At 39.4% G+C, this 144,179-nt stretch overlaps 4 protein-coding genes across 4 annotated transcripts; 2 read left to right on the top strand and 2 right to left on the bottom strand.

The window, feature by feature from the left end:
- Window positions 1–57,590: 57,590 nt before the first annotated feature.
- On the bottom strand, window positions 57,591–67,658 carry RRM2 (ribonucleotide reductase regulatory subunit M2). The gene is made up of 10 exons (XM_039331925.1): window positions 67,491–67,658; window positions 66,740–66,817; window positions 65,713–65,871; window positions 65,256–65,372; window positions 61,817–61,950; window positions 59,995–60,089; window positions 59,767–59,900; window positions 59,395–59,499; window positions 59,146–59,259; window positions 57,591–58,297 (listed from the first exon to the last, which is right to left on the bottom strand). The coding sequence occupies exons 1-10, from the start codon at window positions 67,584–67,586 to the stop codon at window positions 58,145–58,147; spliced, it is 1,185 nt and encodes a 394-aa protein (XP_039187859.1). The 5' UTR covers window positions 67,587–67,658; the 3' UTR covers window positions 57,591–58,144.
- Window positions 67,659–75,703: 8,045 nt separating this feature from the next.
- MTO1 (mitochondrial tRNA translation optimization 1) lies at window positions 75,704–95,045 on the top strand. The gene is made up of 12 exons (XM_039331908.1): window positions 75,704–76,046; window positions 76,657–76,856; window positions 80,491–80,608; window positions 82,312–82,601; window positions 83,844–83,956; window positions 86,688–86,878; window positions 87,158–87,288; window positions 88,641–88,845; window positions 88,950–89,121; window positions 91,756–91,874; window positions 92,671–92,828; window positions 93,356–95,045. Exons 1-12 carry the CDS (start codon window positions 75,824–75,826, stop codon window positions 93,542–93,544), a joined length of 2,109 nt encoding a protein of 702 aa, XP_039187842.1. The 5' UTR covers window positions 75,704–75,823; the 3' UTR covers window positions 93,545–95,045.
- Window positions 95,046–99,155: 4,110 nt separating this feature from the next.
- Window positions 99,156–111,019, top strand: CYS1 (cystin 1). Its single transcript, XM_039331926.1, has 3 exons — window positions 99,156–100,208; window positions 106,132–106,178; window positions 107,883–111,019. Exons 1-3 carry the CDS (start codon window positions 99,489–99,491, stop codon window positions 107,977–107,979), a joined length of 864 nt encoding a protein of 287 aa, XP_039187860.1. The 5' UTR covers window positions 99,156–99,488; the 3' UTR covers window positions 107,980–111,019.
- A 1,578-nt stretch (window positions 111,020–112,597) lies between these two features.
- On the bottom strand, window positions 112,598–124,953 carry KLF11 (Kruppel like factor 11). Its single transcript, XM_039331895.1, has 4 exons — window positions 124,837–124,953; window positions 121,347–121,607; window positions 118,920–119,913; window positions 112,598–116,462 (listed from the first exon to the last, which is right to left on the bottom strand). Exons 1-4 carry the CDS (start codon window positions 124,879–124,881, stop codon window positions 116,170–116,172), a joined length of 1,593 nt encoding a protein of 530 aa, XP_039187829.1. The 5' UTR covers window positions 124,882–124,953; the 3' UTR covers window positions 112,598–116,169.
- Window positions 124,954–144,179: the final 19,226 nt, after the last annotated feature.

Below are 144,179 nucleotides of genomic sequence, written 5' to 3'. Positions count from 1 at the left end.
AATTAACAACAGGATATGGATTGTTTATGAAGATTGAATGTAAAAAATAATTAAGATACATATAAGCTAAAAATTTAATAATGATGTAATATTGATGTTTTTACTGAATTGATATAATAAAAACTGTATTAGCTTAAATATGAGACAGTAAATGTTAGGGGGAAAAGAGAGGAAATATTTGATGTTGTAACCTGAGATTTGTACTAAAGATTTTGTTATCGAACTATTGATTAATCCAGCCATCACGTTGCTTTTTAAATAATGAAATGGAAAATTGGAAAGTTAATAAAATATTATAAAAAAATAATTTGTAATATTTGTTCAGTGGTATTCATCTAAATATGTTTAGCTCATTGATTATTGTAAACTCAGGGATCAAAAAATTTTCTAAAGACAAATTTAATTTAATTGTTTCAGCTCAGACAGAAGTTTTCAATATTCAGAAATATTGCTATTAGGATAACACTTTCAGCAATACAAACATTACATCCACTTATGCAAGACTAATCAGTCAACTCTGAAAGCCATTAATTTGTGGGAAATTAATTATAAAAGACAACCATATGTCTCTCTAATTATAACCAAGTTGATGGGAAAGCTGCAGCAAGTCATAATAAGAAATATATTTTTCTGATCCCTGATTGCAAAAAAAAAAAATAAAAAAAAATTCATCTTTAAGTCTGATGTGTAAATGCATTGGTGGGACATATTGTAATAAATTTAGGTCCAGCATCTCCTCTCCCTAGCAGTATTTATAGTCTGAGTCTGGAATTTGGAGGAAAGGAAAAAAATTGACCGCATCAGTGGTTGGTGTATAATCCTATTGCAGATGAAATAGGTGGAATGGACATATGCTGAGCTTAAAAGAACTGGTATGGTTCACTGCACGAGGGAATGTGTCAGCCATGCTTCAAAGAGTACTGGGAGATGCCAGGACAAAAGCCTAATTTAGATTCCATTTCAGTACATTTTAAATAGAGCTGAAATTCAACAGTGTTAATATGATACTATCTGGTTACTTATTTAATGACCTCATCCTTCAATTAGCCAACAACTTTTGAAAGTGTTTTTTAATGGCAGGGGAGGGAAGGGAACATATACATATACAAGTGGTCCTCAGCTTACAACTACAATTGAGCCCAAAATTTGCTAAGTGAGACATTTGTTAAGTGAATTTTGTCCCATTTTATGACATTTCTTGCCATAGTTGTTAAGTGAATCACTGCAGTTGTTAAATTAGTAACATGGTTGTTAAGTGAACCTGCCTTCCCCATTGACTTTGCTTGTTGGAAGGTTGAAAAAGGTGACCACATGACTCTGAGACATTGCAACGGTCATAAGCATGAAACAGTTGCCAAGCATCTGAATTTTGATCCCGTGACCAGTGCAATGGTTGTAAGTGTGAAAAACGGTCATAAGTCACTTTTTTCAGTGCCATTGTAACTTTGAACAGTCATTAAATGAACTGTTGTAAGTCAAGGGCTATCTGTATTCCAAATTCCTACATGGTAACCCTGAATCTGAGAAAGGAAAAGAAATGTGTAAAATCATTGCCACCTTTCTAGCAAATACTGTAATGTCCAATTATTTTATTTATTCCCAATAATAATTTGCTTTAAGTGATCTCATGGCTCTTAATATTAAAGGTCTTTTTACAATTACTTCTTTCATAGTTACAAAGACAGGAATGCCAACATTACTAGAAAAGGATTTAGTGAGGAGTTTTAACAGAGTGGAAAATGCTCAATCGTGCTCTACAATTCTGAGGGGAAAAAAAGATATGGGATATCACAATTCAAAATTTTCAGGGGGAGCTGAGAGAAGCAGTGGGAGGGCAAAGATTCTGTGGTAGACGGAACAAGGATGTAATTAACTGGATACATCTCAATTGGTCCACTTACTTGTAATGCGCAATAAACTTACTTGCATTAAAACAATAGAACAAAATATGTATATGTTATGCAGAATTTCCACAAATAACATAGCAAAATCTGGCCAAAGTAAATCTCAGCAGTATGATCGTGCAAGTTTTCTTTAGTTTAGAAAACGATGTCTGAATTGCATGTTCTTTCAAGGAGCTCTGCTCATCAGTTAAAAATCTCCTTTCTTGTGACCATTTTAGGATATTAAATTATGCATGTTAGGGATGGAGATTTTGCTCTAATATGTTGGGTAAACCCCCACAATAATCAGATCTCTGGAGAGAAAGGACAGGATAGCTGAAATGTAGGTTTGTCAGCCTTAAATTTTTGGAATTTAGTAATGGAAACATCAAGTTTGTGGATATTGAAGATCTCAGCAGTTAGTTACCTGGCTGAACTGACTGACTCCAAACAATGGTAAAATATACTGCCATCTGGAGAGACCACTTGAGAAAAATTAGCCTTACCATGTTCATCGCCTCACAAATATCTGGGTATAAGATTCCAGCTTTTGACACACAATGTATTTGACTAGACAACAACTTTTAAACTCTGTGCTTTAGTTGTTATATACTGTATACTGCCAACTACGTTTCAGCAATAAATCTGGCTATCAGATATTTATTCAATCAAAATTATTGGAAAAGCACACTTCTTTTAAACCTACAAAGTTTTTCTTTTTTTTCTTTTCTAATGGAATGCTATTACCATTTTTAGTTGCTCCTATCCGCCTACCAGCCCCAGTCCCCAATAGCTTCATGTAGTCAAACTAAATATATGTTTCTCTATTGTGATAAGAGACAAGAAACATTGGAAGGGGTTGATTAAATTTTCTCCTTGAAAAATAAATGCTCTTGATGTCATTACTTATGGATTGCTTTTAAGATTACTTACCCCAAGAGACTTGCAAAATCCCCTTTAATCATTATTTGCTGGAAATCAATGGGACACCTAATACTATTAACTTTTTAAAAATTAACATTCTTGAATAATTTTGCCTGTAAATCCTGCTCAAGACAGTGTGATTGTGTATCTTGGCATTTCCTAATCCTCTAGCATTGAACTCAGTGGAATGGTGAAACTGTCCAAATCCATCAGTAAATTCAGTAATCAGAAAAGCTGTTCCAAAAAATTAATATTATATGGAATTAAAGACTTTTTAATAATAATTTTTAATTATAAAGGTTTTTCATAATTCCATGGCCTCAAGCAAACAAGAGCAAAAAAATAAGTCATTTAGAAATCTGTTGTTGGCACTAGCATTCAACATTTATTTAATGCTGGCACTAGATCAATTTCAGTCTAACTTCAGGACTGATCATGGGAGACAGACAATATTGATCTCTTTGATGCTGAATGAACTTTGCTGAGTCTTAAGCATGAAAAATGTCTCCCCATTGGTTCTGCTTAGACATCTCAGTGATTTTCGATATTACAGTATCAATATAGTATCTGTCTGAAGGTTTGTCAGAGATGGGACTTGAAGGCACCATTCTAAGGTGGCTCCTGTCCTATTGTGGTGGCTCTGCATAAGGTTCATATATACAGTAGTTGAAACTGCTGAAGGAGACTGTCTGAACTTCAATGCCATCACTACTGCATGGCAGTGACAGGCACATGACTCTTTTCCCCCTGTAAATACAACATAATGAACCAATTGATTGGTATTCCTGATAAACTGAAAGTCAGATGAAGAAATAAGACTTGAAGACTAAGGTTTATAAAATAGGTGAGTGTATTTCTTGATTCAGCCTGAATCCAGCTGCACAGCTTTTAGCAGTGGCCAATAATGTCTTTGTATAGCTAAAGGATAATGTGCAGCAATCTATCCTATGGAATTTGAAAACTTACCTCCACAGATAGATCCCAAAATAACAGTTCCTGATCTGTATCATTTCAATCTAAGAGGGGAGTTGATTGACTGAATATGAATAATACCACTGGTTCCCTCCAGAGTATAACTTGGAGAATTATGGTGACTGGCACAATGAGTGCACAAATAACTATTGGTTTAGACTAGAAATCTAGTATATTAGAACTGCCTAAGTGCAAAAATGATTAGATATGCTCAAGAAACCAGGGCTTCTTTGTGTCATTCTTTTTACATTCTTACGCAGGATATTTGGCAGGCACATCTTCTCTGTTCTACTGCTAATAAAGAAAATAGTATTTGCCCAAAGACATCTCCTATGACAGTATTATTATTTATTTATTTATTTATTTATGAGACTTATATACCGCTTTAAGTGCAAGCACTCTCTAAGCGGTGTACACCAGTAAGCAATATATATATATATATATATATATATTTACATTGCCCCCAACAATCTGGGTCCTCATTTTACCTACCCCGGAAGGATGGAAGGCTGAGTCAACCTTGAGCCGGTGAGATTTGAACCGCTGACCTGCTGAACACAGTCAGCTAAAGTGGCCTGCAGTACTGCACTCTAACTGCTGCGCCACCTCGGCTCTTATTACATGACAAGACACAAGAGTAATCTACATCTAGAAGGAAACTGCATGGAAAAAAAGTGAAAAGAATGGGGGAGGTTCAAGAGATCACAGAAAAAGCTATCATTCTGCGTCCCTTTCATCACATCCTCTCACCATCCCTTTTACACAAAATGGACTGTAATAATGCCAAGGTCATCTAGCATGAGACCCGATATGGATGTAGCCTTCTCCAAGGTCTTTTCTGGCTACAGGAAATCTGGTTTTGCCTCAGAAAGCTGATCCATTTCCGCCATTCAAGCAGAAAGTTTGAACAATGCCATGATGAATGAAAAATATCTCAAGTATGTCCCCTTTCTTCGGTGCTAGTCCTTCTGTGATGCTCTCTCAGCATCTCAGTCCACCTCTTATTTTCTTCTCCTCTCCACTCCTGTGCCATCAGAGCACTTGTGATCCGATGGATAACTTCCACAGGGAAGCTGGTTGGGCTGCTTGTGTGACGATGAGGAGTGAATTATGTCTTGTTTTGAGTTTTGGTCCATAGAGAAGACCCCATCATGGTCAGATGAAGGGAGAAGGTGGCCTGCAGTTCGGAGAGCACAAAGGGCAACCACTGCTCAGCCTCATCAGTAATTGTGAAGAAGATTGTAATGTTTCCTGAGGGAAAAGTTGAAAACCTCACAAATAAGCCTTTGTCAGAGCTCTGGGAAACATCCAGTTTGTGAATTTTGGAGTTGAATATTTCCATGACTAAATCTCTCAGCTTCCTGTGGCGATGTATCTAAAGACCTGACAAAATAACAGAAGATAGCCATGATGATACTGCAGAGATAATTCATTTTGCTTCATTTTCACCAGTCAAGCGGAGAGGTGAGTTCGGTCTGTGTACACGAGTAAATAAATCTTGTATCACAGTAATGCAATAAGTCAAGATGTATTGCCAGGGAAAATGAGTTTTTCCTCATAAAATTCTCACTGTTCAGATTCAGGGTAAATCTCAGCAACAATTCTTTACACATTAAGAAAGTGTCACATAAAATAATTACTCCTGAATTTCCCAAGTGTTGTTTGTTTTAATTTCCTTCTTTAAACAACTTCAGGTAGTGCTCAACATATGGCCACAAATGAGCCCCAAATTTCCATTGCTAAGCAAGACAGTTGTTAAGTGAAATTTGCTCCATTTTACCACCTTGCTTGCCACCATTGTTAAGTGAATCAGTGTAGTTGTTAAATTAGTAACACATTTGTAAAAATGAATCTGGCTTCCCCATTGACTTTGCTTGTCAGATGATCGCAAAAAGTGGTCACATGACCCCAGGAAACTGAAATCATCGTAAATATGAAGCCATTGCCAAGCATCTGAATTTTGATCATGTGACCATGGGGAGGCTGCAACAGCCATAAATGTGAAAAACGGTCATAAGTCACTTTTTTCAGTGCCATTGTAGCTTTGAACGGTCACTAAAAGAATGGTTGTAAGTTGAGGACTATCTGTAAATTACTTGCAGCCCAGAATTGTATGTGTATGAACAACTGTTTTAAGATATTGGCAACAACAAATGTCAACGCTGCTAACATTGGATGTTCTTGCTTTGACAACATATGAAGATGCAGCCTTTTTCTTTCTTATGCTTTACTCTTAGAATTAGATGATGCTGGGGGAGGAGGTGGAATGTGGTGAGAGTTAGTTAGACATAACAATATTGTACTAGTGTGTGAATTCAGAGCTTGAAATAAGAGATGATAAGAATTGGCGGGTTGGAGAACAGGAGGGAAAGCCTGCATTTCAAACTAATTGGAGAATGTGGTTTATGACTGGTAATTGGAGGAGGGAATTGTACTTTGATACTATGTGCTCAGGGGAAGGGAATCCAGTTTTTGGCTTCAACTATGTTAGTGCCAAAGCTATGCTACTACAATAAAGATTCTTTAAGGCAAACAATGCCTCAAGTTCTTTGAAGAGTTTCATCTGTCGGAACCATGACAGATGTTCTCTTTGCCCTCCTTCCTTCCCCACCTGTAACTTTTTTTATTCACTTGCTGTTAGATAGCAATCAGTGATCTGTGCCTTTCAGTGTTGAGTGTACCAAGTTCAAGTAAAAAAAAACCTCTTTGTAGAACAGGGGTGTCAAACTCGCAACGTCACAATGTGTCGCTCTGTATCACAACTTTTTTTCCATTGCCAGCAATGGGATGGGCACAGTTTCAGCATGATGTATCCGGCCCATGGGCTGGCAGTTTGACACCTCTGTTGTAGAAGGTCATTGAACCAGGATTTCAAATTGTCCAGAGAGGATTATAGATATTGCTTTCTCTTGCTAAGTAATACATTCTATTCAAATTGCCCTGGTTGAAGGCTGCTTTTGTCTGTCTGATGATGGGAAAAAAGAAAAAAGCGAATAAAGATAAAGTGATACTAGACTCAGTAGGTTGTTTTAATCTCTTTATGCTTTATGTGCGCTGAAGGATTATCAGCACAGCCGTCAATACTTAAATGCATCTGGTATTCATCTCCACTTACGCTGCTGAATACAGCTCTGACTGGAATGAGGGAAAGAGTTATACAACAGGGAAAAATGATTGTGATTTACGGTCAGAAGAAGTTTGAATTCTGGAAAAATAGACATTACCATGAGTGCGTTACAGCTATTTTGCTTTGATGTCTATCTTCAACACCTCCAGGATATGTAATTTAACCAAGCAAGTGCTACAACCTATGTAATATTGTATTAGGATGTTGTTCTTCATTCTCTGTTTCTCTCAAAAGTGAGGTGAAGAGGTCCAGTTTTATCATCAGGGGCTTAAATCAAAACAACTTTCTTTTAAACAATTGTTCTCCTGTTTTCCTCACAATAACTCTGTGGGGTGGGCAGGGCTGAAAGAGAGTGGCTAACCCAAAGTCACCCACAGTCGGCTTCACTATTTACAACTATAGTTGGAACTGGGATTTTCCCAATCTAATGTATGAACTCCTGAGACTTCAATATTTTTGAAATTATTTGTTAATTGAAATGGGAATCATATAAAGCCCTTTGGGGATACAGTTAAGGTCCTGATGCATGTAGATACTAGATTATTCAATATAATACTTCATGTATAAAGGCTGTCTTCCATGAAAATGTATGCCATAACACAATTGTCAGTCTAAGTCAGGGGTCTTCAAACTTGGCCCTTTTATGACTTGTGGACTTCAACTCCCAGAATTCCTCAGCCAGGCATGCTGTTGAAGTCCACAAGTCATAAAAGGGCCCAGTTTAAAGACCCCTGGTCTAAGTCCTGCATCATCCTTTTAATGATGATTTATAATACAGTAAAAATCCAGATTAATGGACCATTTGGGAAGTGAGTGTCTATTCAAGCTGAATATGTTAAATCCAAATTTATACTATTTCCATAATTACATATATATCATGTAATTTCATTTTCAGCAAAACCACAGTTCAACAGAGATATCCTTGATTTAAGAGTCATTCATCTGCTAAATAAGGGTGAAACTGAAATAAACATTTGTTCACTGCATCTAAAGACTGCTAATCCAAGGTTTTACTGTCCTAGACATAGTGCAAATATTTATATAAATCACAGACTTAAGTCACTGTAACAGATACACTATTCCAGATAGGGTTTCACATGAGAAGTCTTGCCCTTTCAAGATTTCTTCGGTAAACTGACAGTTCTTTGTTCCTTCACACTCTGCTTCCTCAACAGCTGGAGGCTATTTGCTTTCTGCAAGCTTTGATGAGAATCTCAATCAAGCAGAGAGAAATTCTGTGGTTAATCGCCTAATTAACCACTTGTTTCCATCAACCTATTTTTGTTCTTCTATCTAGCTTATGATGCAAGAGCAGACAAACGACTGTAACTTTATACTCTACCCTGGAATCTATAAAGAGAAAATCAGTTGTCCCTACTTGACAGTGGCAATGACAATTTATTGGAAATGGAAGATAATAATTATCAATTTTCATTGCTGCGATGATCCCATGATAATCTTAACTGACATATTTGAAATTCACTAATTCCTTTGCATGGAAAGGAGGAGTCATGCAAATAGAAGGACTCCTGGTATCACAAGAAACTTGTAATTCAATGATGGAAAAATAAAGATGGCCACAGTCATTTATGATGTTCTCTCCTCTTTCTGCTCCCCTTCTTAGTTAGGTTCTTGATATGCTGTTCTTCTTGTTCTAGGAGTGACTGGACATTTCAGCAGTTCCAAAGAAGAACAAACTTTTAATTCTTACTTTTAATTCTCTGCACAACACTCCATAAAATGTCCCCATAGGTTGGATTATTTCAAAGCCTCCATCAAATCTTTTTTAGAGATATAGAAGTAGCTTTTTCCCCCTGCTTTTTATTGTCTAATCACAGACCCAGCAATTTGTCAAAAGTGTATTACTAAGGCTATGATTGCTCTGAGGGTACCAATTTCAGCAGTGCCCAACTCAGCTTTGGAATAAGATTCGGAAAGCTAGAATTCATCTATGTTTAGCAATCAGTCTGCAGATTCTGTTCCATTCTCTGCTCAGCTATGAAGCCACTTTAATACCACCCAAAACTCATCCAAAATAAAATGCTTTCTTATTGCTGTGCCTTAACATAATCTTTAATAAAATGGCCAGACCCTGACTCTCAGCCCCGCGCTGAGACATAATTGTTATTAATGGAATCCATTATGTTGGAAAACTAAGGCCATGTTACAATTGTAAATTCAAATATTCTAACAAATAAGAGCAACAGCAAGAAGTCATTGGTCATCAGGTGCATCTCATCAATTTTTTCACTCAGGTGCAGCTGAGATAAAGACATACCAGATATATCAAAAGTTCAGAACATCTTTACTAGATCAATGAAAATATTTGGTATACAAAGAAAAGATTGGAACAATAATAGGAAGAGTGACTGTAAACATTAAAACAGCAAGACAGGAATGATAGCACTAAAGGACTATCAAGGGAGAGGCAAAAAAAAATATCTAAAGAGGGTATGGAATAGGCCACATGATATCTGAATAGATATTGTTAAATTAAATACTCAGACTTTGGAATTTATTGAGAAATGAAGAATTCTGGCTTCCAGTTCCGAGTCACGGTGGTGCGGTCGAGCGAAGGGAGTCGTCCCTTTGCTGATCGAGTTTCCCCTGCTGGTAGACCCCTTAGACGCTCTGGAGGAGTGTCTACTGTTGAGGAGGCTTCTCGGGTAGTTGCAGAGGAGCGGCAGCGTCCTCTGTGCACCGAGTATCTCCTTTGGGCTAACAGGGTAAAGATTGGCCAGTAAAATGACCGATCATTTAGCTGTGCCAACCGTAAGCTTATAAGATCATCTAAGCAAGCAGACCCACCGTGGAAGATTTGGTGAGATTTTTTTTTACCTCTATTTTCTTTTTTTCCTGTGAAAAGTTTCTCTTTTTTTAATTATTTCCCTTTTTGTTGAAGCAGCGTTTTAAATGGGGGAAGAGAAGCTTAGGAAAAGAATGAAATCCATTTTTGTTTTAATGGCTGATTTTGTTTTTGGGATACTTGGGAGCCAAGAAAATTCTTTAGAGAGATTTAAGATCTTATGTATTTGGAGAGTATTGTTTTTCTTTTATTTTTTACGGCATCCGAAAAAACTGATTATTTTATTAACTTTGATTATTCGTTGGGGGACATCTTCTGTTGAAACTAGGTATTGTTCTTGTTATTTTCTTTCTTTTGGAATTTGTACAAGGAAAAAGGACTAAGAAACCTGGGAGGAGATGGATATTGATTGATTGCCATTAAAAATAGTCTCCCCCCAAAAGATAATGTCTTCAAATATGATAAAAATGGAGGAAACCCGCTTAGATTCTATCTATAAATATATTTTGGACAAAATTTTAGAAAACATGGAGACGATAATTGTCTGCAAAAAGGAGATTTCTTTACATCAACAAAGTCAAGCACAAGGTTTAAGTGAAACTGAAGTTTATATTCAAGAGACTTGCTCCCAGTCCACTGAGATAGAAGAAGCAAATGTACAGTTGGATTATCAATGGATACTGGGAAAAAGCCTTGATATAAATGAACAGATGACCTGTAATAAGGAAATGGAGGAGTTTACTTCAGAAGGACAAGCTGATTTGCAGACACCATTTGACTCTCTGATAGAGGAAAAACTATTGGAAGAACAGCAAAATTTGATTAAAGAGGACTATACTAAAAAAATGATTTCAACTAAAGTTTATGCAACCTTAAAAAAGATGGGAAATGACATTTTGGTAGGAGCTTTTTAGAATGATTATAACTCTTATATCACCCTAATAAAATGGAGAACGAGAGACCTATTGTTGCTGTATACAGTGTGGCAGGAGACAATGGGAGAGCTATTTGTGGAACTAGAGACTCGACTATTTGGAACAGAAAGAAACCCAAAATAAGATATAAATATTAAATTTGAGATGATACTTATGGATGGAAAAGGTTTTATGGTGATTCGGACTGTCTTGGATTTGGTTTTTGTTAAAAGGAAGGTTATTATGAAATGATTTAGAACTTAATATTGAAGTATAGTAAGAATATGTGGTGTTTTTTTGTGTATGTTTGTTTTCTCTCTTTTGTGTTTTCTTTTTGGAATGAGATGGAATTAATAATTGGAGAATTATTGAAAAAGAATAGAAATATAGCTGAGAAATGTAAAAACTTAGTTTTGGAGCTAATATGTTTAAATAAGAGAAATTTGGGGTCCCTGGATAGTAAAATAAATAGGTTAGTTTAAATTCAAATATTTGAAAAATTAATAAAGTTTAAAACAGGATCTTTGGGATAGATAAGGAGCTTTTGTAAACATTTATTGTTTAATGAAATTCATATCCAGCGATATATTTAATGAAAACTTGGGTTAGAAATGTAATAATGAGATCACAATAAATTTAAACAGATAGAGAGCATTAGTTTTGATTTAAGCATTTAATTTATATATAGCGGTATATTAATGAATGAATTGGTTATAGGATTGTACTAATTTGATTATTACATTAATATTGAGCAGTTGAAAGTTTTTATTGATTAAGGAAACTTATATTTAGATATATTAATGAATGAATTTATTTGAATCTATTTGATTATAATAGTCTACATAGATAGAGAGGAAATTTAAGAAATATTGTGTGAATTATATATTTATAATGTTATTGTTTTTTTGTAATTAACCACCATATTTCCATGCTGGCTCTTAAGCTTCTGTTGGTGTAAAATGGAAAACTAATAAAAATTGTTTATAAAAAAAAAGAAATGAAGAATTCTGGGTATATTGCAGGTGGTCTGAAGATAAAGGAGTTTTATTCCAAAGAAAATAATCTACATCTGAGACTTCCGGTTCCGGTTCATGGCAACTCAGGTCATGTGAAGAGACTTGTATCTCCACTGGCTGTTTTTTCTTCGCTGGTAGACCCCGTAGTGGATTGAAAGTCACCCTGGAGGGAAATCCAGAAAAACCATCCACGATGAAGGGATAGAATTAGAATGGTGGGCATACCTGCAACTGCAGGCAAGATATTGGAAAGACAAAAAAGAGTTAGGCATTAAATTAGAACCAATAGAATTGGATAAAATAATTTTGGGGTCGGAGGATAAAATGATTAAAAAATTATACTACTATTTGCTAGATCAGGCAACGTACGAGGAACAAGTAAAAGTGACTATGTTGAATTGGAGTAAGGATTTTAGTCTTAATTTTGATCTGCATATATGGCAAGAACTATGGGCAAGAAACAAGAAGCTTACTTTGGCCACCTCTTACAAAGAGAACCTTTACAAAATATTTTATAGATGGCATCTCCCACCCACAAGATTGTCTAAAATGTATACCAATGTCTCCCCTAAATGTTGGAAATGTAATTTGAAAAGTGGAACTTACTATCATATGTGGTGGGAATGCACGCGAGCTTGTGATTTTTGGAACAGGATTAAAATATGGTTGGAAGAAATATTAGAGCAAGCGGTAGAACCAAAACCAGAACTCTTTCTATTAGGTTTAACTACGCAAAAACATGACAAAGGCGTATTTTATTTAATGCTACACATTTTAACGGCCTCCAGGCTGGTTTTTGCTCAAAATTGGAGGAACAAGGGAACCCCAACGGAAGAAGAGATCCTGCATAAAATTCTAATATGTGCTGAGATGGACAGGCTTACAATGATTATGAAAGACAAAACGGAACACGAATACTTCGAAATCTGGGGCAAATTTTACCGCTGGTATGAATTAAGAACTGCTCGGACTTCAAACTAATGGTAGAATTAAAAGATATACATAACTGTACATATAATTGTATATATAATTGTATTGTATAAAAGATGAGGTTTTATATAGAGGTTAAGAACAATGTATAAAATTTTTGTACTATGATAGGAACTGATAGGAAAATTCACTCTGGAATGTCATGTTTGTCCATTGTTGTTTTAATTGTATTATGAATAAAAATTTAAAAAAAAAAAAAGAAAGTCACCCTGGAGGGGCGACCACCGATGAGGAGGCTTGTTGGTGACTGTGGGGGGGGGGGGGTGGCAGCTTCTTCTGTGGCTCCAGCTAACTCTTTAGGGCCGACGGAACAAAGATCGTCCTACAAGATAGCCAATCATCTAGCTGCACCAGCCGAAAGTCACAGGAACATCTAAGCTTGAAAGACCCACCGCAGATGATTCGGGTGAGACCCTCCCTTCTCCTCTCCTCACCCTATTTTTCTCTCTGCCTGTAAAAGCCTTTTTGGAATCATTTCCCTGTCTCAAGAGAGTGGCGTTTGTTTGCGTGGGAAGAAATGCGCTGAACAAAAGGACAGAATAATTAATTTTAATGACTATACCTTACTTTTATTTACTTTGGGGTACAGAAAAAACTTTTTTATAGAGCTTCATCTTCATTTTACACTTGAAGAATATTTCTTTTTACACATTTTCTTTTTTTTTAAGAAAAGAGAGAGAAAAAGAAAAAAATGGTGTTTGGGAAAGATTTTGTAACCTACTGAGGACATCTTGTGGTGACAATTTAATATTGCAACTGCCTGTTTTTGTCTGGAGATGAGGTTGGCTTGACCTTCAAACTATTACAAAAGGGAAAAGATAAAGAAGCTGATGCAGCAGTTAGAAATCATGGGGGTGGACATTGCTTAATTTCTAGTAAATATAGCCCCCACCAAAAGATAAAAAAGACTGTCTTCAATTATTATTGAAATGGAGAAATCTTACTTACAATTAAATTGTAAACTTATATTGGAAAAAATTTACGAAGCCACTGAACAAGTATGCACTAAAATAAAAGAGATTACTACAGAAATAAGAGCCTTACTCCAAACCTTAAACTGATTCCCAGACTTTAACTGACTGTTCTATAAACCAAAATATACTGGAAGAGGAACCAATCGAGATTAAAGAGGAATTTATATTGCCTTATAAGCATCCTACTCACATCCTTGAGGATCAAAAGAACCAAAGATTGAAACTTGAACTTTTAAAGCAATGAGGATCTAACGACAAAGGAGCCAGGCCCCTAACACAGAGGATGAGATGTGTTCTACTGACCCAAATAACATTACAAGCAATAAAGGGAGATTTATCTGCTGAAATAGAGGCTTTGTTATGGAAACCGGCCTGGCACAAAAAGAAAACCAGAATAAGACTAAAAAGAGACACTTAAAATTATATCTAACGGATTAAAAAGGCCTTGTAGAAATATGGATTGATTTAAGGTTTAAGATTTAGCGTTAGAAGCGAGATTTAGAGTTAGAGCTAGAACAGTGAGGGGAATGTGCAGTGGGTATCTGTTCCTTTAGTATAGTCTTCTTCAATCTTGTGTTTTCCAGTTGTTAGATTATGTTTTCCATAGTCCCCATAGATCTGGATGCAGATGGTTGAAGATAGTTTTGGTGCTTAAGAACATTTAGAAATATTAATGGGTATTTAATTCCATGTCAGATTATACGCACACAGCAAACTGAGAAGACAAAAAATATGTCCTTGATTAGAAAATTCAGATTTCCAAGAAGACACAATATTCTAGCTAATCAAAATAAAAACACTTTTACACTTTTATATCCAATAATGCCTATTACAAATCTTCAATTGCCACGTAAAACAGACACATACAATATTTCATACAAGCCATCTCACACACACACACACACACACTAAGATATACATATCAAGATTACTTAATACCTTTAATCAATGAGCATATAGTCTGCTTCCACTAAAGTCCAGGTATTTTTTATTATTATTTTTTAAATTTATTTTTCGTTTTTCCAATTTACAAAACGATAAACATTTTTCTTTTTTTAACAGTATTGTGTCATGTATCTCTTACAGTTATTTACATTTATTGCTATACATTTTTATTTCTCTGTTCTAACCAATTATACCACTTATCCCATACCTCATAAAATTCTGTTTCTTCCTTGCCTTTCACTTCTAGTGTAAGCTTATACATCTCGGCACATTCTAATATCTTATGGATAATTATATCATTAGCTGGTATATTTTTAAGTTTCCAGCATTGTGCATAGACAATACATGCTGCTGTTACTATGTGTACAATAATATATTGGAGTTGCTTTTTTATCTTTTGATTAATTATTCCTAATAAAAATAATTCAGCTTTAAATTCAATTTGTTCTCCTGTTATCTCCTGTAGCCATCTCCTTATCTGTTCCTGGTATTTCCTTGTTTTAGGACATTGCCACCACATGTGATAAAATGTTCCATTCTTATATTTACACTTCCAACAGTCCGGTTTCATATTTGTATACATCTTGGCCAATCTCAACAGTGTCAGATGCCACCTATACAGCATTTTGTACTGATTTTCTTTATATGCTGTTGATAATGTTAATTTGCAGTTTTTGTTCCATACTTTTTCCCATTCTTCTAAATTTATATTTTGGCCTACATTCTGTGCCCATGCTATCATCGAACCTTTCACTATTTCTTCTTCCATTTCTACCTCTAATAAATATTTATACACTTTTGTTAAAAAAATTTCTTCCTTGCTTATCAACATTCTATCCAATTGTTGTGGTACCCCTTGAATTCCATATTCTTCCATTTCTTTTCTATATCTCAATTGTGTCTGTAAATATGGCCACCAGTCTATAATTATTCCCTGTTCGTTTAGTTCTTCCTTTGATTTAAGATACCCCTGACTATCTAATAATTCTTTGTATCTTATCATCTTTTTTTATCCAATGTATTTGGGTAAATCGTTGCCTCTATTGGCGAGACCCAATTTGATAATTTCATATAATGTTTCCTTTTGACCTTTTCCCATGTCCATATCAACGCTTCTCTTATTTGATGTCGGTAAAAGTATGCATATCTTGTTACGTTTATCCCATAGAAAGACATGCCAACTGGCCTGTAGATCATGTCCTTCAATCGTTAATACCCTTTTGTTGTCTAAATTTATCCAGTCTCTAATCCATAATAGCCCCGCTGCTTGATAATAAATTTCCCATTTTGGAAGTCCAAAGCCACCTCTGCTTCTACTATCTTGTAGCGTTTTAATATTTATCCATGCTTTTTTACCCAGCCAGATAATTTTTTTAATTATTTTATTTAGTTCTTCAAAAAAATCTCTTCTCTAATTTTATAGGGACTGTCTGGAATAAATATAATAATTTTGGCAATATGTTCATTTTAATCACTGAAATCCTTCCTAATAATGATAACTGTAACTTTCTCAAAATCTCTAAATCTTTTTTCATTTGTTGTATCAATTTTTTGTAATTATCATCTTTTATTGAGGAACACCTTACAGTAAGCCAAATTCCTAAATATTTAATCTTTTTTTCAATTTGCAATCCCAAATCTTTTTCTAATTCTTTCTTTTGTTTTTCAGTTAATTTTTTTACTAACATTTTAGTCTTTTCTCTATTAATTTTCAGTCCTGCCACTGTTCCATATTTTTCTATTTCATTCATTAAGGTGTTTCCTGTCTCTAGCGGCTCCTCTATGAAGAACACCAGATCATCTGCAAATGCCTGCGTCTTGTATTCTTCTTTCTTTACCTTTAGTCCTTTTATCTCTCCATTAAGTCTAATTTGGGTCAGCAGCACTTCTAACATCAAGATAAAAAGAAGAGGTGACTTTGGACATCCCTGTCTTACTCCTTTATTTATTTCAAATTTCTCTGTATTATCCCCATTGATTATCACTCTAACCTTTTGTGTCGTATATATTGCCTTTATCGTTTTCTCAAACTTCCCTCCAAATCTCATATCTTTGATCTGTTGGAACAAAAACTGCCAATTAAGATTATCAAATACTTTCTGGGCGTCCAAAAATACTAATGCCACCTGTTTTTCAGGATGTGCTTCATAGTACTCTAAAACATTTAACACCATTCTCATATTGTTCCTGATTTGCCTTGTAGGTAGGAAACCATTTTGGTCCGAATGTATTATTTCATTTAATATTAATTTCAATCTTTCCGCAATTATAGTAGTAAAAATTTTGTAATCTGTATTCAGCAATGAGATTGGCCTGTAATTTTTTATCTGTTTGGGGTCTGTACCTTCTTTTGGAATAAGGGATATATAAGCTTCTGTCCAGGAGTCTGGTAATTTAGCTTTCTCCAATACATCATTATACACTTCTAGTAATATCATTTCAAAATCCTCATACAAGCTCTTATATACCTCCCCTGAAAGTCCATCCGGCCCTGGAGTTTTGTTACTTTTTTGGTTTTGCACTGCTCTTCTTTATTCCGTGGCTGTTATTTCCTTATTTAATATTTCCCTCTGCTCTTCTTTTAATTCTGGCAAACCATTAACCCTTAAATATTGTTTTATATTCTCCTCATCTATTTCTTCTTTTTTATATAATACCTCAAAGTAGTTCTGGATTATTTTTTTCTTTTTATCCATTTTATACTGTAACTCTCCATTCTCAACTTGTAATTCCTGAATCAATCTTTTTTCCCTATCTTTTTTTAATTTATAGGCAAGCCACCTCCTGGGCTTATTTGCATGTTCAAAAAAATTTTGTTTTGCCGCTTTCAGTTCCCTTGCCATTTCCTCTTGCTCCATCATATTGAGTTTATGTTTAGCCAAAACCATTTCCCCTTTAATTTTTTTCATTCTGGGGCTCCCTTTGTAATTTAGATTCTAATTTTTTAATCTCCTCCTGAAGTGTATTTACCGTTTGCCTTTTCTCCTTATTCTTTTTTGCTATATAAACTATCGCTATACCTCTTAGGTATGCTTTAGCCATATCCCATATAATTTGTAATGATGTTTGTTGCTTTGTATTTTCTTTAAAAAAATAGTTCCATTTCTTTTCTAATCCTTGAAATAAATTCTTTTTCCTTTAAAATTTGAGAATTCAGTGTCTACCTTCTCCTACCTTTTTCTGTCCTTTCCAAGTTATTTTCAAGGGATTATGGTCAGCCCACATATTTGGCATTATTTCTATTGCTTCTATATCTTTTCCTACCTCTCCATTCATCCATGCCATATCTAACTGGGACCAAGATTTGTGAGGGTTCGAGAAAAAGGTATATTCCTTTTTCTTTGGATTCAATTTTCTCCACTGATCAAATAAGTTCAGTTCATGTACCATCTCAAAAAATGTCCTTGGTAGTATTTTTCGTTTCTTTTTATTTTTCATACTGCTAACATAATCCTTTTTTTCATTCACCACCGCATTATAGTCTCCCACTATACAAATATTTCCCTGTCCTATTTCTATAAGTTTTTCATGTAATTTGTTGTAAAATTCTTTTTTATTCTCATTTGGGGCGTAAATTATCACCAACAACCATAACTTCTGCTCAATTTGTAGTTCTATCATTAACACTCTTCCATCTATATCTTGATATTTTAATAATAATAATAATAATAATAATAATAATAATAATAATAATAATAATAATAATAATAATAATAATAATAAATTTGGAAGGGATCTTGGAGGTCATCTAGTCCAACCCCCTGCTCAGGCAGGAAACCCTATACCATTTTGGACAAATGGCTGTCCAGTTTCTTCTTAAAAACTTCCAGCGTTGGCGCATTCACTGCTTCTGGAGGCAGGTTGTTCCACTGGTTAATTGTTCTAACTGTCAGGAAGTTTCTCCTTAGTTCTAGGTTGCTTCTCTCTTTGGTTAGTTTCCACCCGTTGCTTCTTGTCCTGCCTTCAGGTGCCTTGGAAAATAGCTTGACTCCCTCTTCTTTGTGGCAGCCCCTGAGATATTGGAACCCTGCTATCATGTCCCCCCTCGTCCTTCTCTTCATTAAACTAGACATACCCAATTCCAGCAACCGTTCCTTATATGTTTTAGCCTCCAGTCCCCTAATCATCTTTGTTGCTCTTCTCTGTACTCTTTCTAGAATCTCAACATCTTTTTTACATTGTGGTGACCAAAACTGGATGCAGTATTCCAAGTGTGGCCTTACCATGGCATTGTAAAGTGGTATTAATACTTCACGTGATGTGGGGGAATTTGCACGCACAGCAAACTGCCATGCTTTCCCCCCCACAAACCTCATAACCTTTTGATGTCCTTTGTCCCAAGGAAGCAGTCAAAAGATCATCCCCTCCTGATTTAATATCTTACCTACCTAAACAGATAATATGCTTAGTTCCTTCCCTTATCTCTTCCCATCTTTATCTCTTCCTGTCTTTCATCTACCTGTATTTGTCTTTACCTGATCTCTGACCATGTAATATGTTACTAGAAAATAATTGCTTATATGAAGGAATTTTTCAATTACTTTATGTCAACAGCTAAAGGTTAAACTTCTAAATGTAAAATGTCAGCAGTTAATGGCAAAGCCTATGTATGTAAAAAGTATATAAGAAGGAATAAACTCAGAGTTTGTCAAGCTGTGTCCTGCAGCTTCAAACCTCTGCTCAAGACATGCCTGTGTCTTTTTCTTAGCATCCTACAACGTGATCTTGATTCTAATAATTCTAATAATTTAGCCTTTATTCCCTTCCTAATATATACCGCTATTCTCCTCTGTTTTTGTTCCGCTAATGCTGTGTATAGTGTTCCTAATTTCAGGAATTCCAAACATCTGCTATGTTGCTCTTTTATACAGTATGTACCTCTTGTAGGCACGCTATATCTATACCTTGTTTTACTAATTTTGTTAATATTTGTTTTCTTTTGGCAGGGGCATTTAATCCGTTAACATTGATCAATACTAACCTAATTTCTTCTTCCATTGTTCTACTTGTATATTTGTCGAGATCTCAAACCCATTCCTTCATCTCTCCTTTGTTCTTTTTCTTCCTTACTTTCTATCTCTCGTTCTATTTCTTTTGACTCCTGTTGTTGGTCTTCCTGACTTTTAGATTCTAATTCCTCTTTACTACTACTCTCTTCTTCCACCCCTTCCAACTGATCATAGAGTTCTCGTGCCTTATCTAAATTATCTATCTTGATCTTTCTCTCCTGCCATGATACCAACATCCCTTCTGGGATTAACCATCTAAATAGTATTTTTCTTTTAATTAACTGTGCTGTGAGAAACCTATAATCTCTTCTCTGCTCTCTTACTTTCTTTGGAACTTGTTTTAGTGTTTGTATTTCTTTATCCTTATAAATCATTGGGTCATCTCTTGTGATCTTATAAATTATATCTCTGACTTTCTTTCTCGCAAATCTTATATGGACTTCTTGTGGCAGTCTATTACGTCTAGTGTAGCTCGTGTGAATTCGATAGACCTCATCGATCTCCAGTAATATTTCTTGCCTATCCCTTTGTAGGGCTCCCGCTATCAGCTCTGCCATAATAGTACCCAGATCTTCTTCCTTTTCTTCCATTACATTCTGGAATCTTAAATAATACGCAGCTCAGTCCATTTCCAAGTGAATAATTGATTCTTCTATTTTTTTGTTAATTACCATCAATTTTTGTCTACTATATCTACTTTTTTTCATTTTTTTCTGACCTCACCTCCACTGTCTTTATTCTTTCTTCATTTTTCTCAATTGTTTGTTGTATCTTCTCTATCCTATTGTCTAATTTATTCATACCCCCTTTCAGTTCTGTATGGTTCTTTGACATTGTTTCCTGCATTTTCAACATCGTTTCCTGAATAGCCAATAATGTTGTCTGCATAGTTTGCACGTTTGATATACACTCTGTTTTTCCATCCCCAACATTCCTTCTATTGTTCTCTGGCCTGATGGGGATGAGGGTGTCAATGATGGACTTGATGTTGTTTTCTTTCCTGTTCTCAATGTTGTCATTGCAGTATTTGTCATATTCCTCAAATATACAATATTCTTAATATTCCCTTATTTAGCTAGCAGCCTATTAATTTCACATTTTTTCTCTGAACCTTCGTTTCTTCGTTTTTCTTTCTCTTCTCTTCTACATTTACATCCACTGCCACCCCCAAACCTCTTTTCTCCTTCTCCAACACCATTCACTTTCTTTTTTCCTTCTTGCTTGACACACAGTCCCTCTAAGGCTCCAGTTTCCTTCTCCAATCTTATATCATCAACCGCCTATCCACTCCTGTCACTCTCACCACCACGTCCCATCCTCTCGCTGTCTCCTTTACTTTCTCCGATCTTCTGTGCCTTCCGCTCCTTCCTCATCTCCATGTCCCAATCTATCTCCACCTTTCTCCACTGTCTCTACTTTCTCCAATCATCTGCTACGTGTTGCTATGTGCTGCTCCTTCTACTTTTTTTCTCCAACTTCCACTTTCTATCGCTGGTCGTCCTTCATTTTTTCCTGCTTCTCCCGCTACTCTCCTAGCCCACCAGTTTCGCTTCACTCTTGTCTTACTCACTCCACTGTCTCTTGTCTTCATTATACTACCTCCCTTATCTCTTTCCTCGATCTTCTGCCAGCTACTTCCTTCACCATGCATTAATCCTCTCCTTTTAAAACATTTGCCACAAAGTTCTTTGTCTCCCTCCTGTTAATCCTTTAGTTATTTTAATTTGCTGACTCACAGCTCTTCCCGCTGGGTCGGCGCTTGCTTTGAGCATTCCCTCGCAAATTGAGCTTCCTTCTCACATCAAAACTCATGGACATGTAAATCTTTTTAGGCTCTTCTCTTCTATTACTATTTTGGGATATTTTTACTCACTTAAAATAACACAGTGTGTTAAATAAATCCTTGCTTCCGCATCCTCTGTGACTTGTCATGGCCTCAAATCTGCCATCTCACAATAGCAGACACTTTCACGCCAGGTTTAAGTGGTTTCCTTTTGTTGTAGTGGGTGATTGCCTTTCACTTCGCTACACCCCAAGGCTTCGCCCTTTATCTTGCATGGCCCTCCAGCCTCTCCATGCCCCGAAGGGTCCCCGATCATGGAAGAATCAGTTGGAGGATGGAAACTGTCCTCTTTCCTCTACAAAGCCTCAACGTCACCACCGAAATCAAGTCCAGGTAATTTCAAGAGATAATTTAAGGAGATAATAATCACTCATCCAAATAAATCAATAAGAATGTGTTAGTGCCAATTGTTTAGCAGATTTTTAAGAGGGGGAAAAATAAATTTTCAGCAGCAATGCATTCACAGTCACAGCAAGTTGCTTGATACTCATAAAATCAATCCAAACTAGCTCATAAACTAGAAATTTGATCCTCAAATACAAGAATCTAATGTTTAAGAGCTAATAGGATGCTGACTTATTCAAAGAGGTCAACAAGTTATACTTTCAAGTATGCCTGGTGCAGTGTCTGTGTTGGCAATACTCCACAATTTAAAACTATTAAAAGGAGCATTTTACACCCTTTTTGCTTTCTCTAACATTATACAATTCAATAATCCATGAAAAAAAATCTTACGTTATAGAAGCTGAAATAGTAGTCAACCTAAAAACTCAGCTCTGTGAACTCAGGGGAAAACATCAATGAGGGAGCATCTCAGTTCAAGGAATAAAGTGTCAGTACAACAAGGAGGTCAAGGCAATCAACTTTTCTCTTTCTTTGGAAAATAAACAATGTAGTTTGTCAAATAAGAACATAAGGAGAAGAGACTGGTAGGAAATTTAGGAAAAAATAAAGGAAGATAAACTAATCCTGATATGGTAATTTCCATGTCTATTAAAACTCACTTGGGCTTGGGAGGGAAAATTAGGGGAAACAGTTTCAAAGATGGTTTATAATTTTATTTATATGGGGAATTACCTCCCAAAATTATTATTACAAAAAGAAAATCAGTGATCTGATTCTGAAGATCAGAGCCGCAATCTTGAAGGATTCTGAAAAGTGAGCTAAAGACTGCCATCACCATCACTCACATAGGTCTTATGTTCTAGATTGGTTCTGTGCAAAGAGAACTTGCGTAATAACATTTGTCAAGTTATACACTGAGTAGCCTATATGCTAAAAGAAAGAAAAGACCATGTGAAATCGAGAGCTTTTCTGAGACTTTGAATTCACACTCGTTTATGGAAAAAAGGTTTTCAACTACGAGAAAGCTCAAACTAAATAAAAACAACTATGTTGTAAGATGTACTTCCATGAGAGGCTGACAATATCTTTAGTATTCTTTTTCTTTCTAGTATCACTGAATTGGATAGCTTAAAACTAATTTGTGTGAAACTGCATTTAGTAATCCTGGGGATATGAACTTGCTTTATCACTTTATGCATCTGTAACCCTTTCTATTATAAATGAACACCTGCATGCATCTATTTAGCAATCTATTCTCCTCCCTCTTCCTCACTCTCTACTCCTTTATTGCCCACTCCACCACCTTCTTCTGCCTTCCCTAGACGTTCTCTACATTTCCGCTCAGTCTTCCAATTAACCTTGCAAGCATGTCATAAAAATAATGTTCTCTCCTGGTTCATTGTCATGCTCATTAAGCAGTAAAAGTGATATAATAAAATTGAGATCAGAGTATAGGAGATGCCTCTTTGATACAGGCACAAAAAAGCTAACATCAGCACCATGTTTGGTAGCCTTTCAGTGAGGATTGCAATGGTAGAAAAACTGCCAACGTAAATCTGGCTGCCTCTACATAAATCCTTGGCATACCCCTGGAACAAAACCAGGCTGCCTTATAATCCATGCAGCTTTAACACCTGCAACATTTTATAAGCCACAATTGGGGTTTCCCTCATCTGAAATTCCAGCCTAACATCATCTACTATATGGAAAGTCTTCTGCAAGCGACACGCACAATGCTCTGGTAATTCTATTCGCGGTATTTTTTTCTTCTTCTTCTTTTTCTTTATTTAGAAAATTCAGCAATAATCTCTGCTGCTGTTAACAACTCATTGAAAAATATTTTCTCACACATTTAAATACAATTGAGCCAAACAAAGATGTACTTTGGTTTTTCAGCATTTGTTATATTTAAACAGGCAAAATTAATTTCTTATATGTCTTGGGGAAAATTGATTCTAAAGCTACGCTGGCATCAGTTATTAAAAAAAAACTGTTGTTTAATCTTTCCAATTTCCCAGAACAAACAACAAAATGGGCATTACCACCAGAGATGCTAATATATACCAATGTGATTATAATTCTTCTAACATAATCTAGATATACTTTAATTAATACAATGTAATTTTATAAGAGCATAGTAGTGTCAGTGAGTTATCTTTAGAGTCAGTTTTTGTCAACTTGCCAAAACCAATATTAAAAGAATGTTTTCCCATCATTAGAAAATATTCTGGAATTGAGAGTTATGTGAAAACTCTGCCAAGAGACTAATGGGAAGATTTAAGTGCAGAGAAAAATCTGAAGTTAGAAGCTTTTATTTAGATAATTATTTTAATTTAATTTTTTTTTAAAAAAAAGTTCATATCATTGCCCATTTTAAAACAACTTTGAACAGTTCATAACAATAATAAAACATAATCATAAAACAGTAAAAACAAAACAATAGTAAAACAAAAACTCTGTGTCATAATTGTCCCATTGGGATGCCCCATAGCAGGATCAGTTGCCCTCCTTCCATATTATCTACCCCTTACAGCCCTGTCCTAGCTGGGATTTAACAATCTTCCAAAAAATAGAAGGCTGGGGGCTTTTTAAATCATCAGTGGGAGGATATTCCACAAGGTAGGAACAGCCACAGAAAAGGAACACTTCCAAAGTCCCATTAGATGGCAAGGGAAGGGATCTGGAGTATGCCCAACCTATCTGATCTGGTGGGATGGGCAGATATCCTTAGGGAGAAGTGCCAATAACTCTCCTGCCAATAACTGGGCCAATAATTGGTCCTGGGCCAATAATTGCTCCGGTGCCATGTAGGAATTTAAAAATAATAACCAGCATTGCATTCAGAAGGAAACTGAGAGCTAGTGCAGCTTGTGCAATAAAGGTATAATACAGGTGAACCTATGGGCACCCAACATTGGTGTGCCGCTGTATTCTAGACTTCTGATTGATTTTCAAGAGCAGCCCCAGGTAAAGCACAACAATCCAACCAGGAGTACAAATGTCCATGTCTGAAAGACCTTAGCAAAATATCAGGTCACTGCATCAAACCCAATTACATTATGAGCAAATGGAATCATATATTCCCGAGTTTAGTATTGTTTAGTATTCTGTAGTCTTAGAGAATGTAAGAAAACATTCTCTAAGACTACAGAATACTGAACAATATTTTTAATGAAGAATAAGTATAGTTTCCTTTTTTTAATGGTAAAGGGAGAACACTGATATAAAACATGTTTTAATAATTATATATTCCCTTATCTGTTTTACCTTTTTCATAAAACTAATAGGATGTGTAAGCTTACATATGATGGCATTCGTGGCTTCTTATTTTTAAAAGATTTATTTAAAAAAAATGTTAGTGTAAAATTTAGTCTCTAAGTTTCTGTTACAATAAGTCTATTGTATGATCTAATTGGAAAATGTGGTTCAGGTTCATCCTCAACCATGCACGCTCAGTGGATGCTCTGAGGCCACCCATAGTAAACAATGAGAGGGAGTCTGTGTCTACCACTTTTAATTCCTAAAGAAAAACTGGTACATAAATCTGATAGATAAAAACAATAAGTGACAAGTGAGACTACTAGCCTGATCAGTGTGAGAAAGTCTTCTGTTTCACAAAGCAGCCAGACAGATCTGAAAGAAAGTCACAAGCAGGACCTGAACACACCATCACTCAACCATTTATAGTCCCCAATGACTGGTATTCATGTCTCACCTATGTTCTTGAAGATAACATTCTCTAGTAGCTGTGAGATGTAAAACCCCAATTTTGATACTCACAATACGAAGACAAATCTGGTTAACAAAACAAAGTTTTATTGGAGAATAATATAAAAAGAATAAAAAAGAAAAGAATAAAAGAGAAGAAAGGCGTTTGCAAACGCGGCCTCCTGGATTCTTCTCCATGGATTGGGTTTCAGGAGCACAAAAACAGTTTCCAAGCTTTGCATTTTATACTTTTTACAATGCACGTCACATCTAAGAAGTTCTTTTCAACTCCATAGCCATTCTTTGACGTTGTTTTTACACTTAATAGTTTTTCCTGACAATTTCCTTCCAATTTCCGTCCATCCGGGTCATAATTCATTATCTTTGCTGATTACCATTTGTGGTTACCATTTGTGGTCACTCTACATAGGCAGGAAGCAGTAAACATTCCTTCTCATACATTGGCATTGCATTGTTACATTTACAGTACATTAATACATTTGTGCTAAACATACAGTCTCATACATTGTTACATTGGGGCTTTATTTTTACATTTAATAAAAGAATAATTTTTATTTCCTTCACAGCCAATACAGAGGGGATTTTTTTTTAACAAAGTGTAACCTCTGAGGTATGCGTAAAATGTTAGTAACCTACTGATGCTATCAATGCTAGTTCATGGAAGGAACATGATAGTAAAAAATAGATGCATTAAAGCCCATCTGATGCTTAAGAGGCCTACGTTGCTTCTTATTTCAGTGAAACCTTCCCCTCCAAAATATTACCACTCAGTTGCCAAGGGGAGATAAGTGGATAGATTAGGAGCAGAGAGAACCCAGTTACAATAGTCTTCCATCAGCCATGGAAACTCCCTGGCTGACTTTGCCCTAGTCTTTTCTCTAGCCCAACTTAATTCACAGATTGTCATAGAGAAAATTGCCATGTATCCTCTTCAGTACCTAAACAAAAGATGAAATATAAATCTAACAAACACATACATTGATATTGCAACTCGATTGTGAATGTTCCAAGAGCCACTAAAAAGGGATCTGGGATTATCTGTGATTTAGGAATTCATCACTGCTATCCCAATATATCTAGTAATCAAATGTTAGCAGTTTGCCCACATCCCCACCTCTTTGTTTTGCTACTCTTCATCCATTTGTGCCTCCAAACTCTGCTTTCTCTATTTCTCCCAGCCTCAATTTCTCACACTTCAGACAAGCAATTCATTACCTTGTTTAATTGCATTTATTAAATGATGCCAATCAATCCTCCCTGCCTTCCCAGAATTTAATATCTGACTTATCACATTGTACAGTAAAGCTGTCTCTGCAATTTTACAAATGAGTGACACCATTAGCATTTTTCAAAATATTAGCACGAGCAGAAACAATTCACCGACATGACTGGAGCGCTAAGCCTAACCTAACTGAATGCCTCTTTCCAAATGTATTTAATTTATTTATTAATCAAATGTATACACCACCTATCTCACTAAGTGACTCTGAAAGGTTTACAAGTGAAAAATATATAAAAATCCATACAAAACTAAACAAAAGTTAAAAAGATGACAGGGCACCCTCAACCCACCCACCATCCCCAGAGTTCCCTACTACTATTGGATCCCCTAGTTCAGACATGTCAAACACAAGGCCTGGGGGCCAGATGCAGCCCACGAAGTGGTTTCATGTGGCCCGCAAAGCCATCCTGGAAACAGTGAGGGAACGGTCCCCGCTGCCTTGGGAGCCAATGTACAATTTTGTGGGGGCCATCTTGGCACTTGCTCCAGTGGACCATGCGTTGGCACTTGCCCCGGTCCCACCCCCTTCTGCCAGAGACCCTCAGATCTGTTCCACTCCTGCACAGGCCCCCACAGGCACCCTTGACACGAATGATGTAGAGCTGGCCATGCTCACCCAGTAGGCCACACCCACTCCATCGACGCCCACCCAGTAGGCTGCACCCACTCTGGCCACACCAACCTGGCCCCCCAAGGGCAACCATAATGCTGATGCGGCCCTCAGTGAAATTGAGTTTGACACCCCTGCGCCTAATTGACAGAGCCAGGTCTTAACGCTCTTCCCAAAGGCCACAAGAGTGGAGGCTTGCCTCACCTCAGGGGGCAAGATGTTCCATAGAGCTGGGCAATGGCAGAGAAGACGTCAAGTTCTTCATTCAGCTTCTTCATCAATACAATTTCTTCAAATTAACCATCCATCTGGAGAACAGAGGGGCAGACCAAAAAAAAAAAAAAAAGCTACAGATGGATATAGCTTTGGCCTTGCGGGGCTTTGAAATGTTGGGCTAGCATGATTTTATTTTCACTCGTTGTTAACAGTACTGACTTATAACTAATTGATTTTTATTGTAACAGCCATTTGTTTTATCTTGTTATGCTGTACTAGCTTTTTATTAATTGCATATATATTTAATTAACTTTATTATTTCTATATATATGATTTTAATTGTGCTTGATGTTTGTTACTGCACATTGCTTAGGAAAGCATCTCCCAGCTAATTGCATTGGGACTACAGTGTTTCAGGAATAACATGCCAAATTTATGGGGGGGGGAGCAACAGGTGGGGAAGCCCAGCTTAGAAAATGCTGCAAATACCACAAGCAAATACACAAAAACATTTGGGAAGCCTGCACCACCATGAAATGCAACCTGAGTGTTTGTTTGTTTGTTTATTGGAGGGGAGCAATAGGATCCATGTCCTGAAACCTCAGAATGCTGTATAAATCACCCTGTTGAAACATTTGTTAGCCCAAGCCTCAGCCTAAGTCATGCTAGAATGAGGAAGGCAACTTTCAGCTGTTTATTTCTGGAGAAATAGAGTGCCTCCTGTTTGGGATGAAGATTCAAATCAAGCACCCTCAGTAAAAGCTCAGACCTTTAAACAAAATGTTTTTCTGTTATTTACAACATATTAATTGTTCTGTTTGCGAGTCAAAGGCATTTAGACGAAGCGAGTAATACAAAAGCAAGTCTTCTTTATTTCAAGTCAGCAACAGAACAAAACAGTAAATAAAATGGCGCACAGACTTTTATAGTCTCCTTGCAAAGACAGTGTCAACCAATCAAGGCAAGGCTGGTTTTGCGCCTTGCGCAGGCACGCAAGGCTGACAACAGCCTGTCTGGTCTCGGGCAACCACGTGGTCTGCCCAGGACTCTCTGCAGCCTTCCTGAGCCTGCTGAGCAATTCAGCAGGCCCAGGACATAACACTCCTCCCCCCGGATAAAACAATACGTAACCCTTACTGTTATAGCAGCAACATATACATGTGTTCAATTGGCATTTGTTATTGTTAAACACATTATGCCTGCACACAGGTAGACCCAATCTTGCATTTTATATGTACAAGAATACAGCAAAATGTTTAATACACTGAAATATAACACCCCTTCATTTGAGTGTTTGTTTTGCATTTAAAAAAACTAGCAAGATTCCCTCAGACTTGACAGAAACCTTACATAGTCCTTAAGATGTTTGGGTGGACTCTTGGCCTGCTATGACCTTCTTATGGCCGATGTGTGTGCCTGGCCTGCCAGCTCACCTGCCAGGCTAGGAAGACCAGGACTTTGTTGCCCCAAAGACCCAGGTGACCCACCCAGCTGCTGACTGGCTGGATCCGCTAAATCCAAGCCAGAGTTCTTTGGTGGGGTGGAATTCCCCAAGTCTGGTGGTGGGGTGGAATTCCCCAAGTCCACAATGGACCCCTCTTGGGAGCACTGTCCCTCGAGCCCAAGACCAGCAGCTGGAATGGCCTGAGTAGCCGATTTACACCAGTGTCTGTGCCGCAGGTGCCAGAGTCAGGAGCCGCCTCCATGGCAAACCCCCCTTCTGGAGGAATAGTTGAAGCCTGTGAATGTCCACTTGGCCAGGTAAACCCCCCTTCTGGAACAATAGCTGAAGCGCTTGGCTGGAGAGACTGTGGTCCACGATTGAAATTGTGGTCCTCCTCCCCCCCCAAGAGCAGAGCCAGGAGCGGAAGTGTTGCTGGGAAGCCTCCAGCGCAGTTGGTCAATGTGACATCGGATCACACGACCATCATCCAAGGCCACTTCGTATGACAGCGGCCCAGAGACCTTGCATACCACTGCTGTGACCCAGAGATGTCCAGGTCCGTAGTTCCTTGTCCAGACCGGATCGCCCACCTGTAGTCTCCTAGGTGCCTGCAGCTGTGACACCTGTGAAGCCACCCGGTCTGGGTGCAACCTGTCCAGTTTAGTGATGAGGCGGCGACCCCAGTGGAGTTCTGCTGGGCTTTTTCCCATGGCTGTGCAAGGTGTGGTGCATTGTGAAAGAAGGAAATCAGATAACCTGTGATGCCAGCTGCCATAAATGATTCTTTTAAGAGCATCTTTGGTAGTGCACACCATCTTCTCTGCCTCGCCGTTGGAAGATGGATGAAACAGTGCTGAAGTAGCATGTCGGATCAAGTTGGCCTGTAGAAAAGCCTGAAACTCAAAAGAAGTAAATTGGGGGCTGTTATCTGAGACCAGGACATCTGGAAGTCCATGAGAAATGAAGATTCCTCTCAACACCTGAATAGTCCTAGCAGTAGTAGGGGAGGAGACAGGCACAACCTCTAGCCACTTGGAATGGCTATCAACGAGGAGAAGGAAGAATTGCCCATGAAAGGGCCCAGCGTAGTCTATATGCACCCTCGACCAAGGGGAAAGTGTCTCCTCCCACCTATGTACAGGGGCCTGAGGCATTTCAGGCCTGGACTGTTGGCACACTTGGCACCCATGAACCTGGGTCTCAATCTCTTTATCGAGCCCAGGCCACCAGAGATGGCTATGTGCAAGCGCTTTCATCTGAACTATGCCCGGATGTCCCTCATGCAGAGAGAGCAAGACTCTAGTCCTCAATGAGGCTGGGATGACTACCCTGCTACCCCATAAAAGGCACCCTTTGAAAGTGGAAAGCTCGAGGTTCCCTTGCCAGAAGCTTTGAAACTCAGTACCTGGACACGTGTCAGGCCATCCTGATAACACCCATGTCATCACGTGTGTGAGCATGTGATCAGTGGCAGTTTCTGCAGCCACGTCCCTAGCATTGAGGGGAGATTCAGGCAATTCCTGAATGGAAAGAATGTGAAGAGCAGGAGCAGGATCTGCCTCTATCTGCTGTAGAGGTAATCTGCTGAGGCCATCTGCATGGCCCATTTCTTTACCAGGTTTGTGCACCAAAGTGTGGTCATATGCTGACAGGAAAATTGACCATCTCAGTATTCTAGGAGAGATTATGTGTGGGGTTTGTTTATTTGTGGTAAACAAACCCAGCAGAGGCTTATGGTCTGTGTAGACTGTAAAATGGCGGCCATATAAGAAATCATGAAATTTGCCAGCCACTATGGCCAAGGCTTCTCTGTCAATCTGTGTGTAATTACACTCTGCAGATGACAGAGTCCTTGAATAGTAGGCCACAGGGACTTGTGTCCCATCAGCCTTCAGATGACTAAGCACAGCCCCAACCCCATAAGGGGACGCATCACATGCGATGCACACAGGCAATTACTCATTGAAATGCGCTAAAACCGCATTTGAAGAGAGCAAGGCCTTGACCTCTGTAAAGTTCCTTTCATGGACCTTAGTCCACTGCCATGGAGCCTTTTTGTCCAAGAGCCAGTGTAACGGCTCAGCCACTGCTGAGGGGAAGGAATGCATGATAAAAGTTTAAGAGTCCCAGAAAAGCCTGAAGTTCGCTTTTGGACTTGGGACTTGGGGCCTGCTGAATTGCTTGAAGCTTGGATTCAGCAGGATGGATGCCTTCAGCATCAATATGGAACCCCAGAAATTCAGTGGAAGTGACTCCAATCTTACCTTTATCTTGCTTCAGCTTCAGCCCCGCTTGGCGGAAACGCAGCAAGACAGCTCTCAGCCTTTCAGTTAAATTTACAGATGACTCCCCAGCAATGAGGACGTCATCGAAGTAGGGGCAGACCCCAGGAATACCATGGAGCATTCGCTCCATTACACTTTGGAAGATGCCAGGGGCCACGTTAACCCCAAACTGCAGTCTTTTCACTTTAAAGGCTCCCCAGTGCGTCACAATAGTTTGAGCCTCAGCTGTTGCCTCATCAACAGGTAACTGTTGGTAGGCCCGTGCCAAATCAAGCTTTGCAAAGAGGCGCCCCCTCTTGAGGAAGGCCAGAATGTGGCTAACCACAGGCACTGGATATGCATGCTGTTGCAGCGCTTTGTTAAGTGTACATTTATAGTCCACACAGATTCAGACTTCTCCATTGGCCTTCAGTGGCGTTTACTATGGGGGTTTCCCATGGAGTAGAGTCCACAGGTTCTAAGATGCCCTGCTGGAGCAATTTGTCCAGCTCTGCATCAATTTTGCCTTTGAGGGCAAAAGAGACCCTTCTAGGTTTGATCCGGATGGGTGTGATAGCTGGGTGTAAGCGTAAGGCGATGGGAGGCCCCTTGTATGATCCAAGCTCTGAACACATCAGCAAACTCCTTGCAGACTTCTGCAAGGCCTGACGTTTGCAGACTGTGCAGTCCAGTCACTTGAATCCCAAGGGCCTCGAACCAATCGAGTCCAATGAGACTTGTGCGATCACCCCCAACTACCACCACATCTAGCAGGCCTTCAAAAGTCCTATGCTGCACCCTGAGTGTGGCCTCCCCCTTTACACTGACTCTGGAATTCTGGAAGTCAGTGAGAATTAAATTCAATGGCCTGAGTTTGACTCGTAGGCCACTTCTGCTGCAAATCCTTTTAAAGGTGTAAAAAGAAATGATCGATAGAGTGGACCCTGTGTCCAACTCCACCGATAAGGGAACCCCTTGCAACTTCACGTCAATGTGAAGCTTTTTCTTAAGTGGCCTATGAATTTCTGTCTTGAAAATGCTCCTGCGCGATGCGCAGAAATCCACCCTGTGTTGTCTAGGGACCCTGGTACCTTTCTGAAGCAATTCTTTCTGAGATCGGACCTTCTGGCAACCTGGCAAATGGCGGAGTGGAATCTGCAGTCAGAGCACTTGTGGCGTCCTCCACACCCGAAACACCGAGGGGATGCTGGGGCCTTGTCTCTGTGCTCCTGAAACTTCTTTTCCTCTGGTGCAGCCTATCCACCTCCTCTTCAGAAACTTGTTCTGAATCTTCTTGAGCGACTTCTTGATGGACGGCGACTGTGGCTGGAGGATTTCTGGTGAGCCACAAGGCCTTCACAGTGCTGTCCGCTGCTTCTTCAGCTGCAACCTCTCTCAAGGCATCTTGGAACAAGACAACTTCTTTGGTGAAGATCTTCTGCTGCAGCTCACGACTTCTCAAGCCACAAACTAACCGATCCCGGAGCCTCTCTTCCAGGTCCTTGAACTCACATGGTCTAGCGGCTTGTCTTAAGGCAGCAATAAAGTCCCCAGCAGACTCACCAGGCCTCTGGTCCCTCTGCTCGAACGCGTGTCACCAAGCAATCACTGAAAGTTTAGGTTCGAAGTGTTCTCTCAGCATCTTCTTCAAATCAGCGTAGGACACTGACTCCAGAGGTGCTGGGGCAACCAGATTTTCCGCTATGTCAAAAGTGTCCTGCCCACAAACACACAGCAAGGTAGCCACTTTGAGGCTGTCTTCTCTAATCTGATTTACTCTAAAGTAGTTCTCCACCCGTGCCACATAAGAGTTCCAGCGTTCTGGGTGAGAAGTATCGAATTCCGACAACCGGCCTATCTTTGACATCGTAGCAGTCCGTAATTTCGTCAATGCCTTCGCTGCAAGCCTTTTGGGAAGGGGTCCCTACTGCCAAGCTCACATCCAGCGATTTCGTACTGGCAGGCAGAGTCGCAATTTCCGGACGCCGAACTTTCCCCCGGCTTCAGGACTTCCTTGGTGAGTCCTATCTTCTTCTTCTGTTCTTGCTTGCAGTGATCCCACCTTCGTCACCAATGTTCTATTCACGAGTTAAAGGCATTTAGACGAAATGAGTAACGCAAAAGCAAGTCTTCTTTATTGCAAGTCAGCAACAGAACAGAAAAGTAAACAAAATGATGCGCACACCTTTTATAGTCTCCTTGCAAGGACAGCGTCAACCAATCAATGCAAGGCTGGTTTCACACCTTGCGCATGCATGCAAGGCTGGTGACAGCCTGTCTGGTCCCGGGCAACCACGTGGTCTGTCCGGGACTCTCTGCAGCCTTCCTGAGCCTGCTGAGCAATTCAGCAGGCCCAGGACATAACATTAATCTGTGTAATTTCTTTCACAGGGTTAATGTTTACGTTTGGTTGGTTATATTTGTCCTTTCTGGGACAAGATCACATTTGTTGTATTTAGTACAAGATAGTGACACCTTCCTAATCCTATCATTGTCAGAAATTTCCTGCTGCATGTCTGTAGTTTGTTTGTCAATTTCACAAGGAAGCTGGCAGCTTTGGTGGGTAATTTAATCATTCTAACTTTAGGTAGCCTGTTTCTTCATAATTTGATCAATTCTAAGCTGACTTGGTTTTAAAAACATCATTTGAGATATTTTCTTAGGAATGGGATTCCTTTCTTAATAGAACTTAGCGCTTTTGCTGTTGTTCCCTCTAGGATTTAGAGGGAATTTGAAGGATCCCCATTATTTTATATTCATGTTTTTTTACATTCCTAAGCTGTCTTCAAGCTATCATTTCCAGCTTCTGATGATATCTATCATCTAGAAAACCAGCAAGAAGGAGGAGGATTATAAAGTTGATCTATTAAAGGCTGCTCACAGTATTGTCTTATAGAGAACAATCTGTCAGTTTTCTTAACGTGTGTGTCTTTAATTATAGTAAGCAAAATGATTTAGGATGAAAACAATACTTTCAATTAAGGGCCAGGATATATTTATTTTATTGATTATATTTTTATTCCATCTTTATTACTTTAAAAATAATTCAAGGCAGAAAACATGTTGCATGTTGTGCATGTGTTGTGAAAAAAATCTACTACAACATTTTAAATCAGCCTAATATTTTCAGAGCTCTTGGGACTACAACTCTCAAAATCCACAGCCAATGTTCAGCATAATACTCCTCTCTCCTCTTATTTTCCCCACAAGAACCCTGTGAGGTGGTTGGACTAAGAGAGAGGAACTGTATTTGCAACTTTATCTTCCATGCTTGTCTGTCTTGGTTTTCAGTCTTTAGCACAAATACCTGATGAGCCTGGTGTGGCAAGGTGAAAAAATGCCTATAACACCTTGTGTAGCTATTCTCTTGGGCAGCTGCTATTAATACTTGGCTGCTCCACTCAGCAGCAAATCTGATAATAAAAAGAGAAGGAAAATGTGATGATTACATTGCCAATCCTTGAGAATACATAGGTGCTGCTTTAGATTTGGAGGATTTAATGCAGGGGTGTCAAACTCAATTTCACTGAGGGCCGCATCAGCATTGCGGTTGCCCTTGGGGGGGCAAGTGGGTGTGGCCAGAGTGGGTGCAGCCTACTTGGTGGGTGTGGATGGAGTGGGTGTGGCCTACTGGGTGGGCATGGCCAGTTCTACATCATACGCGTCAAGGGGGCCTGTGGAGGCCTGGGCAGGAGTGGGACAGATCTGAGGGTCTCTGGCAGAAGGGGGTAGGACTGGGGCAAGTGCCAAGGCACGGTCCACTGGGGCAAGTGCCAAGATGGCCACCACAAAATTGTACATTGGCTCCCAGCTGGCCTGGGCCAGGACCAAGGCAGCGGGGGCCGTTCCCTCACTGTTTCCAGGATGGCTTCGCAGGCCACATCCAGCCCCCGGGCCTTGTGTTTGACATGTCTGATTTAATGGAATCAAGATACAAGGATTTACTGTCTTTCCTTCAGCAAAAGTAGAACATAATAATAGGAAATGCAAGTTTTGATACAAGTTACCATAGCCTAAACTATGAGAATATCATAACAAGGCCTAAGTTCTCCTGTTAAATTTATGGGAAGCATCAAACATTGGACATGGTCTAGTCCTCCAAAATAACAATGTCTTTTGTTATTTACCCTGAGCTAATAAAATCCTGGCTAGCTGGTACCAAAATTTCACTTTTCTATTTATTTCCTGAGCTTTATTTTTAATTTATAATAAAAGTCTGTGCGATATGTAAACAGAATCTACTTTAGAAGGAAAGTTTATTGAGAAGGAGTAAAGCAAATTGATGGTTAATTTAACGTAGCCTCTTCAAATGTGGTATTATGCTGCATTGTGATTTTGATCATGATAGCTGGAAAGCTAATATACAATAGCCAGACTCTATCACATTATAGAAACTACATGACAACAGCTCAAAAATTGGCTGAGGATTGGCTGACAGTTGTAGTTCCAAGAGCTCTGAAAGTATTGGGCTGGGGAAGACCGATTTAAAATGTTGTAGTTGATTTGTTTTCACAACACATGCACAACATGCAGCATGTTGACTACTCAGAAGTAAGCCCCCTGAATTTATTTTGTTTTATAAACTAAATTTCCAGGTAAGTGCACACAGGCTTAATTTGTTTTTTGTTGTTACTATAGTTTTGTTTCAAAAGCGTTGATTGTAAATGGAAGTCAGTTCAAATGCCATAAATTTGAGACCCTTCCCTGTCCCCTCAATTGCCTAAACAGGTGGAATGAAGGGAAAGTACAGTGATATTTATATAATATACTTAGAGCTCTACTATTCTGTCATTTTGATAGCCTCCCCAGCCTATCCTCAGATAGAAAAAACTAAAGAGAAATGACCCTATTGAACAAATAGATTAGAGAGCTGTAACTCTGATCTTTGCTACTTTGATCCTTGGTTCATCACCCTTTTAGCTCTGTTTTCCCTCCCATGTATTGGAGGGTGGTGTAGTTCGCTCTTTCTGCCTCCATTTTACTACTCTCAAGGGAGAGGTACTAAATAACACTGACCCAATAACACCAAATAAACTTCTGCAGAGAAGGGCTGCAGGAGAACTGAGATAACCAGATAAATGTCTACTGCAGTTTTTGTGAATTACAGTTTTCCTCACATACAGGTGGTTATTCTTATTACCTTCGTGCAGATTTCCTATACGCAGGGGTAGACAACCTTGGCTCTTTTATGACTCGTGGACTTCAACTCCCAGAATTCCTGAGCCAGAGATTTTATTTGTTTTTCTCATTTATTTAAGGATGAAACATCCAGAGCATGGCATTGAGGTGGGGCTGGCATCAGAGGAGGAGGGCCAAAATATGCCATTCAGAATCACTTCTGGGAGATGGGCAGCCATATAAATTATTTACATAAATGAATAAATGTCTCCTTTAAAAAAACCATCTTGGAAGTCTAGAGGCTTATGCAGCTTAGAGGCTGTGTTATTCGGTATTTCGTTTTTTTAAAAAAAAACATGAAAAAAGCAGGGGTGATGTTCAGCAGCCACATTCCTTGGGTTTCAGAGAACTGAAGTCGGGGCAACTTGTTGCAATGGGTACCACTAGCTTCCCACCTCTGCAGAATCAGTCCCTTGCTAAAGAGCACTCAATCTTGCAACCAAGGCAAAAACTACATCACTGGAGATGAATTCTCCCCATAATGTGACAGAAACCTTAATTGTTTTCCTGCAGACACAGCCCATGCAAATAGGCTCTGTGAATACCTCCTCTGATGATGGCCGACTCCAAGCCATTATGGCAGCTCAGTGCCACAATATTTAGTTAGCCTTCTCCCTCAGGTCCCATTTTCACATGATGGCGATAGCACAAAAATTCCTGAAAAATTTGTCCCCCATCACTGAGTCTCATGTTGCCTTGGCAATGTACAACACTCTGGTTCACAAGGGACTGACACTAAACACAGGCATCCTTCCCATATTGGCTTCAGTAGCTGGACTGGGGAAAGCAACATTTCTGTAAAGTTTTAGGATTTTGAAAAAGAACCCAGGAAAGGGAAGAAATGGCTGTTCCTCTCCAAAATCTGATTTCTTGGGACATACAAAGAAACCTTACCTCCTACCATGAGCATATTCTCTCCCCACCTTGTAATTAACTTTTAACATTTAAATCATCCTTGCCTCTTTAAATTTTATGTACTGTTTCTAGGTTTTAAAATTTTATTCACACACCACCCACTGCCCAGAGTCCCTCTGTGAGGGAGATGGACAATTTCAAAATTTGATAAATAAAATAAAATATAAATAAATGTTTGAAATGCCCCCCCCCAAAAAATATATGAACCCTTTTTTGCCAACATATTATTCTTATTATTCTAGGTTTTCACTGTGAATTGGGTACAGGTAGTCCTTGACTTACGACCATAATTGAGCCCAACATTTCTGTTGTTAAGTGAGACATTTGTTAAGTGAGTTTTGCCCCATTTTACAACATTTTTTACCACAATTAAGTGATCACTGAAGTTGTTAAGTTGTTAAGTGAATCTGGCTTCCCCGTTGATTTTACTTGTGAGACGGTCACAAAAAGTGATCACATGACCCCAGGACACTGCAACCGTCATAACTATGGACCAGTTGCCAAGCATCTGAATTTTGATCACATGACCACGGGGATGCTGCAAAGGTTGTAATGGTGAAAAATGGTCTTAAGTCATTTTATTCAGTGCCATTGTAACTTTAAACGGTCACTAAATGAACGGTTGTAAGTTGAGGACCACCTGTACTTATTTTATCACATCCAAATAGCATATCTCCAATGCAGCTGCCTTCCAGGACCCAAAGAACATAAAGGAAAATCTAGAATCAGTCAGGGCAGTGAATATTTGCTATGAAAAAAGATTTTGATTCAGCTACTGCCATGTAAGCTCAATTTCCCCCAATTTTATGCCCTCCAGCTGTATTAGAACAGTAACTCCCAGAATCCTTAGCATTTCCATTTAATGGTTTTTGTGGGAAAAAACACATATATTTCATAGTAATAACAAGGAAACTGAATCTCAAAACACAAAGGTAATATAAATATAGAAGTGAGACATTTTCCAGTCACTTCATCCTGCAGAAAAAATAATTATAGGGAGATGCCGTTTTCCAGATGGAAGCACAAATTGCTGCACTCCCTCTGGAAAAAAAAATGGGAGGTAGAAGAGCTGACTTCTGAAAATTCCTCCCAGAAGCAGAAATTCAAGCAGACATGGACACATATTTACACATCAGTCTAATCCATGATTAATTTTGTTTTGTTGAACAAGTCAGAAATATGCCAGACTCAGTCTTGTAGACAAGATTACAATAACAGTTTATCAAATTCTCCATTCTTTTTCAGCTATTTTTAGTTAGAGGTTTGAGTAGGCCACGAAAATAAGCCCAGAAGAAGCATGAAGCCATCATCATTAACACATCAGGATAAATTACATTCAACTATGGTTTCAAGCTTTAGTATATTGCTCTGAAAAACTACTGTATGATTTATTTGCTGTCTCCAAGTTGCCCAGCAGACAGGACCTGTTTGACAGTTAATTCTACGCTAGGTTTTTTTTTAACCCATAATATGCTGAAGAAACCAAAATGACTTAATATGATGTGTGAATACAGCCATTTGTGTTACAAGCCTCTCTTTTTCTTCTGCAAAATGTGCCACTTTGATCTCAAAGGAATAGATTCCTAGGTGGGAGAGGCTTTTGTGACAAAAGATTGCCTATTTAAAAAACTACAGCTACATCAGCAAGCAAAGGCAGCACTAGACTAATTTGATCATATGTATGTTTGAATGAAATAGGGAGAAATAGATTCACCTATATCCAGAATGTTCAGACTTCCACTTATTCTCAGGTTTTGGTCCAGTATGCCTGAATACTAATTTCTCACTATAATGTTATGCAAATATATGTAGATATTTTTTTAGAAATCTTAAGCGGCCATAGGGATCTCATCATTCCAGTTGTAGCATCACACTGGAAATTGTACAATCAATGAAAGAAGTCCCAGATGCCTAAAAGTGTCTTGGCATCTGGTAGATTCAAATACATCTGAACATGCAAACTATTATGAATGAAATCATTATTGAATGCATAAGATAGTGTGATTTTTCACAATATGGGTTTCTTGCATATATAAAGCCTATTGCTTTGTCCCAATAGGCTGCCAACCCTCTTTCTTCCCTACTCCCCATTTTGATTTCACAAATGTAACAAAACAATTTAGCATTCAGGTAAAGAAACAGCTGCAGAAAATGTGGTGTGGTCATCACAGAGAGCTAGTTGAATGTTGATGGCTACAGTAGTTTGGTAGGCAACCTTGGCTCTTTTATGACTGGTGGACTTCAACTCCCAGAATTCCTGAGCCAGCCATGGGAGTTGAAGTCCACCAGTCATAAAAGAGCCAAGGTTGCCTAACCCTGTCTTAGACCTTTGAATTTTCATTTATTCTTTTTTGTAAACCAGCAGTTATGATAGATTGGGACAGATTATTCTTTTTACAAATACAGATCTCAAGTTACGACATAATTGAGCCCAACATTTCTGTTGCTAAGCAAGACTCTTATTAAATGAGTTTTGCCCCTTTTTAACACCTTTCTTGCCCTAGTGGCTAAGTGAATCACTGCAGTTGTTAAGTTAGTAACAAGGCTGTTAAGTGAATCTGGCTTCCCCATTGACTTTGCTTGTCAGAAGTTCAGAGGGTACTTAAACCAACATAAACATATGCCAGTTGCCAAGGGTCCAAATTTTGATCACATGATCATAGCAATGCTGCAACGGACATAACTGTGAAAAATGATCCTAAGTCAATTTTTTTCAATGCCATTGTAAGTTTGAAAGGCCACTAAACAAACGGTTGCAAGTTGAGGATTATTTATAAAGAAATCAATAATTCAGTGTGTTTGGAAGAAAAGATCCCTTTGCCTTGAGAAAGGGTAGGACTGGCCTTTTAGATTCCTATCCCAGGACACAACAGAGTAGCCAAGAATGGTGTGAGCTGAAATCTGGCACCATACAAAGATCTGAAATAAAGTCTGACACATTTAGACATAAGCTAAAAAGGGCCAGTTTTGGTTGAGATTCAGTTTGCAACCAATGGGGAGAATATTTCCCAAACTTAGTGGCACTCGCTATATTGGAACTGTATATCATGTTGACTGGAAACTGTGGAAGTTGAATCTCAACACCTCTGGAAAGCTGCAGATTGAGGAAGACTGAGTATCAGTTTCCCACCGCTTGAAAAGTCCACAATGGTTAGGGCTCTCATGCATAGCTCAGTTACTTGGGAATTCACATTCAAACCTGTCATATCCTCCTAGTCCAGGGGTAGGCAAGCTTGGCTCTTTTATGACTCATGGTCTTCAATTCCCAGAATTCCTGAGTCAGCTATGCCTACCCCTGTCCTAGTCCTATTCTCCTTCCTAGCATCTTTTCCCATAGATGCAGGGTGCGCTTTTCGGATCAATGAATGCCATTTCAGTGAATGCCATATATTCAGATCAACAAACATCATATATTCTCATAATTCAACTCAGAGGAATCCTATAGGGAAAACCTATCAACTCAGTCTCGTATTAAAAAGCGGAAAAGAATAGCCTTTTTTAATAAAGTGAGATTCAAGCTCTCATCACTAAGATCCAACCCAATTCACTTTCTAAAATATATGTATATGGGTGTTTACGTATGTGTATACACACAAACATACATATGCACCCACATATACTATATCATATATATTGCAAGCTGATGTTATTTAGGGTTAGGCTGAACTGCTTGATTTCTTCATACAGTGCTGTTCAATTGAGGTCATGCCCTCTTGCAGACTGCATTAACTTATATTGACAGATATGACCACAGACAGAAAAATCTCTCATTCTTCTATTTTCTACTTATACTCTGCTTCCTACTGAGATGGAATAGGAGCTGTTCCATTGTTTTAATGCACTTCTAGAATAAAAACAGTTTAATGGTGTAACCATGCAACTAGCTGGATTGCAGATTTTAACTGTAAAGTTGCAGCTATAAAGTTGGGTCAGATCATGTGATGACCCCTTAATGACTGCAATGACTTACCATGAGAGAGAGAGAGAGAGAGAGAGAGAGAGAGAGAGAGAGAGAGAGAGCATATACATCCTTAATGGTTGTAAAAATATGAATCCCGGGCATATTTATTCAATGATGCAATCTTCGATCTCCGGGAAGAGTATAATCCAGTTATTTATTACTGAAACAACATTTAAAACAATAAAAACAGTTATATACAAGGTTAAAACAACTTAGCTTTCGCTGGTCCTCTGCCAGTGTCCTCAGAGTGGGGCTTAGGGGGTGGGAAAGTTCTTTTATCCCCTTGCTGATCCAACTGCCTGTCACGCGGGCAATGAGTAGGCAGTTGGATCGAAGATTGCATCATTGAATATATATATATATATATATATATATATATATTATCCTTAATAGTATTAAAAACATGAATCTCGGATATATACATAATGAGAAGTAAAATAAGGTGATCACCAGGATAAAATCATAAACATAAATGTTTAATATACAAAACCAAGCTTTTGTCGGCCACACTACCGACATCGTCAGGGTATAAAATGCTGGATCTAGGAGTTCGTTTTTATGTGGACGGCTGCCTCTGCGCTTTGATTCTGGATCGGGTCATAGGTCCGCCCATTAGCACCGGCTGTATAGTTCTTAAAGTGGCCGTTTCTAAAGTTGTCCTCTCCTCTCCAATTGCTGTTGTTTTTTTCTTTGTGCGTGTGTGGGTGCCTGGGGATCCAACCATCCCTCCACACTCCCTCATTCATCTTAGTTTGCCTCTGTATTGCTGTGCTATCTAGCGTGTATGCTTCAAGCTCTGTTCTTCTGTTTGCCAGACCTGCTGCTTTCCTTGCCCGTGTGTAAACTCCTGGGGATTGGTTGTCTCGTTGTTCCTGTTTCTTGTTGCCCCCTCTCTCTCTCACTGACGGGTGAGCTCCTGTGTGTGTTAATGAGTTGCTCACCGGGCGTGTCTTTCGAATGGCTCCACTACTTGTTGCCCTCATTGCCCCCTCGATACATATATGAGAACGCAAGAGAGCACAGAAGTTACCCATCCCGTTTGCGCTCGCTATTACTCGCTTGTTCTCCCATTGATCCGGGCCATAATTCTATTGCCGAGTCATTCACAAGGCACGCCTCCGGTGCATTTTCCCCATTCTTAAGTTCTATTGCCTCTCCCTGCATCTATTGTCATCTGGGGGGGGGGAGTGTCCAGGTGCTAACGAGGAAGGCAGGAAATGAGAGGCAAAAGCATGTGTATGTGTATGCAAAAGCATGCGTGTGTGTGTGTGTGTGTGTGTGTGTGTGTGTGTGTGTGTGTATACACATTCACAAAGGCACCAAAATGGCAATGATCATTATTTTCTCTGCACTTCTTTAGGAGGAATAAGTAATCAAAAAAGATACCTTAATGCATATGAATATTCAGTTCCTTCTAAGCTTCAGAGGTCATTTTCTGACTGGTTACAAAAGAGCCACATTCACCTTACAAAAAGCCATAGGAGACTGTAGTTCACTTGCAAGACAAAAGCAACTCCATTTTTAATATATGCATAAAGATAACTTTCATTGTCCCTGCCAAAGAATTGCATTAGGGACCATTTTTGACATGAACCTGCTAATTACTCCTAGATAGATTACTTTGTAACCAAGCTTTTTTTCCATTGGAAATAGCTGCTACATTTAGTGTGTTCTTGTCAAAACCGGATGAGCACATAATTCCCTAGAGCAATTAAGAGCTTTTACTACAATCTCGCTTTTTTTTATATTATGTTTTAAGCCCTCATCTCTTTGTATTGGCTTTCTGAGGAAGCAAAAGGCAATACCAAAGACAATAGATGTTACTCTCGTAAACTCTGTATTTAAATAGAGGCTTTTTGTATTCCCTGTTCCATGAATGAAAATACACAAAGTTTTATGGTCACCACTAATTACTTTGGAAATTAAAAATTTAGTTAAACCTGGAAAGGTGCCAAATTATTATTACCTAATAGTGGGAATCATCTGGAAACTACTTGGAATGGCAGAGTTCAGTCTTAGCTTCCCTTTTCTCTTTGTACTAGTTCCAATGAATTGGAGCACAGCAGAATAGCCTTTTTACATTAGCAATACATCACCCAAGTTATGAAGAAAAAAAATTGTCTGGTTGAACCATGAACTTTAAGTAGGCTTTCACCTTCAGTATCTTTATGATATTACAACATTGGCTGTAAAGATTATTTGGCTTGGGGATTTGGGTTTTCTATCTCACTGAACTGTTTTACATTTCCTATTTACAAGCCAACATCAGTGTTAATTACTCTTCAAGTGAGTTGCCAGTTGCAGGTAGATAGAAAGTCTTGAAACTAAGCTGCTATTTCAGTTTGTTTGTCTCTAGATGTTGGTCAGAAAGAGGAGAATAAGTGAAAAGATAAACTTTATACCAATCTTGTATAGCAGTAGCAACATTAGTCTCTCCGGCATTTGCTAGGAACTAGGAAAAGTCAAGAAACAGTTCAGAAACAGTTCACAGTTTTAAGTATCACTTTTATAATAATATAGAAATAGAGAATGCATACAAGTATGTGCACAATACTTAAATGTACAATAGTTAAAAACAACTGCATTCCTAATGCAACCTTTCCATTCAGCCACATAAAATTCTTCTAGACTCATACACCCAGGAGATCATGTTAACTCTCAGTTTCAAACCATTCAAAACACATAGGCTCACCCATGTATCCTTCAAAGGCTAGTAGCTAGCTTAAACCCGATCAGTTTTGTATGACTAAGAATGACCAAGGACAGCTCTGCTTAGGATTTCTCTGGTGTTGTACGGTAGATTATAGGCCAGGCAGCATACTGCAAACTCGTCCTATTGAGGAATCATGTGGCAATACATGGATCTTGGTCATAGTATAGAATTAGATTATCCCAGCCCTTCCTTCTGCTGCAGAAAGAAATGTTTGATCCTTTTAAAACAAGGGGAAGACATTGCTGTACCGTGGCTGAGGAAAAGAGGAGTTTACTACCTCCCCACATTCTCTGTTTCAAGGGAAAAGTCCATATAACCAGTGTAGTTTGGATCCACACCTTAGTCTAAAGCCCAGTTGGAGGGGATCAGGATTATCCACTTCATCCAGGTCTAATTGCTGGCTGTGGAATTCTGGGAATTGAAGTCCACATGCCTTAAAATTGTCAAGTTTGGGAAACACTGGTCTAATGGATCAAACCATATCCCTTGATAAATCCTAGGAAATAGATCTTGTCTCTCATGGTCCGTGTTCTTTGGAATAGAATTCTCCTTGAGATTTCTATAGCTCCCATCCTGGCCTTATTTAAAACCTAGTACTACCTCTATGTCTTGTGCTAGAGAGGGTTGATAGACTCCTTTGCGTGGTGTTTTGTTCTTTGAAATGGTTGTGGGATTTTTTCATAACTTCTTTTTTTCCTATGTATTTCTTTGTTTTTATTGTCATATTATTGCCCATTAGCTACACTAACATAGTGGGTAGTGGAAAACAGTCATCAAAATTAAGGTGTCTCCCTACAGTCAGCCAATTGGTTACATCCTCAAACAATTCTAGTTTATTTGTCATTCTTTAAAGATATTTTAGATTTTCTCCTTTCTATTCCTATTCTCCTTATTCCTTTCCTCCATTCCCTTCTGTTGCTTCTCCAATTTGATGAGGGAATTCCTGTAACTGTTCATTGGGCACGTTAGGAAGAAAAAATGTATTTTGTATAGTTCTTGTGCCTTTAATTCTTTCAAACTAAATTTATAAACAAACAAGGGAGCCATGTGCATGTTTCATCTGAGGATATCCCAAAGGTTGCCTAAAAATATCCAATTCTAATGTTTAAAAGAAATGACTTGATTTCCAAGATAAGAAATAAGATATATATGAACCTCTCCAAGCAGATTTTTATAATGCATCATTCATGCCAATTTTCAGTATTCAAATTTGTCCTTGAAGAAAAAAAAAAAGTTTGGCTGATTGTGTGCAGATGGTTTCTTGACTTCTCAGAGATGTTGGCTGCCTTCTAAGAAATGAGATTTTAACAGGGTAATCACAATCATCTGCCCCATCTGGTGACAAGTCCTGGTATAAGACATATATATATAATGTCTTCTACTTTACCTGTTGCCCACAGTGAATAAATTAAAAACATATTTCACAAAAGACCCTCTAGCTACCCTACTCTGAGAATTTGAATTTAAGCACAAAAGAACTCTTTCTCATGTGTTATTAAAACTATAAAAAAAATGCTAATCCCTATCAGGGGATTTGGGGGGAAGATATACAATGAAATATACCTGCTGTGCCCTAGAAATAAACCTAGAACTTTGTGCAGAGCTATTGCCAGTTAAAAGATATCTTTGAAAATAATGAAAGTCTTGAGTATCTAGTTTTTAAAAAGTAATTTAAAATTTAGGAGAGGCAGAGAAAATTTAGAGGAAGAAGTTCCGTAGGCTTTTAATCCAATGGAAACACAGCCTTTACATTATTTATTTCTGGGCTACAACCAAGTTCAAATCATAATGCTGTATGAGTTTATAGAGATTGCTGGAGATGTCCTAATATTATTCACACTAGGAAGTTGCTGTTGATTCATATACCACATCCAACTACTATTGTTGTAAAATAGCCCCACCAGGAAATCAATTCCATGGGAAGATTAAAACTACTTTTATTGACATTGACTATAATAAATTGCATTTTGGAAGTCTGATTGTGCTGCATCTCCTCTTTCTTATAATTAAGTGAATTAGGAGGCCTCTGACTGAATCACTTCTGAATGCTATTTCAGAGGGCTTCTGCCCCTGTTCTTGAAGCATTGACCCCCTCCCTGCATATCTCTGTCAAGGCCATTTCCTTTACTCTCTACAGGACCTTTTCTTAAAAAAAAACCCTCAAGGACTCTTTTGAGTCCAGCTTTTGTGTAGTGAAAGGGAGATAACTGGTGATTTGGAAATATCCATCAGAGTTGGTGAGGCCAAAAGTGAAGGCTGACTTTTTTGTTTGTTTTGGATGGGGCACAAAGTGAGGCTTAGAGTGAATGAGGCTTGCAAAAACTTACGCCACTTATTTTGCCTTTTATATCTTCCCTGGAAATGGAAAAATATTATGTTTTCAATGACTCCTACAATCCTCCAAAGACAAGAAGCAGTTCCACCATTTTCTGTCCCACTAACTCTGAGAAAGTTTGGGAGAGGGTATATTCTAAAACTACTGAGTTTTCTTACCAGTGGCTTTGTTGTTTGACATGGAGAAAAATATGGATGTTCTTATGATGTAGTATGAACTGAACACTTAATATTATCTGTTAGTATGATCAGTATACTTTGAACTTCTGTAAATGATCTATTGATAATTGAATTTTGGGCATGAATTTTCTTCTTCACTCCATTTTGTTTTCTGTTTGGTTTCCTGAACTAAGATTGGCTCAAACCAGTCAAACTTTCTGGAAGAATTTGATTTATTAGTTTCTTGGTGTATCTTGTTTTATATAAGTATGTATGTTCGTTTCATCATTCCATTAAAATTAATTCCTATGCTTAAAAAGTGCAGTAGCTTTAATTTTCAAGGTTCAATTTGTTTTTTCTTCAAAAGTGATATAAAAGTATTTTTCCTTTTACATTCACTCTAAGAACCAGAAATGTAGATGATAGCTATGTATATATTTCAAACAATAAACATCAGCAAATATCAGAAACTGATTCTTGCACAGCATAGGGCTACCATGTCAGGGGTTGCAACAATCCATTTAACCACACAATAATAATCAAGTCAAACAGAAAGCTCTGTTGCTATCATCTTGTCTCATCCAGATTTTTAAGTACAAAACTGATAACATTTGTCTAAACCAAGCATGTCCAACCTTTTGACTTGCTTGGGCTGCATTGAGTGTAGAGGAATTGTCATGGGGCACACATAAAATATATAACATACTTAATGTATATATAGTATGTATAAATAATGTTAAAAGTTTATGATCTTGTGGGAATACTAGCTGTCGAGGCCTTCATGAAGCCGGCAGACCATGGATTGGACACTCCTGGCCTAAACTGTCCATTCTCCCAGCTTGTGTCCTCAGTACCCATTGTAGGACAACAGCAGGCTGGGTTTCAGATCTAAGAATCCCAAGCTGGAATCCCTATTCAGAGACATGCATCCTTCACGGAGACTCTTGAACAAGGTTGATTGGAGGATAAAAGAAATTAATGATTAAGTGTTTTTATATGCTGAAATTATGGCTTAGAAGAGCAGCATGGGCAATTTCATCCAAACATTTATTTTTATTTAGAACAAAGAACACTGTCATATGCAAATTACAGTATATAATGCAGATGAGCCTGCCTGTTGCTAGGATATGTTCCTCTCTTTAAATATGTATAAACTGGAGCAGGTGATACCAAATGCAATACTACAACTCAATTCGTTGAATTAACAACCATTTGGTTGACTGGAAGTGAACAGAAAAACTATGTTACTGAGATTCAGTATATCACATCATGCAGAAAAATGCAATTGTACTGTACAAATGCTCATGGGCTGACATATTTTCCATCTGCTATGGTGACTTGCTTAAAAATAACAACATAATCATTCATATTTCATTATAGAATAATGTAATGAAGGTGATGGAACACTAAGCAGATGGATAGGTTTTACATTTTCTTGAATGAGATAACTTGTCAGTATTAAAGATGATCACATGAAATTCTTGTTTGTTCTGAAAAATAGTTATGTACCAGTCCTTGTTCAGAGTTAAAGAAGTGGACCTTCTTTGGATCTGAACCAAGCCAAACAAAAAAAGAGGAAAAGCATGTCCAAAGTCATATGTTGTTTGCAGTGCTAACTGGGCAAGACTTTAGGACAGAAATTAGCAAAATGAACAAGAGGGCCCCCCAGTACAGCAAGACTTACTTTACTTATTTAACATGATAGCAGCAGTGCTTTTTTTAAAAAAAAAAAGGTTCCAGAATTCATACACGTCATACAACCCGCCTTGCCTACCCTACAAGGTTCCATCCAAAAAAAGGTGCCGGAACTCCGTTCTGGGCGTTCTATGAGAAAAAAAGCACTGGACAGCAGTATTCCAGTATCTGAGGTGCTGCCACAAAGAAGAGGGGATCAGGTTGTTCACCAGAACATCAGAGGGAAGGATGAGAAACTGATCAAAGAGAGAAGCAACCTGGACTTAAGGAGAAACTTCCTGACAGTGAGGACAATTAACCAGTGGAACAGCTTTTGCCTCCAGACGTTGTGTTCGCTCCATCACTGGAAGTTTTTAAAAAGAGACTGGACAGTCACCTGTCTGAAATGGTATAAGTCCTTCTGCTTGAGCAGGGGCTGGACTAGAAGACCTCCAAGGTCCCTTCCAGCTTCTATTCTATTCTATTCTATTCTATTCTATTCTATTCTATTATTACAACTCTGGTCTGGAGTTCCAATGGTTGCACATACCCCCATGGTCACATAGCCTAGCAACAGGCTCATCTACACAGATACTTGGAGCATTCCAGTCACATGACCACAATTTCTGATTTTTTTGCTGATTTCCAGCAAAAAATGCCGATAGACATTCACTTAACTGTGACATTCTCTTAATGACTGCAGCATTCAGTTAATGACCATTGCAAAAGAAGTCATAAAATCAAATCTGATCACATGGGTGCCTCGACATGACCGTCATGACTTACAATGAAAATTCCTGCCTCCATTACTGTCATAAGCCCCTAGGACTGTGGCAGCACTGCAAGTCCCCCCCCCTCCCACCATAGGTCGGGAGATTTCCATTGCCTAGGCCTAGGCTCATCAGTACATGGAAATCTGCCACAGGCTGGGAGACCTCAGCTGGTTAAGCCCACTAGCATGCAGGCCTTCCCCTCACTTTACCACTCCTGGAAGGCTTGGGCCTTCTCCCTGCCCCATCACTTTCCCAGAAGGCCAGGACCTTCTGTCCACCTACTTACCTTCCCTTTCTATGCAGGCTTCCAGGAGAGTGTTGGGGCAGGGAGAAGGCCTGCACACAGTGGGCCTAGCCCAGGGGTAGGCAACCTTGGCTTTTTTATGACTCGTGGACTTCAACTCCCAGAATATCTGAGCCAGCTGTGCTGGCTCAGGTATTCTGGGAGTTGAAGTCCATGAGTCATAAAAGAGCCAAGGTTGCCTATCCCTGGCCTAGCCAAATGAGGCCTCCATGCAGTCACTTAAGTGGGACTGTGATCACTCAGCAAGACAATGGATGCCTCACGTAAGGAACATAATGATTTACAACCCAAATTGTTGGCTCAATTGTGGTCCTAAGTTGAGGACTACCTGTACAAGTAATCCTCGTCTTACAACAGTTCATTTAGTGACCATTCGGAGTTACAATGGCACTGAAAAAAATGACATGACCATTTTTCACACTTGTATTTTGCAGCATCCCCACGGTCACGCGATTTGCATTTGGATGCTTGACAACTGGTTAATTTTTATGATAGTTGTAGTGTCCCAGGGTCATGTGATCATCTTTTGCGACCTTCCAACGACCAGTCAATGGGGAAACCAGATTCACTTAACAACTATGGCAAGAAAAATTGTAAAATGGGGCAAAACTCACTTAACATTTTTTTTTTCATTTAGCAACATAAATTCTGGGCTCAATTGTGGTTATAAGTCGAAGACTACCTGTATAGCTCCACCCTAGATTTTTCCATACATGCCTGTCAAATGGCCTGGAATTCAAATCTTGTTATCATTATCCAGCAGAGGTAGATCGGCATATGGGAAATGGGATCCAATGCAGTTACTATAGCAAAGCATAACCAGAAATGTTGAAGTACACTGCTGCATAAGAATTTATTTTTCTGAATTTAAAAGCATTTTTGAACTTCTAAATCACCTTTATGAATCTAGCAACTCATCTAACAATAAAAGCCAGATGATCCTTACCTATCTTTTTATAAATTGAATTTTCTGAGACTGGCTATAAAAACCCTTTTATCAAACATATAAAGAAGGTATAAGAATAAGTCTGTTCTCAGTTAATGAACTGGCCTGTCTACCCTTCACCCAAGGAAGGCTTTCATTTTGACAAGGAAAAGTGTTTTTGTAAAGATTATGCTAAAAGTAATCCTGTTAGGAAAATCCTTGAATGCTTGCCTATGCTAGTGCATGGATATAAGATTCAAAATATGCTGCTCTTGCTATATACAGCATTACAAAATGCAAAAGGCAGCCATAGCAGTATCTCTGTAAATGGAAATCTGGTACAACTCCAGTAAATTGACTGAAGCAGCATTACTAGGATGTGATTTCTCTATGCACTTGAAAGATACCACTATTTTCCACCTTATTACAATGAACTTCTCCACAAACTGATTGACTGACCCTGTTACACGAATTAAATAGGAAACCATCATTGAGATTGAGACAGCCTTCTGAAGCACGTTGCACTCAGTTGATTCTTATGAAAGATTATCAGCTTTGTACTATGAACACATTCATACATTATTTCTGGAATTGGAAGAATGGGTAATGAGTCTGAGTCAGATGTGATTCTATCGGCTTGCAATAAGTAGAAATCAATGGATTTTTCAGCTGTGACCATTATAATAATTAGACATCTGCAACATACTGCAAGTATATAGTACTGTATTGCAATAGCGAGTTCCCTCCATTTAATAATTCTCTGTAAATTGGAAAATCTTATTCTCTAATAATAAAAAAATTCTCTAATTGAAAACAAGGGACTAGATAAAGATGCAATTGTTGCAGATATTTCTGATACAAAATACAAATGGCTTTTAAAATTAGCTGCTATTGGGATGAACTCTTTGCCTGGTACTGTAAATGTAAGCCTTTCTTTTCTTATTTTTCCAATGCAATTGCAGCTAGTTCTTGTCCTTATTTCTTCACCTAGTTTCCTTTGCTTTGTTTATTGTCTCTGCTAGGAGATGTGTATGTATGTTTATTTCCATAACTGAAAATGGTTTGTGAGGGTGAGAAAGAGAATAGTTGATATATGCAGATGGGAATTAATTCTGTAACACGGTGTCTTATTGTACAGGCTATTAATCTGAGCAGGAATAGTAAATTGGCAAATTTAGGTTGATAAAAGTGAAAAATCCATATTTTGCCTCTTTTCTATTCATCTTTTTGGGTAGGAGGTAACTTAATTTCAGCATCACCTTTCTTATCTCATTACTGTACTGCAATAAGATCAAATAAGGCGGCACTTTTTTGAACTGTCTGGTCATTGGTTACATTGTTGGCTTTCCTCCTTTGTTCTATTTTAATGGTTTGTTTGTACTGTATTTTATACCTCATAATTTGGAGATCTCATTTTGTACAGCACATTGATGAAATGTTGAAATATTTTAAATAATGAAGTATAAGCTTTATGTATTGCAGGGAATGTCCATGCATGCAAAAAGTTGCTCTGTAACTTTCTTCTACACTGGCATAATCCCTTGATCAGATTTAAGGTGCTGTGAGTGTCCAGTTTCAACTGAATGCATGGATAACAAGGAAATAGTTTTCATTCAGTACTACAGGCAGTCCTTGACTTACAATAGTTCATTTAGTGACCATTCAAAGTTACAACACTGAAAAAAATGACTTATGACCTTTTTCACTTACAACCATTGCAGCATCCCCATCGTCACGTGATCAAAATTCAGACACTTGGCAACTGGGTCATATTTATGACAGTTGCAGTGTTCCCGGGGTCATGTGATCAGCTTTTGTGACCTTCTGACAAGCAAAGTCTATGGAGAAGCCATATTCACTAAACAGCCATGTGACTAACTTAATAATTGCAGTGATTCACTTAACAACTGTGGCAAGAAAGGTTGTACAATGGGGCAAATCTCAGCCAATATCTTACACAGCAACATAAATTTTGGGATCAATTGTGGTTGTAACTCAAGGACTACCTATACTGTGATCCAGGTAATCCTAATTCCCAAAATTATCTGGCAAGGCTGAGTATTGCTGAAAATGCTGAGATTTGAATTCACACCCCTGGAAATAGCTTGGATTAGGGAATTAAGGAATCTTGATCTTCTAGATACTTCTCGGCCTGTGGAAGTCCAGTCACTATAGATCAGTGATGGCGAACCTTTTAGACACCGAGTGCCCAAACTGCAACCCAAAACCCACTTATGCATCGTGGGTGTGGCCAATTGAGTAGGCGTGGCTGTGGTAGTAACGGCAGACTGGGTGGGACTAAAAAGTTCAATCAATCAATTTCAACTTGGCAAGATCTTTTTTTTCCCCCCGCAAGAAGCTGAAATTGACTGATTGATTGAACCTTTTTTTTTTTTTTTGCACACGGCTGCGGAGACCTAAAGCGAAAAGGTTTTATAAAACCCAGCTGAAGACCTAGGACTGGGGCGACGGCGTGCGTGCCCAGAGAGGGCTCTGAGTGCCACCTCTGGCACCCGTGCCATAGGTTCGCCACCACTGCTATAGATGAATAGAGCCCCAACCATAAACCAGCAACCTGGAATCAACTAATGTCCCAATCAACCCCAAATTACCAGCCCCGTTCATCATCAATAGCAGTCCCACATCACTGTTCAACAAACAGTAGGTGAGAGGGAAGTGTGGCATAGCTAGATTCAGAGGAACGAACGCAATACTGATACTGTGGACAAGGAAAGGCAATGTAAAAATTAATCCCGGGTTATTGGCCTCAGCAAGCCTGAATGGAGGAATTGGCTATAGAAGAGGATTGTTATTTAGAAGGCAGTTCAGCAGGTGAGGTTTTGCAAATAGTCTCCTGGTCTGCTTATTCCCCTTTGCATTTGACATTCTATTATATCCAGAGGGCAACCGGTTATTCTGAGGCGACATGAATTATGTAAAAGACGAAGGGCGCATAAGCATTCATTGGTTCTCGGACTCTTATCTGCTGCTCCAGAGGTGCTAGGGGTTTTAATAAAATGTGTCCTGCAGTGATCAGTTTCTCTGGCTTCTAAATGCCTCTGTGTATAACTGTTAAAAACAATGTGGTTGTTTCTTTGGGCTGCTTGAAGTTCTTTCATTTCAAGCCTCTCTACACACCTCTCAATGACTAAAACGTGGGGGAAAAAGGAGGGTGGGAATAAAAAACTTTAAACGGGATAAAAGGGAAGTCACAAATCTTAATCAATTAGCACAAGATACTGCAGTAATTTTTTTCCGACATTTTCCACTGGCTTTAAGCTATCTCTTCAGCATGCTTACAATACCTCAAAACAAAGCTTCTCAACCATATCATTATTATGAGAAAAAAAAACTAAGTAGTATAATTGGATAGCATGCAGAGTTCGGTGCTCTGCTTCTAACCTGCTATAGGTTTAAGATAAGTTTGTAATCTTGCAGCTTTCCAAATCTGGTATATCATAACTATCATCAGTCAGAATGGAAGGTTGTTCGAATAGCAACATCTTGACAACCACAGATTCCGTGTCTAGACATCATTTGTCCAACACATCTTGGTCAACAGCTTTAATCAGTTCTGGTCTGATAGAAATACCTAACAAGGCCTAAGTTAGATTCCCCAGTAAGTGAATACAATGCAAGGACCCTCTAATGCATGGGTCGCCAACCAGCGGCTCGGGAGCTGCATGCGGCTTTGAGCCTTCTCCTGCGGCTCCAAGCCTCCTCTGCCATTTGCAGAGAGAGACAGAGACAGAGAGAGGCACTTGCACTTCCCTTCTGTGTCTGTGTGTAAAAAAGAGAGTGGCCTCACGCTGTTCCAACGAGCTGACAAGCTTATTGGGCGGGGCTCCTTCCTTTGCTGCATCTCTGTAGGAAGCAGGAAGGGCAGGAGACAGCCAGCCCATGTGTCAGCTTGTTGGAGAACAGCTTGAAGCCAGCTTGCCAGGTGAGCAGATCGGAGAGGGAAAGAGAGAGAGAGAGAGAAGAGAGGGAGAGGAGAGAGAGAGGAGAGGGAGAGGAAAGAGAGAAATAGAGAGGGAGAGGAAAGAGAGGGAGGGAGAGGAAAGAGAACTCATGCACAGCAGCCTCTATTTCTTTTTAATTAAACTCTTCAATCAAGCTCCCCCCCTCGCAGCTCCCAGTGTTTTGTTTTCTCTGGGAAACGGGTTCAAATGGCTCTTTGAGTGTTTAAGGTTGCAGACCCCTGCTCTAATGGATTATTCTTCTCAGCTTCTGGCACACTGAGACTCTTCTGATTTTCATACATCATTTGACTTGTGAAATTGGCTGGTTATTATTCTGTCTGAAAATTCTGTTGGTCAGCAATTTCTTCTAAAAAATATATTATCATATAGACAAGTTTAAATATCCAAGTTGCAAAGATATGTAGCAAAAATATACATTCATTACATAAACATTACTTTGCCCTTTTTCATTTCTAAACACATCTTTTAAAATACATTGTAGGAAAACGATACACATAAATTTACCAGCTGGCATTTGTGTTACCCTCCTAGGCTAGTAAGAGCCTGTGTGTAGATCAAAAGTGGACCTGCAGACTTCTGGGGGAAACAATGGAAAACAGGTCTGCAAAGGTTGCATCCTTAGGCTGCATTGCTTCGTCCCCAAAGCAGACACTATTTTTGGAGTGGCCACAATAGGGAAACAAAGAGGGCTGCCCTCCTTCCCCAGTGTGAACTCTGGAGATATTCCAAGGATAAGTGTGCAGAGATGGGGCAGTGAGGTCCCATTGGGTGGGAAGCAGGCCAATGGCCTGCAGGAATCCAGCAGGGTGGGATGACAACAAATAGGCAGGGGACAAATGAATGTAGAGGTACTTCAGCAGCCATAACTTTGAAACTGAGTTAACTATTGGGGGCTGCCTGTTGTAATTTTGCAGGATCGCCAAGCAGGACGTAAATCATGGATTACCTATATTCAGAAATTTGTATCACACCTGTTATTTTTACAAATAACTCTTAAGGTGTTGAACATACCCAGCATACATACCTTCTTCCTCTTATTTTCCCCACAATCACATGAAGTGGGTTGGGCTGAGAGAACGACTGGCCTAAAGCAATCCAGCTGGCTTTCATGGCTAAGGCGGGACTTCAACCGATTGTTTCCCCAGTCTCTAACCTGGTACCTTAACCACTACACAAAACTGGCTCTTACTTATTCATAAATTACTTACAAGATTGTCCAAAACTACACAAATGCACATGACAAGATATCAATTTTACTATATAAAACACTGACGTTGATTTGAATGTGGATTTGAGAATGGATTTTTAAAGATAGCAGATTCCAAGAGTGAGATGGAAAAAGATGCTGTAGATCTGAAAATGGATTTTAAAATGCTAGGTTACAAGAGTGATATGGACAAGGATAAAATGGATTTATATTTGATACCAGCTGATATCTTAATAACTAAAGGGGACAAATAATAAATCAGAAGTATATTTTGGAAAGATTTTGGATTTACTAGAGACATGTTCAACTATTGAAGCTGAAAGGAGTTAAGAGAAAATTATAAGAAATTAATCTGGGGATATTGGCAAGATTAAAGATCAAGGCTTTTTAAAAGTAAACATAAGGAAATTTAACTAGGATTAAATATATATGGTGTGGATTCTGGTAGTTATTAATGGAGTTTCTTTTTTATCAGGATTGAAGGAAGAGAATATAAAGATCTGTTTATAAATGGAGGTTTCTTTTGCTTTTTCTTAGGGAAAGTGGTAAATTGCAATATAAAAATGATCGGAGTAGGTTGTGTGTGTGTGTGTGTGCACACGCTACTATTTCTGATAGCTCTTAACAGACCTTTGCTGATTAGGACTCAATGACCAGTTTTTACAATTTGATTAATAAGAGATGAGTCATGGGAAGAGATCTTTTTTATTGAAATACTAGGTGTTAAGTTATTCAAGTTTTTTATACTTGTCTGAAGGCAGGGGAGACATCTTTTACAGTATAGATCTTTTTTTCCCATAAGTTTTCTTCCCTTTGTACTTCTCTGCCATCTATTGGAACACCAAAAGCATCCTTTCTGTAGTAGCACCAGCTGCTCTGTGGCGTGAGCCCACTGGTCTTTGGCAAGTATATTCAAAGCCCCCCACTTTCCCCCCTATCTGGATGTGTTATCTCTGCCATCTTGGTTAAACTAAAATTTAATAAATTAAAAATTGCATTAAAAAAAGAAAAGAAAAATGTTTGTAGTGACAAGAATACATTAAAGGCAATCTGTTAAGTTCTCCATATGTTCTAATTTCTTCAGTGCAGAAAAAAAAAATTAGGAGGTGCCCTCCCAAATTAGGTTTCTTTCAGATGTTGAAAAATAACGTTTCATCAGCATCTGCTTGATGTTGGAGAAATTATACAAGTTAAGCACAGATATCATATAAAACAGTGATTCTCAACCTGTGGGTCAGGACCCCATTTGGGGTCGAACGACCATTTCACGGGGGTCGCCAAACAACGCAGTCCACCATTTTTTTCCTTTTCCTTTTCCCCCCTTCCTTACTCCCTTTTATTCTATTGGCTTTTGAAAGCCAATAGAATAGACTCTCTTGAATAGAGTCTAATTCTATTGGCTTTCAAAAGCCAATAGGAATTGTCCAGGCTGTCTCTGCCCTGCTGAGCCCGCCAAAAGTCCCATTCTGCAAATGGTGCTGCACCAGTTGAGTAATCCGACTTATGACCGGTTGAGTAGTCCTTGACTTACGACTGGTTGGGGGTCGCGGCATTAAAAAGGTTGAGAACCACTGATATAAAACATTTCATAAGCTATTGCAAACTAGCAGGATTTTGTCTACCTGCTAATATAGCCGTATGTATGCCTGATCAATGTAAACTGCTGGGGCCGTTGTTTTGGAGCATGCAGCTCACCCTATTCAAATCTGCTTTTGAACTATATCCTAAATTAATATGGTCTCAGTACAAGTGAAAAAGGAAAAGTTCTACTAAAGATGATAAAAAGGGGTCCTTGGTGCTCTCTGAGCTTGTTTTCTTGCAGATGTTTCATTACCCTAACTAGGTAGCATTATCAGTGCTAGTAAGGAGTTGTGTTTGCTGTCAGTTTATATTCTGGTGTCAATCCTAAAACCACCCCCCACCCACCCACAGACAAGACATCAGAATATAAACTGACAGCAAACAGCACTCCTTACTAGCACTGGTGATGCTGCCTGGTTAGGGTAACGAAACATCTGCAAGAAAACAAAGCAAGCTCAGAGAGCACCAAGGACTCATTTCAACCCTAAGCTACAAATATTCTCCTTTAATGATAAAAAGTAAACAGAAGAACCAATTTGGGATGGGGCGTTTTCACTTAGAAAGCAACTCAGTAATATTTTGATCCAGCAGCTTGAAAAGTAGAATTTAATGAAGTTTTACTTCTATACAAAGTACTCCACCAAAATAATACACACATATCAAATAAGTTTCCATTTCAGTACACTGATTTAATTTACATGTAAGTAAGAGAAATTAAGATAATGCAGACTAAAAGAGTTTATTCTAAACTCACAATACCAGCCCTTTTGAGAAACAATAGGCTAGACCTTTAAAGTGCTATGTTTATGTACAAACTATTACAATAGTAAATATTTAAAATTTGTATGGGGCATTATGGTTACATGTTCATCAGCATTGCTGCAATTTATATCAGTCTGCAACAAGTCTGCAAATCTCGTTTTTAGTTAACAGAACATACCACTTTACAATTGCTAGTATTTCCAAAAATGTGAATAGCTTGTTACAAAACACATTTTATAATTTTTTGGCATTTTTCTGTTTAATTTGCTAGAACGATTACCTTAAGTACCACCACACATTACCAACACAAAAGGATTTTGAAGATAATGGGCCCAAACCACTAGCCAGTCACTTCAAACCAGCTAAAAAGTCTTAACTTCTTTTAGAAATCTGCATCCAAAGTGAATGAATTATCTGCAGGACTTGACATCACACCCATCCTTTGATATTCTCCTACACGCTTTTCAAAGAAGTTAGTTTTGCCTTCCAGAGAGATATTCTCCATAAAGTCAAATGGGTTCTCAGCCTTGTATATCTGAAAGAAATTGATAATTCAGGCATACGGTTATTATTACTAAATCAAAACATAAGCCATTTTTGTTAAAAAAAATATTTTAATCTCAAAGGCCTATTATCACCTATTCCACAATATCCCTATTTTGTTTAGAGCTCTCCCTTGGCCATGTATTTCACAGCTGCCACCTTCTGCATATAATTCTCCCTACTAGTATTCTCTTAGAGGTAAATAAAAGTTGATTTTTTTTCCAAATGCAGGACTTGACAACATGATGTTCCCTAATACACCACAACATTGTTTCTATTCCACTTTTAATATTCTAAGCCTAGATTCATGATTTAGCCCTTAATTACTCTGGAAAGAAAACAGAGCATGGATTCTACTTTTAGCATGATGAAGCAAGAGCTATTAAAGAAGTACATCATGCCACCCTAGGTCCACTGTTAATACTACAGAGCACCTGCATTTCAGAGTTTTAAGCACATGCCAGCATGGAGGCAGAGATCCAAAGCTGGCAGATGCTAGTATGTATAAAGGCCAGATCCAAAACACTTTGGATTTGAGGGTTGGAAAGGTACAAGTCCAATAATATCTTTAAAAGCAGGAGATAGTCTGGAAATAGTTATTTAAAGCAAAATGGCTCACAATGCAAAGCTGCAATAGCATTATAATGCATTTACACAGAGTTCATTTGAACTTACTATAAATTGAGATAAATAAGGGATGTCATAGCAAGAGTGCTCTGCTTAACTATGAAGTAGCACTAAGGAACCAGAAGCCAATTACTTAATGGCAAAAAGGCAGGCTTAAATATAAATATAAACAGATTGCATGGTAGTTGTTAAGAAACAGAGCACAAGACTTACCTTGTTAAAACCTAGTTCCAGGATCAGTCTGTCTGCTACGAATTCAATATACTGCTTCATTAAAATGCAGTTCATTCCGATTAGGTTTACAGGCAATGCTTCTGTCAAAAATTCCTGCATTTAAGTAAACAAAGTATCTTAACACATGAACACTGTGCCATAGAGACCATTAAATGCCTTGCTAAGTTTAAGCTCCTCTTACTTTGATGTGAGAATGTTTTGCAATTACCAGAAAGAACTGCCAATTACCTGCTCTATTGTGACAGCATTTATGATGATCTCCCTCACTCTTCCCTCAGTTGGTTTGTGCACCAAGTGTTTGAACATTAGACAAGCAAAATCACAATGCAAGCCCTGTAAAGAATAATTGGAAGATATTTCAAAGAACAATTTGAAGAAGCTGTTTTTCTGTTATCAAAAACAAAGTAGCACGCTAGTTAAGGTTTGTACAAAAAAGCCATATAATCAGTTAGGGCACTACTGTTAGCACCAATAAAGCAAACATAGGCAACTACTATTATCATTCAAGCTTTGACACTACAGCATTTTTCAATTTTATAGCATTAACTAACTCTCTCATGGAACCAACCCATCTTAGTTTCTTTGATCAACAAATCATACCTCATCTCTACTAATCAGCTCATTAGAAAAAGTAAGTCCAGGCATCAGACCTCGTTTCTTTAGCCAAAATATTGATGCAAAAGAGCCAGAAAAGAAGATTCCTTCAACTGCAGCAAATGCTACTACACGTTCACCTGTTAAGAGAGAAAAAAGCATTGTGGACATGAAAACTGGCTCAAATGCCATAAAGGAAAAACACCTGGAAAGTCAAACTAGTACAATACGCACCATAAGCGGCTTCTTTGTCCCCAATCCATCGCACGGCCCAATCAGCTTTCTTTTTCACACATGGCAGGGTTTCAATAGCATTGAACAGAAATTCCCTAAAAGAACAAGATAGTGCCGGTAGATATGCTTCTGAAGTTATCATGCCAGTTATCCCTGCTAAATAATTGCTAAAATGACATTTCTAGAGCAATCCTACCTGAATGCATCACTGTCTCTAAAATAAATCCTGCCTGGTACGTGTCATAAAAGAAAAAAAAATGGCCCAATTCTTTTCCTTTGCTTTCCAACCACTTTGAAGGTAAATTCCCTGCAACTGATCTCATTAGCCATTCTAAAGGTGGTAGAGGGGTCTTCAAACTTGGCCCTTTTATGACTTGTGGACTTCAACTCCCAGAATTCCTCAGCCAGGCACACTGGCTGAGGAATTCTGGGAGTTGAAGTCCACAAGTCATAAAAGGGCCAAGTTTGAAGACCCCTGTGGTAGAATTTATTCTGATTTGCATAATACTTTGAGAGCTGCCACCTCTCCCTTCTCATAGCTGCTCTTGTGAAGAGCCGACTGCAGGAGATTCCACACTAACTGGGAAGTCCCAAAGCCAGACTGATCTTCTCAGAGCAGATCTCCATTTCTACTCTTGAAGGAGGAGAATATGCACACTCTGGGAATGCCCAGTTATAGCAGGGATTAGCATTGAGTTTAGAAAATACCCTAAAACTACATAAACAAATTCAAACAGCTTTTCAGCTTACAAATATAGGATCTTTCAGATGGTGGGGTGTTATATCACTTGAACAAAAACAAATGTCAATCTCGCTACCATCCCACTGGTCAATTAAACTGGGATTTCTGACGGCCCTTATTATGGCGTCAGTGGCATTGCTTTATGCAAGGATGGAGAAATGCAATTTCAATCCAGTACCTTTGGATATAGCACGTAACTGGTGCTTCAAGAGATTATCTTCTCCCTCACTAATGCCTCATTTTATCTCCTAGCTCCAAATGTAGGAACATACTGATTATGGCTGAGAAAAGTGCCCAAAAGTAAAAGTGCAAGTACGTCACTACAGATCACAGGGGAAAAGACAAGTTCGGTCTATTGTTATGACAACTGGGAAACTGAGGATGACACATGTTAACAGCTTTTTACCCCATTGTCTGAAATATTTTGCCCAGCAATAGACAAATGTCCAGAACTACATAGAAGAAAACAGCTAGCAATTTCTTTTGTGTACTCTTAGGTTCTGAAAACATAATCATTCAGAGCATGCAGATATCCAAGCAAATTTGGAAACAATTCCAAATTTTTATCTTGGATAGCTTTTAAACCGAGTTGGAAAGGACTAAATAACAGAAAGGCTAGTTGTTCAGAAGATCTCGGCATAACACCAGGCTTACATCTGCACTGCAGCAACCCAGATATGAAGGGGAGAATGTGAACAGGAGTAAACAGATATTTATATTACATCAACAACTCCTTAAAGAAACTGCCTTTTTTTCTAGCTCTTGTGGCACGCACACACAAAAAAAAGATTTGAGCTGACAACAGGAAGATGTACACTCTCCTGCAGATTCCAAAATACTTCCAACTCTACAGAGAGTCTGCATAGTTTTCTTAGGCACTGTAGGATTTGACAGTTGTTTCTGTTTTACAAAAGAGAATACGTATCCTTTCTGTACTGTTATACAAAAAAAAAACCCCTTACTTATAGAATTTCTATAAAACTAAGGAATACAGCTACGGTTTTCATATTTGAAGTGTTTGTGCACATTCAGTAAATATTTAATGCAGTATGCTGGCATGTATCTGGAAACAGTACTAACCGTTCTTTAGAATCCTTAATGTAAGTATCAATAAGTAAACTATACATTTCTGAATGAATGTTCTCCATGGCAATCTGGAAGCCATAGAAACAGCGTGCTTCTGTGACTTGTACTTCTTGGCTGAATCGCTCCACCTAGAGGATAGATATTTACAATAAGTTACAAAGCATTTGATCAGGTTATTTGTAACTAGTTTCCTGTATATGTAATACAAATGTCATTTATCTTCCAAGTCCAAATATGCCAAGTTCTCGGTAAATTATACTCAATCTCAGAGCGTCACTTTTAGCAAATAAAGAATTGGCCCACAATTTGAAATATGGTTCCCCAAAGGCTCCGTATAAACAAATTATACATGCAGTGTACGTATATGTTTAACTTCAAGGAGCAATTGACATTAGTTTTAGCCTGTTCAAAATCTGGCAAGAATATATTGTTATTAAATTTAGTTTTTGAAAAATTAATACTCAAACACATATTCAGATGGTTCACTTGCTTAATAGGCTAAGATATCAATAGGCCAGTTTCATTCCTTCCATTTTAATTACCCATTTTAATACATCTAAATAGTCAGATTACTAGAAGAACTGAAGTCAGATTTGCACCTTGAAAAAAAGGAAAATATGTTTTTGAATCAAGCTAATTCATGTATTTTTCTTGGCGTTATGAAGGCAATTTGTCATTGCTTTCTTCCAGATGGTTTTGCAACTTCCCAGTCTAGCCTACACAACATATGCTAAGTATTTTTTGATAAAACCTATTCTGCTAAAACTAGGTAAGTACATGACAATGTTTCTTTCAAACTCAGAATATAACATCCCCTGCTCGAAACTCTGCATGGCGTGGGGTTGGATAGAACAAACGTAGTCATTTCTTCACTTCCCCACTGCTATCATCCCAACACAGCATAGCCTGTCAATCTGATTCTCAGATTTTACTGGCCATAGCCTACCCTTTAATAGAGGGAAGGTAGCCATAAGGAAGATTAGGAATGACAGAGCTGGTAGGACAGGGGTCCTCAACCTGTGGGCTGTGGCCCACTGGGCCAATAGAACAGGCTGCCCAGTGCCGCCGCTGCTATAAAAATGGGGTGCCACATGGCAAAAATAGGGCACTATTAGTATCATGTGGGCACTTGCACCACCGTTTGCGTCGTGCATGCTCGTGGCCCCGTTTGTGTGCGTGCACGTGCATGTAAAATGCTTCCCCCTCCCTTTCCCTCTGATCCGCCAACCAAGAAAGATTGGAGACCTCTGTGGTAGGATATACCCACTGTGTCCTCTGCCCAAAGCAACGATAGATTCCTTCCCAACCACTTCTGCATGGAACACTAGCATTCTAATCCATGCAGGCATCAGAACTTTAGTTCAGAGCATCCAAAAGTATCTTTCATATTCGAATAGCTTTAAATTTACTACTACTTTTGCTCCTCTAAAAGGTCATACTCTTTAGCTTACTCAAACTACCTCCTTCCACTTTTCTCCACACAAGTACCCTATGCAGAGCTCATATTCATCAATTTAAGCTTAATTTTCTACAACCCACTATAATCTGAATACATAACCAGCCCTTCTGAAAAGCATTGCATCTAGAGATATTTATGTGGCGTTGTGCCTATGTTAGCTTACTCATAGATACTATCCAATGATCAACTTATACATAATCTATACTACACCAGGTCATCCTTTAAGGATCACTTGTTCAGCAACCATCCAAACTTCCAAACAGCATTGAACGAGTGGAGTTCCAGCAACTGCAGCATCCTGCAGTTGCCCTTTGCAGCCTTTTTTGCCAGCTTCTGACAAGCAATGTCAATGGGGGAGACAGCAGGAGGCCACAAATGGCAGGATGTGCTTCCTTAATGACAGAAACCTGAAGTTCCAGAATTGCCATTGCTAAGCAGTAGTCATGTGGCATCATGCTGTGACTGTGTTGCTTCTGGTTCCAATTTTTGTGATTAACTAAGATTTTAGGTAAGGCAACTTCCTACTACCAAAATCAGTGAGGAAGTTGCAAATCCCAAGTCAGCAGGCAGGTTAGCTGCAGCTGGGAGAAAGGGAATAAGAGTTCCCAAGAAACACATGAATAGCCAGCATGGTGTGAGCAGAGAAGGGCTGGGGGACTACATGCAAATGGGGGTGACTTAACCCAACAACTTGTGACCTTCCTGGACAATTTCCCCACCAACTTATTGAGTAAATTGGTAGGAAAGGCCACAAATCACAAGATTCTGGGCTGCTACAACGGGATCAAAAGCATGAACCAGATGCCAAGAACCCAGATCACAATCACATGGTCCCAGGATGCTGGGACAGCCAGCATCCTGAGAACTACTTGTAACCTATCAGTGCCATTGTAACTTCAAATAGTAGCTTAACAAATGGCTGTAGTCTGAGGACTACCTGTATAATAATTTGAACTCAACAAGCACGTGGAACCTGCCAAATATCACTGCAAAGAGAGTCCTAATTGCCAAAGCTTTGACTAGAAAAAAAGCTAGCAAGCCTAGACCTGCCAATTTACAGGAGACAAAGACAGATGTCTACCCATCAATCTTCTATCACAAGCCATTTATCCATTGGTAGTTGTCTCCTGACGCTTTTGATTATTTATGGGAACGTTTCACGTATTCCCTATAGTTCTGGATCTTTTTATCTTTCAGCTACATTTTTGAAGTCAGAAAAATTATATTGGACATGTTAGCTTGTAATAGTGGCACAAAAGCAGAAAGCAAAAACTAGAAGAGTGAATGAAATGTGCCAAGCAGATCAAAAACAGAATGACCAAGATTAAAGGAAAAATCTCATTTGCATATTATTGAAAGCTATTTTGATATTAGAAAAAAATCAGGACATTTAAATGACCATGGAGATTCTCGGTCATCCAGGTCATGGTTGTCTCAAAGGTTCTTTTTTAGGAGGCAACTGGACTTTGTTTTTCTTTGAAGATGTTTCGCTTCTCATTCAAGCGAAATATCTTCAAAGCAAAACAAGAAAGTCCAGTTGCCTCCTAAAAAAGCACCTTTGGGACAAGAAATTTAAAATTATAACCCATAAAAGTTTAGAGCTTGCATAGCTTTTCCTCTGGTTTCATGTTTCAACCTGTGGTGCTAAGGATTTAGGAAAAGATTCCTTATTCATAAACAAGGATTTCTTCTTTTAATCTGCTAGAAAAGCTACAGAAAAGCCTTATGAGGAAGTGGGCACTATAACAGATTTTATATTTCTAATCTAAGAAGAATTAAAAAAAAGGGTAGGAGAACATTACTGCTTGCTTCTTTTGATAGTAAATCTGAACTGCTTTTTTAAAGTAAGGTAGAAAGGGTCACTCGACCCTTTGCTGTAGTTGCAGTAGATTACTGGCAATATAAAGAAAGATACATAAAGAAAATTAGGGTAATTATGTTGACATATTGAATATAAAAATTGAACACACTTACCAAGTTTTCATTGACAATACCATCACTTGCCGCAAAGAATGCCAAGACGTGGGAAATGAAATACTTCTCTTCAGGTTTTAAGGATTCCCAATGTTGAAGATCTTTAGAAAGATCCACCTAAATACACCAAACAGCCAGTGAGAATAGTCACAATACAAGCAATTACTTTAAAAACATTTTTCTTTTCAAAAGTAGAATAATAATTTAAGTAGCACTCTTCCATTGTTACCTCAACAGAGATGCATCCAAAATTGATTGGGCAAAGAGATATTGATTAGTTCAAAGACACTCTAGTGAGTTTCCATGACTGAGTTCAGGACTACACCTCTTTCCTAGTCCTAATCCAGCAATTTGGTCAGACTGGCTTGCTTCACAGTTACTCTACACCTATCTTGTTAGCACTGCTCCTACCTCCACCACAGAGCCTCAAAGGAAAGAGAGAATAAAAGGCCTTCACCTCTTCAGCTGTCCAGAATGACGCCTCTGCTTTCTTGTACATTTGCCAGATGTCATGATATTGAATAGGAAAAATGACAAAACGTTGAGGATTATCCCTTAACAGAGGCTCATCTTGCACATTGTTTGATGGAAGCGGCTTTGCTCCTTTAGGTACCTCCTGAAAAGTACAAGTGTAATATATTACCATGTTAGAAGCATTCCTATGAGAAAACATTTTCAATAGTTAAGATTATGATAAATTCAGTAATAAAACCACACCAAATCTTGATTTTTTTTAAAAAAAAGAGAATAAAAGCCCAACTTCTTAGATTCTACTTTACATCCTAAAAAGAATCATAAAAGAGGCAGATGGGTTTTGTATACAGATAAGAATTTAATGGTCAACTGAGGAAAAAGTTAGAATGCTACGGGATCAAAAGCACAAGAATGTTGAAGGGCAGAGAACAGTATAACTAAAAAGAGAAAAATAAGAAAAAAATAATAAATTCAAGAATATTCCTTTAAAAGGTTTAAAAAATATTGTGTTTGTGTAAAACACTAAATCTATACCAGACAAGTTAGACGGGCCAGGTCAGAAATTAGAATAGGACAGTACATGAGGGCCCCCCAAAAACCCCTGCAATTGCAAAAAAATGAGCCTTCTCCTTTAAATTGTTTGCTCAGCTGATTCAACTATCCCACAAAGCATTCTAAATGTGTTGCTAAACCTAAGAAAATAAACTTTAATCCCTTGAAGAAGAAAAGCAGCTGGGGCCCGCTGAAAGGCCCAAAATTCACTCCTGTTCCCCCTTAACAGGAAAGGCCAATCTTTGCGTAATTGGGCATTTGGCGCCAAAGCTTCAGAGAAGACAACTGAGTCCCGCCCTCACTGCTTCCTACGCGGCGGGAAGGTTCCCCCCCCTTTCCACACAAAGGACCATCTTCCATCCACACACCCTCCCCCCCATCCCTCCCTTGAACCCTTCGAGAAATCCCCCCCCCCAAAAAAAATCCGTGAGACGAATCGCTCGCACCACGGAACTCACCGCTTCGGCGCCCGGCTCCCGAAATATCTTCCGCGCCGTCTTGGTCGCCAGGACCCGGGTGGCGTTGAACGAGGGAGGCTAGGAAGGCGAAAAGATACGGAAACCGAGGTCAGAGCGGATTTCAAAGGCGGGAAAGCCCGAAGGCCTGGGACGCCTCTCGAGAGCGCGCCTTTTCCGCGTGAGTCCTTTAGGTGCAGACTTCTAGGACTCTCCCGGGCTGAGAACGGACCAGCCTTCTGGAGGGCTCGCTGCAGGTCAGCGGTAACTCGGTGCCCTTCGTGCATTTTTGGGGACTTCAGTTCCCACCATTCCAGGAAGAACCGCCAAAAGCAAAGGATGGCGGGAATTGTAGTTCGATATGTTTAAAAGGCTGGATCGCATTAACGACTTTGAATCCCCGGTGAATATTTATATTAAGAAAGCACCCCCACAAATAATTGGAAGCGAATCGAGCAAAATGCCGTGGCTGTCTACAAAGGGCGTCTCCGGGGAGCCACACTTATTGCACAAATTATGGGCTCAAGAAAGCCGCCGCCTTCCTCCCCCCAGCCCATCTCGTGTTCCTCAGTTTGTGCTGGAAATATGACCTGCACAGTCTCCTGCAGTTTCTTAAGAAAGCGAGAGGATCGTTTTCCTCAACTCTCATTAGAGGGATTCTTCCCCCCTCCCCATACAAAGGGGTATTTTTGCTTCACTCCGCTAAAAATTCATCCTCCGGGAGATTCATAATTCCGGTCCCCTTTAGACTCACCGTGTTCTCCTTGTCGTTCAAGGGCATTTTCTTCTTAGGCGAAAACTGAAGCTGCTGCTCATTATGAAGGGAGAGAGGGTTGCGAGTAGAGAACATCGTTCAGCTTGCGAAGAGAGAAGCAACAAAATAGCCAACCGGAGAAAAGCGAGAAGGAGCCCGCTCGCCGCTTTATATGAGTTTCGAACTTGGCGCCAGAACGCCGGATCATCCAATCGCAAAGCAATTGGAAGCCCTCTTTGCGGCTTGCCATTGGTTGAGCGATGCACCCCATTGTGCCCCAAGCGCGGGAATCAGAAGCGAAGGTCTGCCCCTTCTTAATGTGTCATAGCCTAGCAATGAGTGATAATAACCCAAAGGTGCTTTATTTATTTTTTTTCAAACTGCAACTGGACTTTCTTGATTGGAAAAAAAAACCCCACCTTTGGGACAACCATAATCCACAGAACTGAGAATCACCATAAATGAGTGACAATAACATTTCTTTTGACTGTGGCGATTTTATTTATTTATGAGGGACGACTTCTTCCAAAGCGTGTCAAGGAGATGTCCTCAACCTCCTGAGAGTGTTTATAATTGGAAAGAGAATGACGTGACAATTTTTCTCCCCCTCCCCCTCTGTTTCCCATCTCTTGCCTACAGGTAGTCCTCAACTTACGACCACAATGGAGCCCAAAATTTATGTTGCTAAGTGAGACATTTGTTAAGTGAGCTCCATGATATTTGCCATATTCTGACAAGTCTTTGATTTTCCTCTTCGAGCTAATATACAGAAATGTTAAGAAGCATACATCAGTCATAAAACAGAAATAAGCAGACAAAAAGAGAAGCTAAAAGACAGGACTCTAAGGGAAATGAATTACTTATAACTGTTATTCTGGCTTTTTTTTCTGCCTGCTCCACCTGATGCCTTGCCATGATTTCATCTACGTGCTCCCTCTCTTTTCTTTGCCTCTCTCTATATTTCTGGAGACAGACCTGCCAAAACAAGACATTTTGAACACCTGATGGCAAACCAACTGGAGGAGGCAAATTTACTAAGTAAATCAGTGTGATACTGTCTCAAGACTCATGCTATTAAAGAAAAAACTACAAGACCCAGAAAGCTGTCCTGCCTTCCTTTAATTCTTTTCTAACCTACACATACGCAGCTTGTAACACTTCTTCATAAACCTTTGGCAGAGATGGAGAGAGTTTTATTTCTGGCTGGAATCATATCCAGTTGCAGTGCACTTTGGTTGCTTTCCGACCATTTGTTCTAAAGCACTTTGTAGTAGTTAGGACAAAGTATGGTGATTTTAGATTTTTAGCAACAGGCTGATTAGAAATGAAGCTGCTGAGAATAAATAATAAATAATAACCCTAACCCTTCCCTCTACTTGTAAAAATCTGTAAGGGATAAAATTTAATCCTCTAGCTCTAAATAGATTTTTTAAAACAATATTAATATTACATATAAATATATAATTCTTGTAAGAAATTATGATATCTCAGAACGGTGATTGGGAAGGAAATATATTAAAATTTTATTTGGATTCTAAATATATATAAATTTCTGGAAATATTGCTGTTTGGAAATAATCATAGCACAGGTCAACAAAAACCACTTGGATATAAATTAGTGAAAAAGGTTCATTTTTACCTGCTCTGCCTCTGCAGCTAGCAGTGCATGATGGATTGTTTTCTGTAAAGTTAAATCAGCCTGATATGATAGCAGCTAAGACTGAATTGCTTGATTTAAAAGAGGCAAGTGATGTTAAAAATGAATTAGGAAAGGGGATTTGAGGGCTCCACCCAGCCCCACAAAGGCTGCAGAGTCATGTTTCCCAGCCTTGCTGGAAGGCTGTCCTGTGAACATGTTTAAATTGAAGATATTAACACAATTCACCAAGAAAGGGCTTGAAAGATGTGCAGATAGTTTTTAAATATTCAAGTTCAAAAGTTATTCTAAAAAGTATTCTAAAGCAATTTTTGCTTGTTCCTAGATTCCTTTGATTCCTGTTTTATTTCATTATAATTAGGTCATGTTACTTTGAATCCTAAACTAATCCTAACGTTGCACATGCAAGTTGACAAACAAACAGATAAATAAGACGATCTCTTACCTCAAACAGGAGTTTCCCTGCATAGTATAGGAATGTCTCCATCCTTAATTTAATGTTCTAAACTAAACTAATCCTAAACTAAATAAATATATTAAGTATGATAAACAAATAAACATTGTGTGTAAACTAAACTAAATAAACAAGTGTGATATTAAATAAGATAAATAAGAAAATACTATAAACTAAACCTAAGCTATATAAATGCAGTTAAATAAAAACAAAACCTGATCTAAACTACCAGTGCTCAATGAGTAAGGAGTGATACACTTGCCCATTTCTCTTGAAAGAACTTCAAGACGGCCACCGATCTATATTTGGTGGGTCGCATGACACGTGCCTTCTCAGCTCTGGCACCCTCCCTACAGAGTGTTCTTCCCATAATTAAGTCGCCCCCATCCCTTTTGATTTTTAAAAAAGCCTTTAAGAGCAGATTAGGCGACCAGGACTGAGTCTGATGGCATGTGCACCTGCAGGAGCAGTGGGGGAAGAGTTTTGGCAGCAGAGTTTTCCCAGAAAGAGACCTGGATCAAGAGATTGCACAGCCTTGAGCTGGATGGGGGAGCATGGAAGTGGTTTAGGGTAGGGTAGTCACAAGCTTAGACTCTCTCAGGGTAGACTGGACTCTCTAGTAGTTAGAAAGTTACAGCTCGAGTTTGGATTTTATCCACTAAGTCCGTGGCCTCCAACTCCAGCTTTGTTGGCTGAGGAATTCTCCCACCATCCTGTCAGAACCTATCCTTCCATTCCCCCACCATCCAGTCTCAACTGTATTTATCCTTCCATCCCACCCACCATCCAGTCTCAACTGTATTTATCCTTCCATCCCACCCACCATCTAGTCTCAACTGTCAGTATTTATCCTTCCATTCCCCCCCCCACCATCCAGTCTCAACTGTCAGCATTTATCCTTCCATTTCCCCCCCACCATCCAGTCTCAACTGTATTTATCCTTCCATCCCACCCACCATCCAGTCTCAACTGTCAGTATTTATCCCCATTCCCCCCACCATCCAGTCTCAACTGTCAGCATTTATCCTTCCATTCCCCTCCCACCATCCAGTCTCAACTGTATTTATCCTTCCATCCCATCCACCATCCAGTCTCAACTGTCAGTATTTATCCCCATTCCCTCCACCATCCAGTCTCAACTGTATTTATCCTTCCATCCCACCCACCATCCAGTTTCAACTGTCAGTATTTATCCTTCCATCCCACCCACCATCCAGTCTCAACTGTCAGTATTTATCCTTCTATTCACCCCCCCCCACCATCCAATCCCAACTGTCACTACCCCAACTGTCACTTCCATTCCCCCCCCCCCATCACAACTAATGAAGATTCTTGGATGAGAAGTGAAACGTTTTCTTCATTTTCAAGGAAAAACAGTCCAGTTGCCTTTTGGAACTTTTGAAACAACTATGACCGGGATGATTGAGAAAATCCACAGACATTTAGCTATACAATTTGCGATGAACACACTTTGAATGGTGTGAGGGTATGAATGGATTTCCAGAAAACTTTCAGACTACAGGAAATTTGAGATGCAGACAACACAGACTCAATCCCATCAGCCTGAACTGGTGTTCAACAATGAAAGGATACAGGACAGAAAACCCCCTACAGAAGCACAGCTCCAACTAAATAAGACAGATTCATTTTACAATTGTAAACTGTAGACAACTTTTAAAACAACATTAATTTTGCATCTAGTACATGTAACTCTTCTAAGAAACAGTAATTTCTCAAACTGTGATCTGGAAGGAGCTATATTAAAATTTCATTTGGATTCTAAATATCTATAGATTTCTGGAAATGTTGCTGTTTGGGAATAATCATAGCACAGGTCAACAAAAACTACTTGGATGTACATTAGCGAAAAGAGTTCGCTGTTACCTGCTTCTGCCTCTGCGGCTAGCAGCACATAATAAATTGTTTATGGTCTTGCAAAGTTTCTTCTTGGAGTTATTCAGTATTTTTGACAGAGCAATCAGTGACAAACAGTAATGGTGATGACGAATCTCCTTGAACTATTCCTCTCTTTTATTAGTAACCTCTCCCTTGCTCTTACCATTCATTAGCAATGTCTTCCCTTGTCCCATAGATTTTGGAAAAAGCTTCTGCTGTTTCTATTGACTCATGTTATTTCTAGGCACTTGATTATCCAATCATGTGACATGGAGTGAAATGCCTTCTTCTAATCAATCCATGCTACATTCAACTTGGTTTTGCTTTTCTAATCCAGATAAACAAATGTGATATTAAATAAGATAAATAAGCAAATAAACAAGCAAATAGATACTGAAAAGTAAACTAAATCTAAGCCAGTGATGGCGAACCTCTTAGAGACCGAATGCGCAAACTGCAACCCAAAGCCCACTTATGTATCGTCGGGTGCTGGGTGGGCGTGGCCCATTGGGTGGGCGTGGCCCATTGGATGGGTGTGACCAATTGGGTGGGCGTGGTCCATTGGGTGGGTGGGGCTGTGGTGGTAATGGCAGACTGGGTGGGACTAAAAAGTTCAATCAATCAATTCCAACTTTGCGAGATCTTTTTTTTTCCCGCAAGAAGTTGAAATTGACTTTTTTTTTTGCACATGGTGGCAGAGGCCTAAAGCGAAAAGATTTTATAATACCCAGTTGAAGGCCTAGGACTGGGGTGATGGCAGCGTGCCTACAGAGAGGGTTCTGCGTGCCACCTGTGGCACATGTGCCATAGGTTTGCCATCACGGATCTAATCTGTTGAAATAAAATGAAACCAAAATTTGATCTAAGTCACCAATACTCAACACCCATAAGAGCTTTCCTTCAGCCCACCAAAAGTTTTATTTACTTCTCCTTTGTGAGCTCATCCACCTGTCAGCACCATTATGAAGCATGACCTCAAAGGAAAAGCAAAGCAAACTGAATGCTACTCAGAGCTTTATTTATTTTTCTATTTTTCAATAATTTTCAATATTAGGAAAAATGTTACAGTAGTACAAAATCCTGTTGATTCATTTGGTGGAATCAGAGGATCAGCTAACAAGAAAATAAATATTGCTGTAGATAATTCTGATGCTAGAGACTGGTGCTAAAGGCTTATTCTTTTAAGACAGAGAACTTTTAAGAAGGGCAGAGAAACTGGTCAGAACCAAAGGAGGTGTGTGTGTGGATATCATGTTGCTTATGCTGGGAGATTTTAATAATTTTACTCTCAAAATATCAGATGCTTAAACAATCAGGAGTCTAGTACCTGAAACTCTCTTCTGAAGAGAGTTTTAAGAGTATAGGAAGTCCTCACTTAATGACCACAATTTGAACTGGAGTTCCTGTTGCTAAGCGATTATTAACTGAAACATTTATTTATTTATTTATTTGTGAGACTTATATACCACTTTAAGTGCAAGCACTCTCTAAGCGGTGTACACCAGTAAGCAATGTATATATATATTTACAGTGCCCCCAACAATCTGGGTCCTCATTTTACCTACCTCGGAAAGATGGAAGGCTGAGTCAACCTTGAGCCGGTGAGATTTGAACCGCTGACCTGCTGAACACAGTCAGCTAAAGTGGCCTGCAGTACTGCACTCTAAACTGCTGCGCCACCTCGGCTCACATGACTGCTCCTTTTGCGATGTCAGTTTTGGTAGCTCTGGAATAGATTTTCTAAATATGAAGTCTGGTCACGCCTGGGCATCATGCCAATAGATGATAATATAGTATATGTAACTCAAAGTTGAGCTGTAGAGTCCTTGGTGCTCCCTGAAGTTGTTATTTGCTTACAGGCAGTTCCTTAACTTCTTCATTGCTGGAAGGGGGTTGGATTTTCTCCCTCTTTATATACAGCAGCTTGTCCTGCCAGTGTTGATGGGGCTGCAGTTTTGTCTTTGGCTGTTCCTGGATTAGGGTATTGTTTTCTACTTGGATGTTTGTCAACCATGGAATTATGGCTAATAAATGCTACTAATTTGAAACTCGATAAACTCTAGAAACCCTATAAAAAGGTTTCCTTTAGGAAAAGAACTCTACCATATAATTCCTCTCATTTATAAAACCTGCCAGGGAATAAATGGGATAGTCTCGAAAAGGGATGATACATGTCCTCTTTCAATGTCGTGGATCAACGAAGAACTGTGGCATGGGTCATGATGCATAATCACATGACATCTCTGAAGTCAAGCAGCCCCCCCCCCTAGACTGCTGCCCAATGAAGATCAGTCTGTATGTTTTCCTGCAAAAGACGTCAGAGAAGTCTGTCAGGCCAAGTTACAAGAGTGCATGAGCAAAATTTTCCAGGCCTAACAAATACAATCCTCAGGCGCCTGTTAGCCATTGTTATCACAGGCAAGAGATGGCAATGTCTATTAAGGGAGACTCTGCTGGCATTCCCAGGCTCTCAAGTTCACCCCACATTTTGTCCTTCTCCTATTCTTCAATATTGGCCTTTGGTCATTATCTGGCACCACCTCACGGTACCAGTGGTCATCAGGGTACAATTGCAGTATGCTGGGAACAGTGGGACTGTGGCAGTTCTGAAACTGAAATTCAGCATTTTGAAATATGACATCATTGTCATCAGTGGGGCTCAAATTCAGCCAACAGACTACTCCCCCCCTGCTTAAAATGGACATCTATTTCTATTTCTTTTTTGGTATCCTGCCTATATTATTTCTACAAATAACTCAAGGAGGCAAAGATATCCAGGACATCTTCCTCCTTGTATTTTTCCCACATCAAGAGAGCAACTGGCTCAAAGTCAGCCACCTAACTTTCATGACTAAGGTGGGACTAGAACTCATGCTCTCCTGCTTTCTAGCCTGGCGCCTTAACCACTAAACCAAGCTGGGTATTTATAAATGTATAGCACACATTTTATATCATATACATATTTAATGAAAACACTTTGGTGTCCATAATACTAGCTGTATTGCATATGATAGGTTAAGTCTATATGATGCCATTATTTAATTTATACAGCACACTGGATCTTTATTGCACAAGGTGGGTTCATGCAACAATCTAGACTAATGTTTATTAGCTGGTTTATTAGCTGGTAGTTCATACCCCTCAATAGGTGAGAATTGAGCTGATACATTAGGGATCTTAATTGGAAATTGCAGGACATCAGCACTGACACATAATGCATTTTATAGGCTCCATTACAGCCACAGAGCTGTCTCAGTATATTGGCAGACTAGTACATTTTGGGGGACATTGAATTATATGGCATTTATTAAACCCATTTGTATGCAGCTGCATTCAAAAGCAACTCTTGGAAACTTACATTTTGTAGAACTGTCCAACTCAGCTAGACATCGTTCACAATTACCACAGGAAATACGCTGTTAAATTCATTCTTGGAGAAAATGTGTATTGCCCTCATGCATGTTTATTCAAAAATAATAGATTGCAATAAGAAAACTGTAATAGACATAGGGTCTACTACCTACCTGCTACTATGGTACTGAGGCTTTGTGTCATCACAGCAAAAGAGTGTTAGGCTCTTGTACAGTAGTGAGTGCCCAGCAATGTAATTATTAATATAGCTTCCTCAATGGATCTCAAACCAACATGTTTATACCTGAGGAGGTGCAAGCCATATTCCGATGTCAGAGCAAAGTCTATGACTTTGTCTGTTGAAAACCACAAACAAATCAGAATCCAGTACATAGACTCTATGTACTGGATTCTGATTTGTCTGTGGCTTTCAAAGGGAGCCTCCAGCCTTGAAATACAGTGCATTTTTTCTGAAAGGGAGCATGGGAATTCCCATCAATTTTCAGGAAAATGACCTGTATTTTTCTAGCCTAATAGAAACCCAAATAACCCCTGGACAGCCTAAGCTGACAAAAAATGCTGAATGCAAATAATGCCACTTGGATCATCCAAAATAAGGACCGAATCTAGCATGATTTCCAAACAAAAATTATAATCTCTAAGGGAAGAAGGCAAGCCCAACCCAAACATCTCACTCTGCCCGCTGGCTCAAAATCTTCGGCTTTCCACCAACGTAGCCTTCCTTTCATTTCCCTTCAGTCACTTAGCCCCCAATCGTCACACCCACTTGCCATTGCGCATGCGTATACTGTCCCAGCCGTAAAACGTAAATCTCCAGATGCCTTTGTCGTAAGAGTCAAGATGGCGGCGTCCAGCGAGCCAGATGGGGCTAATAACCCCGGGCTCTCAATTTAACCCCGTTTCTGCCGTGGTTTACCCGACGCCTCGGTGATTTATTCACCTTTCTACTGTCGGATGTTTCCCTTCGGTGGCGGCTGGCGCCGCCTCGCGGTACCGTCGGTCATCGGATCGCGGTTGCAGCGTGCGCGGAACAGCGGGAGCGCGGCGGATGAGTTGGGCAAGTCAAAGTATGACGTCATTGTCATCGGTGGGGGCCATGCTGGCGTGGAGGCCGCGGCCGCGGCTGCCCGAGTGGGAGCCCAGACTTTGCTCATCACACACAAAATAGACTCCATAGGTAAAGCCTCCCCTTTAAGTGGCATGAACGTGTGAACAACCGTGAATGTGTTTGAACACAAAGCTAGTCAACCACATTAGGGAAAGGTTTCCCAGTCGTGTCCGACTCTAGGGTACTTATCTCCGTTATCCCATCTATTATAGCTATTTGGATTTGTTGCATTGTCCAAAGACACATAATTGGATTAATTGTGTAAACTATGGTCCTGTTAACAATTTAAGCATGTTGTGTGACTATACCTATGTGTTTTACTTTCATACTTCTTTCCAATAGGATTTGGTAAACCTTTTGTTTTACATTTTAAATGTAGACTATTCTGCCATTCTTCCAATTGCCCAATAATGTAGAACGTAGTGGAAGTTATGTGGTTTTCATAACACAACTGTGGGTATATGGAATTGTTAACCTTTTTCCTGCATTCTAGCCATACATTGTTAATAAATACATTGTTACAAATGTCCTAGTACTAAATTGCTAATAAGTTGCTATTTCCAACCCACAGGAGCTATTTTTCCGGTGCCTGTCAGCCTTTACACCTATTTTTATGTGTGTGTGTCTTTATATGATACATAAACTTCTATATAAAAATTGAACCTTGTGTTTGGTGCAGGACAAATGTCATGCAACCCTTCCTTTGGTGGAATTGGGAAAGGACATCTCATAAGAGAAGTGGATGCACTGGATGGGGTCTGTGGTCGAATCTGCGATCAGTCTGGAGTGCATTACAAAGTGCTAAACAAAAGAAAGGGACCAGCAGTCTGGGGTTTCAGGGCACAGATTGACCGAAAGCTCTACAAAGAGAACATGCAGGTGAGATGGGAAAGAGCAAAGTGGAAAAATAGGTATCTTAGACTGCCATTTTATTTCCTGGAAGAAAGTCTAATATCTAATTGGATGTACTAGATATTAAATGAAAAAAAAAAAACAAAAAAAAACTAGGCCACTCAGGTATGAACTAAATTATATTCCTGATGAATATACAGTAGAGGTGACAAATAGATTTAAGGAATTAGATCTGATAGACAGAGTGCCTGAAGAACTATGGATGGAAGTTCGCAACATTGTACAAGAGGTAGCAACTAAAACCATCCCAAAGAAAAAGAAAAGCAAGAAAGCAAAATGGCTGTCTGAGGAAGCTTTGCAAATAGCTGAGGAAAGAAGGGAAGCGAAAGGCAAGGGAGAAAGAGAAAGATACACCCAATTGAATGCAGAATTCCAGAGAGTAGCTCGAAGAGATAAGAATGCCTTCTTAAATGAACAGTGCAAAGAAATAGAAGACAACAACAGAATAGGGAGGACCAGAGATCTCTTCAAGAAAATTGGAGATATGAAGGGAACGTTGCATGCAAAGATGGGCATGATAAAGGACCAAAATGGCAGGGACCTAACAGAGGCAGAAGAGATTAAGAAGAGATGGCAAAACTACACAGAAGAACTATACAAGAATGAGCTTAACATCCCAGATAACCACAATGAGATGGTCATTGACCTCGAACCAGACATCTAGAATGTGAAGTGAAATGGGCCTTAGAAAATCTGAGCAACAACAAAGCTAGTGGAGGTGACAGTATTCCAGCTGAGCTATTCAAAATCTTAAAAGACGATGCAGTAAAAGTGCTACACTCAATTTGCCAGCAAATTTGGAAAACTCAACAGTGGCCACAGGATTGGAAAAGTCAGTTTACATTCCAATTCCAAAGAAAGGCAATGCCAAAGAATGTTCAAACTATCGCACCATTGCACTCATTTCACATGCTAGTAAAGGTATGCTTAAAATCCTACAAGCTAGACTCCAGCAGTATGTAGATCGAGAACTACCAGAAGTACAGGCAGGATTTTGAAGAGGCAGAGGAACTAGAGATCAAATTGCCAACATATGCTGGATCATGGAGAAAGCTAGGAGTTCCAGAAAAACATCTACTTCTGCTTCATTGACTATGCTAAAGCCTTTGATTGTGTGGATCACAACAAATTGTGGCAAGTTCTTAAAGAGATGGGAGTACCAGACCATCTCATTTGTCTCTTGAGAAACCTATATGCGGGTCAAGAAGCAACAGTGAGAACTGGACACGGAACCACTGATTGGTTCAAAATTGGAAAAGGAGTCCGGCAAGGCTGTATACAGTCGCCCTGCCTATTTAACTTATATGCAGAGCACATCATGAGAAAGGCAGAGCTAGATGAATCAAAAGTTGGAATTAAGATTGCCGGGAGAAATATCAACAACCTAAGATATGCAGATGATACTACTCTAATGGCAGAAAGTGAAGAGGAACTAAAGAGTCTCTTGATGCGGGTGAAGAAGGAGAGTGCAAAAGTTGGCTTGAAATTCAACATTAAGAAAACCAAAATCATGGCATCCGGCCCTCTCAATTCCTGGCAAATAGATGGGGAAGAAATGGAGGTAGTGACAGATTTTATTTTTATGGGCTCAAAGATCACCTCAGATGGGGACTGCAGCCAAGAAATTAAAAGACGCTTGCTCCTGGGGAGGAAAGCTATGGCAAATCTAGACAGAATACTAAAAAGCAGAGACATCACCCTGCCAACAAAAGTACGTATAGTCCAGGCCATGGTTTTCCCAGTTGCAATGTATGGCTGTGAAAGTTGGACCATAAGAAAGGCTGAGCGCCAAAGAATTGAGGCCTTTGAACTATGGTGCTGGAGAAGACTCCTGCGAGGCCCTTGGACTGCAAGGCGTTCAAACCAGTCAGTCCTAGAAGAGATCAACCCCGACTGCTCTTTAGAAGGCCAGATCCTGAAGTTGAAACTCAAATACTTTGGCCACCTAATGAGAAGGAAAGACTCACTGGAGAAGGGCCTAATGCTGGGAAAGATTGAGGGCAATAGAAGAAGTGGACGACAGAGAATGAAGTGGCTGGATGGAGTCACTGAAGCAGTAGGTGTGAACTTAAATGGACTCCAGAAGATGGTAGAGGACAGGAAGACCTGGAGGAACGTTGTCCATGGGGTCGCGATGGGTCGGACACGACTTCGCAATTAACAACAACAACAAATGAAAAAAAACAACTGCTAAATGTATAAACAAAAGATTCATGAATTCATTGTGGATTCTATGTATAAAAAACAGTGCTTTCTTATAGCATTAATTTTGAGACATTTTTGAGAATGTCCATTAATCTCATTTATTAATTTTAAAAATATACTATTGCCTCTTACAAGATACTGAAGGAATATATAAGGCTTCAGATGCAAAGTTTTAATGGGAGAAATCCATGTTGTAATGCATAGGGAAAAGATCTCTTCATATTTTTGAAATTTGTACCTTATAAAACTTATACCTCAATCTGGAAATTGTGAAGATTTTTACCAAATTCCCCCCTCTTTTTGCATCGCTAAGAACTTTCTCCTCTGTTCCAGATGGTTCCAATTTTTCTAGAGAAATTTGAAGGGCACAAGGAATTTATAAGAGTGAAGCAGCGGTCTTTGTCCTACCAACAGAATTGCTCCATTTATTTAGAAGACTACCTTTAATTCATAGGTGTGGTTTATTCTGTTTTTCCCCATTAACTACTCATATGAGCAGACCTGGAAGGAAAAATAACATCATCATATTATATATCCCTCAAATGTTAGTCTTTATGAAACCAAAACAGCATACCAAAATAGATATCCCAATACTTGGGAAAGTTAAAAACTTGAAAAGAGTTTCTTTTGAAAAAATAAATCCAGGGCTGATTGTGCTTAATAAGGAATGCTGGTTGATTGTCAAAGGGGAAAATAGAAAAGGGGATATTTTGTTCAAGGCTTCACTTGTAAAGTCTAACTTTTCTTTATAATTTATCATCTCAGCCCTACACCATGCAAATCCTTTAGTAGAGCACTTTGCAAAGTGAACAAAGCATCTGTCTGAACCTATTTCTTAAGATGCCAAGGTTGATATATTTCCCAAACAAATTCTGGCTGGGAATTTGCTTCTTAATCTCCTGAGTGTGCATGTATATGCACAGAAAACAGCTCTGCCACAGTTGCCACCAAAGCACAGTGAACAATGCAATATCCATCTGCAAGTGCAGAAAGAAGCTTTGTTTTGTGAAATATCCTTTTGGATGGTTTGCCCAGCTTTATTAAATGTTGCTGGTTCACTGTAAATAGTGAAATTATAAATCTTTAGGAAAGTGCAGTAAACAAACTAACAAAAGCTATTCTATTTTTCTTATACACTGGCTTACATTTTAATAAACTCAGGTAGCATGGGAAATTCCTAAGTGCAATAAAGGTATCCTGAACAAAAAAAATAAGATTTATTTATCAGTAGCAAAGTGGAACCTGAATTTTTACCCAATGGCTTGCACTCTAAAGAGATATTCTTGAGATGGAAGAAAGGTTCCATGCTAGTAATTGGAAGGTTTTTGTTTACTTTTCATTCCATTGGAGATCTTGACCAAGTGAGGGTGTTCAATTCTTTTTTCTTCCCCAGTAGAAAGAAATTCTGCAAACCCCACTCCTGACCACTTGTGAAGCATCAGTGGAAGATCTGCTGCTGACAGTACCAGAGCCAAATCATCCTGGAAAATCCTGTGTCAGTGGAGTCATTCTGGGTTAGTATTGGAAGAAAGTGCCACTTCCTGAATCAAGGTTTCCATCCATCTGCACGGAGAACCATTCATTGCTGTGGAAATCTGTTTCAAGGCCCTGGAGAAGCCTAGTTGCTCTCGGTGGTGATTGGTACATAAGGTTTTCATAACTAGGACTTCTTCCCTGCCCCCCTCCAAGTTATTTGTTCAAGTGCTGTTTTGTAAAGTAGTCTATGAGAAAATCTGTCTCCATTCATTTGCATTAGAACATGGTGGCAGGTGGGATTCGGTTTAGAAATTAGCCCAGTTAACTCTGTAGAAATTAGTTTTGTTTATTTTTCAGTCAATATAATGTGAGTGAGAAAACTTTAAGATATCTTAAAACTTTCGGTCCAGAAGCTGTCTGGCTCTCCACACTTTGACTCAAACTCCTGCTTCTTAGAGTAGCAGTTTGATAGTTATTTCTGTCACCGCTGATTTGCATGGGAGGACCTCACCTGGTTTAACTTCCTAGTAGTTTTTAGGCTAAAGTCAAAAAAAATGATTGCTGCAGTGCCCCCTTCTGGTGAAATTAAAGGTCGTAGCCATTTCCCTGCCTTGTAATAAGTTAAAAAAGAATCCAACAAACTATATGAAAGTAAATATTGGGATTCTGACAAGTCACATAATGCGATTGAACTTTTACCCAACAAGGGTAAGCTGTTTTTTTTCTTCTTCCCCCTAAGTATTAAGACAGCTTCCCTGGAGATTTGGTTCAGATTGATAGAAATAGCCTTAAATTATGCAGAGGCACAAAAATAATTCTAGTACACAAAAAATAAAGATTAATCTTAGTTCTCACAAGACATTTTTTTTCCTATTGCAGATTTGAATCAAATTTCATTTTTTGATTTGCAAGTAATCCTTGCTTAGCACCCACACTTGGGACTGGCAACTCTGTCGCTAAATGGCAGGGTCATTAAGCAAGAAATCATACAACTGCAATGAACTTAATACACATGGTCTTTAAGCGAATCAACTGCAGTTGTTAAGTGAGATATGTGACTGCAATTTTACTGCTGGCTCCTTTTATTGATTCTGCTTATCAGAAGCTGGCAGTGAAACGTACAGATGACCATGTGACTGCAAGACACTCAAAGATCACATAGGCCCCCATCAGATGTAGAGCCCCTGAATGTTGATCATGTGACAGCAGGGACCCAGTGACAGTTTAAGCACAATGATCAGTCACAAAGTTGCTTTTTCAGTACTGTCATAACTTTTTGGCTCAGGATAGTAAATTGTTTTATTTCAGGGTTTGTGATTTAGTTCAATGTGTGACTCTTTGATATTCATAAAAGATCAGACTAAATACCTATATCTATTAAATACATATATCTTAAAATAAGAGCAGGATTTATACATAAACCTTTGTTGTAGATGAGATGATATAAGTGTAAGATACAGAGTTTAAACATTAACATTGTATGTCTTGGAGTGGTGTTCCCTAAATTAATATCCTTCAGATATCTTAGAATTGTAATTGCCAAAATTCTGAGCTATGCCTGAAAGATACCAGGTTGAAGCTGCTTTAGAATTTTAGACAATTTTGAGGTGAATGTTTTTCTTTTCTAAATTGTAGCTATCTGTATTGATCTAAATCTGCTTGCCTAGAAAACAGATGCTTACAATCAAGGCAGAAGTTAGTATGATACATGGCCCGTTTCATTTTCTTTTGTCATCCTCAGAAGATGGAACAAAAGTCCATTCTGGGAGTGTCATTCTGACTACAGGGACATTTCTGAGAGGGATGGTTCTAATCGGATTGGAAATGCATCCTGCGGGACGAATGGGAGACCAACCCTCGGTTGGCCTGGCCCAGACGCTGGAAAAGATTGGATTTACCATGGGAAGACTCAAGACTGGAACTCCTCCACGGTTGCTGAGAGACTCCATTGATTTCACTCATCTTCAGAAACAGGAGGCAGATAACCCCCCTGTGCCATTCAGCTTCCTCAGTGAAGCTGTGTGGATTAAGGTGGGCCAAAAAATGCAGGGGAGTGCATGTGTATCCATATAGTCCTGGTCTTTTCCAGCATATGAAAAGACATGGCTGTTTCCATGTGGAAGGGGTCTGAATGGCTAGGGGATTTCATAAAAGAAACCCTCATAAATCATGGCAAAAGGCCATCTAATGCAGCATTCAGTGACAGTTCTCAGAGGATAGCTCAAAGCAGGATATAAGTTCTACCTCAGTTCTAGGTACAATTACAGTTGGTTACAGTTCTATTCCTGTATGTTTCTATGTGACAGGGAGGGACATGATGGTATTTCTCTATTTTTGTGTTAGGAATTGCTAAGATTTAGGGAAACAGTTTCTCTAAAGCTTCACTAATGTTAAGGCTGCCTGTTGATTATATATATATATATATATATATATATAAAAATGTCCTAATTTTGGGGGGACCAGGTTTCATTAGGTCTTTGAATGGTATTCTCAAGTCACCTAAAAACTGGTGGCTAGAGCTAGCAAAAATTAATTAAGATTGTTATAATATATTTACAATCAAGAATGTTTAGTGAAATGGGAAGAATCTTTGAGGACTTTGTGTTCCAGTTCTTGGGAATAGTATGTTGCTTTAGGATCGCAGATTGTGTAATTGTGGTTTAGAGAATTTAAAGGATAGCTTTTAAAAGCCATTTCCTCTTCTCTCCTGATATTTTTCTAATACAGACTTTCCATATGATTCTTACACTTTATCCTCATTCCCTTCTTGAACGTTATATATACATTTATATATTATTTAACATTATAGCTTTTAAGATTAGTACTTGATGCTAATAGTATTAAAAAGTATTTGTAAAACTATACATTAGTGCATAAATGCTTCCTCAGCTGATGCAAGATTTCTCACTGTTTTCTTCCTGAGCATTACCTAAATCTTTTCCATAAATCCCTCAATTTTTCTGGGCAAACATGCAGGAGAGGGAGAATCTTTATCCATCCAATAGATCCTAGATTGTGATTATAGTATTTAACTGATTGTTGAGCAAAGAATAATTTTAAAAATGGGTCACCATTAGAAAGAATTAGATGCTCAATTTTCTGAATGACATTTGATTAATCTAGTATCATTTGGCATTAGCTGGTGAAGAAGTTCTAATCAAAAAATTTTTGATTTTTTTTCCAGTAAGCAGAATCCAAAGTCAACCTAATGTATATTTGGCATGTATAAAAATTATTTAATGCATTCACCAAATCCTGATAATTCTTTTACAGCCAGAAGATCAGTTGCCCTGTTATTTGACTCACACCAACCCTGAGGTAGAGCAGATCATCCATGAGAATCTTCATCTGAGCAATCACATCACAGAAACAGTAAAAGGACCCCGGTGAGTCTCTATTACATTTCTTCGTGTGTGAAGTGCTAGGCTCAGCAACCTTTCCAAATGGCAAGCACTGTCAAATGATTGGTATAAAGTTGTAGAAAAACCAAAAGTAGGTTTTAAACATTTGTTATAAAATTTTATTTTTAAAAATGAACAATATCATATGATAACCCTTTGGGAATACAGATCTTGTTTGCTTTTAGTTTCTTTCAAGAAATTGATATGAATTGGTTGTTTGTGCTGTCTTAAGAGTTGCTGCTGTTTTCTGTCATTAACATTTTATTATATTGTAAGCCGTTTAGAATTGGTTTGTGATTAAAGTAGCCATTTTTAAAATCAGTTGTTTTCTATCTACAGACATGTGAAAAAGAAATAACACCCTCTGAGTTCTATGGTTTTATTTATAAGGACATAGTAAAAAATCATCTGGTCCTTAGCAGTTCTTAAAAGTAGGTAAATCCTTGGATGAACAACAACACATGACATATTACACCATGTCATCATTTATTTTATAAAAAGAAAGACAAAGTGGAGAAGCGATATTGAAAAAGCTAAGTACACCTTCTGATTCAGTAGCTTGTAGAACCACCTTTAGCAGCAATAACTTGAAGTAATCATTTTCTGTATGACTTTATCAGTCTCACATCGTTATGAATATTGCCCACTTTTTGCAACATTGCTTCAGTTCATTAAGGTTTGTGGGTATTTGTTTATGCACGGTTCTCTTGAAGTCCCACCACAGCATTTCAATTGATTTGAGGTCTGGACTTTGACTGGGACATTGCAACACCTTGATTCTTTTCTTTTTCAGCCATCCTGTTGTAGATTTACTGGCGTGCTTGGGATCATTGTCCTATTGCATGATCCAGTGTAGGCCAAGCTTTAGCTGTCAGACAAAGGGCCTCACATTTGACTCTAAAATATTTTGGTATATAGAGGAGTTCTGGTAGATTCAATAACTGCAAGGTGCCCAGGTCCTGTGGCTGCAAAACAAGGCCGAATCATCAACCCTCCACTGCCATTGCTTGATGGTTGGTGCGAGATGTTTGTGCTGACATGCTTTATTTGGTTTTCATCAAATGTTGCAGTTGTACATTATGGTGAAACATCTCCACTTTAGTCTCATCTGTCCAAAGGTCGCTGTTCCAGAAATCTTATGATTTGTTCAGATGCAACTTTGACAACTTAAGTTGTGCTGCCATATTCTTTTTAGGGAGAAGAGGCTTTCTCCTGACAACCCTTCCAAACAAATTATACTTGTTCAGTCTTTTTCTAATTGTATTGTTGTGAACTTCAACATTTAACATGCTAGCTGTAGAGATGTTTTTCTTGGATTTTTTGCAATTTCTCTGAGCATTGCACAGCCTGACCTTGGGGTGAATTTGCTGAGATTTCCACTCCTGGGAAGATTGGCAACTGTCTTGATTGTTTTCCATTTGTGAATAATCTTCCTCACTGTAGAATGATGCACATTAAATTGTTTGGGAATGGCCTTTTAACCCTTCCCAGATTTATGGGCAGCAACAATTGCTTCTCTAAGATCATTGCTGATGTCTTTACTCTTTGGTATTGTGTTAACACACACCTCAATGCTGGAGACGAACACACTCCTGAAGCTTCAGCTTTTATAGAGTTAGTCATATTTGTTGATGATCATTTGATCAAGGACCCTTGATTAGCAGTACCTGGCTGCTACTTGGCCTCTTCATATCTATGGAAGCAGTAAAAGTCAACATATGGCTTCTCCATTTTGGCTTTCTATTTGTAAAATAAATGATGACACGGTGCAATATGCTATCTGTTGTTATTCTTCTGAGGTTGTATTTACCTACTTTTGAGAACTGCTAGGGACCAGATTATATTTATTATATCCTGATACATAAAACCATAGAACTCAAAGAGGGTGTACATTTTTTTCACATGACTGTATATTGGATGCCCTTCTGTGACCCCATAAATGCCATATTACTGATTCCCAGAATTACTACTAATCTCTGTAGTACTTGACACAGTATAATAAAACCCTAACATAAAATAAGAGATAAACATAAATGCTGAGAAGCTTAAAATCTAAATGTCAATCTTGACAGCCAAAAGGAAAAATACCTGTCAAGAGAAAAGAGGCATAAATGCAACTGCATTATACTGAGTCATGATTTCTATAGTTTCCTCTGAAGGCTTTTAAGCAGGATGCCAGGAGCTGTATTCCAAAAACTAGATGATCCCAAAACAATTATAATTTAATATACCTTAATTATACAATTTTAAAATTCTAACAATATTAAAAAGTATGATTAAATCCAATCCTCTTAAATTTAATTTGTTCTTTTGCCCAAGGTTACAATTAAACATTAAAATTTTAGTGGCGGACTTTGAATTGACCTGGGGTTCTGCTCATAAGGCTTTCAGTGTTATGTATCCCTGTATTAGTAGTGGGGGAATTCATCAGAAAGATGAGGCACAAGTGATTCTTAGTAGATCCTCCCAGGCCATTCAGATGGGTGAGTGAAGGCCCCTTGGATTTCATGGAGTCGTTTCTTTTTTCTGCTCCCATCTGGTTTCTATCATCTTAGCTATCTTTTGTTCTTTAGTTTTTTGTTTCATATTGTATTTTTTATGTTTTTACTTGCGAGCTACCCAGACTCATTGGGAATTGGGTGACAGACAAATAAATAAATAAGCTAGTTTCCTGATGGTGTTGGCATCCTGATTTAGCTGACCATCCTGTATCTAGATACTGCCCCTCCCTTGAGTCTAAAGTTCTACGTTTTCCGAATCGTGGGCATCAGATCTGGTTGGAGCCTGAAGGTCTGGATTCCGATGTCACATACCCACAGGGAATGTCCCTGACCCTGCCTTCTGAGATCCAGGAAAAAATCATCCGTCTCATTAGAGGCTTGGAACATGCTAGGATGATACAGCCAGGTGAGAAGTTGGAAGGTCAGATTTTTGTGTAAGCAGCTTATGATTTGGAAAATCATGTTATTTCCTGTGCCCTCCCACTCATATAGGGATTTTATCTGTTCAAATGTGGAGACATCTTTTCCTACTTTTAGAAAAATAGTTCACTAATCAACTTGTACACTAGCACGTTGTTCAGCACCTGTCAAAATACTTAACAGCCAGATTTATAGAGTTATGTTTTCCATGTGCATTTGACGAACATTGTTTGCAAAACTATTTTACCCATTTTATTCATACCAGGCTACGGAGTTCAGTATGATTATCTGGACCCACGTCAGCTGAGCGCCTCCCTGGAGTCTCGTCTGGTGCAGCGGCTGTTCTTTGCAGGACAGATCAATGGCACAACAGGCTATGAGGAAGCTGCAGCCCAGGTGGGTGACTTGAGAAAAGCATGCAGGAAGTGGACCAAAGTTCAGAGCCAGCATCTGCGATACTAATTTCATCAGTGACATTTAGCCACAAGACATTTTACTAGTTCGTTCAGATTAAGCAACTGCTCCTCATTCATGTCAGGGCTTGCATGGAACACACAGCAATTTTTCACACACCTTTGGAATGCATGCGATGAGGGAATTTACTCTTGTCCTAAAGAGAATCTGGGGTTCTGGCTGCCAGAGGTTCAGTCATCTTATCATAATATCCAGGAGGAAACATGTTAACAAAGGAATATTTGGGTTGAGTAGCAGAATGCCCTTGAATTGGTAACAAAGATGAAGCCAGAGACCTCTGTTTCATTGCCATTATTTGTATTAATAATGGCAATGAAAAAAATGGCTGGCCTAGACATTAAAAAGGAAGGGGAAATGAACCCATTTTTTCTGAATAAAAGGATGCTTGATTCTAAGCACTTTCTAAAGGAAAACAGAGATGTCACTGGGTATGTGTCAGTTATTTTGTTTGTGCTACAATCTGATGCATTAAAGGTTTTCAAGTCAAAAGTTACTCAACTAGATGTTAATGACTAGCCATACAACACACCCTTCTTCCCACTTGACTGGATTTATTTGCTAATATTTCAGACTGTTTTGCATTTAGAAAGCAGCTTAATTGGTGACAAAGTGAACCTGAGCTTCTGCTGTCTCTTGACATCATCTACATAGCTTTTGGTCAGCTGCCCCAGCTTTCCTTTCTGAGGTTCCCTTGTAGGTCTTATTCTTCTTATTCTAAACCATTTGTTGTTTGCATTCTTTTAAGACTTTCCGTTTTTGTTCTGCTGGAATCATTGGCTCATGGTTTTTTCCTTGGAACTTTCCTAGGTCTAAGATTGATTTTCTCTAGGGCAGAGGTGGGCAATTTGTAAAGAATTATGAGTTTCAATTCAGTTTCCTGATCTGCTGTCTCTCCCCACCACTAATACGGAGATGTGACTAGACAGATTATTGATTTCCAGAGGCAGAGCATTAAAGCTAAGAACAAAAGTGATTTGCCTCCTATAGGCCTCTCACACCTATTCTTACCCTTCATTTTTGAAATACTGAAGAAAAAGTTTGTCACAGTTCAGTCTTATAGCTGCCAAGCTTCTATGGGATGACCCTGTGACATTGTGGCCCAAATAGGACATTGGAAAGCCACATACGAATCATTGGCTGCCCCTTACTGCTCTATAATTGAAGTAGCTCAAGTCCAAAACAGTGGGCAGCAGTACCCATCAAACAGACCAATAATATTTGCTATCCAGTCATGTTTTCCTTATAACTCCTATTAGCCTATGTTCATCTTGCAGGGTGTTGTTGCTGGAATCAATGCTGGCTTGAGGATCCAAGGGAAGCCTCCTTTTATTGTCAGTCGCACCGAGGGATACATTGGGGTTTTGATTGATGATCTCACCACTCTTGGCACCAAAGAGCCATACCGGATGTTCACCAGCCGGGCAGAGTTTCGGATGTCTCTGCGACCAGACAATGCTGATAGTAGGCTCACCTTCCGAGGTACTGACTCCTTCAACATCTGTTTTGATAACACTCATTCTTTCCTCATCAGGTGCCGTTCCTTCTTATTTATTTCTGTATTTTTTTTGATATACATTTCCAAGGCTACCATGAAGCTGGTTGTGTGTCACAAAAGCGGTATGAACAAGCCTCTTGGATGAAAGCAATGCTAGAAGAAGGAATGGAAGCACTGAAGTCTGTTCGGTTTGGCTATAAAATGTGGCGGCAGCTCATTCCAGAAGCTCGAATGAGCCATCATCATAATTTCCCTCGCAGGTTGTGGTTTTTTGCTGTTATTCTAGAGTTTTGCTTGCTGAGGCATAAAACCATCATTCTTGCATTCCATTTCTCACCTTTAAGTGGAACAATCTAGTACATGTATGGATTTTAAGAAGTTCTTTGAGTTCTTCAGAAACGTAATACATTTCCTTTACCATTGATTTGAATGAGCCCAGATGTGTGAGGAATGAAAAAATTGTTTAAAAGTTTAAGCTGCCTCAATAGCCAAAGCTCTTAGGGCTTTTACAATAAAACTCACTAAAAGATGCAATGTGAGTAAAAATACCAAATAATAAAATGAAATGAAATGCAAAGTAAAAGCACGCACAAACTAAGGAGCAGAAAGGTGATCATTCCAGTTCTAACGCAGTATCACTTAAAATACAAAAGCCGATTCAAACAGGTCTTTTTCATCTGGTTCAAAATGATGCTTATGTGGGTGCCACTTGAGCCTCTCTGGGGAAGGCATTTTATAAATGAGGTGTTACCACAGAGGATGCCATCTTCTTTGTAGAGACCCACTTTACCTCTTTGATGGGAAGATTTCAAGGAGGGCCCCCTTGGAAAATCTTAAGACCCAAGGAGGAACATATAGAACAGTGGTTCTCAACCTTTTTAATGCCGTGACCCCCCAACCGGTCATAAGTCGAGGACTACTCAACTGGTCATAAGTCGACGACTACTCAACTGGTGCAGCACCGTTTGCAGAATGGGACTTTTGGCGGGCTCAGCAGGGCAGAGACAGCCTGGACAATTCCTATTGGCTTTTGAAAGCCAATAGAATTAGACTCTATTCAAGAGAGTCTATTCTATTGGCTTTCAAAAGCCAATAGAATAAAAGGGAGTAGCACAGCTAAGGAAAAGGGGGAAAAAAATGGCGGACTGCGTTGTTTGGCGACCCCCGTGAAATGGTCGTTCGACCCCAAATGGGGTCCCGACCCACAGGTTGAGAACCACTGGTATAGAAGAAGGTGCTCCTTAAGTTACCTCTTCAGGTAAGATCAGGGCGTATGTGCTTACAACTTCAGTTAGATTAAGTAGGAACTATAATAAGTACTTTTTATAGGAAAAATTAAATAATCTGCTGAAAATTTGTGATTCAAATGTAGTCAATTCTTTAATCAAAATTTCAAATCAGAAAAAGAGTTCCTTGTGCTTTATTTTAGGAATAAATACTTTTAAATAAAATATAAAGTATGGAATTGAGGGACAGTTTGAGGTAGTGACTAAAATAATCATGCATTTGTTGCCTGCGTAAGTATATGGAGAGCAAAACTGGATTTTGCCTAATTTCAGAAAATATTCTTCATCTAGTCAAAATAAAAATATCATTTTTAATTTTAAAAAGTCAAAGTAGTTTTAGGATTGAAGTCTTAATTATACCAACTTTTCTAAATAAGAACTCATTTCTCCTTTATAGGTCTACTTTCATTACTTTTTTTTTTTTTATTAAGAAAATTTATATAACTGTCTAACTCACTCAGAATGACTCCAGGTGGCTTACAAAAATAGAATTCTAATACAAAGTTCTGCTACCCTATGTTATTATTTAACATTATTAAATGTTCTTATGTGAACATTTATGTTGCATGTCAAGAGAGCAACCAATAAAACACTATTGAGAGCCCTTAATTCCATGGAGAAGATATATGAGTGTCATGTCCCATGCATGACAAACAGGATAGAACATTCCTTTCATGATTTTGAGAAAAGTATCAGATATGCAGGGACCTCTAATCTTTTCCTTGATGTAAATACCATTTGATTTTTTTTATATATATATATGTTCATTTCTGATAAATTTGCTATTTTTCATATAGTTTTTTCCCCTCAAATTCTGATGTGTAGTTGCTTTTTAAATTTATTTTACATATTTATTTGTATCCTGCCTTTATTATTTGTACAAATAACTCAAGATTGTGAACATATCCAACACATCTTCCTCCTCCTATTTTCCCCACCACAACAACCCTGTGAGATGGGTTGGGTGAGAGAAAATGATTGGCCTAAAACCACCCCACCTGCCTTTCATGACTAAGACAGGACTTGAACTCAGAGTTTCTGGTATTCTAGCCTGTGCCTTAATCACTAGACCAAATGGGCTCCCCATGTATTAGCACAGTGGTTCTCAACCTTTTTAATGCCACGACCCCAACCGGTCGTAAGTCAAGAACTACTCAACCGGTCGTAAGTCGAGGACTATTCAACTGGTGCAGCACCATTTGCAGAATGGGACTTTTGGCGGGCTCAGCAGGGCAGAGACAGCCTGGACAATTCCTATTGGCTTTTGAAAGCCAATAGAATTAGACTCTATTCAAGAGAGTCTATTCTATTGGCTTTCAAAAGCCAATAGAATAAAAGGGAGTAGCACAGCTAAGGAAAAGGGGAAAAAAATGGCGGACTGCGTTGTTTGGCGACCCCCGTGAAATGGTCGTTCGACCCCAAATGGGGTCCCGACCCACAGGTTGAGAACCACTGTATTAGCAGATTTAAAAATATTTTAGACATATAATTCAAAATTCTATGGAAATAGAAATTAACTAAAGTTTTTAATGTTATAATCTGCCTTCTTGTGCCAAACCTGGAGATTATTTCACTGCTTAATAGAATGGTTTGTTTCTTTTTGTTCAGTGCTCTAGAAATCTTTCAGAATCCAGAGGTCAGTATGGATCTTTTAGCTAGAGCTCTCCCAGAATCCATGAAAAAATTCACGGAATGGAAACTACTGGCAGAAAGGCTGAAAATAGAAGGTACAAAATATTTTATTGGATGGTAAATAATTATAATAGCCATAGATTTCTTTTGCAAGAAAGTAGCTCAAGACATAGGTTGTAAATTCTTGCCAAACTGAGGACATGCTGAATTTCTGTGAAAAATAGGTGCGGTAGAAAGAGTGAGTTTGTTCCTTCTGCAATGCAGAAAAAAATTGATTGCATGAACTATGGAAAAAATAAAATGGAATATAATGGAATTATTTCCAGACCTTAACTTGTGGCTTTGAAAAAAGCCAAGCTTACCCACATCCACTTTTCTTGTGATGTTATTGCTCACGATAGATTGATAGATAGATAGATAGATAGATAGATAGACAGACAGACAGACAGACAGACAGACAGACAGACAGACAGACAGACAGACAGACCGACCGACCGACCTTTACTGACATTTTTTTTACTGTGGACACAACAGCACACATCAAAAATGAAATTTAGTTGCCCACTCAAAGTGAAACACATACATGACACACCCTAAAAACATACTATATACAACATGTATAGACCCATACCCCTACATATACATAACAAATAAATATTAAATACTGTCCATCTTGAATATATAATGGAAGGAGGAAGCTTGAGAGTTCACAAGGTTAATGCTCTATGGCATATAGCTATAAATGCTATAAGGCATTTATTCCCCATTCTCATTAAGGAATGCATCAGAAATCCCCAGCAATTGCCAGAGTATGCAATTGAGATTTTTTTCTCTCTATTTTTTGTTTCTTCTATCGTTTTTTAAAATTATTTTCATGGCTTTTCCTACAAGCTGTTTATGGTTCGCATGTGGCCAATCAAAAGCTGGAAATAGAGGAAGTACGTCGAGATGAAGCTCTCCGTTTACCCGAGGACTTGGATTATCTCACTATCGATGTATCTCTATCCCAGGAAGTACGAGAGATACTGGATGCCCACCGCCCCCCAACGGTAAAGTACTGGAGGAAGCAGAAAACTTAATGAATGCTGTGTAAACAGTCAGTGTTATGTGTATCCTGGAAGAGTTAGAAATTTTCAAATGTGGTGTTATGTATAAGTAGACGAACAGTCTGCCCTTATTTGAATTAAAAAAGGAAAAATATATCTAAAGAAACTACTTCCAATCTTTGTAGCAGTTACAAATATAATAGTTACCATCTCCACCCTCCCAAATTGTTCATCTTAGTTATCTTCTCCCCATAAACACCTCCTTTTTAATCAATAAATCTAGACTTCACCAATTTATTTTTTTATCTATTCTTAGCAAAAAAAGACCACAAAGGGTTTCCAATCTTTTATAAAAGTAATAATTGCTTCTTCTCTAATCAGACAAGTCAGTTTAACCATTTCTGTAAACTCTTTGTCATTTTCAATCCCTTTCTTTGGGTGTTTTTGTAGTCTTCTGTTTTTATGCATGTAATAGCCTTGCTGCAGTTACCATATTCTAAAACCAGCTCTTTTGCCTTCTCTGGTTTTAGATTGGCGCTCTCGGCCGCATTCCTGGTATTACACCAGCTGCTATTTGTCATCTACTGAGATTTGTGAAAGGCAACCATGGAAGAGCAGAGCAGATAGACAATTCATCTAGGACTGCTGAGCCATTGTCTGCTACAGAGCTGCTGCGTCAAAGAAAGTTTGAAGCTATTGGTACAAATAGCGCTTTTTGAGCCAGAGCCACTGAACCATGATGGGTATTCCCGGTGTTTACAATTTTAAGTCCATCCACTTTAGGCAATGTATATCATTTAATACATACATAAATATCTATGACATTAATATCGATTAAATATCAGTAGGGGATGTTGTGTTATTTTTTCGTATGTACAAAAGAGCACATCACTGAATTTGACTTAAGAGACAAAAGAGGATCGCAGTGGTCTTAAACATCTGCTGGAGCAATTATTTTTGTAACATTTGTTCGCATGTAATAGTATAAACTTGTTAACAAACAGCTTTGTGTGGTTCTTGGCCACAAGGAAGAACAAGGGCAATGAGTTCAACTAGATAAGTACAATTCTTCCTAAATAGTTTAAGAAAAGTATAGCTATCATAATGAATAACATTCATTCATATAATCTTCACAACGTTTTGCACTACTCCAATACTCCAGAGCAGTGTTTCTCAACCTTGACAATTTTAAGGCATGTGGATTTCAACTCCCAGAATTCCACAGCCAGCAATGGTGGCTATGGAATTCTGGGAGCTGAAGTCCACATGCCTTAAAATTGTCGAAGTTGAGAAACACTGCTCCAGAGAAACAGTGCCTACATGGCTTTTTTTAGCTATTTATTGAATTTCTGATCCATCCAGTCTCAATTCAGTTGTCTTAACCTATATCTGAAGCTAGTGCTCTCACTGTCTCTCTGTACATCCATCCATCCATCCACACAAACGCAGAGTCACTTAGCTGAGATGAGGGAGGTAGAGATGTGATAAATAAATACTTCCAAAATTGAGATATTGTGGCTCTTCAGATGCTGCTGAATTACAGGAACTAGCTTCCCTCACCACTGCCTTTTATTTAGCAACAACCAGAGGATCCAAGTTTTCTTCTCACACTGCAGTATATAAAGAAGTGTAGTTAAAAATTCACAGTAAGTGCTCTGTTATTGAATACCTCAGATATTTTCCTTAGATGTCTCCTTTAGTGGCAAATTCCACCCCGCCCTCCTGGTAGCAAATGGGGGAAAGCATTCCCTGAAGTAGACGTTTAAGGGATTTGGGGCTAAAAACTGACCGTTAAAAAAAAACCTGATCACTTTGTATCTGAGACAAATCCCACCAATTGTAATTACTGCCCAGCATTAACATATTAACTTGTACCTAAAAGGACCTGTTCCATTTCAACAGGGAAAAGCGTTAACGAGATGCAAATGTGATACTTTTAATTATATAGCTTTCTACATTTTGGACAAAGTTGTTATTACATGCCATGCCTTTTTCTTGTTAATTAATTTTGTTAAAAACAGCAATATACGGAAATACCTATTTGCTAATAAGGATTCAATATGTGAATTGACTGAAATAATCACCAACATTTGCACCCCACTGAAGATTGTTGAGGAATATGGTCTCCCGAGGAATAACTGCTATTTATTTCGAAGGAGGCAAAACTTGTCTATTTTGAATTTTTTGCTTTGTTTTCTGAATTAAAAGTGACACAAGGACCCTGTTGATTTTGGCTTTGCTAATAATCCGCAAGACAGTATGTAAACTCTAGTTAAGAAAGGGGTTAGTCATTAATTCTTGAATTTTGAGCTTCTGGATCTATTCCAGAGAAAACAAGTAGCTGCCTTAACTTTGTACTAATGAAGAAACATGAAGCAGATTTTGCAGCCTTTCTCTAGCAAATTAAAAAAAAAGGTTGCTAATCTCTGGGTAGTGTGCTATTCAGAGTGGAATGTATCACACAAAGGCAATTACCCTCTGAATCCATGAGTTGCCTGCGCAATCACCGTGAAATAGGTTTATTCTGCTGCCAAAAAATAAAATGTATTAAGATCTACAAAAAGGGCAAGATTCATAGCCCCAAGAACACATTTGTACATAATTAATGATAGGAAATGCATGAATGGAAACAAAAAATTACATGCAATTTTCTGTTGATCTGACTGTTGGAAATTTTAATCAGCATTGTAGTTCATTCTTTTCTAACTGCAAGCAATAATTAATCTCAGTTCTAAAGATATTAGATGGCAATTTTATACTGTTGGAGTGAAAAAAGCAATGGCTTTCCAGATGCTGCTGAATTAATAACAAAATATACATACCTGATAAATGTCATCAAAATAATATTGGGTTTGTTATGACATAATACATATTTCACAAATTATATACTTTCATCATTTTACTACATGGCCTGACACGTAGCAATAGCAAAAGCACTTAGACTTATATACTTCATAGTGCTTCACAGCCCTCTCTAAGCGGTTTACAGAGTCAGCATATTGCCCCAACAATCCGGATCCTCATTTTATCCACCTTGGAAAGATGGAAAGCTGAGTCAACCTTGAGCTGGTGAGAATCAAACTGCTGGCAGTCAGTAGAATTAGTTAGCTTGCAATACTGCATACTAATACTGCGCCATCATGGCTCAATTACATATTTTGTATTAATTGCACAACAAAGTCATGATGCAAGTATTAGATAAGATACATTGTTGGCATAGCATCCTCTTCATCGCTACAGCTACTGCAAGCTGTAGTTCAACGTTTGGAGAGCCATCAATTTCCCATGCTGTGGTACAACATGCTATCTATTGATCTATCAGTTCCAAAAAATATTTTACCAACATGACCATGCTTGTGTACTACCATACAAAGAAAAAATTGTTCAAAGACAAGAATCTCCCATTCTTTCTAACCATTCCATGACACCATTCACTATCTCTTAATTCTGGGATGGCACAAAGTTGTTCGATTTATATCAGATTTAAGAAGAAACATGCTATTAGATAACCAGTGCCTCACCGAGTGATCATTTCAAAGATATTTCGTTACCTAAATGTAGGAACAGAATGGGCAAAGACGTGATGGGACAGAAACAACCTACAACTTCCTGCTGGTTTCACTACTGACTTTTCTTGAGGGAAACTGGCAGGAAGTGTTGGAAAGTATAATCACATAATTATGTCAGTGCTGAAGCAGCCAAAACTTTGCCAAATTTCAATCCCACTGGAGTCATGGGCCCTGTATTTTGGATTCATTTGAAGTATGTTGGTTCAAAAAATGTTGCCCTGTGATGCATTGTTTCACCCAACTGAAGATTATAAACAGACAAACCAAAGTCACACAGTAGAATATAGTAGAACTCCCCAACATAGATTCTCAACCCCATGCCTTTGCAATGAATTAGAATAACAGGGTTGTAAGGGACCTTGGAGGATTTCTAGTCCAATTCCCTGATCAAGGAGGAGACCCCATACCATTCCAGACAAATGGTTGTCCAACATTAGCTTGAAAGCTGCACACTGATTCAGTTATGTCCGGCACACCTAGCTATACATCATCCAAGAATATCTAGATTTTAAAATACTTAGTTAACTGCCCTTTATCCTAACCAGTCTCTTTAAGAATTCTGGTGGTGAATGCTAAACCCCAATCAGGTTCACTGCAGTACCAGAGTAAGATAGATTTTGACTAAACGCAAAGGAAAACTTAGTGATAAAAGCAACTGAAGAGGGAAACGAGTACAACAAACAAGAGTACCACAGAGATACTTTCCTTTGAATGCCTGCACTGAGCAGGGCACTGGACCTTGTGGTTTGAATGACTTCTTCTAGGATTCAAGGTGGCTGGGCTACTTATGAACCAAGGAGCTTCTCTCTGTGCACTGAAAGCCATAGTTACAGTTTGAACACTGGGATCTAGGGGCCTATGAAGGGTTGGTATTTTTAATTTGAGTAACACCTGACACATCTGGCAACTAAGACCCAGCACAAAATACAGGTAGTCCTGAAATCAAACCATTTGTTTAACAACCATATGAAGTTACACAGAACGGAAAAATGTGACTTAACGAACATCCAAAGTTACCACAGACGTCCCAAAATTCCATATGACCATTTTAAAGTTACAACTGCAGCGCCCCTGTGGCCATTCGCCCTTAACGACCAACTCCAGGGACACTGCTGCACCCAACCTCTCTCCCTTCATTCCCATCCTGCCAGGACCCCAGTGTTTGGGCCTGTTCCCCACATACCCATCACCCATTGCACTTACCTTTTGAAGCTCTCTGGACCTATGTTGGGGAAGGAGGGAAGGCTACATATTCCTGAGCCACACCGTTTTGTCTCACCTGCTTATGGGCAGGGACAAAATGGCAGCCACCAGACAAACTGCTTAATTTTGCTGCCTTAATAAGGTTTGCACAGTAGTGCAAAAGCTTCTGAATGCTACAGAAAGCTTCTGCAATGCTGTGCGGACCTTTTTAAGGCAGCAAAACAAAGCAGTTTGTCCCCCAGCTGAGCAGACGCAACCTGAATGCAGCCACCACTTCCAGAATCATGCCATGTGGCCACACGAAGCGGTGAATGCTCCAACACTGGAAGTTTTTAAGAAGAGACTGGACAGCCATTTGTCCGAAATGGTATAGGGTTTCCTGTCTGAGCAGGGGGTTGGACTAGATGACCTCCAAGGTCCCTCCCAACTTTATATTACTATTATTATTATTATTATTATCCATTGCAGCAATCTGAAAGGCCTTGGAGGTCTTCAAAAACAAGTGAGGAGGAGGAGGTTGTTTGGCCTGCTGGGGTAGGAATCAGGCCTAAGGGGGACCCGCTGGCAGTGGGAAAAGGCATGTGGGGACCCAAGGGGCAGGAAGCAGAACACAGGGTGTCTTCAGGTGTGGGGGAGACCTTGGGAGGGCCAGGGCAAGCGGGTCTAGGCTGTGCTAGGCCTTCCTCACCCAGAGGCATCCCACACTCCGCTTAAAGACCCGCAAGTGTCGTTAACAATGGGGAAAGCAGGAATGGGAGACATTAGGTGAGACACTTCACCTAATGGCTTTTGTGACATGAAAGGCTCCATTACAATTGTATCTGGAGAACTACCTATATAAAGAAAGCCCCTTTTATTGGCACCAAGCCCATGTACTCTAGTCTCCTTTCTCAGATTTTCTTCATTGTGAAGAATGGAAAATGTATAGTTGCCAAACTCATTTCGAAGAAAAAACACTTCTAATAGGACATGTTGACATAAATAGCTATGTGAGATCTATTTTTAGCCAATTAGGTTATTAAAGCCAGAAAAACAGTATTATTCCACAGCTGGTAAAAATTTGTCCAAATCCCCTTGGTGCTTCTGTTTTCCAGCTCTTTTTCCAACAGCAATGATTTTCCAATGCTAATCTAACCTTTCTTCTTTTTTTTTTCCCCAGAAAAAATGCGCAATTCAACATAGCTGTTCTGGAAATTCTCAACTATATTATAAGTGAACAACAGTAAAACAAATAGAAATCCCAGAAGCAAATTTTAATTTTTGGAATCCAGAATAATTGTGCAATTATAAATTCCTCAAACATACCTCCCCCCTCCAGATCTATGGTTTTCTTTGCTTGTAATAACAATTTTCTCATGCTTAAAATACATTTTCTTTTTGTTCTTTGCTCCACATCTAAGCCCTGCTATTAAAACTGAAAAAACAACAGGCAGTCAAGGGAAGAGTATTCAAAGGCACATTTATTCCAAAGAATGCTCTACTGCATGTAAATTGAGACACACAAAACTGCTAGCTATCATTGTGCAATTCACTTTGACAAATATGATTAAGATAATGAACAAGTTGACTAACTTTTAAAAACACCAACTAGCTGGATTCCTGAGCTTGTTAACTACTGGTAAAAGAAAACATTTTGGAACTCTTGAGATATACGCTCAGTATCCCCTCACCAAATTGCAAAACGGTTCGTTTTAAAACTTTCCACAATACTTATTGCAAAAGCCCATTTATTTTGAATCATCGAGACACCCATTTTGTTACTGCTTTTTACTGTCTATATAGCTAAATTAAGGCCAAGTATGGCCTCTAAGTACAGCGTTTTGACACTCCCTTCCCTTTTTGAAATCTAGCTTCATTCCGAGGTTACACCCATGCAGTTGTCCAAAACCAAATGCTTGGGATTGAAAAACGAGAGGGAACAAGAAAATTAAATACACTTAAATACGTTTCCTCTCCCTTTACCACTTTGCTGTGGGGAGGGGGGAAGCGGCTGGAGATCTCGAGGTGGTCTTGGGGGAATCCGCAACGAACAGATTTAAACCCCAAGGAAAGCTCTTGGCCAAGTAGGACAACAAGGAAAAGGAACGAGGATGGATCCCACCCTCTTTGGCCACCGCCCGCCAGGAAGCTGCAACAGTTGGACTTTAGAATCAGAACCATCTGCAAAGCAATCGGGAGCAGCAAAGCGGCTTCGAGCAGCTGCAACCGCCCGGAAAGCCAAGACACTCCCGCCACTATGGGCACCGGCAGCAGCAGCAGCAGGGCAGGCAAGGCGCGCACCTTCAGCCCGCCGCGGGACTGGCGGGGTGCCGGACCGGGCAACGCCAGTCACAGCACCCCCTCTCGGCAGGGCCTGGCGGACGACGGGGAAGAGGCTTGCGCCAGGGCTGCGGGCCAAGCCTTCCCGTGCGCCCCCTCGCTGCAGCTTCAGCAGCCGGACTCGGACTCGGAGCTCCTGGACCAGGTGCTGGAGGAGTGCGAGGAGGACGGCCCCCAACTCCTGCCCACGGTCGCGCCCCGCCGGCCTCTGCGCCACGGCTCCGGAGACTGCTGCTCCCGCCCTCCAGAAGTTGGCGACGAAGAAATCGGGGGGCAGCGGGAAGCGTCGGAAGTAAGCGCGCTGTCCGAGCGGCGGGCGGAAAGTTGTGGGACTGGGCGGGGCGTGAGTAAAAGGTCTGTGGAAAAGAACTGGAGATGAAGATCCTTGGTTAATCACAACCAAAAGGTTGTGGCTCTTCTTTCCGGCACTTCCAAGCGGCTAAGAAAAGGCGGAGGGATGTGTGTCTTTATAGATTGGGCTAATGCAACACCTGGCATCTTTCAGCGTTGGCTAGGCTGGCTGAGCTGCTGGAAAGTGTTATGCAACATCTGGGGACCTTCAGATTTCTATAGGTAGTTCTCGACTTACGGCCGCAACTGAGCCCAAAATTCCTGTTGTTAAGTGAGGTGTTGGTTGGGTGAGTTTTGTCCCCTTTTATGATCTTTCTTGCCACCATTGTTAAGTGAATCACTGCAGTTGATTAGTTAGTTAGTAACCCTGTTAAGTGAATCTGGCTTCCCCATTGGCTTTGCTTGTCAGAAGGTCACAAAAGGTGATCACATGACCTGGGACACAGCAAGGGTCATAAGTATGAACCAGTTGCCAAACGTTTGATCACATGATGCTGCAAAAAAGTGGTAACTGAAAAACAGTCATAAATCACTTTTTTCAGTGCTGTTGTAACTTTGAAAGGTGATTAAATAAACTTGTAAATTGAGGACTACCTGTATTGTACAGCTACTAAGCTCACAGCTGGTGACAATGAACTCTTAGCTAGTTTTTCCAGAATTTAAAACAGTCTCCCTGAGGGGCTATGCTATTCCTAGTCACTTCATTGGCCTGTCCAAATTGTTTTCTTGGCACCAATACCAAAATGGCTTGCTGTTACCTTCTGGGTTGTTTTTCCAAGTCGTTAGCCACTTTTGTAGTACTTTCTAAACAAATCTGATTCTGCTTAAGTTTCTGCAGCCAAACATGGCTCTTCAAGATATTTCAAACTTCAACTCTGCCATTCTTGAACGTAATCACAACTTTTGAAGCTAATGAAAATTGACATTTGCTAACTCAAACTAATCTAGCCTCCCACTGAGATTTATTGTGAATGAAAGGTATCATCTGTGCTATGTTTACTTCCTCAAATAAAATAAAGATAAATAAATACACAAAATCTGGTTGTTATGTCCAAGCATTTTGATCAGGGGTCTTCAAACTTGGCCCTTTTATGACTTGTGGACTTCAAGTCCCAGAATTCCTCAGCCAGGCATGCTAGTTGACGAATTCTGGGAGTTGAAGTCCACAAGTCATAAAAGGGCCAAGTTTGAAGATCCCAGCTTTTGATCTAAAACAGGCTTGAAACACAGGAATTGGCAAGCCAATTATCTGTAGCCACTTTTTTTTTAATTTGGGGGAACCATCCATGAATGTAAATCATTGCAGATAAAATGTGTAATAAATTAATAAAATGGGTTACAAATAAAATAATTGCAAATTAGATGTCTTCTGTGTGATGCAGAAGACATTTCTCATCTGAGGCACAATTTGGCCCTAGACCGGCTCAAATTATTGCTATAAGTTTTATGTTTATTCCAGTTCCAAGTTTGCTTGACCCTCAATAGTTTCTGAAGATTATCTCAGATGAGGCTGTACTAAAAAGCCAGGATTCCAAGTATTGGTTGGAGCTACAGCTCCCAACTTTATCCCTTAGTAAGGATGCACCCAGTAACAGCAAAGCTTTACAGGTCATCAGGAAAGCAGCACCACTAGAACAGCATTAAGTTCATGGCACCTGTTGACTCAAATTAGGAAAAGATTCATTCAGAAGTGAAGGATTCCATCCACAGAATAGGAGTTTGTAGTAGATTGCCTAGTTCCCTCTGATATGTTGCTGTGGGTTCTGAGTTGAGAAATTACTAGAATAATGTTGGAAAATGGATTGATCATAGTTCCTTGTCCCCCAATTTTGTCCGCTTCCAAAAAGGTCCTCAAACTCTCTGGAGCTTCTGAATGGGCTGCAGGCAGGAAGGGAAATTACCTCTTGCTGATGAAAGTTTCCGTTGATATTGAAGCTTTGAGACACCACAAGGATACCATGCAATAGCAGTGTATACTGTGTACTATAAAGCATGAATTCTACCTTGAGTGCTATACAACTTAATTTACTGTCATGCACCTTGCTGTCACTTATTCTTTCATACATAGGCCATTTTTGCTCCCTAGGCTAGACTGAAATTGATTCAGTTCAAAAAGCTAATTATTTAATTAGAACAGTTTAACTCCTGAGACGTTCTTCTTTATGTTTAACAAAGAAAGTCTCATTCCAGCCAAGCTGGACTCTTGGTAACTACATGACCACATACATCTATGTTGTTCTCATGGCAACAATATGGAAGTAATTTAATATCCTGCATAGTTACAGTTATTCATGTTTGTCATTTGGGAATATTTGGCGTCCTGAAAGAAAAAGGAAGAAAGAACTTAAGTCACTTAGAAATGTTTCTGATTCATCACTGAGAGCTTATTAACTATAAGTCTGTATTTTTGCCTTAATGCAGAAATGCCATGCTTTTGTTAGGGGAGATATTCCTGTGTCAAAGGACTTCTTTGAGACCTTTAATCAACCAAATGGTGAAAATGACATTTGGATTTACAAACCAAACTAATATGCTTAATTTAGTTTTAGATTTTTATGGGTTAGAAGAATCCTTGTTTTCTTTTAGCAAAGTCCTTATAAAGCAGTGCCCTCTTGTGGCTGCCTCCTTAATCAGTACTTGGTTCCATATTTTATTACAAAAATCTGAATTTCTTGTACAAACCTGATACTCCAGGGATGCTTTCCTTAAAATGTCTGGGGGGAAAAACCCAATCAATGCCTCAGCAGTCCTAGGAGGCCACGTTCCTACTGCAATATGAATTTAAAGCACTATACACAAAGTTGGCTAAAACTGAGTACTCCTAACACATGGGTTTATCCTATGCCTTTGTCAATTGTTGTAATTCCTTGCCAAAACGTATTCCTCGTGTTTGCAAATGGAGCAGTTTTCACAGTTCCACTAGTTGGTTCTTTTTACCTACCCATCTTCCCAGCCAGCAATTGGCACATCACCATCCAGCAGGATACCTATTCTGCTGGGACTGATGATGTTACCTAGTTTGGGTAATGAAACATCTACAAGAAAACAAGCAAGCTCAGGGAGCAGCAAGGACCCCTCATGTCCATCCTGAGCTACAAACAGTCTCCTTTATTAATGCCTATTCTCATATCAGGTGTAATTTGGTCCAAAGGGTAGGTCAAATTCCAAGGGTGAATCTTTTTCTTGGCTTCTCTCTACTGATTCCTCAGCTTTTTCCTTGTACACACCATTTGAACACTTGATGGGCTAAAGCAGGATGAAAGGAAGACATAGGGAGATGGCCCCCCCCAATCATAAATATGTGTGTACTCATTTTTAAAATGTAAATTGAATTAAATATAAGTTATCCTGGCTCCTAAGTAACTCAGCAACTCCAAAACAGATTCCAGATCATGCGGATATAATTAGACATGCTTAGGGACATCCTGTGAAATAGCCTGTGAACCAGAGTCTGGTATTTACATTATGTGCTGGAGATAACTTTAGGCCAACTTGAGTTCTGGATTCCTAAGTATCTAAAATTGACCACTGCTAACCTCATCTATTACTGCATTAGGGAAAATGATTATTCGGAGAAGCTGATCTTCTCTCTTTTATGAACCTCTCTTTTTTCTTTTCTCTGGCTGAAAACCAAGGAAGAGGATCCCCCAGGAAAAGATCCTGTGACCCAATCCCAAGGGATGGGTGGGTGGTGGTAGACACCAGCTAGTGATCAGAGAGAAGGAGGTGAGCCCGTGCTTTGAAACTCCTGAGTTGTGCTCTGGTTACCCGCATACCTTGTCTCCATGATAATAATAACAGATGACAATATGCTATAGGTTTTATGCACCTCGGAGGAGTAGAAGCACATTGAGGAAGGGGAACAATTTCTAGTCTAGGGCACAAAGGTATTTACAAATAGTCTTTAACTTACGCTTGTTTAACACTGGTGAGATGTTAATGGCGGTACTGAAAAAAAGTGACCTGCAAACCATCCTCATGGTCACATGATTGCGATTCGGCAACCACCTCACATTTTTGATGGGTGCAGCATCTTGCAGTCAGTTGATTGTGATTTGTGACTTTCCCAACCAACTTTTGACAAGCAAAGTCAGTGGGGAAGCCGGCAGAGAAGGTCACAAATCTCAATCAAATGATGTCTTATTTAACAGCTGTTGCAAAAAGGTAATAATTAGGTGTGGTCATGTGATGTCACTTAACAATGAATTTTCGGGTGCCAATTGTTGTCATAATTCAAGGATTACCTGTTATTATGTACTGGACACTAGAATAGGAGATTGCACACTAAGGTGCCACTTTAAACTATAGGTGAACAAATAGATTGTGACAATAGCAGTATGGGCTGAAATGTAGTTTATACCTGCAGAAAACAGGAGATCTTTTAAGAAAGCATGGAGCTTATTTTGTTATTCAGCTTTTCCATTCATGTGCTAGAATTGTAACTTGTTTAATAACAGGTTCTGTTATTTTCAAACACAGGTAGCAGAGATCTTCCTGGCCTACAGGAAAGAGAGGAAACTGGATGATTGACTGGACTTAAAAAGATGTTACACTGTTCAGCCAGTGTGCCTAAATCCAGTCCTAAGATATGGTGCAGGTAGTCCTTGACTTATACACGTTCATTTAGTGACCATCAAAGTTACAATGACACTGAAAAAAGTGACTTATGGCCATTTTTCACACTTAATGACCTTTGTAGCATCTCTGTGATTATGTGATCAAAATTCACTTGCTAGGCAATTGGTTCATCCTTAGGACTGTTGCTATGTCTCAAGGTCACGTGATCACTTTTTGCAACCTTTTGACAAGCAAAATCAATGGGGAAGCCAGATTCACTTTACAACCATATTACTAATTTATCAACTGCAATGATTCACTTAGCAATTGTGGCAAAAAAGGTCATAAAATGGGGCAAAACTCACTTTTAAAATATCTCACTTAACAATATACATTTTGGGCTTAATTGTGGTCATAAGTCAAGGACTATCTGTACTCTCTCTCAAATATGGTTAAAAAGACATTATCCTTAAAGGCCTCTTTACAAGCATGCCCTGGCAGCATTATTTTTCTGCTGTGTCCCTGCAACATCATTGCCGTAATCTATTCCATAACAAGCACCATCCGGGGAGGCAAAATCTGCCCTTCACCTCGGTAGTGTGGAAAAAAGGCCGAGTAAGAATACCAACCATATGTGTGGTTTTAAGTTTCTCACAGGTGGGGTTGTTAATATGATTGTTAATCTGATCTTTGTGTGGGACATGGGCGGTTGAGAAGTTTGATATATAAATAAATAAAAATAAATAACCCACATCATATTCCATTTTCAAGGATAGATGAACCTGATAAATTTGATCAGTAAGGTAGACTCTGGTATATCTGTTTATCTGATTGGATAGCAGGAAGATTTAGAATAAATTATGCCATTGGTATATTTAGCTTGGTCGGGAAACTTGTAAGGAGAACAGAGGAGGCATCCCCGTCTCAGATTCTTATCACGAGTGCACACATGAATATGTCTATGTTGCTGTCCTCCCATCATACCTATTCGCCTGCTAATATTTTCATATGATCTTAGGGTTTTTATTGGTAAGGTAATGACGCATGTTCTTCAACTCAACAGAATTCTTCTGGCTTGTGTCTGTGTGAATCCCCTGCTCATTATCTTATCTTAGAACTAGGAAGGGCAAATGTATATATATACACACATCAACTTTTCTAATTCCAGCAATGAGTTACTCACCTTCCTTGTCAAAAATTACTTTTGCTTTCAGAGATATATATAATTATGAGATTTACTAACAGGAGTTAATCTGCATTTCTTTGTCATAGGCTAACTGGTATTATTATGTTCATTTGTTTTGCAGGGCTTCTTAACAAGATCTACATCGGGAAGCAATAACTTTGCCAATCAGTAAGTTATCGTAAATCAAATGTTAATAATTAGGAGTAGAGACAACACCAGTATACTACTTTGCAGAAATGAAGAAGAGTTTTCATTCCTGTGTTTTCATCAGTTGTTCAACATGGTTCAGTAATAATTTTCTTCACATTTTTCTACAAGCATTTCTGTAGGAAATATTACAGCAAGAAGTTTTTTTTTCTTTCAATGGCAGCTTAACAAGATTAAATTGTTGCTTTTCTAATAATGTCTCTCAGACTATCCATATGCTTATGGAAGAAAACTAATAGAGGGACTGAATTTAATCACAATATGGTTTTCTTAATTTAGATATGAAATGGTTGAAGAAGACCACATGCATTGGCCATCCATTTGATTATAAATCTTGATTGTTATAATGTAGATTTCTTTTAGCATTCTTTTTCTTTTCATTCGAGAAGGAAACATTTTAGAATTGTTTTCTGAACATTATCGGTATATTTCTTCTTTCATTTATGGGTATTCTAATTATTATCACAGTTTAAAGAAGCTTTTCCAACATAGCATGACATTTCAATCCTTTTATTCTTCCAGAGTAATTATTCTGCTTTTGTCTTGGTCTCCTTCTCCATCATGGTGTACATATTGTTGCTGGCTGTAGTGCTTTGGGTACTAGAGAGGGAATGTGCAAGAGACACCAGAATAAAAACAAAGCTTTATTTTTTAAAAAATAGGGATACTTATATAGGAAAGCCTACATCGAGCAATTTTTACAATGTGCCTCAGTCGCTCTCAGCTTTCCAAGGATATTCCTTAGCTGTTAAAAGTCAGAGATTCTTGCCCTAGGCAAGTGATGGCAAACCTATGACATGAGTGTCAAATGTGACATGCCACAATGTTTCAGGTGATATACCAGCATTCACCAACACCCGACAACGATTCTCAAAAGCATTCCCCATTCTCTCACAATTTTTTGAGACAATGGAGGTGAGAATGGTATGTACTCTCACGCAGCCTCTGGACCCCCCCTCCCAGTGCAAGAATAAGGTATGCTTTTGCACATTTGGAGGCTGCAGAGGATGTGGAAGAGAATTCTCCAAAGCCACTTCAAGAACATGTGATCCAGGTAGGCCTTGGGCCTGTCAATAGAAAGAGACCACCACTTGAAAGTAAGCAACATGCAGCAGATCCTGGGGAACTTAGGGCTATGGGGGTAATCAGACTGTTCCCCAAGGTTCAGCTGCTTGAGGAATGGTGCAACACAGCCTTTTTGAGTGGCAGCGGTGGGATTAGGGCTGAAATCAAGGCCTAGGTGTCTACTTCAGGCCAATGTGGCACTGCCACTGAATACTGCTGTTCAGAGCAGATGGGAGAAGGGAATATAGAAAATTGTTTTTCTTTTGTTTGGGGGTACAAGTAGTGACATCTCAGCAAAGTCAAGTTAAGCATTTTCTGAATTTTTGCCACATTGAGCCCAAAAGGTTTGCCATTACTGCCCTAGAACAAGCAGCTATTTCCCCGTTCATGGCCCCTTCCAACTGCTGTTGTTCCCTCATGTAATTCCATTTTGTTTAAATTAAATGATGTAAACCTGTTCAAAAACATTGTGAGAATTAGATACACAAGCTAATTAAAGGCGAAATGGGAAGATAACATGTTGCTAGCTAAATTAGGCCTCATTTTAACTTGTTTTATTATTTTCCGTCCTGATTATTGCTTTTTCACATAAATCTGCAGGTTGCCTCTCAAGAAGGCAGAGAGACAGGCCAAGATATCCTATGACTGCTCTGAAGAGGAGCTGATGGCAACAATAGAGCAAGAGTACTGTCGCTGAAGCCACTCACAGCTATGCCAATATGACCATAAACAAATTTACCTGGGGGCCAGGTTATAAAACTACAGTATTTCTGAGAAAAAGTCTACTAGCATGGCATGCAAAAAGACATCTCAGAACCCTGGCCAGAGAGAGATACAACTACTTATCCGAACGCTTCCTATGGAGCCAATTGGGAACTTACTCTGTTCTTTATGGAAAAGGGGAAAATATCAGTTATACACAAATGTTCGCCTTCCCCTAAAGCTTGAGGTGTGAAGTACTGAAAGAGCAATCATTTGTCCAAGTTTTAATGAAACTACAGTAAATATCAATAACTTTGGATGGTCTTACTGCATATGGTCTTACTGCAGAAAATAATAATGATAACAATTCCAATAAATCAGTAAGACATTAATTACTCCTGCACCCAAAGTATTGGCTCACGTGGCCCATCTTTATAATACTGGTAATGCGACAGTGCCTAAATGGAAGTATCCTTGAGACAATCTCAGGATGGCAAAAATCATTTTACCCGAGATAACTCCTGTGTGATCACTTTAGATTAGTAGCCAACCAACTCCACTGGTCACTTGTAGGCTGAAATACCTCTTACAGATAATATGTAACAAAAATGTTCCTTCTAAATCACATTCCTGTCAGACGTCTGCATTCAAAATGGAAGCATGACGTTAACAAAAAGATTGTATTCCTAAAGACGTTAGTGGTGAAATGAGCTTTATGTATCTTAGCAGATGCAAAGAGCGTTAGAGGGGTTCTAGTTCTTTCGTCACTTGACTTAGTTATCGCTGTGTGAACCTCATCTCTGTTTGCCTCTTGGTAACCATCTCTGACCACAGACTCAGTGAGTTGGAAGGTCCCTTTAAGATACCTAACTCAGTTCTCTGCTCCGTAGAAAACAACAAGAGCAAATGGCTATCTAATCTCTGCTTGATTGGAAGGAGAATCTCACCACTTCTCTGTCCAAAGGTGCAATGCCAACTTGATTTATGTACTTGCACCATTTAAGGAGTTGCTGACACGCTATGTGCATGCTCACACATGCTCCAAAGCACCTTTGTTTCCTTGGAATCAAACTCAAATCCTTCTCTTTCCCGTTTTTAGGTTTTTAATTCTATTTTTAACATTAGTCTCTTGATTACTTTTTGTTTCTGCATCTGTCTTATGAAGGTAATGGGCACATCTACCCTTTCTAAGGAGAGGACATCTATCAACTGGCAGGTTCATGCTGGCAGGATTCTGAAACATTTCAGCAAGATTAGAATATAAATGTTGGAAATATTAGCATATACTTTAAACAGTTCCTGCTCATGTATTGCTGATGGACTGAGTTAATACCCAGATAATATAAGAAAGACTTTAACTTTGGAGAGTATTTACACTGTTTCAGGTTTGAAAAATGTATTATGCAGCTTTCATGTTCAAATATAAGAAATATATCTTATTAATACAATAGTGTTATTATACAATTATTTATATAATTATATCTGTCCAGGGAGTTCAATCTGTTAGGGTTGGTGTGCTGTAGGTTCCATTGATTAAACAATATCATCTTTCAGGACATTGGAAGTGACCTCTTCTCTGTACAATGCCTGCCCTTTGGAAGAAGTCCCCCCCCCCCGAGATTTGAACAGCTTCCACTTTACTGGTATTTCAAGGGGCTTTCAAGACCAGGCTGTTTGCTCGGGCATTTGGCAAGGATGATTGACATCCTTTCTCTTCCTTCCCTTGTTTCACAATGGATTTGTTTTCTTTGCCATCTTGTTTTTTTGGTTTAGTTTGGTGCTTCTTGTACTGTAATTTGCTTTTTAAACATTTTTAACAATTTGTAAACCACCCAGAGTTGATGGGAGACAGGTGGCATATACATTTAATAAATCATCACAATCATCATGATCATCATTATATAGTTCTTAGTTGCCAAGTGTTCACAGATTTGCTTTAGTTATACAGGGAATTACTTGAAACTTATACAAATGTAGATAAAAAATAGGAAGCACAATGTGGTATTTTTTTTTTTTTTTTGGTATTTGATGCAAAAATCAGCTTGCTCCAAAATTTAACCACATTTACTAAATTATCCATATCCACACATGACATCAAGCCATAATGTGACTTACGTGATTTTGGCTTCACATTATTTCTTGATTTGACTTATCTCTCTTTTTTATTTTGTAAGTGCATATAATGCTCTTGTCACTTACTTCCACACAAGAACCCTGTGTGACATCAGATTGAGAGAGACTGACTGCCCAAAGCCACCCAGCCACCTTACATGCCTAAGGATGTATAAACCTTTCTACTTATAGTTTATTAATCAAACCATAATTGTTTTTAAAAAATGGCTCAGAGTGAGATGTGGACTCATTCTTTCAATCCTGCACTAACCATTTATTAAATTTTAGAACCATCTCAATCCATAACAAATGTAGAACTAATAGCATAGTGGTAAACTACAGGTATGGTCTTCTTTAAATTATGCCAAACTCTTGATGATTTGGCTGACTTGACTGTGAAGCTTTCTGGACAAGAATGCAGGGTTGGTTTGCCATTGGTTTCTTCCAGACTTTTTGTTTTACTTCCAGTGTTGCCCAAAACCCTAGGATTTCCTGGTGGTCTGCAATCCATATATTAGTTCTAATCCTGCTTACCTTTTGAAGATCAGCCATAGCTGTCTAAGTGCTGCTTCTCTTTATCTTCTTGGATTCACATTGATACACTTTTTTGTTAATCATAAGATTGGAATTAAAAGCTAGTTAAGTTAGCCAATAGACAAAATACCTCAGAAATCTAGTCCAATAGTAATACCCAAACATACACTTCTCCTTAGGTTATAGGGATTATCAAGCAATAGGCTGGGCAAATAAAGGACATAGTATGAAAGTTTTCTCAACTGCAAAAAACTGAGGAAGAAGCCAAATTACCTTTCAGCAGTTTTGTGATGCCTATGTCAAACAGACTTCAACCATTTTGTACCTTTGGAGGGATGGTGTTCAGGAGAGAAGGCTAGTTTTTCAGCAATAAAAACTGACTACGTGAACAATGCTGATGATGTGGTGGTTTCATTGCAGGCTCGTCTTGTTTCTAAATTATCTACTAGAATGAAATAAATGCTCCACAATCGTAAGCATGGTTTCTTGTAGAAAATGCAATTATTGACTGGTGTTTATTCTTGGGTTTGTTGATATGTAGAACTGACAGAAGTACATTATAAAGAACTCCAGGACATGTGGTACATTTTTGAGCTTTAACACTCACAGAATAGGCTATCTAATTTCAGAATGACAGTATTAACACTTTAATTAAATATTTTCTTGCTCTTCAAACAGATCCATAAATTCACTTTGGCATGGGAAGGATACTAAATCTTTGCCAAATCTTTTACCATTACTTCTTTTGCTATTCTCTATCCTTAATTCTACTGGAATGCAACTAAATCTGGAGAAGCAATACTTACCAATTCTTGCTGGTTGTACATGGATTTATGTTCAAAAGATAGGGAGGCATGTATCCCCAAAAGCAACATTGCTTAAGGAACCCACACATTTTTAGTTGAAAAAGGATGCAGGATGCTGATGGTAGTGAAAATCATTAGATTAGTAAACTGCAAGGTAATAAAACAGGGTGATGTGTAATCCTTAATACTATATTATTGCAGAGTTGTCTTACTATTGACTCTGGCCATTTTAAAAGTAATGCATTCTGTTATAATGTATGAAAAGGGATTCCTTTTTCTCCCTGTATTTCTCATTATTTCCTAGGTCAGCATTTCTCAAGCTATAATAGGTATACCATCGGTGATATGCAGAAAATATGCCTTCCATTCCCCAAGAGAGAAAGAGGAATTGCTCAGAGCAGCCAAGCTTTAGTTGGAGATAAAGGGATTTGGGCATCTCAGCAGAGTTTTCTGGCTTCCAGAACTGGAACAGCCTTTGAAAGATTTAAGCTTAGGAGCCAAAGTAAAATGTTTGCATATGTGTTTTTGGTTTGGTCTTTGAATACACCCAATACATTATTTCAGCTCTAATTTTATAGATGATAAACATTATTAGTACTACTGCAATGCTGATGTTCTTTTAACTTCTATTGAAATAATAGATAACAAAATTTCCATAAACTTATTCAAAATCAGTATATTTTTTTTTATGATTTGATGGGACTCAGGTTCTTTGACAGAATGAATTTTAGGAATTAAAGTGCAAACGTTTGAGAATGTTACAAGTATTGTATAGGATGGCAAATGTTTATCCATTTTCCAGTTTTTACACAGTCTTTCTTTGGACTGGGGGTTGAAGATGAGGGTTGGGAACATGGGGATCCCAACAAAATTCACAGCTTGTTCCTACTAATCTCATCTTTTGAGGGTTTTATGAGATTGAGAGTTTTAAAAGTGAAATGTCAGATCCTCACCACCACCATATTTATAACCTATCTCTGACTCTGGGGAAATATCTGGAGAATCTGATGTTCGAGGGGACATTGAATTGTAACCTAAATGCTATATTTGTGCCAAGTGTTAACATTAGCAATGGATTCTGTAACTCTCCTATTCCTTTATGGTACTATTTCTATATTAAGAAGACTGTCCACACAAGGAAAAAGAAAATACAACCAAAGCTATATGTAAATATCCATTTTACTAGAAGAGGAAATACAACACAGCCCTTGAGGAAATACAAGAGTATTTGTATGTATATTCACACAAATAACAAGGATTTCACAATAAATGCTGAACAGAAAGTAACAAATAAGGTTTATTCGTATAAAATATTAGGCACAAAATTTTACTACATTGAACGATAGTTCCCATAATCCCTAGTTAAATAGCCAATAATTAGGTCATAACATTGTCCAGAAAGGGAAAAAGTGGTTTCAAATTAATCAAACTTGCAGTCTGATTATATGAACTGAATCTATACCACTAACATGTCTCTTCTTAACAAGCTTTAAAAATGATCTTTTTTCTGTTAATTAAAAATTAAGAATAAATTGGGAGAAAACAACTATGTGAACTGCAGATTTATCAATTTGCTTCAATAACTCAAAATATGGCAAGTAAGTATGAGCGTATGTAAGAGAAGAAAACATACACATGCATGTGTTTATACACACACATCCATTATATATATATATATATATATATATATATATATATATATATATATATATATCCAAACACACACACACATACACATATATATACACACACAAATGTTGAGATGCAGCTTTTTATAATATTCCTCTACTTGCATATCTAGTGACCAATCAAATGCAGCCCAGTCACTATGACCCATCATTGCCAGCCAGTTTTCTGTTCTGCATTTATCTAGTTCAAACTGCAATTATGCAAAAGTTTTCAAGCACCAGGCAAACTATTATATATGGCTGAGGACTACATATGCATGACAACCTGGTTTAATCTCATTTCAAAGGAAGCCTACTTACACTTGATTTGGGAGTGCAAGCCAAAATAAAATGTTCCCATCAACTGAAGATAATACTTAATTCCTCTCTCCAAGAGCTGCTATGTTCTAAAAGAAAGAAATTCCTGATCCTTGTGGTTTGCTTCATGAACACTAGTCCCTTCAAATTCAGATAATTATATAAATACTTAGAAAGGGCATCATTAGAACAACGGTCCAGCAGATTTTCAAAACATGTAATTTTGCCTAGATTCCTCCTCCCCTCCTCTCCACCATACTGGAAGATCTCATGCTGTTTTTAACATGAATTGCTCCCCAGGATGAAGTGAAAGAAAAATCATAACCTCCTGACTGTCTCAGGCTGTTGCTACTAGTGTAAAATAAAGCTAATAAAACAACTGACCAAACATTAATATTACCTATGTGTTATTTTGGAACATATAGCAAATGTAGTTTTCAAAACACTCATGCCAGCAAATTCCTATCATATTATACAGAAATATCTCAGATAGCTTCAGAATAAATAAAAGTAATGCAAGATTGTCCTAACAAAAATAACCAATGTATATTGCAATTGTAAAAGATCTGTCTAGTTTAAGATAGTAACAATATGTCAGATATACTCCATACATATACACCATGCTTTCATATACTCGTTAAAAACAATTTTCTCAGCTTGAGATGCAGTATTTGGCATGTCATCAGATATAATATCTCAGGATGAATAATTCTGATTTCCCACAGGGCCCTCCAAAAGACAAGTAATAATTATCTATTACTTCAGTTACTCATTCAGTTAATATAGTACTGTAGAACAAGACACAAGAAGAAAAATTAAAGAAAAAAAATAAAGCATTTTTGCTCCAAGGCTAAGAACTTTTAAGGCAGCTTTAAAATACAGAATTATTACTTTCAGGTATGTCTATTGTTATTACTTTGACACAGCCCACAAATGACACCCATTCCCCTTATTTTAAAAGCATAAGTACTGCAACTCAAGAGACTTTAGTGCAAGACATGCAGCCGAATCCTCCTCATGTCTTCCCCACATTCACAGAATAGCATCTTTCAGTGAGACAAATTACCTCATGAATCTTGACCTTGCCCTGGATTCTCCAGCATAGATAGTGTCAGGGGCAGAGAGGAAGGGAACAGTTCCATTGCACTAGTGCCAATATTAGATTTGATCAAGAAATCCTTCTGACCGAATACTGCAAATCAAACAGCCTCATTTTCTCTGCTGATCTTCCTAGAAAGGCTTATGTGAAAATTCTTGATCAATCAACAGTGAGGTGCTGAGAAGTTTTAGTTGTTTGTTTAGATCAGAGATAGGGAACTATGGCCATTTTATGGCTTGTGGTCTTCAACTCCCAGAATTCCTGAGCCAGCATGGCTGGCTGAAGAATTCTGGGAGTTGAAGTCCACAAGTCATCAAAGGGCCATAGTTTCCCACTCCTGGTTTAGATGATTAAAAAAAAACTAGTGCAAGCAGGAGTAATTTTTAACTTTGGCCTTCTTGCTTTTATGTACGAATACACCAAGGGCATAAGCCAAACTAAGTTAGGCATCTAGAACTTACTAGATTTAAAAAGACAGATTTAAGGATGCACTTAACTCCTTTTATGGAAATGCAAGTTTCTGACTGAATTATATTGTTGGTGAGATGCAGCCCATAATTCTGATAAGTTAGCCATGCTAAAAGAAAGAGGCTACTTCCCAATTACAATAATTAAAATATTAACAATTATAATGAAGAAGTAGCTATTATCACAAGTCACTGTTTCCTTCATAGTATGTCCAAACTTTTAATAACCACTGTCATAGTGTTTATACTATTCAAGACATCAGTTGTGATGTAGCAAGTGTCCTGAAATTCTGTATTAAATATCTGATTCTGAAATGAGTTGACTGACACATTAAACCCATATTTAAACAGCTGATAATCATAGGCACAGTTCTGTTCGTATCCCAAGTTTTGCTAACACATACATGGAACAGTACTTTGAGCAGTATGGAATAATGAACAGGGGGAAATTAATTCAGCGCCATTGCAGGCCAGGTCTTTTCAACTTTGATGAATATGGTTGGTGTCACAACAAAGTGAATCCTGAGCCAGCTGAATAAGCCAACTTTAAATACAATCTCTAGGTATATATCTCCAGATAGAGCGCTCCAAACGGTAACTATGACATGACAGGCAATCCTAAAGCAGATTGCCTCAAGTATGAAATCAGAGTTCAGACCCAAGTTGATAATCAGTTTGGACTGTATTCACACCCAGGAGAACAGTTTCTGAGAGGTAGTTTCAATCTCCCATACCACTGCTTTCAGAGGATAAATGCAGAATCAGGCTATAGCAGCTACATTTGTACAAAGTGGACAGAAAACTAGCATAAAACTGAAAACAACAAAGTCAGCCTGCTTCATTTTCTATTAATTATTCTTACTCAAGTAAAGATAAATTTTCAAAGAATAATCCTTGCTAATATTCTATCCCGCCCCACCCCTAAATATATTTTCCTTTTCTGAAGTGCTGGTGATCCTCCCAAAATCTTGGAAGAATGAAAAGAAAGAAAAAAACATAACATTAAGTAGGGTGAACACTGAAGCAGAGAAAGAGGGTAGAAAAAGAGAGAGAAAAAATACTTTTCCATCCTCCCCAACAGAAAAGCATAACTTGTAGAAATTAAGTTAAAAATCAGTAAAAGTGGTAATTTTGGGAACCATAAAGTTCATCACAAAATGTGTGTTTCGGCCAGTTGGCCCACTACCCTGGCGATAACATTGGGAGGAACATGCTCAGAGCGTTCTCATTCCTTGGCTTCTCTAGAGCCGCAATTCGATTCAGTTTGCCAACTTCTGTTTGCCAACTGGGCACCTTCTTGGTCATGTGACGACGTGCATGTTTTGTCAGGTGATCACTACGCATGAAACGGCGGTCGCAGACTGGACAGGCAAACTTCTTCTCCCCCGTGTGGGTTCGGCGGTGGCGAGAAAGCTCATCAGAACGGGCAAATTTTTTATCGCAACCTTCCCAGCTACAAGTGAATGGTTTTTCTCCTGGAATAGTGGAATGGAGAAGGAAAGACAATTCAAAAATAAATTTGTTGGATTCTCCAAAGAAGCTGTTAAATATGTTCCATCAAGTAAATGAAAAGACAAACAGAAGTAACTGGAAGATTTTGTCCATTCTGTAAAATAGATCACAATTTTGCTGCAGCTCTTAAAGGGCGATTGGGGAAAGAAAACCTTTCCAGCAGCGTATTTTACCAATACTGATTAAGATATAGGAAGTTCAATCCTCTTAGTATACAGCAGTGGGGGCGAACCTTTTAGAGACCGAGTGCTCAAACTGCAACCCAAAACCCACTTATGTATCGCTGGGTGCCAGGTGGGCATGGCTGTGGTGGTCATGGCAGACTGGGTGGGTGTGGCTAAGGTAGGCATGGTCACTTTGATGTTGCTCGTGGGGAGGGACGCCTGTGGGGGCTGGGCAGGGGGAGATCCAGGAGGTCTCTGGCAGGTGGGGTGGTGGGCAGGAGGCTTGTCCTGCGGGGTGAGGCGAGGCAAAGTGAGGCAGGATGGGGATACTATTGTCGCAAGGTAAGACGGGATCAGGACGGCTGCTGCCTGACACCATTGGCCCCCGCACACAGAGGCCAGTGAGCGCATGGAGGCCGACAGTGTCTGTCAGCAGCCACAGCCTGCCAGCCCCTCGACCGGCATACTCTGGGGCTCCGCAGCCCGCCACCAGTTCAGAGAAGCTGCCTCTGAGCTGGACGGTCAGCCAACAGCTGAGGAGGCGATGCAGTGGGTCATGCCCGGGAAAAGGAGGGATGCATCCGGCCACATGGGACCTCAGCGAGTTAGTGGGGGGCTGGTTGAAGAGGGTCGCGTGCCCACAGAGAGGGCTCTGAGTGCATGCGTGCCATAGGTTCGCCACCACTGGTATACAGGTAGTCCTTGACTTATAACCATTTGTTTAGTGACCATTGGAGATCATTACAGCACAGATAAAAGTGACTTAAGACTGTTGCAGCATCCCCATGGTCATATGGTCAACTGGCATGTGTTTATGACGGCTACAGTGTCCCAGAGCCATGTGATCTCCTTTTGCGACCTTCTGACAAGCAAAGTCAACGGGGGAGCCAGATTCACTTAACAACCATGTTACTGACTTAACAACTGCGGTGATTCACTTAACAATGATGGCAACAAAGGTCAGGAAATGGGGCAAAATTCACTCAAAGCTGTCTCACTCAGCAACAAAAATGTGGGGCTCAATCACGGTCGTAAGTCAAGGACTACTTGTAGTATTGACATATTATTAGTATCAATGGAAAGTTATGAGTTTATTTTGTGCTCCTATTGGAGAGATTTAGAGGTACGCTAAGCATTTTGTTACGAGATGTTCTAAAAAACTCCACAGGCCATTCCAAACATTCTCAAAGTGGTTTGATCTTGAAAGGGGACCATTCTGAAGTCAATCCTTTAGAACATTCCACCATGGAACGTTTTTTAGTTGTGGGAGTATCAATGTGGTTTTTTTTTCATCTACTGCTTCTACTATAGTTAAGTCAAGGAACCTGTAAAGTCAAGGAACCTGTAACATAGTGCTAGGCTGCATTAACAGAGGGATAGAATCAAGATCACGTGAAGTATTAATACACTTTACAATGCCTTGGTAAGGCCACACTTGGAATACTGCATCCAGTTTTGGTCACCACAATGTAAAAAAGATGTTGAGACTCTAGAAAAAGTACAGAAAAGAGCAACAAAGATGATTAGGGGACTGGAGGCTAAAACATATAAGTAATGGCTGCTGGAATTGGGTATGTCTAACGAAGAGAAGGACGAAGGGGGACATGATAGCAGTATTCCAATATCTCAGGGGCTGCCACAAAGAAGAGGGAGTCAAGCCATTTTCCAAGGCACCTGAAAGCAGGATAAGAAGCAATGGGTGGAAACTAATCAAAGAGAGAAGCAACGTAGTATCAAGGAGAAACTTCCTGACAGTTAGAACAATTAACCAGTGGAACAACCTGCCTCCAGAAGCAGTGAATGCTCCAACACTGGAAGTTTTTAAGAAGGGACTGGACAGCCATTTGTCCAAAATGATATAGGATTACCTGACTGAGCAGGGGGTTGGACTTGATGACCTCCAGGATCCCTTCCAATTTTTATTATTATTATTATTATATTATTATTATTAAATACCCTCCTTTCCTTCTCTATATTGTGTAAAGATTCGACTGCGCTTTTTTTCCATGCCTGAACATCTTCCTTTGCCTCTAAATCAGAGGTATTTGCATGGTTTTTCAGCTTCCCCATGAATATACAGTGGAATTATATTTCCACAATTCTAAAAACTGAATGCCACATCTGGAGAGCAGCAGGTTGGTGAAGAATACTAGGGAAATGTCATGCCACCACAATCTCGGTGTTCATTTTTGATGCCTGGCAAGCATCGTCAGTGAGATTATAAGGCACACCACATTCCTTCAGTTCCATACCTACCAGTATGAGTACGCAGATGGGCTTTGAGGTGAGAGCTTTTGAAATATGTTTTCCTGCAGCCAGGAAAGTTGCAAACGTAATTCCTCCTCCGGGAAAAGTCTATCAAAGGCGTACTGCTCTGACCAGAGGCAATAAAAACTGGAGCAGGGGCTAGAGGCAATAACTTGGTGTTCCCCACAGACATCACAGTTTGTTGGCAGGGGGGTGCCTGGGCAACAGCTGCCTGCGGAAGAACCAACATAACAGTCCCCTGAGGCATAGAAGGTCCCATCAGGACAGGTTGAGAAACTGGAGCCGCGTGGGGTAAGATGCGTTTGACGGTTCCTGCAGTCTGAGCAGAAGGTTTTAATAGGGCAGGGACCATACCTCTTGATCCATCGAAGGGGATCATTTGACAGATCACCTGTGGATTTGAGAGAGGGGAGGGTAGAAGGGGGCTGGTCTTTTGCTGCATATCATGCTCACAATTCTTTGGGTAAAGAGACTGCTGCAAAGCAAGCCTTGGAATTTCACATCCTTTATTGGCAGTTCTAGAGCAACCTGAGACGTGTGAGGAAGATCTGTGTGCAAGTGAAGTGTCACAAGTCAAATTCTCTGCAATATGACAGTCCCGGGAAGCTCTGGAATGTTGCTGGCCTTGGGCCTCCTGCCAGTCTGCAGACCCACTGTTGCCCGATGAAACTTCTGGTTTCACTTGCACACCAGGAATGTGGGAGTAACCAGAACTGTTGCCTGTGTGACGGATCACACTAGTTGCCATAGCTCTGCAAAGCGGGGGAACAGGTTGCTCAGTCCTTGCTGGCATCTGGTTGGATTGCTTCTCCATGTTCAAAACAGATGGCTGGGTAGCAGTAAGAGTACAACCTGGAGGAGTGACTACGCTGGCAGGTACGCTTGCCTTGATTGCCCTAGGTTTTGAGTAAGTTGTTTGGGAGGAGGGCAGTGACGCTGTAGAAGGCTCAACAAAATCTGGACTGTATGGTGGGGTCATGCACTACATTAAAAAGGAAAAAGAAAGAAATCAGCACACACACAGATCAACGTGACTAACCATTGCTATGGCCATAACTAATTACATTCGTAATCCATACTCTCTCATTCAGACCTCAAGATACTGATTTTTTTTTTCAAACTACAATGTGAAAGAATGTTTACCCCAATTTCCTATTTTCACTTCATTCTATTGTCCTATAGTTGCATGCTCCAACATTCGTCCTTCCAAAATCACAATCTTATGGTGCTTGAAAAGCAATACTCTCAGATGTACTCCTATGTCTTGCTGCAGTTCAGTGGAACAATCTCATCCATCTGCTTCAGAAAATCATGCAACAACTATTCAGTTCAGATTTCCCCATGTCCTTGCTGTAAATGTTTTGTCTTAAATAAAGTTAATGGGGAATCAGAAAAACATGGGAGTTAATAAACTAAAACAATTAACACCAGATTGTTTTCAATTGCATTTGCCAAAAAAAAGGTATGTATAATACTGTAAAAAATATCTGATACCCATTATAAAAAAAGTCATCATCCCTCAAGTTCAATAAAGCAGGGCTTTTCAACCTTTTCACTCATTGTACCACTTTTAGGATACGGCAATATCCGAGTACCACCAGTCGCCTAGCAAGGTGTCAAAAACTTGATGACCCCAAAAAAAAAAAGGAAAAAGTGAGGAAGTACGGGTAGTCCTCGACTTACAATAGTTCACTTAGTGACTGTTCAATGGCACTGAAAAAAGTGCTCCCCATGCCACAGCTGAGCAAGACACCTGCCTGCCCACCTGGCGGTGCTCTTCCTCCTGTTCAAGGTTTCAATTGTTGTGAGCATTTCTGTTGAGGATTGGCAACAGAGGTGGGGTGGGATGTGTGTGGTTTTTATCCCCCCCCTCTGATGGGTGGTTGCAGCAGGTTTTGGTCCCTTCACATGACCCTGGGACACTGTGACCATCATAAATATGAATCAGTTGCCACACATCTGAATGTAAATCACAAGACCCTGGAGATAAGGCAACATTCCAGCTGATTGGTGCTTCTTCAGGACTCAGCAGAAGCGCCAGGATCAGCGCCGAGCTCCAGCTGAAGCCTGGCGTTGATCCTGGCGCTTCCACTGAGCCCTGACAGTCCCAAAGAAGCGCCGATCAGCTGGAAAGCGGCACTGATCCCGGCGCTTCCGCTGAGCCCTGACAGCCCTGCAGCTCCAGCCATCTCTCGCTCAGGCTTGCGTGGTGCTGCCACCGGTTCAGCTCATTTCCCTCCACCGCTACCACTTTTCTACGATGGTCACGTACCACCTGCCGGGTGCCAATGTACCACAGGTGGTACCCGTACCACTGGTTGAAAAGCCTTGCAATAAAGCACTATAAGGTTAATTGGGGAAAGCCAATTCATGCATATTCAATTTCTTTCACAAAGTTTGCTTCTTTTTCCTTACCAGAGTGGATAAAAAGTTATAATCCTTGGGCATCTCAGATGTAGGTTCATTCTGCCCTACAAAATCCCCAGAATCTGAGACAGGCGTTAAAGGTCTTATTTTTAATGGGTCGACTTTCTGTGATCTTTGACCCCAGGAGCTCATACAAACAAGAGTCTCAACTGCTTCTATGTCATTCCGTTCCAAGGTGCTACAAGTAGATCTTTCACTGTCGTGACGCCTCCGTTCACGGATGGATTCGTAGATGTCGACAATATCAACCTTGAGATGAGATGAATCACCACATTTTAATCATTCAGAAAAAAAGTGAATACATTTTCACTGTTTGCTTATGATTCAATATCCAACCTCTTTGGAAATCTGGGTGCCAATGCTGGTTTTTAAGACCTCTAGAAAACCCCTACCCATTAGGCTACAAGGGCTAATCAATTAACTTTGTATAATGCAGCAATCTCTCACAAAGCAGGCTTGTGCACATAGCTGCCACAACCCTTGGTGGCTTTCCTGCATTTTGATAATTGCTAGACAACCTTTGGTCTAAAAACCTGCACATTAACTCCTTGTCATTTTTATCACAGGATCACAAAACACAGAATAAGCCTAAATCAGTAGGCTTTTGAGCACTTGACTTTTATCTGTACTAAAATATCTACAACCTCTAGTCCCAGGGTAGCATGTGACACCCCAAAGACCTCAAAACATCCCTCAGAATCCATCAAAACCTGTAGCCAACCTGTGATGTTGAACGAAAGTGAAAATTTCTATAATACTGAGGGAACAATGATATTAAATGCATTTAATTAAATCACTTAGCTGACTGTGTTCAGCAGGTCAGCGGTTCAAATCTCACCGGCTCAAGGTTGACTCAGCCTTCCATCCTTCCGAGGTAGGTAAAATGAGGACCCAGAGTGTTGGGGGCAATATAAATATATATATACATTGCTTACTGGTGTACACCGCTTAGAGAGTGCTTGCACTTAAAGCGGTATATAAGTCTCATAAATAAATAAATAAATAAATTCCCCTTTTATAGGCTATGATCAAATGTTATTAACTAAATGCTACCTTTGTAACTAAAAAGACTATAATTATTAACTGCACTGAATACTAGTAGAAAAAAACGTAATCAGCAGTTGGTAATAAGCCTCATAAGACTACTTAGAACAGATATTCTTTTCATGCCCCATTACACTAATTATAGATATCATATAGACACTTGAGTAAATACTGAAGTATACAAACTATCTCTTAATAGCTTGCTGTATGTAGGTAAATCCAGATGTAACCAAATAGGCTTGCGTGTATATACAGTGAAAAAAGTTGCTAATCATAGTATTTAAGTTCACACAAGCAGACTACAGGTGGGCACCAAATAGAGTAGATTTTTGATTCATAATATGTGAAGCCAAAAATATCTTTTATTTGGTGAAATCTATATGGAATTTTCAATTAACTTAAATTGTAATTTCCAAGTCCATAAATGAAGCTAACACTTGAGAGTGAAAGAAGATTAAAAGTAAACTTGACATTCATTCAATTAATGTTTGATGTTATTATTTAATGCTAAATTCAGGGTAATGATCCCAAACAGAATCTGTAAATCATCTAACTATTAACAGATTTACCATGAAGCAGAAGTTACCATAATATTAAGCAATATAAATAATTAACCCAAGGGGATCTTCTTTTTAATTATAGAAGTGTTTTCCAAGATGATACTACTGGAGAAAACAAACATTGAGAAGAAGGTTTTTTAAAACAGCTAGCTAGAACATTTTGAAATCTAAAATAGATTTGTAACCCAAGACAGAAAAAGGAAGGAAGAAAAAAAAGGAAAAAGCAAGCTGGGGCCTCATTTCCATACAGAAATGCAACCGCCTCCTTAGTGCGTCCTCAGATCACCTCCTTTTACCCAGACACTGCAGTGGCAAACTGGAGGAAATGACACACTATGCAAGAAGCGGCTGCAAATTATTAGCTGCACAAAGATCGGAAATTCTACTTCATTGTACTCAACAGCAAACAAATATTCTTATATAACGGCTATTATATATATATATATATATATATATATATATATATATATGTATGTATGTATGTATGTATGTATGTATGTATGTATGTATATGTATATGTATATGTATGTATATAAAACATTTATTTCCCCTTCCCACGCTATTCATATGCCCACTTCTTTATTCTGCTTTAAGGAAAAAGGAGGATGGCAAGTGCGATTGACATGAAGATTAGTCAAAACTGCAAGACCAGAAGGAGGCAAAACACCTTCTCCTAAAGGAGACAGGGAGGGTTACTTCCCACCTCCATGGGATCCAAAGTAACCAAATATAGTTGAAGGTTTGGGGTGGGGGTGTAGAGAAAGGAAGAAGTGGGGAGACGTCATGCATCAAAATAGCCATGTGAGCAAAATGGGTGGTGGTCCCTGACTGAGCCAGTGCTGGAAAGCCCTCTGAAGGCACAGTAGCTCTGTCCTCAAAGCAGACAGCTCAGAGGGCAGGGAATCCTGACAAGAGCAGAGACACTTTCTCTTGGGAGGCACTCGCAACAAAGCAGCTCTCTTCTCTGTGTGTGTGTGTGTGTGAGAGAGAGAGAGAGGGAGGGAGGGAAGATAAGGATGCCCCTCCCAACCTACCAGCTGAAAGAAGAGCACTTACTGTAATCTCCAGGGCATGAAGTCATGCCATTAGCAAGCAACTATGGATCACAGTCAGCTTAGATTACTCATGCTAAAACACTTTATTCTGCCCACATCAGCCATCTAGCCAGGTCTATGCCCAGAGCAAAGCCTCACCGCCCCCCTCCCCCAGCCAATAAAACTGCAGTCCTCGATTCACTCTCAGACTTACTTCTAAGTAAGCATGCCTAGGAATTGGCTGGGAGAACGAGAAGCATCCACCGGATCCCCCAATATTCGCTTAAATCTAGTCTTCCAAGCGGGGCGGCTTGAAGGATGCGGCGTTCGGCATTCCCCCCCTCCCCAATTCATACACGTCACTGGCTCCAGATAAGTTGGAGGGGCCACCCCCGCTCGAGTTCCTAGAGAGCAAGCGCCAGGAAAAGGTGAATCAGAAGGGTCGCTCCCGGCCGGATTAGCGGTCCCACCGCGGGTGACGAAGAGGGCAAGGCTGCCTGAGCTCCGGGGCCCAAGGAGAGCGCGCTCCGGTATTTCTCGCGCCCCTCACCTCGGGGTCTCGATCACCCCCCCCGCCCCCCGATTTGCATTTGCGCATAAAAAAGAGAGAGCCTGGGGTTAGCCCGTTTGCTCCGCTCTCTCCCGAGGTGCCTCAGCAGCTTGGCCTCTGCTCCCCCGGATGCCTCGTTCCTGGGAAAGTCACGCCGATCCGATCAGAATTCAAAGGGGGAGAGAGGGCACGTCACGTCGAGCCTCTTCAGGCTCCGGAAGGTATTGAGAGAGGATCCCTGTTCTGCCTGCCGCGTCCCCATCCCGCACCGTGCAACAAGTGGTACTCACCGAAGGGGCATCTCCCATCTCCTCGCTGCAAGGAGATGTGTGCATGGTGAGGGCTCCCGCAAGCAGCAGCAGCGATATGACAAAGCCAGCCGAAGCAATCGGCCAGAACCACCTCCCGCCCGCCCGCCCGCCCCTCCTTCCAGGGAGGCGAGCAGCCAAAACAGAGGAAAGCACACCAAAACACTCCATCCAGCAAAGCAGCTGGGAAGGGGCGGGGAAGGAGGAGGAGGAAAGAACGAAAGGGGATGGGAAGAAGGGCTCCGCCAATCACGACCAGAGCTGCCTCTTGGCCAGCCAATGGGCTTCCTCGGGCGGCGTGATAGCCTCGTGCAGCTATGCTGATAGCAGGAAAGGACCCTCGTGGGCACGTTCGGCGGCGGCGGCGGCCAAGTCGAGCCACCCTCTGGAAACTAGGGGAAAGGTCGGCGCGAGGAGAGAGGGAAGGCGGGGCCGGCAGCGCCGGGGAAGGGCGGGGCGGCCGTCTGTCAGTGAGCGGCGGCCAGCCAGGGAATGCCCAGGAGGAGGGGGGGAGGGAGGAAGAGGGAAGCTCTAGAGAGGGGGCGTGTCCGCGTGTAGAGACGCGGCTTGGGTGGGTTGACATCGCTGTTCCCGCTGCGCTCCAGCAACAACGCGGGCTCCCTTCGAAGCCCCGCCCACTGTGAGTAATGCTTCTGGAGCTCGTGCGGCGCGCTGGGCTCTGTCCTCACGGCTTGTTTTCCTCCCCTCTCCGCTTCTGCCACATCTGGGTCGCAGCCACATGGGGCCGGGGCGAGCGCGGCGGCGGCGGCCTCTTCGAAGCTGTGGCAGCCCTCCTTCTGGCCTCGGGTTGAAAACAAAAACTTACAGGCTGCCTTTTTCTTCAGGAGAATGGGAGCAGGCAGCATTTTATTTATAGATGGTTCCGTAAGCAGGGAACGGCAGTCCGCTTTGCAAGAAGCTGCTTTTCCATTTGCAAAAACTGAAGTATTTACATTCAATGGTTCCTTTTTTAAGAAGCCGATGTTTTATATTTTTAAAGACGTTTGCTCAGAAGTTAAAATTCTACTAACCTTAATCAGATTGTTCCAAAAGGGATTTCAGGACAGTAGGGATTCTAGGAATAGGCACATTGAATTCCATAGGATTGATGTATAGGATTTCCTGCCTGAGCAGGGGGTTGGACTAGATGACCTCTAAGTCCCTTCCAACTTCTTCTTCTCCTCCGCATGCAAAGGAGTTGACATGGATTGTGATTTTAATTTTAGAAGCCAAAATATTCTTTGTTGCTGCTAATCCTTGCTATTGGACACTGAGGCATTGGCACTTATGTTTAAATGAAATTTCCAAATGAAAATAATGGGAGACAAAGGAAAGAGTTTCTTATTCACTACTTTTCCCTGGATTCCGGTCTCTGTATAAACCACAGTATATTTTTCTACCAGTTAAAACTAACTGCTTGATTTAGGACAGTGGTTCTCAACCTTTCTACTGCCATGACCCCATAATATAGTTCCCCATGTTGTGGTGACCCCCAACCACTTATGCATCACCGGGTGCCAGGGGCGTGGCCAAAGAAAAGGGGGAAAAAAATGGCGGACAGCCTTGTTTGGCGACCCCCGTGAAATGGTTGTTCGATCCCAAATGGGGTCCCGACCCACAGGTTGAGAACCACTGATTTAGGAGATGATTAAGTTTATAAATTAATTGCAGTTGAAGGTCTGCAAAGCAGTTTGCTTGAAGATGTCCCCACTTTAAAAAGTTCATTGTCAGGCACTTGAAGAAGAACAAAACAGGCAAATGGGTTCATTAAAAAAAACTTACTGATTTTTCTTGTCTTCTGTTTTGCAATTATTTTGCTCTGAAATGTAGAGCACGTCTCAGTTCACATCTGCACTTTTTAAAAAGCAGTCCACCTTTCATTTATGTTAAATTGTTTTTCTATAGTAGCACACTTGCGAGAGTTTATGTTCTGAGCATAAGCAGTACAATAGGCAATTTGAGAAAATAGTGTTTATGCTATGCACATTATTCTCTGGTACAAATATTTTTTTTGCTATTGAAGAAGATATTGCAAGATATTATTGCAGCAGGACTTTGTGTTTAAATTGTCTAGCCACCGTATCAACATTCCTTTTAAAAACAATTCAGGGAACAAGTGTTGAATAGATTATTGTAATATACTACTTTCCATTTTATAATTTTGAAGTTGATTATTTTTATTTATTAAATTTATATCTTTTTACAAGCCCAAAGTGGTGTATTAAGTATTCACTCCTATTTTTCCCCACTACAATAGTGTGAGGTAGTTTGGGATGAAAGGTGGTAACTGGCCCAAAATTACCCTGGAAGTTTTTGTAATTCAACAGGGACTTAAACCTGCATCTCCCCCAGTCATAATCCAACAATTTAACCAAGGCTTCACTGATGGTGTTAATGTACAAACCGTAAGAAGTCAGCACCCCCCTTTCCTAGAAAAGGAAATATTTTGGGGGATATTTAAAATAGCAGAATATTATATTTCCACAAAGAAATAGAAAATCTTAGGCAGAATCCACCCCACCCCAAATCTCTCTGCCCCAAGCAGAAACCAGCTTTTAGAAATGCAGATTTGGTGATTCATTCAGGAAGATGGGGGCCAGGAACCTTGAAGCTGATGGGATTAGAAAGACAAAGACCCCAAACATCTACATCCTCCACCCAAAGTCTAAAGACATGACCTGTAGGATAAAATAGGATTAACCCACCACCATTGACACAAGGCTCACTACATGGCACAATCCCCTGAAGCATCTCAATCAGAAGGTATAAAACCCACACTCTCTATCTTGGTCAGCTGAACCAGAACTGCATGCTGTTTCTGTTCTGTTCCTCAATAAACATAACCTTCTTTCCCAAGCAGTTTCCATTTTGTTTATTCCTGGATTGGACTGAACCCTGAAGATTTTTCTGTCAACAAAACCAATCTTGGAAAAATTATAAACAAAACAGTACTGCCAGGATAATAAAAAAGACATAATTAGGCTCAAGAGAAGTGTGTACAGGTAGTCCTAGACTTACTGCCATAATGGAGCCTGCCTATTACAATTGCAATTTGTTGCAGTCATTAAGCATGTTGCGGATCTTGCTTAACTGCCTTACTTAACCCCCATTCCTTCTCTCGCAGTCATTAAGTGGTTGCATGTGTCATTAAGCAGAGCACAGAATATCTCAGATGGGGAAGGCCTTGGGAGGCCTCCTAATGCCTTCCACAGCCCATGAGGACCATGTGATCTGCTTCCTGTCCTTTAGGGAGTCCACAGCCCAGCCCACCGGGTCCTACTTCCTCTTCATACTCCATCACCAATCACTCAGTTTCCATAGAGCGTGAGAGCTCATGTTGTGAAAGGAGAGCAGGCTATCCCACCCTTCGGTATCCCTTCAGGCGATGTGGCACTGTCCCAGATGTAGCTGCCATTTTCAGATGGCCACAATTCATTGGGACATTCTGGAAATGCTGTCTACTTCTGGGACAGGATGCTGAGGGATAGAGCAGCCTCCTCTGCTTTCCCAACACAAGCTCAAGAGCAAGTAAGCAAGCAGTCAGTGGGGAGGAGGGTATAGGACCCAGGGGGCTGAGAAACAAGCCCAGGACCTGAAGAGATCAGCGAGGCAGAATGGAGGGGAGATGATTGTGGGGGTGTTGGGCTGTGTCACCCTGCAGTTGATCATAAGGATGAATCTGCCTGAATTTTGTTCACACAACCACATGGTCCTGCAGCAGTGGTAACTTCAAAACTGATTGTAAGTAGCTTTTCATGGGTCTGTCATAACGTCGAATGGTCATGCAGTGACAAGTCATAAGTGGAAGATTATCTGTAGAAGGAAATTTGACAAAAAGATAAAGTTGAGGCAATAAAGCTGAGAAGGTTAAAAAAAAAGAGAGATTCAAATGAAAAATATTGCTTGACTTATTCCATATACAGTAGTGGCCAAAACTGTGGAAACCTTTTGGGAAAAGTGTATTTTTGTGGTTTAATGGCTAATAACACCACTTTTTGGGGGGGAGTAGTACCATTAAATTATATATCAATAGAAAGGTAATTTAATCAAGAATGTAATGCAACAAAGTTTGTTTGATTATCTGTACTGTATTCTATGAAAAGTTATAGCCAAATAACCAGGAAAAGGAAGCACAACTTGCTTAGGTTGATATCAGATAGCTTTCCTTCATCTGATTGTAGCCAATGAGGTGTCATCTTGTTTTGGCAATGAGCCAATCAGATCACAGTAGGATTCACTTATTGATGTCATGTATTGAAGCTGAGAGGAGGACATTTGTCAGTGTGTTATGTGATCGCTATGAAGTTGGTTGGGTTTTTTTCCTTTCATTTAGTGAGCTTGTAAAACATAATAAAATTAAAGTACTGGTGCAAAGAGTTGACTGGTTGCTCAGAAAGTGATGTAAAATAGTATTATTAAGTGAACAAGGCTACGGTTATAAAGAAATTAGAAGAAAAATTGGTGGAAACTTAACCAAAGGTGGCTTTTCTACTGTACACTTTTCCCAAAAGGTTTCCACAATTTTGGCCACTACTATATTAGCAATTTTTTTTATTTTTATTGGTTTATATTAATAAATGTTAAAACAAATATTTGTTATTGGTTTATTAAACCATTTGGTTATTAAACAAATATTAAAACATGATTTCTTGTTTCATCCCATTTACAAACACTAGGCCTGCAGTGTTTTTCCAGTTATGCAATTAACTGTAGCTTTCATATTTATATAAATGACTGAGTAGTGAATTGCATCAATATACAGTATACCAGCTTTCTCAATCTGACCTTCAGATGAGGATAGATTACATCTCTTATTGTCACAACAGGCCAGGGTCGGGGCAATTTGCAGAATGTGGAATTTATGCACATCCAGAGAATGTCATGTTGAGATTGGTGGCATTAATTTGATGAGAAAGAAAAAGCAATTGTTGGTAGATTTAGCAACAAGAAAATATTCCAGTGATTATTCATATTTTGTATGACGACATAATTTACTTTAAGCTAGATACAAATAAACCATGTAATGGCTTACTGCACGTAATTCCAGCATCCTGGACTCTTCTGCAGAAACCAAGAATTAACAGAAAGGAGGTCAGTGGGCTAGTCAATGGGTGGAATATGGTCTTTTTCTGTAAACAAGTAGAAGGGACTGGTCCGTATTTTGTGTATGGGTGGAAAAATCAATTCACAAAAGTGGACCAGGAATCACCAAAAGGCAAGTTTGTGCGTGTGGGAGGGGAAGAATATGTCTAAAGAGGAAAGATAAGTCCAGGTCCTTAAATATGCTTTCTAGTTAAAAAGGAATCTAGAATTATAACCCCTGTTATGTATATTGAGCTTTTGGGAGGAGAATAAGAAAAGGGCATGTTCCTTCTTTGCTTCATTGCATATTGTGTGATTATTTTAATCTTACTCTTGCGTACCATCCTGGCATCTGCAATTATGAAAAAGGTTCACAATTAACAATACTTTGAACATATGTAAGAAAAGACTGACTGCTCCTGGAAATGGGAGGGCAATGGTTGAGGCCTGGCAAGGAGATAGCCATGGTTGAGAACCCATAAGAAGCAGAAGAGCGACCTTTAGTTTTTTCCTTCCGTCCCTTGATTCTGAACATTTTCTAGGACTAGGCTAAGTGCCACAATTAACCTTTAAACAATATGCTGGGAACCACAATTCCAAAAGTAAGTGAGGTTAAGGAAAAAATAAATTGAATTAAAAGTAAACATAATGAATAAACATTTTCTAGCTATATGTTTCTGTCACATTATTACAGTTTCATGTCAACTTCTAGAGGCCAGACTCTGACATTTGGAGAGCATTCAGATTCCAACTAACCTTGTGGCCCCTAGGTTATATGCTTTCCTCTGTTCCAAATCTGACCCAAAGCCATGAGTTTCAGTTGTCTGAGTTACCCAGACAAGGGTCAGGGAGCAAACACACATGCCTACCAGAACTGACTCTTGGAAATGCCAGCAAAGGCAGCTTGCAGTCAGGATCTAGGGGACAAGTCACAGCAAGAAGAACAGCTCATCTCACCTCTTTTCTGCAGCAGTTTTGAAATAGAAAGGAACCTGGGAACAGCAATAGCTGCTTTTTACAAATGACAGGTATTTTTGAATGGTTGTGGGTTGACTTGCAGTGGAAGTGCATAAGAAATCCCACCAGACTTGGCATTCTGAGCCGGGAGTTGAGCCATGTTCCATACCATACTGTTCTGAAAAAGAGTCAAATCCATGTCAGGTTGCCTTGTGCAGTATTTGAACATTGGTTTCAAATATAATATGAACAATTTCCCAGAGATGAATGGGAGTTCTACTGATGTAGTACTACATGTGAAAAACAAAATGAAGTTTTTTCCCTTTCTGAAAGGGAGGGAAAAGATTTTATTTTATTTTATCTATCTATCTATCTATCTATCTATCTATCTATCTATCTATCTATCTATCTATCTATCTATCTATCTATTTATCTATCTATCTATCTACTGCAGGGATGTGTTAGTTAGGCTATATTGGAGAGAAATACATTTTGTTTCAAAAATAGCATGTAAGAGGCCAGTGATAACAATGCAAGTCCATTGTATGTCAGGTTACTAGTACCCTATGTGCCTACCCAATTGGGGGCTGCCAAAATCTGAAACAGATTTTTTTGTCTTTTCTCTGCCACTTAGCGATTGCCCAGATTTTGGAAGCCCTACTCTTGTGCTTTAACTTTTCAGTCTCTCAAAGCAGAGGACCCGTGATAACCCATATCAGTTGGGAAGCCATATAAATTTAATACATAAATAAATCTTCCCTACAGTTGTACCTTGACTGAGCAGTAGTATCCTAGAGTGTGTTTGTGTAACTCTGCTTTGGGTACACATAATAGAGATTGGCAATTCATGTAGGGGATGCAGTAGATCTTTTTTATGGGCAGTGATAGTATGGTTTAATTATGGCTTATGCAGGAAGATGAATGAAAGATGAAAGGGTTAGGGTTAGGGTTAATGTTAACTGCTTGCAGACAAATTATAGATAAGTTGTCAGCAACCGGAGGCCATTGAGCAAACATAATTAGGTTATTCTCATCCCCCAAAACCAGTCTATATCACTGGTTCATGGAAACAGGGATAGTGAATGGAGAAGGCTGTGAGTTTGCCTTGATCTTTGATTCTCCCTCACTTGAAGAGAGCAGGATTCCAGAAAGCAAAAGCCAGGAGGGAATTAGCAGAGCCTGGGGCATTCAAATAAAAAACCCATTCCTAGGACTAGAATACAGGATTACCCCTTATGTCTGTGAACACATTTTCTACTCTGGCTACCTTGGAGGGCAAGGTTGGTTGCTATGAAACATGGGAGAGATCTGTGGCTACATGAATACTTACACTTAAGGTTGGGATCCAAGGTGAATTAGTTTTATTCTCTGTCTTACCTAGGATTAAGAGTCAGTGAGCACAGCAGGATTAAATATGCATAGGATGAAGTTTGTGTAATTTTAGGACATGATTGTGGCTGACTGTTATATTTCTGAAGATGTTTTCAAGGAAGTGCAAAGCTGTTTGTATCATATTACAAGTTAGAGATTTTTCCAGGAATTCTATGTTGCAAAACTACAACTGGAGCAAGTTTCTTGCAATCCAAGAAATGCATGCGTCTTGTTTTTCTTATTCTTCTAGGAATTTTCCAGGGTGGCAGCAGTACAAAACCTTTAATCATTTCTAGATAATAAATTTTCTTAGAAAAATTATTATATAGCTTTATTGCTTTCAGTAATCAATCATGTATGATAAAAAGATATGAAATGTTATAAAATAATCTAAAAATTGCATAGTTATAAAACCTTAAAGTTAAGGCAGTACTTTCCTACTTATCTAGAGGTGTTAAGGTTCTAATCTGATAACATGAAGCAAATAAAACAGAACAGGTGATACCTCTGTTAACAAGCAGCTTAGTGAAGGCAAGATGCATTCTTAGCTTACTTTCTTAAACATGATAACTTTTTTTTACAAATTATATTTACAAAATAATACTGTTTTGAAGCCCTTGGTAAAACAACTGTGATCCACTTTGTTATGGTGTTTCTTCCAGCTAATTTGTATGTCAGCAGAAACCAATGCTGGCATGAAAGGTACTGCCCCAACTACTGCTCCCCATCCTGCCTCTTGATTTCATTTGCCAAAAAGTCCTCACTCTGATTAGAAGCGTGTAGCAAGTACAGTATTAATTCTCTGGCCTTCTGTAGCCTTCTTTAGCGTGTTCACCAACTAACCTAGCAGGAAAAAAAATCCCACCAAGATGGGTGGTTGGCAGCCTGTTCATACTAATGACTGGTTGCCAAGCTCACTGCAATCATGTGGTGCAATCATGTGCAATCTTCTCTACTGACTTATCCAGAAACTCACTGGGGAAGCTGGGAGGAAAGGTTGCAAGCTGCTGCTGCTTCCCAGAGGATCCCAGCCTCACATGGAGCTGAATCTCTGGCAGGCAGCCCTTTCGTTCTGAAAGGGCTATCTTCGGCAGGCAACTCTTTTGCTTCATCTGTTTAATTACTCAGGAGATCAATTAACAACCACAATGTTAAAAAACAACAATGCTGGGATTCTGGTCATTCAGCAAAGCAGTCACATAATGTCTCACTTAATGATTGCTTTGATCAACAACTGACATTCCAGTCTCAATTGTAGCCATAAGTCAAGGACTACCTGTAAGGCAGGAGTCTTCAAACTTGTCCCTTTTATGACTTGTGGACTTTAACTCCCAGAATTCCTCAGCGAGGCATGCTGGCTGAGGAATTCTGGTAGTTGAAGTCCACAAGTCATAAAAGGGACAAGTTTGAAGACCCCTGCTGTAAGGCAATCCTTTAGGTTTGAAGAAGACACACTATTGTGCAGTTCATCTGTGGAGAGAGAGATGGCTTTCTAATCTGGAAATACAGAATCTAGCACAATGGGGGCACTGGAAATCCATTGTTGTAGTAACTGGGTTTTATTTTGTCACACCACTGAAGGCTTTCTATCAGTTTTTGGTGGTGCCTCTCCTCAAAGCTAGTGGAGACTTCATAGCACAGGACTCCCTCAGCAAGCATAGTTTCTACTTCCCGTGGCTGGTGTGATAGTGGCATTGGGTTTCTTTAACAGTGTCTTTGTAACATCTACATGCACAACCTCAAGGTCTCTTCCTAAATTCCAGTACAGTATAGAGCAACTTACAAGACATAGACACTGTTTTTATGATGTGTCTCCCCTCATCTCATCTAGGTTCTGATAATCAGGGAATACATGTTGGTGGACCTCCTGTGATCCAAGACTCCTGGTTGGAGACATAGTCTTGCCAATGAATACCAAGAATGGAGCAGAGAGAGCACATGTGAAATTTTTTCAACTATTTGATGTGTTTTCACTATGGAGTCCAGGACTTACATACATATAGGAGAAAAATGGTAATCACAGTTCTGTAAACTTTCAGTATTGTTGAGACATGGATGTTGTATTGATTGAGCACTCTAATATGCAGCCATCCCAGTACCTGACTGGTCTTGCTGATCTTGCAGTCAATTTCTTTGTCCAAAGACCCATCACTGGAGATAATGCTTTCAAGTATTTGAAGCTGTTTACATTTGTCAGTTGTCTAAGTGGTTTTTTTTTTTTTTTGTTCTATGGGCTTTCTATTTGGCATGAGCAGGTAAAGTACTTCACTTTTGTTCAAGGTGGTAGTGAAGCCCGGGCCAAGAGCATAGCAGAGTCTGAGGATTTGTTCAGCATTACCCTTAGATCACTGCTTTTGTGTGCTAGGTATGCCTAATCATCTCAGCAAAGAGGGTTTTTTTGAATGTATGGAGGCATTTCATTTGTACATTCAAGCAGCAAAGGTCAAAGAGAGATCCATCCAATCTCCCTTCTTCAGACCCTGGACAGCATGTGACAACATGCAAGTAAAGGACAGGCTGAATGGTACTGCAGCTAACACACAACCCTCTTTTACCTCATTGGAAATGGCAAATGTACTGTAGCTGATGTGTCACCACTGTAAAGAACCTGTTGTGTCATTCCATTGTGGAATAGCGGAATCAATTTCATTAATTTCTTTGGGCATTCATAACATCCAGGATGATTCGGAGTGCCTGTTTACGGTGTCAAATACATTTGTCCAGTTAGTGAAGACAGAATAAAGAGACTTGTTCTGCTTAATGCTCTTCTCTTGGACTTGCCTCATGGTAAATATCATAGCAGTACTCCATGCTGGCTGAAAGCCACAATGTACCTCTGGGAGGTTCCTTTTCAAGACAGTGACAAGTCTGTTCAGGAGAATGTAGGCAAAGATCTTTCCTGTGATGGGCAGCAGTGAGATACCGCTATAATTTCTGCAGTCTGATTTGTTTTCTTTATTTTTATAGTCACAATGTCACAGTGACATCATGGAAGTCATTAGGCATCTCCCCTATGGATCAAATGTCTTCCAAGAGGTCTTGAAACCCTACAAGGCATTTGAATTAGTGCCTACTGGAAAAGTGCCGAGTGATTTTTTTTCAGTCCTTTCTGGTCTTTGATCAGGCTCAACCCATCAGATGACAAGGGGAGCATCTTGATTTAGAAGGACCGTAAATCCCCTGTGCTCCATACAACCAGAGAAATTACAATATTAATTATAAAATACTAAAGTCGAGTATTATAATTGTACTAAAATCAAGGCAAATTTAAAATCACTCTTAATAAATTCCAAATCAGTTTAGATAATAGTGCAAAATTTGGCATACGGTTAAGTTTTCATCATTTTCCTAACTTCTGGGAGAAGGGAATCAAAGGCATCTCTCTAGGAATGCATTCCAGCTCTTTCCCAGGGACTAGACATCCAAGCCTCTGGCAACTAGCAGCTCTTTGAAACAATTTCTCTTTCTGATCCAAGTAACAGGACAAGAAGTGCTGGTTTCTCAGATAGTCAAGGCCTAAGTTAGAGTTTTGAAGGTCATATAGTAGGTAGTTGGCAACTTCTGCAGATCTTTTAGTGTAACCATCATGTGATGTCTGGACTTAGTACCAGTAAGCAGCCTTGCTGCCACATTTTATATCCATTGCAATTTCCATATGCAGATAAAGTGCATAGATACTTTAAGGCCAGCCTCACTTTAAAGCACAGCCAGTAGTCAAGGTATAATGTAAGCACTGCTGGGCCGCCTGAGCGATCCGTTGCGGCGGGCCGTGGAGGTGGGTGGCACTGCAGGCAGGTGGGGCACGGGGTGGCAGGCGGGGGGGTTGGGCACTCAGTCTCTAAAACAGTGGTTCTCAACCTTTTAATGCCGTGACCCCCAACCGGTCGTAAGTCGAGGACTACTCAACCAGTCGTAAGTTGAGGACTACTCAACTGGTGCAGCACCGTTTGCAGAATGGGACTTTTGGCGGGCTCAGCAGGGCAGAGACAGCCTGGACAATTCCTATTGTCTTTTGAAAGCCAATAGAATTAGACTCTATTCAAGAGAGTCTATTCTATTGGCTTTCAAAAGCCAATAGAATAAAAGGGAGTAGCACAGCTAAGGAAAAGGGGAAAAAAATGGCGGACTGCGTTATTTGGCGACCCCCGTGAAATGGTCGTTCGACCCCCAATGGGGTCGCGACCCACAAGTTGAGAACCCGCTGGGCTAGATGGCAGCAAGAGAGACAGATGGCTGCCACTGACCGATCATCCAGGCATTTGTTGTCCAGATCAGGTAGTCCTAAAATCCAGCATAAGACTTGGATCAAGTTGTGGAAGTTTTACTTAGTAGTTGCAGTTTGTGTAGCAACATTTTTTTATTTGTTTTGTTTATTGACTTTGACTCCTGGTGACAAGTTTGTGCTGTTTTCTTGGTAATGTTTTTGGAAGTGGCTTGCCATGACCTTCCTGAGAGAGGCTGAGAGAAATGACTGGCCCAAGCAGAGGCAGTTTACTCATAAGGAAGCAAGAACCAAGCTATTCTCTTTCACATAACACAGAGTACAGAAGTGATTTATAAACATATTTGGGGCAGACAGATATAACTGAGTCATAGCCACAAAAGGAGCAAGCCAAAGAAAAACAGAAACAATAGGTCATGAGTACATTTCTATAGTAGAAAATAGAAAAAGCCTGACAGGGTTAAGATGTTTGCTTCTTCTGCAGCTAATAAGCACTTAAGGCACTGCAGCAGAAAAATGTCAAGCCACATTTGGGCAAAAGGAAAATAAGGCTTTTTAGGAAAAAAGGGCATTCATTAAAAAAAAAGTCCTATCCAGAAGCTGTCATAGGAACTAACTAAAAACCCAGAGGCTTACTCAGTGTAAGTGCACCTGAAAATACAAACCCTGAAATTGAGTGTCTTCTCAAAAAGATGCCAAACTGATATGCTGGTTTTATGCTATCATTGTCACAAATCCCAAGATTTCTGTCACTGCTCCCAAACATGTACTTGCAAATTCAACAGGAGTTTCTATATAATATTCCTAAAGGAATAAATACATTCCTAAATAAATAATAATATTCCTAAGGGAATCCTAACCGTAACTGAATAAGGAATAGTATACTCATTCAAAATCTGTGCCAAAGTACTATCTCCCAAACTCCAAGTTTTTAATGCGGGCAAGATGTGGTTAACCAACCTATACACTCTAAAAGCAATATAGGCACAGATATTACAAAAAATAACAACAAAGAATTTGCTGTATTGTTCCACAAACAACACTCATAGCCATCCAGATAACCCGTTCCTCTGGTTAGTACTCCCCAAATTCCAAGCCTACCTTTGATACCTGATTTGATTTAGTTCCATTCCATTACTCTTAATGAATATAAACAAAATAAATTCAAAAATGAATATAAAGACTAGTCCTTGCAGTTTCCTTGGCAAAGTTTTGGAAAGACAGTGACTAGAATGTATCATGATGTGTGGAAATCAAATGCCTGCTGTTTTATATTTCATGAATAATCAACAGTTTTTTTTAATAATTTGAAGAATATCTGTTAAAATATTTTGCCTGAGTTGTCACATTAGAGAACTTCAGGAAAATATATTTATTTCAAACCCAACCTGCTGATGGATGCTATGTTAATTTGATATTAAACTGCTGCAAGGCCAGCAAAATCAGAATGCTTGCTTATCTACCCAGTTTCACTTAAAAGTACCTCTCATTTGTATTACAAGAACGCTGACCAAGTTCAGGGTCTCTGCCATTAGAGGCTTTGCAAACATGGAGTGCAATAACCTAAACTGCCTGAGTAAATAAGAGCAATTACTTTGAAGAAATGATCCTATTATCTTCAGCATTGAGGAAATCAATGAATGGAGGGAACTTGCATGTTATCTCACTGAGCTGTGAGGGTAGGACATGTAACCTGTCACCTGGGCAGCCCCTCCTCCCCCCACCGCCCCATTTGACCTGTTTTCCTTTACACTCATTTGAATAAATTACATAGGAAGATGGCATAATAAAAATAATAATCTTTATTCTTTATTAGGTTATTTGGGGACTTACATAAACATTCCTTAAAAAATTTAAAAGCAGACAGATATAATCCATTATTTTGTTTGGAAGCACGTCTCTATAGGAAAAAAAATATAATCTGGGGTATAAAGAGTATCCAAAATAATGAAAGGAAGTAATTCTGTTTATATTGCAATAAATAGGAGTGATGCTAGTCAAGACAACCAGTTTGTGAATTAACAAGCCACCATGTTTGAAAAATGCCCAAAATTTCAGTGGCATCCTATTACCTTATCCCATAACCTGATTCATTGCTATGAAAGTAGGTGAAAATATGAGTGGTCCCCAGAACTGAGTTAGTGAAAAATATGTAAGACTTTCCCCACAAAAAGAGAGCATGCTGATGCAAAACAAAACAGTTTTCAGCATTAGAACTGTCAGTCACACATAGCACCCCCACAGTTATTATGTACGTATTATCTTTCTATAAATTTGAGCACTCAAAGCTGATAACACCCAGAACAACATTAAATATGAAATATTAAAAATCAAGGGCATAAAATAAAAGAATGCATCAATTAGCAATCAGAAACATGGGCAAAAGGGATTTGATTTGATTGCTCTTCTAAAGGTAGTGAACAAAGACAAGTGTTGCTGAACTGCATTCTGCAGCCTGGGAATGCAGGAGAAAGTCTTCTCCACGTGCCAGGAGAGCAGAAGCTTCTTCAGCAGGACTTTCCTTCAGATTTTAATGCTCAAGCAAGTTCATAAGCTATTTTCCAAAGCACCTGAAGGCAGGACAAGAAGCAACGGGTGGAAACTAATCAAGGAGAGAAGCAACCTAGAACTAAGGAGAAACTTGCTGACAGTGAGAACAATTAATCAGTGGAACAGCCTGCCTCCAGAAGCAGTAAATGCTCCAACACTGGAAGTTTTTAAGAAGAGACTGGACAGCCATTTGTCCGAAATGGTGTAGGCAGGGTTTCCTGCCTGAGCAGGGGGTTGGACTAGATGACCTCCAAGGTCCCTTCCAACTTTACTACTATTACTATTACATAATAATCCCTCACATGGTTAGATTCTAAGCCATTTGGGGGCTTAAAGGTTAATACCAACATCTAAAATTGTACCCAGTAAATAATTGTTTCATGCAATCAGTGCTTTTTTTTGTAAAAAAAAAAAAGTGCGGAAACTCACACACGTCATACAACCCGCCTTGCCTACCCTACAAGGTTCCATCCAACAAAGGTGCTGGAACTCCGTTCTGGGCGTTCTATGACAAAAAAAGCCCTGCATACAATTATTGTTTGATTCCTTTATTTTGTATGAATTAGTCTAGTGGCTGAATTTAGCACCAGTTTTTATTTCCAGATGCTTTTCAAAAATAGCTGCACACAAAATATGTTGCTGTAGTTGAGGGAGAATGTAGCCATAGCATAGATAACCATTGCCAAAATTGATTAGCTCAGAATCAGTTGCAGCCATTAGTTTATAATTCGGCAAAGATGTTCCCCAACTTTATCTCTCTCTGTGAATCTGATGATGAAGAAAATCAAGAAAAACTTCACTTCAGGCCCATTCTTCCAAAGAAAATGCCATGCATCCAAAACCATGTTGAATTTTGAATCCTAGATCAAGTTACTTCTTGAGTAAAGCAGCTCTGTATTGTCTGGATTCAATTTTACTTTAGTTTCCTTCATCTGATCCCTTACTAGATTTAGCTATATTCAAAAATATCAATTGGTTTTTTTGCACTTACATGGCAAGGAGAAATATAATTAGATATTATTAATATATCTGTAATCTCAATTAATGACAAAGTGCAAGAGTGAACAAAGCATGGTTACAATGGAAGGAGATCATTGGACTGTTTTGTGATTGATGCATGCCAATCTAAGGTATATAAAACAGTGTTATGTCTAGTAGCTTTATAGAGCGCCAAGTGCTGGCCAACCACCAAATGCATTGAGTGCTCTTTACCCACCATGGAGATGTGCATGCTTCATTGGCCATTAGGTATTTTTCTTCGTGACCATGTCAGCAATGATGCAGTATGGCAGCAAATGGGCATTGTGTCAATATTGAAAAAATGTGATAGAAATGCCTACAGTGGTATGACCTTGTTCTATGAACAGTACTCTACAATGTTGCCTGCATCACCTTCCACTTTAACACAGATGGCAAGTACCCACATGGAAGCCAAAGCAAAGATGACAAGACACAATAAATGCAGATATGAAAATTGCCCAGTTGGGCCCAGATGCTGTGTTTGATTGTGCAAGATGGTGTTTGTCAATCCAAAAAGTGACCTGCAGGAATAATGCTAGGAAGATAATTTATGATACCTCACTCCAAAATTCTGAGTGATCTCCCCAGCAGTTGCATGCAAATGTTGAATAACACCAGGGGCAGAATGGAAACCTTTGGAAAACCAAACCAAAACATCAGTGTTTTATAAATGTTGGTCAGTAGTTCCCCCTCCCGACATGCCATATTCTGTTCTGAATATGGTCCAGAACAACTGTATAACAATGCCCAAAGCTTAACCCTTCTCAATAATCCAAAAGGATACCATAGTTGATGACAACCAACTCAAGATTTCTTGAGACCACCAAGAAATCTTAAAGAACTATTCAAGTTGCAATCCTTCCTTCTGACTGGTGTGACTTCATTACCATAATATAACTAAACCCTGGTTGAAATGGGTCTAGAATACCAGTAGCATCCATTTTTGAGCAGGCCAGGGCAAATCTGCTTTTGAAAGAGAGCTTTGAAAGCTTTCAATCTCAGAAAAGTGTACATTTAGCATTTCTTTAAAACTCCAGAGTTATGCAAGAGTTGCAGAAGTACGACACAACTTTTTCAAAACTAGGCTTCCAGGTGAGCCTGCTAAACAGTATTGCCTGGACTTGCAGAGTTGAGGCTTCAGAAACCACATTCATTTCAGATAATCATGCTCTTGTGAAACCTGACGCCTCTCCAGCAATTTCTATGTGAAGGGTGAAAAGAAAAGAAAAAAAGAATGGCAGTGAAAAGAATAGGCTCATACCTACACATAGTCAGGAGATTCTGGGCTGATTCGTCCTCTCTAGGCTGCCAACAATGTAGGCCTTTGAGTTGAATAGCATATCACACCTTGAAATTTCGTCTAGTTGCTGTAAACTTAAGGGGGAAATGCCACTTTAGCACCAGTTCAACTAAGGATGACTTGACGTTGTCATATATATGAGCTGACAGCATTGGGATTTTTGTCCCTTGGTTAGTTGCATGAGAGGAAGAGCCCTAGAATCATATTTTCAAAAGCAGAAGATCAACATTATGACGATTTGCTCTACCATTGTTTCAATTAGCCCAGAGAGAGCCAACATGGTACTGGTGGATACCTGCTTTAGTGCTTGGCCAAGCCTCCTGCCTCATCTGATTTTATTTTACTCTAATTTAAAAGAAAAAAGGAGGAGGAGGATGTGGCATAATGCAGTGCAGAGGATCAGCTTTTAGCATCATATTTATGCATCAGAACACATTTTAACAGAATAACGGAATAACAGAGTTGGAAGGGACCTTGGAGATCTTCTAATCCAACCCCCTGCTCAGGCCGGAAACTATATACCATTTCAGACAAATGGTTGTCCAATCTCTTCTTAAAATTTTCCAATGTCGGAGCATTCACAACTTCTTGAGGCAAGTTGTTTCACTGATTAATTGTTCTGTCAGAAAATTTCTCCTCAGCTGTAGGTTGTTTCTCTTCTTGATTAGTTTCCATCCATTACTTCTTGTCCTGTTTTTTGGAGAGTAGCTTGACCCCCCCCTTCTTTGGGGCAACCCCTGAGATATGGAAGACTGCTATCATGTCACCCCCAGTCCTTCTTTTCATTAAACTAAACGTATCCAATTTCAGCAATTGTTCTTTATATGTTTTAGCCTCCAGTCCCCTAATCATCCTTGTTGCTCTTCTCTGTACTCTTTCTAGAGCAGCGGTTCTCAACCTATGGGTCGCGACCCCATTTGGGGTCGATCGACCATTTCACGGGGGTCACCAAGCAAGGCTGTCCGCCATTTTTTTCCCCTTTTCCGGTGGGTGCCTTACCTCCCTTGGGCTGGGCCAGCTGGTGGCCCAGCCAGTAGTCGGCCTGCTCCGTCTCTGCCGCTTGCCAGCTAGGCCTTGGCCGGCACAGGGGGCGGCACCAGGCATGCGCGGTGCTCCCGGGCAGGGAAAGTCCTCGACTTACGACTGGTTTAGTCGTCAACTTAAGACCGGTTTAGTCCTCGACTTACAACCAGTTGGGGGTCACGGCATTAAAAAGGTTGAGAACCACTGTTCTAGAGCAAGGATGTCAAACTCACTGCGTCATGTGACCTGTTGTGATATATTGTGGCTTTTTTCTCCTTGCCAGAACTGGGGCGGGTGTGGCTTCCACGTGACTCATCCAGCCCATGGGCCGGCAGTTTGACATCTCTGTTCTAGAGTCTCAACATCCTTTTTACATTGTGGCAACCAAAGCTGGATGCAGGTGCAAGTGTGATCTTACAAAGGCATTATAAAGTGGTATTAACACTTCACATGATCTTGATTCTGTCCCTCTGTTAATGTATGTAGCCTAGGACTGTATTGGCTTTTTTGGCAGCTGCAGCACACTGCTGGCTCATATTTAAGTGATTGTCCACAGTCAATTGGAGCTTAAATAAATATCCAAAGAGAATAAAAAAAACTATTTGGTTGAAACCCAGTGCTTTGGAAATGTGTCTTCTTATCTAGAAAAAAAAAACAGGTGTAATATTGAGGGGTGGTAGAGGAATGGTAAATTACTAGTAAAGGTGGGGCTGGCAGACCTGGGTTTTAAACATCTAAATTGCTAGAGGGAAGCAAAGAATTTATTTTACAGCCCACCTTTATTATTTTTATAAATAAAGCAGCAAACTTATCTAATACTCCTATTTTCCTCATAACAACCCTGTAAAGTGAGTTGAACTGAGAGAGAGAGTGACTGGCGAAAGTTCACCCAGCTGCCTTTCATACCTAAAGCAGATTAGAACTCATGGTCTCCCAATTTCTAGCCTGGTGCCTTAACTACTAGACCAAACTGGCTCTTATACAGGTGGTCCTCAACTTATGACCACATTTGAGTCTAAAATTTCTGTTGCTAAAGAAGGCAGTTGTTAAGTGACTTGCACCTCATTTTACAATTTTTTTTGCCATAATTGTTAAGCAGATCACTGCAGTTAAGTGAATCATGTGGTCGTTAAGCAAATCTGGCTTCCCTTATTGACTTTGCTTGTCGGAAGTCAGCTAGGAAGGTTACAAATGGTGATCACATGACCCCGGCAACTTCTCATAAATACATGCCAGTTGGCAAATGACCGAAGTTTGGTCACATGATCATGGGGATGCTGCAACGGTTGTAAGTGTGAAAACTGCTCATGAGTCATTTTTTTTCAATACTATTGTATTTTCAAAGGTCACTAAATGAATGCTTGTAAGTCAATGTACAGAAAATGCTAACTAATTGATGCTATTTAATGGTTATCTTGATTTTGTGCAAACAAATCCAGTAGCCCAAGTAAATTAAGTGTTTTGTGATAGGCCACACAGCCCATGGCAGCCATTTTGTCACCAGAGAATTCTTCTCATAAGAGCCATTTTCTGAGACCATCCATGCTGTAGTCTGTTTAGTGGCTCCAAATGCTGATAAATCCTAAAAAGTTTGAAGATAGAGACTTCTTTCTTCAGAGGATTGGTCCCCACTTACAAAATAGTTGAGAATTAAGCAACTACTAGCCTATTATGAATAAACCGATTGTAAATAATAGTCTTTATTATCATGAACTTGATTAATGGGTTAAAAATAAATTCATATTGTGTTTGTAAATGTTCAGTAAATACACTGAATATATTATATGCAAAGAAATTTAC

This window comes from Crotalus tigris, unplaced genomic scaffold, assembly GCF_016545835.1.
Source record: "Crotalus tigris isolate CLP2741 ecotype Arizona unplaced genomic scaffold, ASM1654583v1 scf7180000024439.5362192, whole genome shotgun sequence".
Taxonomy (NCBI): domain Eukaryota; kingdom Metazoa; phylum Chordata; class Lepidosauria; order Squamata; family Viperidae; genus Crotalus; species Crotalus tigris.
This window is presented reverse-complemented; position numbering and strand designations above follow the sequence as displayed.

What these genes read in the sequence shown, in the direction of transcription:
- RRM2 (XM_039331925.1), bottom strand. Translation starts at nt 67,586, where the DNA reads ATGTTCTCTACTCGCAACCCTCTCTCCCTTCATAATGAGCAGCAGCTT. An exon ending in CATTCTGGACAGCTGAAGAG is followed by an intron (nt 65,373 to 65,712) that starts GTGAAGGCCTTT and finishes TGGTGTATTTAG; the next exon opens with GTGGATCTTTCTAAAGATCT. An exon ending in TGGAACTAGGTTTTAACAAG is followed by an intron (nt 58,298 to 59,145) that starts GTAAGTCTTGTG and finishes AATTTCTTTCAG; the next exon opens with ATATACAAGGCTGAGAACCC.
- MTO1 (XM_039331908.1), top strand. Translation starts at nt 75,824, where the DNA reads ATGTTTCCCTTCGGTGGCGGCTGGCGCCGCCTCGCGGTACCGTCGGTC. An exon ending in ACACAAAATAGACTCCATAG is followed by an intron (nt 76,047 to 76,656) that starts GTAAAGCCTCCC and finishes TGTTTGGTGCAG; the next exon opens with GACAAATGTCATGCAACCCT. An exon ending in CATCATAATTTCCCTCGCAG is followed by an intron (nt 89,122 to 91,755) that starts GTTGTGGTTTTT and finishes CTTTTTGTTCAG; the next exon opens with TGCTCTAGAAATCTTTCAGA.
- CYS1 (XM_039331926.1), top strand. Translation starts at nt 99,489, where the DNA reads ATGCTTGGGATTGAAAAACGAGAGGGAACAAGAAAATTAAATACACTT. An exon ending in GGCAGCGGGAAGCGTCGGAA is followed by an intron (nt 100,209 to 106,131) that starts GTAAGCGCGCTG and finishes TTTGTTTTGCAG; the next exon opens with GGCTTCTTAACAAGATCTAC. An exon ending in AGCAATAACTTTGCCAATCA is followed by an intron (nt 106,179 to 107,882) that starts GTAAGTTATCGT and finishes ATAAATCTGCAG; the next exon opens with GTTGCCTCTCAAGAAGGCAG.
- KLF11 (XM_039331895.1), bottom strand. Translation starts at nt 124,881, where the DNA reads ATGCACACATCTCCTTGCAGCGAGGAGATGGGAGATGCCCCTTCG. An exon ending in AGATGGGAGATGCCCCTTCG is followed by an intron (nt 121,608 to 124,836) that starts GTGAGTACCACT and finishes TCTCATCTCAAG; the next exon opens with GTTGATATTGTCGACATCTA. An exon ending in CCATCTGCGTACTCATACTG is followed by an intron (nt 116,463 to 118,919) that starts GTAGGTATGGAA and finishes CCACTATTCCAG; the next exon opens with GAGAAAAACCATTCACTTGT.